Genomic DNA, 144,179 nt, shown 5'->3' on the forward strand with positions numbered 1-144,179 from the left:
GGCATGAAAATATATGGTCAGGCTTTGCCATGTATATGTTCTCGCGTGACTAATTTCAACCACAACAGGCAACAGCACATTCTATATATAGTATTGATTCAAGCAATTGCTATTATTTATATGTATTTTGTGTTGAATTATTTTAAGCTGTGATAAACGAGGTTTCAGGTTTTATATTAACTAAGTAATGGCTATAAACATCTTGTTTTTCTTCTTCTCTACCAATTTTTGTTCGTCTTTGATATTTCGCTATCTTAACTAGGCATTCCAGTTACTGGGATAAATCATTATTAACCTTAGAGATAGTAATTATGAAAAAAAGACAGTAACAAAACCTTAGAAAGCCAGTGTAGACTGCAAGAGGAATGAAAGAAATGCAAACTCTTGCTTGGGAAGAGCCTGTGATAGAAAGAACCAGGTACTCCTGATATGAAACAGTGCTGGCCATACAAGTCTCCCTTTTCTTCTCCCAACTTCTCGCAGAAAAATGGCAGCGACTTAAAAACAGTATTGAAATCATTCCCTGGAAGGTCATTCAGAAACATCTGAAATTCGGGCAGTTTACAGTTCTGCTGTTGGCAAAGCTCATAAACGACGTCCATGATTTCAGAAACGAACAAGAGAGTATTGGGTCCTGAAGAGCAGCCCAAGTCTGCTAGTTTGAAGCAAGTGGGAAGGGCGGTGCTGAACATGTCCTTGATGGTATCTTCTAGGATTGGCCTAGCTTTTGATAGCACTGCTTTCTGCGAAATGAATTATCAAACCACATCAGAATTAATCTGCAATACTAGCTTCCAGGAAAAAAATAAATGCAAGAATTACTAATATATTACTAATGCATGCAGCGATGGCTATTTGCTTTCTTCATATCATTAAACTTCGCTTATCCTACCTAACTTAAAAATTTAAGTTGCTACGCGAGGTCTGCTCTACTTGCAATAAAATTCTAACACTACCAAAAAGAAAGGGAAAAAAAAAGGGTTATTTGTCTCTCTAAATGCACTATGACATCACATTTTTATGAAATAATGTAGTAACGAACGAGGTGTTAGAGGGGGAGAGACAGAGAGAGAGACTTGAAAGAATGAATTCTTGGCGTAGCTGGTTTCACCATCTCCTGGATTCATGCAAAGAACGCGTTCCACCACCATGTTTATTGGCTGTTGCTTTGGTTCTGCTATCTGCTGATTTGTTCTTAGCTCGAACTTCTTATATAGAGTTTTCAATGCATGAAATGTGTGGTTGTAATAGAAAAAAATAATTAAATAAATTCATGTGAAAATGATGTGTATGTATTTTTGTTTTTTGTAATCCCATTATTTCCTAGCTATTAACAAAACAATTATAACAGATGCGTCAGTTTAACTGTTTTTATGAAAGTATGGTAAAAATAAAAAATTTAGAGATAAATTTAAAATTTATATCCTAATAAATACATGTTATCGGAATCTCTCCTTCAGTACTGTCATCATCTCGAGGGTACGATATATGGGAGAGATGCCACCTCTACCACCGCCTAATCTACGTACTGAGTTCAAAAGCTTAGTGGCTCCACGCTATCAAAGGCTTTGATATATAATAATTAATTAGTGTAGTATGTGTTATTGTTTTCTGGTTTTAAAACGTCCACTCATTCAAGAAACTTAGGTATTAAATGGGTAGCCGAAAGAGATGGATAAGTTTTGCATAGAATAAATAGAGGGTTATCAAAAGGTCAACTATTAAGAGGTAGATAGATAAGTTTTCAAAATTATAACTCACATAGAATAAATTGTTGAGCAAAACCCATATAAAACAAACAATGCTAAAATAAAAGAAAACTAAAATTAATTAAGAAAAACTAATTCTAAATAATCAATTGTTGCGGAATGAAATTGAAAAAAAATTAATAAAAACTCAACGTCAAAGAAAGATATTAAAAAAATCAATTAAAAAAAACAAAGGCCAAGTTTGCGAGCCTGAGTGCCTAGCATGCCAAAAACAATCAGTAAAAATTATCAAAGAACATAAAAAAAGAGCCATGTGTGGTTTAGGGTGCGTTTGTTTCCTGAAAACTGGTTTTCGGGAAATCACTTTTCAAACTTTCTTGTGTTTGTTTGACATTAGAAAAGTTAGTCAACGGAAAACACTTTCCGATCAACGGAAAATACTTTCCTGTCAAAGGAAAATTTGGCTTGATTTCCAGGAAAGTGTTTTCCTTTTATTTTGGGTGGAAAAGAATTTCTAGAAGTTGTGAAAAATTTAGAAATATCATATTATTTGCTGATTATGTCAAATTTAGTCCTCAAACTTTTAATTGCTATATATTTTGTTTGAATCTTTTTTTTTCAATTTCATCCATTAAAATTTGATTTAATATCATCTTAATGTGCATTAGCCTTTAAAAAACAGCCAAAGCGCATGAGCCTTACATTGTTTTACAAATTCAGATTGGGCAGGTAGTGTTGATGATAGAAAATCTACAGGTGGTTATCTTGTATTCTTTGGCCAAATGTCGATTTCGTGGAAATCAGGTAAGCAACGTATAGTTGCCCGTTTTTCCGCTGAGGCTGAGTACAAAGCCTTAGCCGATGGCACTGTTGAAGTTATCTGGCTTCAGTATTTATTAATAGATCTTCAGATTCCATCTATTTCTGCTCCTACTATTTGGTGTGATAATCTTGGTGCCACTTATTTGTCTGCGAATCCTGTTTTCCATGCTCGCACAAAACATGTTGAGGTTGATTATCATTTTGTCCAAGATAGAGTAGCGAAGAAGGAGACTCAGATTTGTTTTATTTCCTCTCAAGATCAACTAGCAGATATCTTCACTAAGCCGCTTCCTACTGCCTCGTTTACTGCTTTTCGTTTCAAGCTACGCGTTGATCCTCCATCCTCAGCTTGAAGGGGTATATTATAGAATATAACTATATAGAAAATATATAGTCATACTCTTGTGTGGTAACCCCCACCATTCCTATTGTATATTGCCCTACATATATAATAATTAGTTAGTGTCGTATGTGTTATTGTTTTCTGGTTTTAAAACTTCCACTCAGTCAAGAAACTTAGGTATCCTTAGGTATTAAATGGGTAGCCGAAAGAGGTGGATAAGTTTTGCATAGAATAAATAGAGGGTTATCAAAAGGTCAACTATTCAGAGGTAGCTAGATAAGTTTTTTATATTATAACTCACATAGAATAAATTGCTAAGCAAAACCCATATAAACCAAACAATGCTAAAAAAAAAAAGGCAAATTAACGTTACTTAAAAAAGATTAATTTTAAATAATCAAATGTTGCGGAATGAAATTGATTAAAAAAAATTAGTAAAAAAATCAATAAAAACTCAACGTCAAAGAATGATATTAAAAAAGTAAAAAAAAAAAACAAAGGCCAAGTTTGCGAGCCTGAGTGCCTAGCATGCCAAAACAAATCAGTAAAAAATATCAAAGAACATAAAAAAAAAGCCATGTGTGGTTTAGGGTGCATTTGTTTCTTGAAAATTGGTTTTCGGGAAACCATTGTCCAAACTTTCCTGTGTTTGTTTGACATTAGAAAAGTTGGTCAACGGAAAACACTTTCCAATCAACAGAAAATATTTTCCTGTCAAAGAAAAATTTGGCTTGATATCTAGGAAAGTGTTTTCCTTTTATTTTGGGCGGAAAAAACTTTCTAGAAGTTGTGAAAAATTTAGAAATATCATATTATTTGTTGATTATATCAAATTTGATCCTCAAACTTTTGATTGCTATATATTTTGTTTGAATCTTTTTTTTAAAATTTCCTTAAAATTTGATTTAATATCATCTTAATGTGCATTAGCCTTCAAAAAACAGCCAAATCGCATAAGCCTTACATGGTTTTATAGATTCAAATTGGGCAGGTAGTGTTCATGATAGAAAATCCATAGGTGGTTATCTTGTGTTCTTAAGCCAGATGCCGATTTTGTGGAAATCAGGTAAGCAACGTACAGTTGCCCGTTCTTCTATTGAGGCTGAATACAAAGCCTTAGCCGATGGCACTGCTGATGTTATATGGCTTCAGTATTTATTGACACATCTTCAGATTCCATGTATTTCTTCTCCTACCATTTGGTGTGATAATCTTGGTGCCACTTATTTGTCTGTGAATCCTGTTTTCCATGCTCGCACAAAACATGTTGAGGTTGATTATCATTTTGTCCGAGATAGAGTAGCGAAGAAGGAGATTTAGATTTGTTTTATTTCCTCTCATGATCAACTAGCAGATGTCTTCACTAAGCCGCTTCCTACTGCCTCGTTTATTGCTTTTCATTTCAAGCTACGCGTTGATCCTCCACCCTCAGCTTGAAGGGGTATATTATAGAATATAACTATATAGAAAATATTGTAGTCATACTCTTGTGTGGTAACCCTCACCATTCCTATTGTATATTGCCCTACATATATAATAATTAATTAGTGTCATATGTGTTATGGTTTTCTGGTTTTAAAACGTCCACTCAGTCAAGAAACTTAGGTATCCTTAGGTATTAAATGGGTAGCCGAAAATGGTGGATAAGTTTTGCATAGAATAAATAGAGGGTTATCAAAAGGTCAACTGTTCAGGTAGCTAGATAAGTTTTTTAAATCATAACTCACATAGAATCAATTGCTCAGCAAAACCCATATAAACCAAACAATGCTTAAAAAAAAAGCAAATGAAAGTTACTTAAAAAAGATTAATTTTAAATAATCAAATGTTGTGAAATGAAATTGATAAAAAAAAATTAATAAAAGAATCAATAAAAACTCAATGTCAAAGAATGATATTTAAAAAAATCAATTATAAAAGTCAAACAAAAAAAACAAAGGCCAAGTTTGCAAGCCTGGGTACCTAGCATGCCAAAAACAAAAATCAATAAAAAATATCAAAGAACATAAAAAAAAGCCATATGTGTCGCTTAATGCGCATTAACCTTTAAAACACAGCCAAAGCGCATGAGCTTTTCTGCTATAATGAGTATCTAGTTTGTATGCTCGCGTTATGCTACGGGGGATTCAAAAAAAAATTAAACATACAAAAATATATAGATCTCATAAAATATTTTGCTATTGTTGTTAAACCAAAAAATACAATCATTTTAAAATTTTCTTTAATCAATATAAATTTTTTTTATTAACATATGTTTTGTTTATCTTAGCCAATACAATGTTTTAATAGGAGTTATTATTTCTATTTAATATATATATATATATATATATATATATATATATATGTTAAAGCAAGTTAATAAACAATCTCAAAATTATATGTATATATTTTATGTGATTGAAAGCTAAACAATTCATATATGTAATAGAATCATGTTCAAAATCTATTTAAAAATATTTATAGTAAAAAACCAATTCAATCAAGTTTTCATGAACAATTTTTCTTTTTCTTTTTTCTCATCAACATCATCATCATCGTTGTCACACCCTCGCGGAGTAGCGCGGCGTCGCGACGACCCTCGATTGATTTCGGGGTTGTTTTTTGTTTTTGTTTTTGTGGATAAAGGAGTCGCCACCTAATATTTTGGTCACTAAGAACCTTAACTGGTCTTTCAGAGATTCTAAGGCAAGGGACTAGTTGCGTAAAGGGAAGGTATTAGCATCCCTAGTACGCCCTACCTAAGATAACCTGCTTGGTGTTTGGTTTGCTTTATAATTGATATGGTGTTGGTGTTTTCTAATCTCATCAATTTTTCTAGGTTTGATTCAAACTAAATTTATTTAGATAGAAATCCAAGGAGATTTCATGTGCTTTAAAAGCTCATTTTTTCTTAGTATTTCAAGAGTTTGCGACTCGTAAATTGCAAGGAGGAGGGATAAAAATTTAGAAATCTAGGGCGCTTTAAAAACCTATTTTTTCCTTTGTGTTTTAACTCTCACGACTCGTAAACCATGGAAAAAAAATTGAAATGTCCTCGATTATAATCGAGGCTTCTTTCAATGACGTGTGAGGACTTATTATTCCTAGAAAATTATTTTGGATATTTACCACTTAGGGTTTCTTTATCCATATATTAATAGTAAATAATAACAAGTTATTCCCAATAATATTTTGGATATTCATCCCTTTGAAATTTTTTTATCCAAACATTAACAATGAATAATAGATGAAATCCCCCCAAAATAAGATTTTTTATTTTTTTAGAATATTGGCCAATACCCTTTGGAGTTTTACAAACATGTTGTAAAATCCAGAAATGCAAGAAAATAATTTTTGTTGTGTTTAAGAAATCCATGCGAATTTAGAAATCTAGGGCGCTTTAAAAACCTATTTTTTCCTTTGTATTTTAACTCTCACAGCTCGTAAACCATGGAAAAAAAATTGAAATGTCCTCGATTATAATCGAGGCTTCTTTCAATGACGTGTGAGGACTTATTATTCCTAAAAAATTATTTTGGATATTTACCACTTAGGGTTTCTTTATCCATATATTAATAGTAAATAATAACAAGTTATTCCCAATAATATTTTGGATATTCATCCCTTTGAAATTTTTTTATCCAAACATTAACAATGAATAATAGATGAAATCCCCCCAAAATAAGATTTTTTATTTTTTTAGAATATTGGCCAATACCCTTTGGAGTTTTACAAACATGTTGTAAAATCCAGAAATGCAAGAAAATAATTTTTGTTGTGTTTAAGAAATCCATGCGAAAACACATTTTTGAAACTTTCAATATGTTTTTATATATAAAAAAAACATTCAAAACATTTTTTTAGAGTATTGACCGTATGCATGAAAACATTTATATATATATATATATATATATATGTATATTTGTCACTTTGCGTTGAAAACCGGGCATTCTAAATACGAGATTGGTATATATTTTTCTTACAACATAAAAAATTCAGACTTTAAAATAAATATGCCAGAAAATAAATCTCCTTTTCTTTTATTTTTTTCAAAAAAAAAAAGTAAGTCTGGTTGGGTCGCTTGCCCAAGCAAGGGACCCGACTGGACACAAAGGGACGCTGTTAAAGTTTAAGGAAAGCTGGCGAGTACTGTTCAATTGAATTAATTCACATGAACAGCACAATAACAAAGGAAAATGCCATAAAAAAGACCCCGTTACTGTTCAAGTGAATTATAATTCACTTGAACAGTGCAAACACAAAGAAAAAATACATGCAAGAGGTGAAGAGAAACAGACGTGGAGATGAAGCAGCAACATTGAAAGCGTGATGATTGCTCGGTTTGTGTTCTTCTGTTTCAACCCTCTTCCTTCTGTTCTGTATTTTCATCTTTTCTTTTCTCTTCTTTCTCTTCTACTACCTGCCTTCTTGATCTCACAGCAACGCAAGGATGAAGGAAGAAACTCCCTCTGTTCTCTATGTTTTTTCTCTCTTAACTGCCTACCTCTCTTGTGTTTTTTGTCTTTCTAAATATCTTGAGCTTCTGATATTGAAATCAAGCGATTCAAAAGCCCAAATTCATCTACACGTCCAGGACTACAACTTTGATGAAGGATTAAAAGTGAGATAAAATCGTTTTAGAGAACAGAATCTGGCAAAAATAAAAAAGGATCTCTTGATTTAATTCAAAAACTGATAATGCCGATCATTCAAATCTAACTAAGAGTCTGCCCTAAGAGCAGTGATCCCTAGGACCCATTAAAGGTGTAGGTCAATTTTTTAACATATCATAAGTGACAAAATATTGCTAGGATGGTTAGATCTCCTATGAAACTAAGTCAGAATCAGAGCTTAAGTTGGAACAAAAAATTGCGACAGCAACAGAACCAGTTTTTTTAGTGGAAATTATGAGGGATTTATCAAACCTTAAAGATCAGATAAAGAAGGAACAAATTTAACATTATGAAGGCTCTTGATCAATCTAAGAACGATTTTGACAGCAAAGGAGAAGGATAAAGAAAGCAGAAAATAGCTTAAATAGGATTTCAAAAAAAATATTTATTTCTTCACTTTTGTCAATCTTTCAGCAAACATGAGTTAAACTCCTATACTCAGTTCAAAAGAGGTATACACCGTCTCCAGTATGTGGGGTTCAAAATAAGTAACAATAATAATTATCATCATCGAAAGAACACATTATTAAAATTTATAATATTTAGTAATTATGTCAAAACTGCAAAAGTTAGTGAATGTGATAAAAACAAATTGGAGTAAACAAAAAAAATAGCAACAACCAAGCCTATCATATAACCCACTAGTAGCAGGTCAGGCCTTTACGCCTAGCCCTGCTTTATTTTGCCTAGCCCAGCTGCCAGACAGGTCATCTATAAAAATACAAAAAATATTTATAGCCTTTGAACTTGCAATCTCTAGCCTATCTCGTACGTGTGCTAACCAACTCAGCTGTAACATAAAATTGAAATAACTCCATTTAAAAGATATATTAACGTTATTCACTGTTTATACAAAAAACAAAGCACCATACAAAATAAAAAAAAATCTCAGTGTTTTTTAAGTGTTTAGATTATATATACTACCGATATGATAGGATCAGAGAGGTAGCCTACTCGAATAACTACAATACAAAGGATGGAAAAGTAGTTACGAGGTAAAAGACAAATGCACCTAAATCTTTTTTTAAAAAAAAACCTACGTTAGAGTCAAAATTAGTTCACAGAAACATGTTCGAAAAAAATACAAAATAGAGAGATAAAGAAACAAAAGATAGAAAACATAATGAGCTATCGCTATGTCTGAAAAGGGTAAAAAAAAGAGAAAACATATCGGTGTGAGTGATGGCAGAGAAAGAGAGAGGAGACTAATTGGCTGAACAGATAACCAGCACAGCACCCCATAGAACCACTAAAAGATGCATCGTTTATGAATGCTTTGAGCCATAAAGACTTGTTCATTCAACGGATTTCATTCATTCATTCACTGGCTTTCCCCTCTAAGAAGTCAGGTCGATCCAGAGCACTTGCTTGAAGCGATTTCCTTGACTGAAGTCTGCTACCGAAGCAGGATTCCTTGACACACAAGCAGGACAGCCCGATCGAGGGAAGGTCAATAAAGATGGTGGTCGATCATTCTATTCTGTTAAGAAGTAGGAATCCGCTTCTCTCCATGCCCTTCCATTTTCAAGGGGTAGGCCCTTCGCGGCAAGATTTTCTTTTGTCACTGGCGCATTCGGCAACAACCACACAGAAATCGCAGTCCTGAAGACAAACCTGGCCTACTAAATTACGAACCTTGAAGTTGTTCAAGTTCACAAGCAATCTTGCAAGCGATGGGAGATACTAGATTTGCACATGCCCGAATACATTAAGTGTATAGTATTAAGGCCGAAAAGGATAACAAAATCTATCAAATTCTAGGAACTAAAGCATGATGGAAAAAGTAGCAGATAAGAAATAATTTATCATTCCTTGACTTCAACCAAAAGGCTAGGCCATGCAGTCTAACTTCAAACAATGTATTCCAATCTGTCACCTTCTCCACCAAAATCAACTTGTTTCGAACATTCCAATCTTTCACCTTTTTACACGTGAAAGTATACTTTAGACCTTGAAGTTTTTTTTCTTTCATATTTGATCCAAGTAGTTTTATATTTTTATATTTAGTCCCCAAGATATTTTTTCATCATGTTTAAGTTCTTGGATTCCAAGAGATGAGCAAGAAAGCCACTAGAAAAAAGAGGACAGAGAAAACAAGTCAGCCACACACTTTAATTTGGCCAAAAACATAAATCAATATTGGTATTATATATTGGGCTAATTAACTTAGAAGGAAAGTTTAATGATGGTGGTTTTGTTCTTTAACCATGTCAAAATCAAGGTTTGTGAAATTTTGTTGGATTTAGTTTGATTTTTTTTATTTTTAGAGTGATTAAATGGTGTTTTTAAATTAAAAATAAAATTATTAAGGTTTTTATTATGTTTCTAGGGTTTTTTTCAGTCAAAAACAAGTTAAAAAAAATGTGCCGCTTGGTTAAATTATGATAAGATTTTTTTTAAAATAAACATACTACAAATAAAAAAAATGTGTTCTCGTGAAAACAATTAATAATAAAATGGGAGTTTTTGTATCAAGAATCCTTAATTCAAATTATTGAGGTTTTTTCAATGTCTATTTTAATTATCTTGGGTTTTTATTAAAAAAAAGTGGCATTATTACTAAAAAAAGATTTTCATAAAAAAAAAATCATAGTTAAGGAATGGCAAGTTTGACTTAATAAATACATTTTCCTTTTCAGAATTTAAAACGATTATTTACTTTAATTATCCATATCCAGATATATATAATCAAGCTTTTAAACTTTCATTAAGAATAAAAGACAAAACTAAATTTCTTTCAAATTTATTAAGGCCCAACCTTAAAACCCATGAAAGAATCCACCAACCAAATCACTTAATCCAAGCAATCATTTATACCTGCGTTCCGCTGCGGGCAGCCATCCTGGCAAAGAATCTCTCCTCAGCTTTGATTTGGCTGAATAAAAACTCTGCTTGGACAAACCTTACCAGCAGGAGTCAAAGAAAGCAAAGTAAAATTCATGCATGAAGTAAAATAAAGCCAACAGTTGCAGTACTTAATGCATAAGCCTGGCAGTATTCTGAGGAAAAAGATTCAAGCAAACGGAGACACAACAACTTCACCATTACCAGCTCTGAGCAAAAAACAAGGTAAAGTCATGAGGCAAATGAACATAACTGATTCTGAATAAGCTTAGCCATCCTTGGTCACACAGAAAAAGAAGATAAGTCATAAGGCATTGGTCAAAAAGCATTCGATGAATTGGTAAAAGAGCAACTGAGTCTGGATTTGCAAGTGCCGCTAAAAAACCCTAAAGAAACGCTTTGTCATGGCAGCACAGCTACTGGTCTCCTGCAGTGAACAAATCAAATCAGTATAGATGATCATGGAAAGGGAAAAACTAAAGGAAACCAAGCACAGCCAGTGCTGTGGTGTCTTTGGAACAATATGGCAAGCTCAAATACATGTAAAAAACAGAGGCAAAACAACACCATTTGCAAGCAGCGAGGGAGAGAGCAAAGATCTGAAAAACAATTTTAACCACGAGGAAAAATTTGAATGGGATAGAGCTTACAATGTTATTGCAAGAAAGATTTGAAAAAATCATGCTGCATCTAGATAAGATTGAAATCAAGATAAAAAAAAAATCTAATCCTTTTATTCAATTATATTATTCATTAACAAACAAATAATTCACTTGTACCACAAAGATTGCGTGATTTTTTTTAAGAGGCGCAAAAGAAAGCTAAAAAAAGAGAGCTTTCAGACAGATGACAGTTTGGAAGGATTTCAGACCTCTATACATCTCGGAGATCATGTGGGCGGAATATATTCAGCACATGATGTCTGATTGTTTAGAGATCGTTTGTTTACGAGTTTGCGTTTGCGTTTGAAGCAAAACACAGGAGCAACATGTTTGGTAATGAAAAAAAACAGCATTTACTGTTCATGTGCCCCATTGTTTACTGCGTTTGCAACGTAGGGTGAGAAGAAGCAGCTCTTCACTGCTTCTGTGGAGAGTGAATCACTCTCCACTGTTCACTTAAGTGGACAGTGGAGGGTGACTCCACTGTTCACGTGAACAGTGGAGTCACCCTCCACTGTTTCCGTCGGACCAAGTCCGGTTCAAAGCTAAATGCATTGAACCAGGTCTGACCCAGTAAAATAAAATAAAAATTTTATTTTTTATTTTTAATTGTGTTTTATTTAAAAAAAATTAGTGTTTAACATTATTCAATGACACTACATAAATTAGACAGAGATCGCTTAATGACGTAATATTTGTAGAATTTGATAGCAATCCCAATTTTATTCCTGATGATATTTTACCTGATGTTGTTGCGAGCTTAAGAAACCAAGAAAACTATAGTCCTTGTCGAATGTATTTCATACGTGATGGAATTGTAGATAGTTTAATGGAACAATAAAAAATATTTTATATAAAGTATTATTTATTTCATGATGTAATAGCAATAGTTAAATTTACAATATTTAAATTAAAAACCATTATTATTAATATATATTTTTTGAAATTATTTTACAACCTCAATTTGAAAAGCATTCTTAACCAAACACATTAAACTACTTTTTTCTTCAACCTCAATTTCAACCACAGTTTTAACCAAACATATATAAATATCAAACCAACCTCAACCAAAAATACTTTTTATAAAACAACTTTTTTTTCAAATCACAACCACAAAAGCTACCACAATACCAAACACACAGTGCGACAATCACACTCTGGTGCGGAGAACTAGAATCGGCGTGTTCACGATTCCGTTACCACACCTACCGGTAGCTTCAAAGCTGATGGTAAGATTCGTTTTTAAATGCATCCATTTTTTTTATTTGTTGTTTTTTTATAAATATATTTAATTAACAATAATTTTTGTTTGTAGGTTACGGTTCTTGGACGCGAACCAAGCCCGATGGAGCTTTTTGTGGAAATGCACGTGCAAATTGATGATCACCAAAAAAGGGTGCACCAACTTGTGGATAGTCGAGCTCAACACTTTATGGTATGTTGTTTCAAACTTTTTTTTTCTTAAGTTATTATTATTTTTAAATTTGCTGACTTTTTTCTATGATACATATAACACCCGGTTGAAGGCGAGATATCATGACAATCCTTTGATCCATTCGGATTGAGATCCGAATTTGTGGTTGGAGGCATGATTATCCGGTGGACTAGATAGAAATTGGATATATGATCTCTCTAACATTACAGCCAAGGACTTGCAAATGACTCGCAGTGTTTCAACAATTGAACACTCGCAATCAGTTCCGAGCACTTAAACTACAAAGTTCAATGCGATTTTGGACCAATAAGTTAAAGATTGGACAACCCATCTTGCTACTGATGATGAACAACTCAGTGCCAAGACGACCAAACTCCACTGATTGGTAATGGAGATGAGATTACAAATGGATGGTACATGTGCTCCTTCTTATTCACCTCATGGTCCAGACGAAGACTCGCCTCCTCCTCCTCCTTCAATGCCTTTATTCTAGATTAATTATATTTGAACTTATAAATGTTTAAATTTGTAATAAATATTTGAATTTTATATTAATTTAATTTTTAATTATTTTCTATTCCTATTTAATATATTTTTAAAAATATATATTTTTAAATTATTACTGATGAGGTTAAAAATATATATATTCCAGAGAATTGGAAAAGAATTACTATAAATATCATTGCTACTATTTACTTACCAAAAAAAATAACAGATGGTTTGTTTGATAGTTATATGTCAAATTCACCGACGAATATACCAACGGACAAAAAAAATCACTGATGGAATGGCATACAGTTTTTCTATTAGTGATATGTTATATTCAACGATGGAAATACCGATGGAATAAAGCGGATAAATTTTTTTTTGGCGCGCTTTGTCCGTCAGTAAATATCCATCTATAAATCATTATTGATGAACTCACCGATAAACCACAAATCACCAACGAGAGTTTTTTCGATGGATTATTTCCGCCCATGAGCCCGCCGGCAAGTTTCATGCCGATGGATTATAAGTATAAATACCGATAAAAAATTCCGTCAATAAATTTAGAAGTTCTAATAATGAATTTTTAATTTAACTGAACACTAAATGATGTAGTAGGACTTGACTCTATGGTTATAAAAAAATCTCACAAGAGCCACTTAGTTCAAAAATTCAAATTCTATTCAATAAGATCTCAAAATACATTTTGTAGTAACTCACTTAGTTATGCTTCTATAAAATTTGTTATCTTCAAATAGAGTTAGGTCATGACCTAACTAGAAGAAAACATGTTCATCTCGATTGACTCGTAGACTTTGAGTGCATCTTGATAGATGCAAGAAAAGTCATGCAACTTACCTTAATTTTTAAGCAAATTTGACTGCTCCAAACCCCCTATAATCATGCACAAAATAACTTGTGCTTAAAGAAATTCATCCAAGAATTTTTGTACACATGCAATTTTCTGCTCTCTTTGTTTTTAATTTATAAGCCAACAGACCACATAATGACTGCAAATCAACTGGATATATATAACCAAACTGGAAGGAAAAGAAGAAGAGAGAGAAGCAGATGAAGTAGTTGCTATTGCTACAAAGAAATAGATGTATACTTGCAAAATTTCTGTAGGGTTTTAGCAGGGAAGATCCATACAACAGAAATATGTGGATAGCCACATATTCAGGAGATAAGTGCTTGTGTAGTTTATCAAATCTCTGTCGGCAATCTATCTTGATGAACCTCGTTTTGTCTTTGCCAAGAGATGTCTTCTATTTTATTTTTTAATCCAACTACGTGCAATAAACAATTTTATTTTTATTTTTTTGCTGCATAAAATGTGGATGTCCACAACATATAACCTATAAGATCATTTAATTATTTTTTAATGATTATAAAAATCGTTCTTAAAGCACATTTCTCTCAATCTCAAGGCACTAGAGATGTGGAACATAGTTAATGCAGACACCGACCAGTGAATGTGTGTATCAAGACTTAGTTGGATAACCACTTGGAACCAGACCTAAATTATCGAAGGAAATCCACTTTAATTTATATATAGTTTAATTCTTAACATTAATCTCTATCCACTGCTGACTTCTCAACTGGATGTGACTTGGTTGGTACCCACTTCTGATTAGTGACACATTTTGTAAAAAAAAAGACAAAAAACATTATCCAGTTTTGTCATTTTGAAAAAAGATGGATTAGCTGACTAATATTGCCAATAGACTTTCAGTTTGATGAGAAAAAAAGTCTTTGAGTATGGATTCACGTGGATTTCTTATTTTATAATTTAAGTTACTAATTAATTGAATTATTTATCGTTAGTATCATTGTAGTTTGTGAAGGGACAATTTTCATGCCCAAAGATCAATTGTCATGGACATTAGAATGGCAAAAAAAAAACTAATTATATTGTCTTTATGTAATGCACCAACCAATTATTTATTGAGAGATCATTGCACCATTTAATTTGTGTCAAGCTAACACAGATGAAAACTATAAGCTAACACAGATGAAAACTATATATATATATATATATATATAAACAATAAACAAAAACAATATAGAATTGTGTTGAATAAGGTCATCACATAAAAATTTAATTTGAAATTTTATTGCTGAATATTTCTGTTTAAGTAGTTTATCTCTTTAAAAGCATTGCATCTCTTTAGATAAATAAAAAAAATCATCCAAAACAAACTAAAAAACCCGAAAATAAATGAAAAGCAATAAAAATCCTAAATAAACTAGAAAAAATAAAATTATTAAATATAATAATTTTCTAAATTAAATAGGAATAAAAAGAACATATAATTTTCCTTAGTAATCTTCCCACAACAATCTCTTTGTATATGAATTGAAAAAACTCATTCTCAAGTTTAAATTGTTCTTATCTCCATCTATATTGTGAATATCTAATCAAGACTTTGTTTCTTTATTCGCTTAAAGTGCATAACAATTTAAATATCATAACTGACAAATCATATCTCTTCCATTTGCTTCCATGAATTACAAACCTCAAACGTACTTCATCAACATGTATTGTATACATACTAGTTACATGACCCGCGTGATGCCGCAGGTCAATTTTTTTGTATAAAAAATATTAAAAAAATTAAAATCTAAAAGTGTTAGGTTTTTTAGATCCATGTCATGAAAGTCTGATAACTAAATAGAAACTAAAAGTGTTATCATTTCATTAAAGAAAAAAATCTGAATTAACTGGGTTAATCCATCAAACCTGAGATCCATGTCATGAAAGTCTGATAACTAAATAGAAAAAAATTTAATATCAACGAACAAAATAAAAAAAGTTAATTAAAAAGAAAAAAAGGCATCAACCTTTTCACTGTGGACTGTACTGTGCAGTCTACAGTGAAAAGCATAAAAAGAAAAAAAAACAGAGATAAAGGTTGCCTTTTCACCATGGACTGCATACAATATTAAAAAATGAAATCTAAAGAACAAAACTAATGAGGAAAAAGAAAAACAATCTAAATCAACTGGGTTAACCCGTCAAACCTGAGATCCGTGTCATGAAAGTCTAATAATTAAATAGAAAAAATTTAATATTAAGAAACTAAATTAAAAGAACAATTACAAAACAAAAAAAGAACAAAAAAAGAAACTAAATGCATCATCTTTTTCACTGTAGACTATACTGTACAGTCTACAGTAAAAGGCTTAAAAAGCAAAAAAAAAAAACAAAACAAAGGCATACGCCACGGATTTTTTTTCTTGCATAAAAAATATCAAAAAAGGCTAAGATCTAAAAGTGTTATGTCTTTTTATAAAAATATACTCAAGAGCCTTTGGTCTAGCTGCAACGCTTGACCCAAAAGTAATATTTAAAATATTAATAATAATATTAAACTCACATGACTCAAGTTTAAGTGAGTCTGGTTGCAACACTATACCAAGAGCTTTGGATATGGGTCTGCTTACAAGGTCGTGTCATAAAAGTGTGATGATTAAATAGATTAATTAAAAAAACAAAGAAAAAAAACCAACAGGAAGAAAAAAAAAACTAATGAAGAAAAGGGAAAAAAAATCTGAATTAACTGAGTTAACCCTTCAAATCAGGTTAACCCGTCAAACCTTATATTCGCGTCATGAAAGTTTGATAAATAAATAGAAAAAAAAATTAAAAGCAAAAAAAAAATAATTTCGGATTAACTCGTCAAACCAAGTTAATCTATCAAACTCGGGATTCGTGTCATGAAAGTCTGATAACTAAATAAAATTTTTTTTACCATTAACAAACTAAATTAAACAAAAAAAATTCATTAAAAGAAAAAAACACAGAAAGAAATTTAACATTAACTGAATAGAAAAAAAAATTTAATTAATAACATCTCAAGTTCGGGATACGTGTCATGAAAGCCTGATAATTAAATAGAAAAAAATTTAACATTAACAAACTAAACTAAACGAAAAAAATTAATTAAAAAGAAAATAAAATAAAAAAATAAAATTCCGGGTTAACTCGTCAAATCAAGTTAATCCATCAAACTTGAGATCGATATCATGAATATCGGATAAGTAAATAAAAAAAAAATTACCATTAACAAACTAAATTAAACAAAAAAAATCATTAAAAGAAAAAAACACAAAGAAAAAAGCGAAAAAAAAGCATAAAAGCATAAAATAAATAAATTAAACAAAAACAATTAAAAACAAATATATATATATATATAATAATCATTATTATTATTATTATTATTATTATTATCATTTATATTAATAATAGGGAAAGTAAAAGGCGTGGGGAATGGGGAAATGATGGGAAAGTGGGGAAAGTTAAAAGGCTTCGGAAAGCTAAGTATTTTCCCCACGCTTTTTAAAGTATTACTTAATAAGTCTTGAACAAATTTATCTTTATGATAATCTTAAGCTTGTAAGTAACATTATCTAAATCAATAATTTTTTTTATCGAGCATTTTTATATTCTCTTTTCACTCAACCTCTAACTTATCAATGAGGTCACTATTTATGATATTATCATTGTCATAGCTATTTTTATTTATGTTATCATTATCAATATAATTATTATCAAAATAAACATACTAAATTGGTAGAGAATATCAACCCACCTTTATTCTATCATAAATAGGTATATATTGTCTTTCTTGTATTTTTTATCAACATATATTGTCTTTCTTGCTACAAGAGTGACTGTAGATGGTTTTCATCGACATGTATTGGTTTAAATGATAAGGATGTTAAAAATATTGTTGGCAAATGTGATGTGTATAACAAAAAGGCTAAATATATAAAGGGTTAGCAACTTTTAATTGGACATTTACGAGATCAAGCTACTAACAATTTAAACTTGATGATAGGTTTTCTCTATCCTAAGAAGATTGATGCAGAAGGATTTTTAGGGAAAAATATATGTTTCCTTAGTTATTTTCATTTCTATTTAATTTAAGAAAATATTTTTATTTATGGTCTCTTTATTTTTTTACTATTTAGTTTAGGAATCCTTATAATAACTCTATAATTATTGATTGGGATTCTTTTTTGTTTTTAATATAGAGACTAGTATAAATAGGTGAAGAGAAAATACTAAGTGATAAAATCTTGAATTAACATTTTTATGTGGTGATCTTATTAGATAGAATTCTATGTTATTTATTCTTGTTGTCAAGAAATTATTATATTATACATAACAAATCTAGCCAATACTTGAAATAAATAAATAAATAAATAAGGATGTGATTTCGTTTTTAAAGGTAAAACCTCCTAAGAACACCTTGAAACCAAATTAATACACATAAATAATTGTTTTAATTTAATATATTAGATTTTTGTAAGAAAATTCTAAGAGAAAAAAATACATGCATAGATATCCAATTAACAAGAACTAAAAACACTAAATAGCGGTAAATGTTATATGAATAGTGAATCACCAACCTAGTGTAAACATGTTATTTTTCTTTTTTAAATTCTATTTTTTAAATTTTTTCTTTTAATTTCATCATTCACATTGATTTTGAATTAGTTGTTATAATTTATTTTATTTTATTTTCTATAAAGTTATTGTAGTATTAAACCAACATCTTGGTATATGGTTGGTGTTAAATTTTTGCAAGCATCAATTTATGTTATCATTTCATTAAATAAAAAATAGTTTTAAAAGATCAAATTTTTAAGACTAGTGAAGTCCGTGATCTGGATCACAAGTTTTGTGAGTTAACCCACAAAAGCTAAGTTGATCAAATATGTCATTGTCTCGATATTTGTAGAAAAAAGTTATCATTTAGAAATTTTTTTGAAGTCAAATAATGTTTTTACCAGTTATCTGAGTTGTCTTTGAACGCATCAAGTTAACTAGATCAGCTAGAGTCAACTCTCATATAGGTTAATGGATCCAAATGTTTCAAAGCTGACTCGTTGAGTCGTGTTTAATAATAATATCAAATAGTCTTTTTATCTCTATTTTTGTTTAACTTGCTCGCTTTCATGAAATCGGCCTTAACTGCTTCTATTGTAACAAAAAATTCTCTTTTTATATGGAATCCCAAACCATGCCATGTATCAGTAATCTGAGTTGTCTTTAGAATCATTAAATCAATTGAGTCGCATCAAATTAACTCTTATATAATTTAATTTGATATTCATGGCAAGAAATTAAATCAAAAAATTTTAAAATTGACTCATTATATAGAGTTTAATAAAAGACAAAAAAATTCTTTATGATTTAAATATTTTCAGCAAACTAGTACTCTATTTAAAAAAATAAAAAATAAAAAAACTTAACCTCAACAGAAAAAAAATAAAAATAAAAACTAGCACAGCAAAATTGAATGGGTAAATGATTGAGTTGAGAATCAATTATGTGAACTTATCTTGATTTCTGAACCATCTGACATCACTTTTCCCTTCAAGTGAAGTAATATTCACATTCATGCAAAGTCATCTTAAAAGTTGCTTTAAACCCCTTTTTCTTTTTGATTTTTTACTCCTCTAGTTTTTCTTTTTTCTTTTTCCTTTTTCCTTTTTACCTTTTATTAAGCATCATTGCGATGGCATTTTCTAGAATGGTTTCGATTTTGATAGAAAGAAAAAAGATTTTCCTTTCCTAAGAAGATACACAGACTCTCAAAACAATTTCTGGAACATTTTAAATAACACATAAATTTTGGGTATTATTAAAATTAAAAATTATTTAAAAAAATCAAATTAATTATTGATTACATTAAAGAATAATATAAATTATTTATTGAAACCTCACCTAACAGCTAATTAAATTTTTGGATTAAATTGATTTTTTAATATGGTAATATAAACATATATAAGTTTGCTTTAACTTAAAATAACATGTTAAAAAATAATATAAATTATTTCTTAAAATTTTATCCCTTTAAATTTTTAGTTTGAGATTTTACAGGTTTTCTGTATCTACAAATATGAACCACGACCGAATGTCTCGAGAAATTCGGTCAAGTCCTTGATCAAAAGCTTGGACCATCCAGAAGGCTTGAGAATGACCGTACAACTCTATAATATATCTTATTGTTGCAACTTTAAGCATAATTTTCACCATCAAAACATGTTTTCGTCAAAACATATGCCCTTTCATGTTCAAATTAAACAAATTCATTGTATTTATCAGCTACATATAATAATGGTGTCTCTGCACCACTTGGTCAAACTTAATTTATTAATATAGTCACTGAACTTGATAAAAAAAAAATTAATTAATTTATTGAGATTTATAAACTAGTCCATAATCACTTCTAATTTTTCATTTCTTTACTAATGTTGATTAATTAATATGTCCTTCCATGTTGAAATTAAGCAAATTCATTGTATTTATGAGCTAAATATCTATAATTAATTATACAACAATAATTAATAATGGTTTCTACGCCACTTGATCAAACTTAATTAGTTAGTGGTCACCAAACTTGATTAAAAAAAAAACATTAATCAAGTTAATGGGGGCTATATTCAAGCCACTTAATCAATTATTAAGTTTTCTAAACAAATCAATAATCACTTATAATTTTTCCTTTCTTTATTAATGATGGCTAATTATTTTTATTTTCTTAATGGACCTTACATTTAGATGGTTCACCTTATATTCCCACCATAGGTTCATTAAATTAATGAGATATATTTCCTTCATTGTATATATTATATCAAAGTAGACCCTCACTTGTACGTGGCTTACATTAATTTATTTTCTTCTATTTTAGTTCTAGTGTCATCCGTCTTAAACCCAAGACCCAAGAAACCTCTTAACCTTGGTACTCATGGCGTGTATAAATAACCAAGAACATGAAAATGTTGGCATCTTCTTTCCTCCTTCCTTCCTTCTTTTTCTTGATCATATTTTCTTTTCATTTCTTTTCCGATTAGGGTTTTTTCCATTGTAGGTCGAGTCGAAGGAGGAGATCATCATGGCACTTTGGGAGAGAAGATTGTTTGAAGGATTACTTTCTGGGCATAATGAAACAGCCTTAGATCCGTGGCCTAAAGATTCAAAAGAAAGATGGTACTGATAAGAGGCAATGAAGCCTCTAGGCAAGTCTAATTCTTGGCTTTGAATTACCTTCCCCTTTTTTTCTTTTCTTTTTTTTCCTTTTGTTTCTATGTTTGGTTTCTAAGAAAATGGAAGAAAGTAAAAGATAATAAAACATATGTGGAATCTTAACTCCGGATGAGGTTCCGAGGTATCATTTCTTCAAGTTGCTGTGTCTTTTGGGTGACCAAACAAACGTTCTCTTCCTCTTCTTCAGTGATTTTGTGTGCTTAAACACTGTAAGAATAACCATTAATCATTTCAGAACATTAATCTTTGTTTTTGTTTCCTATCCCATCTAGTTTTACGATATTTTATTTAATAATATTGTAGACATCTCCCAGGCTCAGCTTGGTTTTTGTCCTTCAATCGCCCTCTATTACTTTGTGTGTTTGTACCTGTTTATCTTTCGTTGCTAGCATAGAAATTGTCTCCTTAAAGAATTAATGGACTTTATATAAAGCTTAAAACATGAGTTATGTGAATAGGTTATGAAAATGCTAGCAAGCTAGGGTTCATCACAAAGGAACAAGGTTTCAATCAAAGAACACAGGAAGGAATAATTATAGCTCATGGTTGATTATTGTAGCTCGACATTATTGGCTTGGACCATATTGTGCTTCCATAATTTAAATTGCCAAACATAGCTGTCCTTCATGATTGTCATCCTGGCCACCCCAAGGAGGAATTACAGTTACATTGGAAATGTCAAAGCATTAGTGACATGCCTCACACAACTGTGGAGCTTGTTTATTGAGGGAGATAATAGTCTTAATTACTGAATGCAAAAACAGGTACAAGTAAAATAACTGCCAAAGTTTCAAGTGAAGCTATGGAATACACATGATCATGTCAAAAAATACCTTGTTCTTTAACTCCTGAGAATGTACATATTGAGGTAGATTTCACTTACCTTAGTGTTTGGTGAGCGATCACATGTATCCATAGACTATTTTTTATCCCATGCCTACTATGAGACATTGGCCTTGTTCGGTTTCATCTAGTCGCATCTTGTCTTGTAAAGTTCGATTTATTTTTATGAACTGTTAAAAAATAATATAAATCATATTTTGACACCTTATCTAATAGTTTAAGTTTTTAGATTGAAATAGTTCTTTAACATGATATCAGAATCTTGATGACCAAGCAGTTTCAAGTTTGAATCTTACCACCCTATCTATTTGATAAAAATTAAACACAAGATAGTATGAGCCTTTACAAGTTTCAAGATCAAATGACTTACTTAAAGGGAGGTGTTAGAAAATAATAAAAATTATATCTTGAACTCCACATAATAACTTAAACTTTTAAGTTGAAATAGTTTTTTAACAAACAAATCATGAAAATCACAATCTTAATAATAATCAATGTGATCTATTCCAAAAAAAAAAAAGGAGTATGAGTGAGAAGCAATGTCTTGTGCATGCAAAACTTAGATTGAAGGAGAAGCGGAATTGGTTCCAAATACATGGGAAAGAAGACAATGTATAAAAAACTACTCTAGAATATGACAACTTCCAGGAACTGTAGACGTTACAATATCAACTAAATGAAGGTATCAGAAATGCATATTCCCAAGTTTGTATAATACTAGAAAAAAACAGCCTCAGATACTGTCCAATCCATGCCCTTGTGGACTTAAACTAAGAGGAGGAAGCTAATTTCAAGATTTAATTAGCTTCCATAGTATTATCAACTTGCTTGTGTTTAGACAAAATATTGTTTTCCAACTTTTCACAACCTTAAACTCAAACAATGATTCTCTCATAGGTGGCTATGTGTCTTGATATCGAAGGTATCCATGTCCCTTCCATGAACTATATAAATTTCAACGAAAAAAGCTATGTTAGGGGCACAAAGTTTGTAGCTTTCTTCATCTTTAAAGCTAAAATAATAGAGCTTGTCATGAAGCATACAGCCTTTCAGGATAAGGATGATGATTCACTAATGTCCCACCTTTTATAATCTGCTTTTACTTTTTAATTATTAAATATTTTAGGGTTAGTCGCCATGTGTCTTGATTATTGGAAAATGACAAGCAATAACTAAAAAGAAAAGGCCAGAGTAAGTCTATATCTACTATCGAAAAAAGCAAGTCTATATCAATTAGAATTTCTCTATTGCTAATGACTCATCAAGAACTAGAGTAAAAGTTAATAAAATCATTGACAATGGTGGGTTAGTTCAATGACAATTCACTAAGATTGAAGAAGATCTCAATCATCAAATAAGAAAATTCAATGCTAGAAAACCTTCCAATATCAATCAACATCTTGTAATGTCTTCTCAATATCCTCAACTCACAAGTTTTAACTGGGTAATCCAGGTCTCATCTGTTTGTTAAAAATAGTTTTTTCAAAAAATAAATTTTTAAAAAGTAAATTATTATTTGATGTTTAGCAGTACTATAAAAAATAAATTAAAAAATAGTTTTTAATGTTTGGTTATGTTATAAAAAAATAAGCTGAAAAATAACTTATTAATTTTTTAAAAAAAAATTATTGATAGAATAAGGATCAAATCTGATATAAGAAAAAGTAAAAAGAGTATGAAATTTAAAAAAATTAATTTCACAAATTACTTCAAATAAAACAAATAAAAATAAAAAAATATTTAGTCATTTGACCATTTTTTAAGTCTCGGAAAGTGTTTTTTGGAGAATATATTTTTTCTTTTAAGATCATATTTTTCTTTCAGTGAAAAATATTCTCTTCAACTAATTTTTTTTAAAGCTACCAAATATTAAAAAGTGAAGAAAATTGTTTTTTAAAAAAAGTGTTTTCCTTAAAAACAAAACAAAAGGGGGGCTAGTGGCAAAGTTGATATCATATTCATATTTCTATGATGGACAGAATCAAAAAGTTTGGTACATGTGTTGGTGGTTCAAAAGATTCAGATTTCTTTTTTTTTTTAAAAAAAGTTTCCCTTTAAAATGCCTATTACTGTGCAAGTAATTTGTGCATTCTTTTTAATCTGCTTCATAACAAAGCCAAAAGGCAAACAAGCACATAAAGAGGGCATCATATAACAATAGCAATTGGTGGGTGGACCCATGACAAGTTGTGTATATGTTCACAACATAAAATAACTTTTATATATATATATATATATATATATAATCAAGATAAATTATTAAAAACAACACTATCAAGAAGATGGCAACGACTAGAAAAAAGTTTATATATAAAAAAAAAAAAGTTAAACATGCCTATTAAAAAACAAGAAAATACTATTAGAACATCTCACCAAATCTTAAACAACATGGTGAAAAGTAAGATTGTAATTACGAGATCGCTCATCGAATAAGAGTTTGTTTCAGGTTCTTCAGATACTTTAAAAACATACCAACACGGAACGAAAATATAACTTATATTAATCTAATTCATGCAAGAAAATGACTCTTTATATGGGCACAAACAGATTAAAGATCAATCTATGTGCAAATTAGGGATTCCGTACAATAGTCAACCAAAGTTAAAACCACTGCCATACCCATCGATTATGGATGTTGCATGACCGTAGCCATAATCATCAATTTTCTTTTCTAAGTTTAACAAGAACTTTAATGATTAAAATATGATAATAACAAAAAGGTTGCGTGAAAAACATCAGTTTCAGTCGCCATTATCATCCAATTGCGCATCAACTTGATAGGATTTGGGCAGGTGGATCGACCTTTCTCAGCTTAATTTGCTATTGAAAAGATGGATAGATAGCCATTGAAAAGATGTTTCTGTCGACGCTTAACTCCATTTAGCAATATTCACGAGACTTCGATCCAAGGTTTTTTGCAAGTTTTCTGGACATGCTGAAGCATTTGCTTGTCTCTTGAAAGACTGACCTTCGCACTTTTTGTGACCATCCATCAAATTAATATTTGAACAAATTAAAGAAAAAACGATTCATATGTTTTGATATAGTAAAGAATATGTTAATTGTTGAATTATTAATTGTCAAAAAAAACATTTCAACCCAATAGTTTAAGTTTTGAGTTTGAAACTTGCACAGATTCACATTATTTTTTGCTTAATTTTTATCATATAAATAAAAATGATTGAAATCACTCATACACCTGAAGGACTTCACCTCTCTCAATCATACTATACATTGACGATCCTTGAACGAGCTGGTATGGTGGATTGTAAATCAATAAGTACACCACTAGAAGCCAAGACTAAGACTGCAGCAACTGATATATTACTGCAAGATCCACAGGTTTTTTATGGGCTTGTTGGTGCTTTATAATATCTAACACTCACCAAACTTGATATTTCATACATTATTAATTTTGTCTCCCAATTCATGCATGCTCTAACTATTATACACTTCAAAATGGTTCATCGTATCATAAGATATATCAAAGGCATAATTGATACTAGTTTAAACTTTACTTCCCACTCTACACTTGATCTTTGTGCCTTCTCCGATGCAGATTGGGCAGGTTGCTCTACAACAAGACGCTCCACAACCGAATACTGCACATTTCTTGGCAGCAATCTCATTTCATGGTGTGCCAAGAAACAACCCCCTGTCTCTCGTTCCAGCACTGAAGCCGAATATAGAGCTATGACACACACAACAGCAGAGCTTACATGGCTCACCTTCATCCTACAAGATCTTTACATCTCACATACTTCTCCGCCTATCCTCTACTATGATAATCTCATTGTGTTGCACATGATTGTCAACCCTGTGTTTCATGCTCATAGCAAATACATTGAGTTGGATTACCATTTCGTACGTGAACATGTTGCCCTTGGACTTCTCATTACTTAACACATCTCCACTCATGACCAAATAGCTGACATCTTCACAAAACCTATGTCAAAAGCTGCACTAGCTTACTTCAAGAACAAACTATGCCTCCGACCTCGGCCTAGTTTGAGGGAGGATATTAATGGTAACAAAACAGAAACAGAAAGAGACGTTGAGACATTGGTTGATTATAGAAACAAATCAACTGCAGCAACAAGGAAGGTTATGTTGGAGGACAAGACAGAAACAGAAAGAGACATTGACTGCTGATGGAAGTAAATCAGCTAAGAATTAGGCTATTTAATGTATCCAATTTAAGCAACTTGTATTGCTATATAATAACCAGCAGCTCTTACAAAATGCATTGCTATATATTCACGTTGTTTTTTTAAGAAATAGAGAAACATTTTAATACCTATCCTCTGTAATTTTTCTCTCTGATGATATTTTAAACTTATACTCAATCCACATGCGATTTATGTAAAAATTAAAAAAAAAATCATTTAACAATGCATTGATAATTCACCACATCATTATATTCTTTATGATATCAGCCTTACATCAAAGAAAAAAACAACAGAAAAGGGAACCTTGAAGGGTAACTCAACTAATCAAGTTTTGGGTTTACTCCCCAATGATCATGAGTTCGAGTCCCCTCAGGACCATTAGAAACTTACATGGTCGTTAATTTCAAGATTCGTAGAATTAATTGAGGTGCACACAAACTAACTCGAATACCTACATTAACAATTAAAAAAAACAAAGGGAGGACACACAGTGTTGTCTAGTCAATTGGTTGTGTCGTTTAAAAATGTTTGTTTTTATGGTTGCTTATGCTTTTGAAACAAACCACATAAAATACATGTTTGATAAAATATGAAATGTTGTTTACTTTTTATGAGCCCCAGTTAGTATTGTGTTGAAAACACAAGTAAATTAAAATCAGCTCCAAACTGCTTCACGTGAATTGTGCAAGTGAATTTAGTCACTTTACACTATTTGCTTTTGTAAAGCGAACAGTGCAGAGTGAATTGCACAATTCACGTGAAGCACTGTTCGCTTTTATAAAGCAAATAATGCAGAGTGAATTACTATTCACTTGCACAGTTCACGTGAATAGTAATTCACTTTGCACTGTTCCCTTTCCAAAGCGAACAGTGCAAAGTGAATTACTATTCACGTTCACTTGCACAGTCACGTGAATAGTAATTCACTTTGCATTGTTCCCTTTACAAAAGCGAACAGTGCAAAGTGAATTAATTCACTTGTATAGTTCACGTGAATAGTGGATAACATCTTTACTGTTCATGGTTGGACCAGGTCCGGTCTGAACCTAAATGTATTGGACTGGGTCCAACCCAATAAAAATTTTTTTTATTATTTTTAATTGTGTTTTATTCAAAAAACTAGTGTTTAATATTATTTAATAACAATACGTAAATTAGAAGGAGATCGCATAATGGCGTAGCATTTGCAGAATTTGATCGTAATTCCAATTTTGTTCCCGATGATATTTTAACTGATTTTGTTGCATGCTCAAAAAACCATAAAAATTATAGTCCTTGTCAAATGAATTTCATACGTGATAGAATTGTAGATAGTTTAATGGAATAATAAAAAATATTTTATATAAAGTATTATTTATTTCAAGATGTAATAGCAATAGTTAAATCTAGAATATTTAAATTAAAAACCATCAATATTAATATATATCTTTTTTAGTTATTTTATAACCTCAATTTGAAAAGCATTCTTAACCAAACACATTAAACTATTTTTTATTCAACCTTAATTTTAACCACAGTTTTAACCAAACATTTATAAATACAAAATTAATCTCAACCAAAAATACTTTTTATATAACAATTTTTTTCAAATCAAAACTATAAAAGCTATCATAATATCAAACATGCACGTCAAGGCTGCCGTAGGAGGTTAGATGACTTCTTATGTGCTATCACAAGTGGGCAAGCCTAGTTCATATGCTAGACGCCAATCAATTTTTTCTGCTTTTCTAATCCCTGATTCAACAACAATTCTCCAATTGATGGCGGAAAGCAAATATCTGCACAGTAAAAATAATTATTTTTCATGATTACTCTCACACCATATATCTACATCTTCACTTTTCATGAGACAATTTCATATAATCAATGTAGATAAATACCTCATGTTATAAAATAACAACAAAACAGAACACGATACAATGCCACACATAGCAATATTCACAATTACACCCTTATATGTTTTTAGTTTTTTTGTTATACATTATTTTTCATTTATAATTTACTAACTTAAATATCAAAGAATCTCCTTTCTAATATGGAACTTGTTTTGTAGAAGTTTGTGAACCACATACCCCGTCTACAAAGACTCTAGTTCAATTTGCGTTCATTCTAACAGCTAGTCAAAAGACTTAAAATCCCATTCAAAGTCAGATAGACCAGGCAGATTTAATTTCAACCTGCGTTGAACTTGTTTGATTTACAGAAATTGACAAGAGAGGAAAGGTTGAAGATATGATACTCTGTTCCAATCATTGCAACAAAAGCATAAAAAAATAGCATCAACAGTTATGGAAGCAGTAAATCTTCCCTATCAACATAAATAATAACCATCTTTTTTTGTGCACAAGAAATACCTTGTTCGCAAGCGTGTAAAGACCGACATCTGCATTATATAAAGTAGAGAGTGGCTCCATATCAGGTAGAGGCCTAGTTTTCAAAACTTCCTGGGGTAAATTAGGTTGGAAGAAATGTGCATTCGGAAAGTCTTCGTAATATGAATTGAGAAATCCCTGATCTCCTGTTATTGGGAAAATATTATGACAGTGAGTGTCAGAAAGTAGATAGATTAATGAAAATATCCGTATAGAATGAAAAACAAAAGAGGACTAAGAGTTATGGTAAAAGTAATAAAATTAATGATGTGTATTCACACTCGTATATGTTAGGCCTCTTAAGAGATATTGTTCCACTAGAATCACATCGTGTATTTTATCCTTGTAAAAGTCATTTCTAGAAAAATAGAGGTGCATTTTATATTTATAAACGACCAAGATTCTCATCTTCTAACTGTTATGAGATTGATGACATCATCATAGCTTTCTAGACAATAAGCTTTGGTAGTCACACATGGCTAATATTTTCATAGGCAGTGTCAATGTTGATGTGTGCCCACACCTATATATTATAGGCCCTCTAAGAGATATTGTCCCACTAGAACCACATAATAGTTTTGTCCTTTTAAAAGACGCCTCATGGGAAAAGAGGTATCTTTTGTGCTTATAAGTGATTAAGGCTCTCGTCTTTTGATCGAAGTGAGATTGATGGGCCTATCATAGCCTCCAAGACGAGGGATTTTAATAGTTACTCATGATTAACGTATCCATAAATGATACCCATACATGATAGGCTTTCAAAGATGTATTGTCTCACTAAAATCACATGACGTGTTTTTTTTAAAAAAAAACATCTCTTAAAGAGAGATATGTTTTGTATTTATAAACGACTAAGACACTTGTCTCCTAGATATGAGATTAGTGTTATCATCAAAAATTAATTATGCTAAACAGATAACTTTCTAGGAGCAGCTAAATGGTTATGAATAATTACTTTAAAGTTAAAATTCTCGTAATTATTTACTATTTATAAATATTTTAAATTTTAAGATTAATTTTTGTTATTTGATATTATATTTGTATAATATAATTTAAAGTTAATTTATAATAATAACAATAATAATAGAGTACTACATTGGTCTAAATGGTGAAATACAAAAGAAATGCAAGGCTCTGAAATACCAGGAACACCATCGGCTAACAATGAACTCAGAGGACGACAACGACAACGACAGAACACAATCATTTTTCAATCTGACATGCATTATTGAATAGACAGACACGACAATTCCTCAAGGCTGAAGTTGGACATAAGTGTAGAGATTATGAGAACAGCCTCTTGACACTGCTACTGCCGCTTTCCATAAGCTTTTTGCCAATCTTGTACGTTGCATAAGCATCAATGGTTGCAGACTCAATCTGTTCAGGGCAAAGAGTATGATCAAACCAATTTGACCATAAAACATTGAGAGGTTTTGAGTCAGCTTTTAGTGAAGCTATTCTGTAAGCCAATTCCCTTGCACTATAAGCAGTGAATCGAGGTTGGTCATATATTTTAGCAGCCAGTTCACTCAACTCCACCGCATTCCGAACCACCAGACCGTCAACACATCTTAGCCTTTGAAGATCTTCCTTGATATGAACTCCTACAAACATAATGTCCTTAATCGAGAGAAAGCGTTTTAGAGATGGCGAGATATGATTAGGAGAGAGCCTTATTAGGACGCAGCCAAGTTTTGTGCAGAAAGTCAACACAGCAATGTGATGTTCTACTCTCCTAGGAAGGTGCTCTGACTTGTCAGACTGAGAATGATTCTCGGTGTTTCTGCTAGAAGTGCTTCCTGATCTGCTAGCAGAAGTCCCTTTGAAGCCCCACTCGATGTCAAACCCAACAACCATGTCACCAATTTTAATCATGTCCTGCAATAATATATAGAGGCAAAGATGCGAATCATCATCCGATACCACCTCTGTCACCAGTGTAGCACCATCGTTCATTGTAAGCTGAGGTCCACGAAGTGTTTCCATTGTTGCATACACCGAGTTAACGCCGAGTGAACTTCTATCGGGTGTATGACTACACCGATTCCGATTTTAATGCTGTAACACGAAATAGAAAACCGAGGTAATTAAGGGCATGATCAGAAGATGATTAATTATGCAAGAACAGCAAATCAATGAGGATATCTACTGGCTCTTAGCAATTCAGCTTTGTCTTATCTACTATACTCATAGCATTTCGGCATTATCATATCAATCTGCAGTTGATGCAACCATAGGATATTCAAAAAAAAATAATCAGAACAATCATGTTCGACAGTAGCAACTAGCAATGAAACACGAAATGAATCATATTCTGACCCAGAAAGCAGCCTTACACAAATTTCATTTACAGCAAAGAATTACAGAAACTTTACCAGATAAATGAGAAAAGAAACGAAAAAAAAAATCATAAAGATACTTATCTATCATAGTAACGATTCGCAGGCCAATCTCATGAAGAAAAAATAATGTACATTAACTGAGAAGATGCTGCAGAAACAAGTACTCCACAATTCCTGCATACTAGATTTTAAGATTTTGAAGTTTTGATATTATAGATTCTGAAAGATTAGTTGCGTAAGAAATGTTGTCCTTAAACAGAATACAAGATGTAAAGTCATAACAGGTGAAAAAATAAAATCTATCTGTCGAAACACCTTCCTGGAGGCTCAAAACTTGATGTTAGGAGTGCAGATGAACGTCATCAAGCAATTTTATCAGTGCATAAAATGTATCCTAAGATAGTCATACAAGACTCCAAACATAAAGACTAATGCCAAAGGAAAAGTGCAGAGGAGAAAATCCGAAACAATGTGCTATCAGGATCAAGAACAAATAACCTCATCAACCCACTTCAATTCATAACATAAAGGCAGGGCATCATATCAGAAGGAAAGGAAAAATAATCATATATCAAATATTAAATACAAGAACTCTTAATGCCAATCTGTTTCAGAGACAAAATTTCCTAGAAAACTTGTTTGAACGTCCATTGACGTACAGAAAAAAGTTGAAATGAAATCAAAGACACATTAAGGTGGGAGAAGGAAACAGCCAAATGTGAATTCATAAAAATTAGAGGCTGCTCTTTCATGTTCTGACGCAAAATTTCTCAGAAAATGCCACCATTGCTATGACAAAAGACATGGAGAGGAAAAAAAAAAAACTCTCATGCAAATCATACAAGAATTTCAAATCCAAAACAAATGGTTTTTAGATATAATAACAAAACCATAACCATATTTCCCTACCTATTCTTTAAAGCATTACTAATTTAGAGAGTCCGAAAGAGGGAGAGAGGAATAAGAACTTACATTGAAGCTATGCAGCATTTTCTACCAGTATCAACAATGACAAAGGAGAGGGTACCTTAAATTCATACCTCGAAAAAAACAGGCATGGAAATTCATGCCTTAAATTTAGGTACTACTGCTATTTTAGGATAGGATGGTCAACATGGATTGATCAAGATAACTGAGAATCTTAAGGTATATCCCTAACCATCCATTTTTCCGAGAAACTTGTCGTTTTTGCCAGACACCAAAGAATCTAGCAGAACCATGCATACCGACCATATCATAATGTACTGAAAGGATCAACACTAACCACAGCCCATCAGACATGCTGATTGTTACTCCTAATAGAGAGAAAACCCATCTCTTAATCGCCGGTAAAGTCCACGATTGTTTCTCCAACCTTATATGCAAGTCTAATATTTTAATATGATCAAAGCTTAAGACATTCTTTATGTCAACATGACCATATAAAGCCATGGCTGGCTAAGAATCTTAGCTTGCCAATTCACTTAGCTCCATTGGGATCTCATCACAAGTGATCCATAGTCATTTCAAGCTTTTCAATTTTAAATGAACCACGACAAAAATAGCATCTTTGAAAGTGTAGGAAAGCACAAGGAAAAGAGTTTCACATGAGATAGAGTTGTATATTAATCTGCAATCTTAAAAGAATACAGTGTATAAGGCTTTACAGATAGATTATCGTTAACCTTCTCCTCTACGTTAGCTATTTTAAAACTAAAGGATAACATCACAATGTTAACAACCAAATTAGTTATCCCGAAATATCAGCAAGAAATTTCATTTTTGAATTCAATCTCCAACACGCCCCCTCAATCGAATGGGTAGGTCTTGAACATGAAGGTTTTCCTGCAGTAGCTGAAAACAAATGGCTTATTTAATAAATCTGCAAACTAATCCCTAGAAGATAGAAAGGAGACCTGAAGTTGTTTTACTAAAACTTGATCCCTAACATAGTGAGAATCAATTTCACTATGTTTAATTAGTTCTGGCATGGAAATTGGATTAAAGAACAAGTAAGTAGCTCCAATATTATCACACCATAGTTTTGGACTGGTTACTAAGGGAAGCTGCAGATCGTGGAGAATGGATTGGAGACAACGTATTTCAGCCGCTGTATTTGAGAGGCATTTATACTTTGATTCAGTACTGCTATAAGCAACAGTTTGTTGCTGTTTGCAGCTCCAACTGGTTAGATTGGTTCCATGAAAAATACAATAGCCCCCAACACTACGTTTATCATCTCTGTCACCAGCCCAATCAGCATCACTGAACCCCCGAAAAGAGTGATCTGAGGTGCTTATAAAATGAACGACATAGCTCACTGTGGATTTTAAGTATCAAAGGATGTATTTGACAGCTTGACAATGATTGTCCTTGGGTTGATGCACGAATTTGCTAACACGGTGAACCACGAAAGCAATATCTGGACGAGTGAATCATTAGTAATGTAATGCACCAATAGTGCTGCGATCGATAGAGTTGAGGATCTGAAAGTCAGAGCTGTCAAACTTAGATAGAATACAAGTGGTACTCATGGGAGTTGAACAAGGCCTGGCTTCATGTAGGTGAACCTATTGTAACAGGTCAGCTACATATTTTCTTTGCGTCAAAAACATATCATGTCCATCAACCAAGGCTTCTACACCAAGAAAATAGGATAGAGTTCCTAAATCCTTAACTAGAAAGACAGCACCAAGTTGTTGAATAGACTTATCAATTTCAATGGAGTTAGTCGCACCAAGTTGCTGAATAAACTTATCAATTTCAATAGAGTTAGTCCCGGAGATGATTATATCATCAACATATATGAGGATGAAATTAGAGAAAATAGCAGTGTAAAGAGTGAATAAGAAGAAATCTGCCTCTGAACCAACAAAGCCCATCTGCTGTAAAATGTCTATCAGCCTAGAAAATCAGGCTCTAGGAGCCTATTTCAGGGCCATATAAGCTCTTCTTCAATCGGCAGATATGATTGGAAAAGTATCCTTAGGGCTGTTGCATGTAAACTTCCTCTTGTAAGAGACTATGTAGAAAGGTATTTTGGATGTCAATCTGCATGTAAACACTTCTTCATTGTCATGTGATGGCTAAAGATAGTAATAAATGTATAGTTCTTGTCTTAACCGACTCAAGGTTTATGTGTAGTCCACACCATGTTGCTGATGATATCCCTTAGCCACCAGTCATGCTTTAAAACGCTCAACACGACCATATGCATGTCTCTTTATGTGAAACACCCGTTTGTTGCCTACTAGATTATAACTAGGCTTAGGAGGTACAGGATCCCATGTACCATTTTTGACAAGAACATTAAATTCAATGTCCACGGTTGAACGCCATTGGTGATGTTTAGAGGCCTCGAAGAAACAATTAAATTGTGATAGAAGAGACATGCTTAGTCAGTAAACACCGAGGTAATGGATAGCGAGCGATACCAATATATGGTGTTATCGGGGCTCATCTGGAAAGACATCCTGAAGAGCAAGGGAATGTAGAGGAGCGCAGACGGTTGAGAAATTGCAGCAGCAGTAGTTGAAGATGGAATGGAATTGGTTGTGTACACTGAAGTGTCACTGAGCATTCAAGGTCGGCTGATTTTATGGCATGATCTGATCACCTGGCAGCTGGTTCGTAGAAGGTGGGAGTTGACCTACAGTGTTAGCATGAGCAGTCTAGTGACATAAAAAGGATGGTAAGGAAGAAATTTCTGGTTTATGAGGAACTTGGGGAGAGGACTCTTGTTGGCATGGAAACAAAGATTCATAAAAAATGACATGATGTGAGACATAAATTTTCCCCATGGCTGAATCAAGATATATATTTATAATCGTGGTGAGATAAATTGTCACCAAGGAAGATAAAGATTTGGATCGAAAATCAGTTTTATACTTATTATAAGAACGCAACTTTTGCCAATAAACATAGCCAAGAACATGCATGGACAACCCTCTCTTTTTTTTTTGGATTATCAAAAAAAAAATTAGGTTTCTAAGTATAAGCCATTAATTTCAAATGGTGATTTACCCTTGAGCATTTTTTAAGGAAGATGGCTAATGATACAAGGAGCAGTTAAAAATGCATCTTCCTGGTATGATTTTGGTAAATAGGAGTGAGCAAGTAAGCTTAATCTGATTTCATCAACTTCACGATGTTCGATATTCAGCATAACCCATTTGTTCATATGTGTAAGGGCAAGATAAACGAGGTTGAATTCCATAAGTTTTAGAATAATTATTTAAATTTTTTTATTGATCATCCCCCTAATTAATTTTGAAGAGCTTTAATTTTAGAAAGGAACAAAGTTGTTTTTAATTTTGAAGAAAATAATCCATATGAAATTTGGTAAAGGCATGTAAGAAACAAACATAATAACATGATTTATAACTAGAAATAACAAAGCTTATACATAAAAATAAATTAATTGAAGTGGTTTTGAAACAAAATGAATTGAAGAATATAAAGGTGAATTATGGCTTTTAGCCATCTCACACTCAAGACAAACAATTTATCTATTATTGGAACCAAAGGTAAATTATTATGGCCAAGCACATTTTAAATAGTAATATATGAGGCATGACCAAGACAACAATGCCAATAGCAATAGAAACCTTAGCGCTAAATAGAAAATGGAAAGCAGCAATAAAGAGATAGAGAGGAGCAATAAAGGCCATCAGACATAAATTCTTTATGTAATACATTCCCAAGTAATTCTTAAGTAAAAAAAAAATTATGAAATTCAAAATAAACATAATTATCTAGAGTAATTTTTTGAACCGAGAAAAGATATTTTTATAATTTTTGAGATAAAAAAAAAATTGATCAAAAATAAAAGATGAAGAGGAATTAGATAAAGAAGTAGTTACAATATCAGTGATTTTCAAACTTGTATCATCACTAATATGAATTTAATCATTGCTAGAAAAATCATCATTTTTGATGTTTAGATTACTTATGTTGTTGGTCAAATGATATGTGGTGTCAGTGTCATGATGTCACTCTTGTTGTTCAGCTAATTGCTGTTGAGGTTGATTGAAGACAAGGTTTGCTTGAAGATTTGGAAGCAGTAGTTGAGTTTGAAAAATGGCCAACAATGGGAGGTTGTATGACCAAATTTCTCACAAAGTTGACACAACAAACTGTTATGTTTCCATGACCACCGCCATAATTGTCACTGAATTGACCTTGTACCCTTTCTTTGGGAGTTGTTGAGTAGTTGCGACCTTGTCAACCTAAAAAAGGTTGAGAGATAATATTGGTAAAGGTAGTGGGCAAGGATAGAGGTTGATTATTATGTTGAATACAAGTCTCACACGTTAAGCGCATAGAATAAACCTCTTCTAAGGTGAGAGAGGTATCATGGTGAGTGACCATGAAAACAAGAGAGTCATATTATGAACCAAACCCAACAAATAAATATTTGATGATATCATCACACATTAGAGGTTGTCCAGTATTAGCCAACTCGTCTGTGAGACATGTGATTGTCATAAAGTAATCACTTGTAGATTAACTTTCTTTTCACAAAGTAGAGAGTGTTTGAGATTGAACTTGTACTGCTTTAGCACAAGACTTCAGAGAGGTGTTGTAAGGAGCAACGTATGCTAATACCTCATTTAAAATAGAGGAAATTGATGCAGCTAAAGATGATATTATCTTGGGTTTCTTTATTGGCATAGGATGGGTTGGGAAGTGTAAAACCATTAGAGGCTGTAGCGGTTTTAATAAGCTAGTGAATGGTGTCATCTACATAGCCAAATACTTTCTGACCATTGAGATGGGGTAACATGGTGGCTTTCCATGTTGGGTAGTTCAGACATGTGAGTTTAGTGAGTTTGAAAGGAGGGTGGGTTGAAGATAGGAAGATTGGATTCAAAAGCAGTTAACGTTATGGAATTTTCGGAGTCAGATATTTAGACATGAGTCTTAGACACCTTTGCTACCATATAGAAAAGCATAAGGAGAAGAATTTCAAAAGAGAAAGTATATTAATCTACAATCTTAAAAGAATACAGTGTACAAGATTTTCTATAACCTTTGTTGGGAAAAATATGGAAAACCAAACGTCAATCTAGCCAAATCACAATTCATAATTGTCAAGTCTTAATCATTTTCCCTTTTTATGTAATCATAATTACAATCACTCAATCAACAAAATAATACAATCAATCACACAAATCAACACCAAGAATTTTACAAGGAAAACCCGATGCAGGAAAAACCACGGAACCATAGTCCACTTAAAAAACTTCCACTATCAACAAATAATAAGTTCACAGTTCTTCCTTAGATATAACTAAAGGCTACAATATACATATCATCAAGAATAATCTATTCTTGGAATATAACAAAATTAAATAGAGAAGTGTTTAAGAAAAACTCACAACATTAACAGCTTTATTTTCTAACAAAACAATCAGCTTTTGCACCACCAATCTTCGATCCAACCATTCAGAATTAAAGAGTGACGTGTCTAGAAGCTGTTGTCAAAATCTCAGCCTGATCCAATGGTTAACGAGTTGGAAATCAAAAAATGAAGATAGACTATTCATCTGTCTCTTCTTCCTTTCTTTCTTTTATGTTCTCTCTCTCTTTTCTCAAATTCAAATCTGCTGCTACAATGGCAGATCTCTTTTTATTCAAAGAGACATCCTTTCCCTTTCTTAATTAATTTTGTGGCGGCCTCATTATCACATGGTGCAAGACCACACACACCAAAATTAATTAAGAGAGGGGAAGACTATCTCTTTGAATAAAAACCACTATAGCAGCAAATTTGAATTTAGAAAAAGAGAGAAGAGAGAACACGAGAGAAAGAAAGGAAGAAGAGGCAACATCTATTTTTTGCATCACCAATCTTCGATCCAACCGTTCAGAATGAAGAGTAATGTATTTGATGTGTTGTGATCTTTTGTCAAACACTTCTCTCTTTAATCTTGTTGTATTACTAGAGTATATTGTTTTTGATGATATGTATGTTTGTAGCACTTAGTTATTTGTTGATAGTGGAAGTTTTTAGGTAGACTATGGTCCCGTGGTTTTTCCCGCATCGGGTTTTTCACGTAAAAATCTTGGTGTTGATTTGTGTGATTGATTGCATTATTTTATTGATTGGATGATCCTAATTTTGATTACACAAAGAGAGGAGGTAAATGATTGGGACTTGACAATTGTGAATTGTGATTTGGCTAGATTGGTGTCCGATTGTTCATATTTTTCCCAACAAAGTGGTATCAGAGCACTAGTTGTTTAGATTGAATTTCTTATGCAGTTAAAATGGAAAAGGAAGATTTGAGCATGATAAAGCTCACTCCCTCCAATTATTTTTTATGAAAAACAATGATGGAGGATCACTTATATTGTGCAATGATTTGGCTTTGCTGCTTAAGTGTAAATGAATAAAGCTTGATGAAAATAGATGAGACAAAATGGAATGAGCTTAATAGAAAGGCGACTGCTAATGTTAGAAATAGGTATCTTGTAAGTCCATTAATCATATTTTTCAAGAATATGACTGTTATACAATTTGGAAGATGTTGGAAGTAACCTTTGCTAAGAAAAGTGCACAAAACAAGGTTTTTTTAATTAGAAGTACAAAGATGATGAAGAAGATGCTTCAGTGCATATAAATGAATTCCAAGGGTTCCTAAATGAGCTGTCATTGATGAATCTTGAGTTAGCTGATGAGATGTAAGCACTGATCTTATCAAGTTTATTGGTGGATAGTTAAGAGACTTTAGTGGTATCACTTAGCAATTCTACTCCGAATAGAAAGACCACTTTAAAGAAAGTGAAGGATAATATTCTCAATGAAGAGAGGAGGAAAGAGATAAACACTTATTATAAATCTCATGTATTTGTTACAAAAAGTCGAGGGAAAAGTCAAAGTAGGTTTTCTCACGGTAAGCAAGATAGAGAATCTAGTAATAGAGAATTCGGTAATAGAAAAGACAAATGGAAGAGGGAGATTTCAGTCAAGGAAGGGAATTAAGTGTTATTATTGTGACTAGCCTAAGCATATTTAAAAAGACTGTAGAAAGTATAAAAGAGATAAAAAGGGCAAAGATAAAGATACGAATAGAGGGAATGGTACAACTGCAGTTGTATTCGATGGTGATGTTGTAATTGTTTGTGATGATGGTTTCGTTAATCTTGTATGTGAGGTACCACTTGAGTTACAGATTCAACAACTTTTTACCATATTACATCCCAACGTGATTTTTTAATATTTTACACTGCTGATGACTTTGGTTAAGTTAGGATGAGAAATCAAGAGATGGCTAGTGTTATGGGCATTAGAGACATTTGGTTAGAAACCAATACTGGGTGCAAGTTGCTACTCAAAGATGAGTGCCTACATTTGATCTCTACAGGTACTCTTGATGAAGAAGACTATCATAATGGTAAATGAAAGCTATCCAAAATTCTTTAATTGTTGCTAAAATGAAGAAGATGAGTCTCTACATGTCACAGGCCAAGGTGATTAAAGGGGAGGTGAATGCAATTGAAGACTGCTTTACTGATTTATTTGAGTGAGAAAGGCCTTGATCAAACAAGTGGCCTAAATTTTCTTAGAGTGATCATCAATGAAGCTAACAAAGTACAATGCACCTCTAAGAGACTTATCAATCATAGAGCAAACATCAATATAAACTAAATCAAGAACATGTGATCTTCTATGTGAAGGTGATCTTTGAAATGGAACTCTATATTGTTTATCAACTAAACAATGAGTACATGTGCTCAAGTTCATATCTTTTAATGGAAGGTAATTCTTCTTGGCAAGGATGCCAAGGCCTTTCTCACTCAAATATAAATGCAATAAATCAGTAAAGCAATCTTCAATTGCATTCACCTCCCCTTTAATCACTTTAGTCTGTGACATGTAGAGACTCATCTTTTTCCTTTTAGCAACAATTAAAGAATTTTGGATAGCTTTCATTTACCATTATTCTTTTTCATCAAGAGTACTTGTAGAGATCAAGTGTAGGCACTCATTGGGCACATACCTCACATCTTTGAGTAGCAACGTGCACCCAGTATTGGTTTCTAACCAAATGTCTCTAATGCCCATAATACTAGTCATCTCTTGATTTCTCATCTTAACTTAACCAAAGTCACCAGCAGTGTAAAATATGAAAAAATCACGTTGGGGTGTAATATGGTAAAAAGTTGTTGAATCTGCAACCCAAGTGGTACCTCACATACAAGATTAACGCAACCATCATCACAAACAATTGCAACATCACCATCGAATACAACTGCAGTTGTACCATTAGAGCCATTCGTATCTTTATCTTTGCCCTTTTTATCTCTTTTATACTTTCTACAGTCTTTTTCAATATGCCTAGGTTTGTCACAATAATAACACTTAATTCCTTTCCTTGACTGAAATCTCCCTCTTCCATTTTTCTTTTCTATTACCGAATTCTCTATTACTAGATTCTCTATCTTGCTTACCGTGAGAAAACCTACTTTGACTTTTCCCTTGACTTTCTGTAACAAATACATGAGACTTATAATAAGTGTTTATCTCTTTCCTCCTCTCTTTATTGAGAATATTATCCTTCACTTTCTTTAAAGTGGTCTTTCTATTCGGAGTAGAATTGCTAAGTGACACCACTAAAGTCTCTCAACTATCCACCAATAAACTTGATAAGATCAGTGCTTACATCTCATCAGCTAACTCAAGATTCATCAATGACAGCTCATTTAGGAACCCTTGGAATTCATTTATATGCACTGAAGCATCTTCATCATCTTTGTACTTCAAATTCACAAGGATGCCAAGGCCTTTCTCACTCAAATATAAATGCAATAAATCAGTAAAGCAGTCTTCAATTGCATTCACATCCCCTTTAATCACCTTGGCCTGTGACATGTAGAGACTCATCTTCTTCCTTTTAGCAATAATTAAAGAATTTTGGATAGCTTTCATTTACCATTATGATAGTCTTCTTCATCAAAGTACCTGTAGAGATCAAGTGTAGGCACTCATCTTTGAGTGGCAACTTGCACCCAGTATTGGTTTCTAACCAAATGTCTCTAATGCCCATAACACTAGCCATCTCTTGATTTCTCATCCTAACTTAACCAAAGTCATCAGCAGTGTAAAATATTAAAAAATCACGTTGGGGTGTAATATGGTAAAAAGTTGTTGAATCTGTAACCCAAGTGGTACCTCACATACAAGATTAACGAAACCATCATCACAAACAATTACAACATCACCATCGAATACAACTGCAGTTGTACCATTCTCTCTATTCGTATCTTTATCTTTGCCCTTTTTATCTCTTTTATACTTTCTACAGTCTTTTTGAATATGCTTAGGCTAGTCACAATAATAACACTTAATTCCCTTCCTTGACTGAAATCTCCCTCTTCCATTTGTCTTTTCTATTACCGAATTCTCTATTACTAGATTCTCTAACTTGCTTACCGTGAGAAAAACTACTTTGACTTTTCCCTCGACTTTTTGTAACAAATACATGAGATTTATAATAAGTGTTTATCTCTTTCCTCCTCTCTTCATTGAGAATATTATCCTTCATTTTCTTTAAAGTGGTCTTTCTATTCGGAGTAGAATTGCTAAGTGATACCACTAAAGTCTCTTAACTATCCACCAATAAACTTGATAAGATCAGTGCTTACATCTCATCAGCTAACTCAAGATTCATCAATGACAGCTCATTTAGGAACCCTTGGAATTCATTTATATGCACTGAAGCATCTTCTTCATCATCTTTGTACTTCTAATTAAAAAAACCTTGTTTTGTGCACTTTTCTTAGCAAAGGTTTCTTCCAACATCTTTCAAATTGTATAACAGTCATATTCTTGAAAAATATGATTAATGGACTTACAAGATACCTATTTCTAACATTAGCGGTCACATTTCTATTAAGCTCATTCCATTTTGTCTCATCTATTTTCATCAAGCTTTATTCATTTACACTTAAGCAGCAAAGCCAAATCATTGCACAATATAAGTGATCCTCCATCATTGTTTTTCATAAAAAATAATTGGAGGGAGTGATCTTTATCATGCTTAAATCTTCCTTTTCCATTTTAACTGCATAAGAAATTCAATCTAAACAACCAGTGCTCTGATACCACTTTGTTGGGAAAAATATGAACAATCAGACACCAATCTAGCCAAATCACAATCACACAATTGTCAAGTCCCAATCCTTTACCTTCTTCTCTCTTTGTGTAATCAAAATTAGGATCACCTAATAAATAAAATAATGCAATCAATCCGATGCGGGAAAAACCATGGGACCATAGTCTACCTAAAAAACTTCCACTATCAACAAATAACTAAGGGCTATAAATATACATATCATCAAAAACAATATACTCTAGTAATACAACAAGATTAAAGAGAGAAGTGTTTGACAAAAGATCACAACACGTCAAGTTATGTTTTCTAACACAACAACCAACTTTTGCATCACCAATCTTCGATCCAACCGTTCAGAATTAAGAGTAATGTGTTTAAAAGCTATTATCAAAATCTCAGCCTCATCCAACGGTTGACTAGTTTAAAATCAAAGAATAAAAAATAGACTGTTCGGTTGCCTCTTCTTCCTTTCTTTCTCCCATGTTCTCTCTTCTCTCTTTTTCCAAATTCAAATTTGCTGCTATAGTGGTTTTTATTCAAAGAGACAATCTTCCCCTCTCTTAATTAATTTTGGTGTATGTGGTCTTACACCATGTGATAATGAGGCCACCACAAAATTAATTAAGAGAGGGAAAGGATGTCTCTTTGAATAAAAAGAGATCTGCCATTGTAGTAGCAGATTTGAATTTAAGAAAAGAGAGAAGAGAGAACAAAGAGAAAGAAAGGAAGAAGAGACAGATGAATAGTTTGTCTTCATTTTTTGACTTCCAACTCGTTAACCATTGGATCAGACTGAGATTTTGACAACAGCTTCTAGACACGTTACTCTTCATTCTAGGCGGTTGGATCGAAGATTGGTGGTGCAGAAGCTAGTTTTTTTTTTAATCAGAAAATGAGGTTGTCAGTGTTGGGAGTTTTTTTCAAACACTTCTAACTTTAATCTTGTTGTATTTCAAGAATAGATTATTCTTGTTGATATGTATATTATATCTAAGGAAGAACACTTGTGAATCTATTATTTGTTGATAATGGAAGTTTTTTAGGTGGACTATGATCTCGTGATTTTTCCCGCATCGGTTTTTTACCTAAAAATCTTGGTGTTGATTTGTATGATTGATTGCGTATGATTGATTGCATAAAGAGGGAAAGATAATGTCAATTATGAATTGTGATTTGGCTAGATTGGTGTCCAGTTGTTCATATTTTTCCCAACAACCTTCTCCTCTACGTTGCTATTTTAAAACTAAAAGATAATGTCACAACGTTAACGATCAAATTAGTTATCCTAAAATATTAGCAAGGAATTTCAGTTTTGAACTTAATCTCCAACAGAAAGCAAGGACAGATGGAGAAATATTTCAGTTTTGAAATATTAACCAAATCTTTTGGAAACTGATATATGTATGCTAGAGTTTTGTCATATATTTATAAATTATCTATTTTCATTCATTGTTTTGATTTGAAAAGTGAATACTTTATTTATTATTTTATATTTCTACTTGTTTTTTGTTTAATATATTTGTATGTTACTCTTTTCTTATGTTTATATTAATTATTCTACAAATATGCAAATATATATGGCTAAATGATTTCCATTTTTTTTTTTCATCCTATTGATTATAATCTCTCTCTTGGATTCTTTCTATGTTTTTTTTTACCTAATAATATTCTTTAGGAATCAGATTTAACTCATGTTCAATTCAGTGTCACAAATAAATAAATAAAGCATCAAAGGGAGAAAAAAGACAGAAATTTTGCGTGGACACATCCAACAGAAAGCAAGAACAAATAGAGAAATATGAGCCTCACATGACCAATTCTTTTGGAAATTAATATATATACATGCTTGAGTTTTGTCATATATTTGTAAATTTATCTATTTTCATGCCTTGTTTTGATTTGAAAAGTGAATACTTTATTTATTGTTTTATATTTCTACTTATTTTTTTGTTTAATATATTTGTATACTTACTCTTTTCTTATGTTTATATTAATTATTCTACAAATATGCAAATATGGCTAATCGATTTCCAATATTTTTTTTCATCCTATTGATTATAATCTTTCTCTTGGATTCTTTATTTGTTTTCTTTACCTAATAATCTTCTCTAGAAATCTGATTTAAGTTCATCCAATGTTACAAATAAATAAATAAAGCATTAAAGGGAGAAAGAAGACAGAAATTTTACGTGGTATTGTATACACAACCAACAGAAAGCAAGAACAAATAGAGAAATATGAGCCTCACAAGACTAATTCTTTTGGAAACTGATATATGCATGCTTGAGTTTTGTCACATATTTGTAAATTATCTATTTTCATGCCTTGTTTTGATTTGAAAAGTGAATACTTTATTTATTGTTTTATATTTCTACTTATTTTTTTGTTTAATATATTTGTATGTTACTCTTTTTTTATGTTTATATTAATTATTCTACAAATATGCAAATATCTGTGGCTAAACGATTTCCAACTTTTTTTTTCATCCTATTGATTATAATCTCTCTCTTGGATTCTTTCTATGTTTTTTTACCTAATAATCTTTTCTAATAATCTGATTTAACTCATGTTCATGTTCAATCCAGTGTCACAAATAAATAAATAAAGCATTAAAGGGAGAAAGAAGATAGAAATTTTACGTGGTTATTGTAAGCACATCCAACAGAAAGCAAGAACACATAGAGAAATATTAGGCTCACAAGACCAATTCTTTTGGAAACTGATATATGCATGCTAGAGTTTTGAAATATTTGTAAATTATCTATTTTCATGTCTTGTTTTGATTTGAAAAGTGAATACTTTATTTATTGTTTTATATTTCTACTTATTTTTTTGTTTAATATATTTGTATGTTACTCTTTTCTTATGTTTATATTAATTATTCTACAAATATGCAAATATATGTGGCTAAACGATTTCCAACTTTTTTTTCATCCTATTGATTATAGGATTCTTTCTTGGATATATGCAAATATATGCAAATATATCTCTTTCTTGGATTCTTTCTATGTTTTTTTACCTAATAATCTTTTCTAGAAATCTGATTTTACTTATTTTCATGTTTAATCCAGTGTCACAAATAAATAAATAAAACATTAATGGGAGAAAGAAGACAGAAATTTTACGTGGTATTGATATATATTTGTATGTTTATATTAATTATTCTACAAATATGCAAATATTTGTATGTTTAATATTAATTATTCTACAAATATGCAAATATATATGGCTAAATGATTTCCAACATTTTTTTTTCATCGTGTTGATTATAATTTTTCTCTTGGATTCTTTCTTTGTTTTTTTAATCTGATAATCTTCTCTAGAAATCTCATTTAATTATGTTCATGTTCAATTCAGTATCACAAATAAATGGAAAAAGCATTAAAGAGGAAAAAAAGGACAGAAATTTTACGTGGTATTATGTGCACATCTAACCAAACCCCCTTCGATGAAACCATTCTTTTATTTGTACATTAATTGGAGAGAAGGGTGCCGGATGATGAAATGTGGAGCCAAATGATTGCGCTATCCCTCCTGACAACAAGTTGTTGTTTTCCCTGTAACCTCAACAGAAGGCAGGAGTTTTGAGATATCTGTGGCTTCATTACTAATTTATATACTAAGATCAGACAAATTTCAGAAACTAGCTGGATTGAAAATGTATCTACCCTGGAAGTGGTCGGTCTGGTCAAACATATGCACACAGGAGGCAGCTTGGTTTTCTGTTTTGATTTCAGAATCAGCGAATGCGATTCAAGTGAGAAAATGGCTCTGGATTTGCTTTAGGAGCGGCCTTAGCAGCAATTTCAGGAACTCCAAAAACATTCCAGAATCTGAGTGTTTCATCCCCTGCTGCTGTTGCAACTGTGCAACCATCCGGACTCTGTAGGAAAATGGCACAAAGTTAATAAATTAAAGCTTGAAATAAAAATTATTAAGAGAATCAATTTCGGTTCTCAAATTATTACCTGAGCCATGTAAAGGACTCTAGAAGTATGGCCAGTGAGCTCTGCCATTTTCACCATTGATGGATATTTCCAAACAGTGAGTTGATTCTGAGTAAACCCATGAGAGCTAAGTAGTTCCCTTTCATTCTTGTTCCACAAAAGAGAACACACCTGAGATCCGGTATCAATCGAGTTCAAGCAGGCACCTGTATGTGTATTCCAAAACTTAATACTCTTATCTCCTCCACCTCCTCCAGAGGCTAGCAAATTCCCTTGGAAAGGACACCATGCCAGGGCTTTCACTGCTGAAGTATGGTCCTCAAGCCTGTGAAGCCACTGTGTTGCTGAGTTTGATAATGCTGTAGATCTATCCCATATATGAATTAGATTATCATTGCCTCCACTCGCTAATTGTTGACCTGAAGCGGACCATTTAAGCCCACAAACCTCCTGTGTATGCCCTCTGTAAGTCTCAACAATGTGTGATCTAATTCTCACGTCATTATTAATGATTTGACCATCCATCCCCCCTGTTGTCAGGATGTGATTGTTCCATGCCATTGACCCAACTCGCGATCTGTGGCCTCCTTTCAATGTTCTTAGCTGTAGGGAAATCACCAAAACAAATACTATAAGCAAACAGTAACAAGAGAAACTTTACCAAAAAAGGACAACATCAAAAGAGGTATGGGCTTATTACCTGTCTATTGGAAGCAGAATCCCATAACTGTATATGAGAATTGTTCAAGCCTATGGCAATATGGCGTCCATCAGGAGCCCAATTGACACTGGTAACGGGTCCATCTTCATCATCAACCGTGACCAATTCTGAGGTAGAACCGTCTGAAGCATCCCACAAATAAACAGTGCTTCCAAGAGCTATGGCTAAAACATTGCTGCTGCCCCAATCCAATAAGTTGAGGTAGAAATCATCCACAAGATCTGGTGCATCTAATGTCCTCTCAGAAGTCTGAGGAATATGTCGGCGAGGCTTGGCGGTTTTGGGCTGGTGGTGGTGATGAGAGTGGTCTTGAGGCATCAACTCAACAGGTGCAGGAGGCTTGTTCTTGAAAGCTAGAATTCGAGTTCGGTTCATGTTCAAGGAATCAGCAAGTTGCTTCCTGTAAGCCTCTCTTGACGGCGAGTTCACTGTTGGGTTCTCTTTTCCTTTTCTCCCTTCTGTTAGCATGAAACGGGCATAATCCATATCCATGGCTGACCTGTTTGGTATAAATCTATCCAACTGTTGCAAGAATCATATTACAATAACAACTGATAAGAACACAATTCGTTATTACTTCATTATCAGATATCATCAAGAAAACCAAATCAAAATCTTACGTTTTCTTTAGAGTTCGTTCTTGGAAGAAACTGCTGTTGAAGAGGGAAACGAGATTGTGCTTTCAAGCTTGAAGAAGTGTTCATAGATCCTGCATCCATAACGAACAACAGCCAAAAACAAATAATATACAGATAGATAGAAAAAAAACAAAAATAAAGAAACCCTACAAGATTATGCCTTCTGCAAAACAGAAATGTTAGAGATGAAATTAAGAAACGCAATTAATAAGAAAGAAGGAGAAAAAGAAGGAGGAGAAAGGCAGAGAAAGAGAAGGAGGAAGAGTGGGTCTAAGCGATGTGTTCTTGATCTTTACAGAGAGTATTTGATTTGATTTGATTTGATTGGGATTTTTCGGAGAAAGTTGATAGGTTTATATAGTTTTTAGAATGCGGCTTTTCAAAGATGAAGAACGAGTAGAGACTAGCCCTAGGGTTTTGTGGGCAACGGCTACATTTTCTTAAAGAACCGTTGTAAATTTGGTTTGACCAAACTGTCCGTTCAGGAGAGTTGTAATTGGAAATTTCATTTCATCAATTCTTGGACTAAAATGTAAAAAAGGCTTGGGTCCCAGCTGCTTAAGTAGAAGAGTGCTGAAGGTTGTGTTTGGTAAATTTCTCTGATAAAAGGGATAGAAATTTATTTGGATGGGAAATAAAGATAAAAATATAAAATAAATTTATTATATTCTTAAAGTGATTTTATTTTTTCATTTCAAAATATAAAATATAGGTAAAAATGCTTTTTATATTGCATTTGTTTTTTATGTCTCGAGACAACAACTAAACAATACTTAAAGGTTAAAAAAAACGTTACAATTTATATAGTGGGCTATACCAAAAAAAATATTTTTCTTTTTATTTCTATTCAATGGGAGGATTATGACTTTAAATGGAATGATTTCAAAAGAAAATAAATGGGAAATTATGATAATAGCTTTTTAGATATCTTGAAATTACTTAGAGCACTTAAAAGTTTGAAGATTTGATATAAATCTAATTTTATATATAAAAAAGTCCTTGATGAAGATTAAAAACATAATTAAATAAATTTATATAAAAAATAGAGAAGAAATTTAAAACGAAACTCATAACAAAATTGACAAAAATTAAATAATAAAATTACTATTATTCACATCCTAAAAAAATAATCATGCATGTCCATTATTTTATATTATTTATAGTGGTTTTTTAAATGGTCTTGTTCCTTATTTTGGATTTAAAAAAAAGGTGGGATTCGATAATATTAATTTTTTAAAATTAAATATAGAGAGAGTTTTTTGTCAAACCGTCAAGTATTTTGATGGTTTATGTAATTTAATAATATCTCAAGAGAATTAATGTCATTTATCTAAAAAAACAATTATGTGATAGCCGATGAATAAATATAATCAACCATATTATTAAGAAAATATTCTTTTTTAAAATTGCAATGAGAGCTATCATTAATAAAACCGTACTGATAAACTCTGATTTAATCTTTGACTCGTCATGAGGTCAAGATTTTTTTGTCCAGCACAAAGGTATATATGGGTGCTCTCTATTCTTTCTTTTTTCTTTTTTTTTTTGGTTAATAATTCGATAGAATGTATAACAAGTAAGATAGTTATAGTGCCAGAAAGGTTCTAGCAAACCATAGTTTTAAGATTCGGTATGCTATAGCAGGCTAATTCGGAACTTAGTTGATCTTGATTTGAAACCGGTCAGGTTTATATAAAAATAAAGATAGTTAAAAACTTGGATGACTCATCGAGTTGACTCGGTAACCCGGTTAACTCGGCAAGATTCGGTTGCAACCCGTTAATTATTTTTTATTTTTTACCAAAATAACGTAGTTTTGATTTATAAAAAAATTGAAGTTAACCCAATGATCCAGTTAAAAATCAATAACTCAATCAAAACTCGTGATCTAAATCTTAAAATTATAACTAAAAGTTACATAAATATATATGAACAAATAAAAAAGAAAACTAGCAACAAAAGATAAAATATACAACCAAAAAGAAAAGTTCATAACTTATTTGTTTAGCAAAATTTCTCATTTTTATTTTTGCGTTTCAAAAGCATTTTTAAAAAAGATTAAAATTTTTTTATTAACTTTAAATTAATATGTTTTTAGTGTTTTCAAATCATTTTGATTTGTTGATGTCAAAAATATTTTTTTAAAAAAAAAAATCATTAACATGTATTTTAGCACGAAAAATTATTTGAAAACAATCATAAGCATGCAGTGGAGCTCTAATAATATGTAAATGAAGTTTCTTTCAGCTGTCTTCAACCATAAAGCTAGACGATGAATAATTAATTCAAATATCGAATTCTAATATGGGATTTCATCTCGAAAAATCAAAATATTTCTGCCAACCAAATACTCCACAAAATACTATAGGCCAAAGTGAAGAACTGAAGATAGCTTTACGTGGAAACTTCCCTCTAATTAGAACACTCCATTGAATCATGAGAGATTCTAAAGAACTTGGCATACACCATTCCAGACCTATCAATTTCATAAAACAGCTTCATATCTTCCAGGTTTCATAACAATGAAGGAAAAGATGCTCAACAGTTACTCTATCAAAATCACAAAAAGAACAGCTCGCAAGTTCAATATGTCTATTAAATTTCTTCTAGCAAGGAAGTCTGTGGTACATATTCTGCCATGAAGTAGTAACCATATGAAAACATCAATTTTTGGAGGAGCCATACCTTTCCATAGAAGAGGAGAAAAGGAGGGCACCTCAGGATATGCAATTCTGTCATTTAAGGTGTTACACGATTTGACAGTACTGTATTTTTCTTTTCTTTCAATACTCTAGTGTTTGGAGTCTTCATGGTGTTGTTCCAAGGAAGCTCCATTTAGCTTTGTAAGAAGAAGATTAAGTTGTTCAAGTTCCTAAGATCTTAGAGACCTTTTCCAAGATAGATTCCAGGACCGACAATTCTAATTCAAGAACCCCATCTCTTTAATTCTACCTGCTGGCGTAGTAGAAAGAACAAGTTGTTGAAGGAATAGATACTTAAGAATTCAATTTTTAACCATTAATCTGTTCAGAAACAAATATCCCTCCCATTACCCATTTTATAGCGAATGTTGTCTTGAAGAGTTGCTGAAATTTGATCTGCAGTGTTCGAAATTGAGTAAATACCTTGCCTAGTATCAGATAAAAGAGTATTAAAATAAGGGAGCCCATTCTCTTGCTTCTTGGATGTTATCTCTTGCTAACCTCGTATATTTTGATCTTCAAGCCTCCAAATCCATTTAGAAAGTAGAGCTTTGTTTTTTCCTGCCAAGGATCCCACTCTTGAACCACCTCTAATCTTTTCTCTCACGACTAAATTCCAAGAAACCTTGCAAATCTTTTTAGCGTCAGATGTTCTAGCCCAAAGAAATCTTCATTTAGTAGACGTAATCACATGAGCAATGCCTCTTAGCATAAGAAAAATGGACATGTAGTGAAGAGGTAAGGAGTTCAACACAATTCTAATCATACAGACACGGCCTGTCATGCTTAACAGCCTCCCTTTCCACATGTAGATAGGATTCCCAGTCTTGAATGGATATGTGAAATCACTGGCGTTTCCATGGAAGGCCTAAAATTTGACTAGAAAGGAATCCTATCTGCAAAAGATTGAACCTACTACACTAGCCGTTAACTCATAATCCAAGTTTATTCCTACCAATGAGCTTTTGTGAAAGTTCACTCATAATCCTGAGGCTAACTCAAACCAGCTCATAATCCCCTTAGCATGACTCAATGAAATGTAGTCATTAGGTATAAAAATCAAAGTGTCATCTATATATTGAAGATGACTAAGGTATTCACCATTTCGATATGCAATACCTCTGAAATAACCAAATGTAGATCTCTTTGGAATATGGGTGGACTCTCTATTTGGAATTGTGATGTAATTGGCAAAAAAAAGTGTATTTTTTTGGGATTATTTTTGTTTATATACTTACACTTTTGAAATCCTAAATTTTTTATATTTGTGGGCAGGATTTATGAAATAATTATTACGAGTTGCTTCTCTAAAAATAATGTTTTTTTAACATTCTAATAAAAAAAAATACCAAACTAACCCTTTTTGTTTTTTTATAGTAATTATTCACCAAAAATAATATTGCTAGAATAAAAAAAACAAAAAAAATTGTAAACTATAAGTGAAAATACTATTTATTTGAACAATGTTTTAATAGTTTTGACTTTCCCACCAAAAAACATAAACCGGTTATTATAAGTATTGAAATCTTTTCACAAAGACTATTAATTATTATTAAATTGATTAGGGACAAACAAGGTTTTTTTTCCATTTCAAAAGTAGAGTGAAGCAATCAAAATACTCTTGAAAATAAAAAATTTAAAACTTGCATCAAGGGCTATTTTGTATTTTTCAAAATGATTTTTTTGTTATTATCAAATTAATTGAGATGAAATTTGGTATTTGAACAAATATAAATAATTAAAAAACAAAAAGCATAGTGAAACGATCAAAATACCTTTAAAAGCAAAAAAAAAACACTTGTGCCAACGAGCTTTTTTATCTTTTCACAATAGTTTTTTCATTATTATCAAATCAATTAAGGAGAAATTTGGTATTATACTAAATAAAAAAATTACAAACAAAAAGTTTTTTTATATGCATTTGTGTGTGGAGCTTGGACAACGCGTGCATGGTGTCCTAGTAGCCAAAATCCTCCTTAATCATGTCTTTAGAAGCATCATGGTATCCTTCTTTTATGAGTGGCGCATGTTGTTAATGGTGGCACAGTTTATCGCTAACAATAATTTTTTTTTTCTCTTTTCTCTCTTCTTTCCTTGAAATTTGCATTACTCATGCAAAATTTTAGAGTTGTTCTCTGATTTATGAGGATTTTCACTTTGGTCCTTGTTTTTTTTATTTCTATTTTTTTTCTTGATTTTTTTGTAAAAATTTAATTTGTTTTAAATTTCATCATTCAATCCTAATTTGTGATATGTGATTTTTTTTCAATTTGGTCGTCATTCTTTTAATTTTTTTTGTCTTTTTTGGTAAATTGATTTTTCTTTTCAATTTTATCCTTCAATCAAAATTTTATTTTTACTTTTTATTTCAATTTTAATCCTTATTATTTTGATTATTTTTATTTTTTTAGCCTGTTTGTTAAATTGATTTTTCTTTTTAAATTTACATTTTGTATTTTCAAATTTATTTTAAAAAAATATTTTTAAAAAGCACATTCTACCACAATAATAAACACATTTGATCTCATAAAATCAGCCAAATTTTTCATTTTTTGAGGGAAAAAAAGAAGAAGAAAGAATTTGCTTCAAAAACAACACTATGCCTCATCAACAGAATAATCAACATTAATATCAAACAAGCCCTAAAAATCCACCTAATTACTTTTAATATATGCACTCTGAATTTGATATTCCATCAACGCCTATGACTCCTTTAATTTCTTCTATTTATTCTTGGCTAGGGACCAATTTTTCCTCTAATAAAGACATTGAGTATTTAAGAATGAAGTAACTTCTATTTCTAGATGCATTTTAAAATACGTTTCATTTAATAATATATTAAATTGATATTTTTTTAATAATTTTAATATATTAATATCAAAAATATTTTAATAAATTTTGAAAAGAAAATATTTTTTAAAAGGAGATTGTACCAAACAATGGTGTCTTTAGCATAACGCCATGTGGGGCACCTAATCTTTGCACCCTCTGATTGATTCTAAAATGGACACAAATATATTGCAAAAGATCAATCAATATGCTTATGCTTCTAAGGTAATGTGAGAATGTCCCATGCCAATAATAATGGTGCCTGGTGTTCTTCCCGAAGGCAGCTGCCCTGAGCACATGGCCTCCAGCTTCTCCACCATGTTTTATGGGGTTTTGAGCTCTTATTACCTTTTAAATGCACAAACATCTGTGTCTTCTTACACATTGGCTGTTGTATTTTAAACCTGTAATAAATTCCAGGAGCCAGCTGAGCGCATGTGCAAACTTAGAAACACAGTACTGCAGTTATGTTTTGGTAAGGACAGCATCTGGTAGGCGAAGACAATGATTGTTAAGCCTGTCACTTTTGCAGCCCCATGAGACCCACCATCAGAGGTTTATATACAAAGTTCCAAGCTGTCTAGGGTTTTTCCTTTTCTTTTTCTTTTTTCTCTCAACATTGTAACATGGGGGAGATTCTCCTGTACCAGATAAATCCAGATTAGGTAAACATTTAGCATTATAATATTGTTTATTTCATGCAGCAGTAACATAAGCAAAATATTTAGTTTTATTTGTGTTTATTCAGTAATGATGCATGAATAACCAACTTCACTTGTGCTTCTAGCTCGAAAAAGTCTTGAGTTATTGAGTGATAGTTTCTTTAATTACTTTTTATTAAAATGATATTGTTTTATAACTTTTTTTATAAAAATTTTTTATTAGTGATGGATCATATCACTGAGTTTAAGCTAGATTTACTAAAATCAATCAATTCATGAGTTAACTCATTAAATTAGTTAGATTTAACTGATTCAATATCTCTTTTATTGAAATTAAAACTCATCTAGGTAAAGTTTTAGTTCACAAATATTAATTAATACTGAACTATATGGTTAATTCTTATTTCAAAACTCAGCACAAGGTGGGAAGTCTTGGAAAAATATCGAAGAGGAGTGGGAAAGGTAGCATGATTGTGCCTAGATATAAAAGGAGTGGACTCGTTGTACTTTGAGGGATAAACAGTGAAATGCTTACCATAATCACCTTCATTAGTCATAATCATGATAAGTAATCTAGCTAGTTCAAGATAATATAAATATCAATTTTAGTTACCATAAACTTGTTATTCAGCCTGATTCGGGTTTTAATTTAAACTAATTGATATTAATATAAATAAATTTTATTTACTATATCAAATCTAATCTAAATTGATTTGGTTAATATTAAAAGAAAATTAAAAATAAAACAATATTGTTTTAATAAAATAAATGATTGATTCGGATTGATTGACCCGTTGGGCGACCCATGAGTTAACTCAATAACCTTCTTCTTCTGTTTTTTTTTTTTTTTTTTGTTAAACCAATAATCAACTGTAACAATCATACTTGTAATATATCATCCTGGGATTAACAGAAGATAAAGTACAGATTCAGTTTCAGCTAAATGTCCACAGGAATGGAATAACAAAAAATAAATCATCATTACTAGATTATTACCAGTTGAGTTGTTGAGTTGACCATGAGATCAATCAATAATATAATTAAGTATCAGAGAATAATCATTTCCATGTTTTGGTGTCTGGTGGATTTCCAATAATTCCAAGCCTTTACAGTCATTAAGTACAGATAATTAGCTGGTTCAGATCCCAAGAACCCACGTAACACATTAAACTAATGCTCAATGTTCATTAATTATAGCATGCGAGCTAGTTAACTTCTTCTTCTCTCGTATAACATCCTCTTGCCACCCTCTTTGTCTGTTCCTCAGAGCCAGAAATGCCACACAACTAGAAGGAAACAAACTCGAAAGAACAAGAAGATGCAAACCCTTTTGCTGTTCTTCTTCTGTTGTTTTGGTCTTTCTCTTGTTTTTGTTGAGGGAGTTCAGAGTGTACAACAGTATGAAGAATTGTCAACTTTGTTGTTAATCAGATCTAGCCTGGTTGATCCTTCAAATCAACTTGAGGGTTGGAGAATGCCAAGAAATGCATCTGAGAATCAGTCACCCCATTGTAACTGGACTGGAATATGGTGCAACTCCAAAGGGTTTGTGGAGAGGCTTGACCTTTCCAATATGAATCTCACTGGCAATATATCGGATCATATTCAAGATTTGCATAGTCTTTCTTTTCTCAACTTCTCTTGTAATGGGTTTGATTCTTCATTGCCAAGAGAACTACGAACTCTTACATCATTGAAGACCATTGATGTAAGTCAGAACAACTTCGTTGGCAGCTTCCCCACTGGTCTTGGAATGGCCTCAGGCTTGACTTCAGTAAATGCATCCAGCAACAACTTCTCAGGTTATCTTCCTGAAGATCTTGGAAATGCAACATCTCTCGAAAGCTTAGATTTTCGAGGGAGCTTCTTTGAAGGCTCAATTCCTGGTTCTTTCAAGAATCTGCAGAAATTGAAGTTTCTTGGCCTTTCTGGTAATAATCTGACTGGAAGGATTCCAAGAGAGATAGGCCAACTTGCTTCTCTAGAGACCATCATTCTTGGGTACAATGAGTTCGAAGGTGAAATCCCAGAAGAGATTGGGAACCTCACCAATCTTCGGTATCTTGACCTCGCAGTTGGCAGCCTCAGTGGTCAGATTCCAGCTGAGTTGGGTAGGCTAAAGCAACTTACAACAGTTTATCTGTACAAGAACAATTTCACAGGAAAGATTCCACCAGAACTTGGTGATGCAACGTCGCTAGTGTTCCTGGATCTTTCTGACAATCAGATTTCAGGAGAGATCCCAGTGGAGTTAGCAGAACTGAAGAATTTGCAGCTCCTGAATTTGATGCGCAATCAACTGAAGGGTACAATTCCTACCAAGCTTGGTGAGCTAACCAAACTGGAGGTGCTTGAGCTATGGAAGAATTTTCTGACAGGTCTTTTGCCTGAGAATCTTGGACAGAACTCCCCCTTGCAATGGTTAGATGTGTCATCAAATTCATTGTCAGGTGAGATTCCACCAGGTTTGTGTCATTCTGGCAATCTCACTAAACTCATCCTCTTCAACAATTCCTTCTCTGGCCCAATCCCTATGAGCCTCTCAACCTGTGAGTCATTAGTCCGTGTTCGCGTCCAAAATAATCTTATTTCTGGGACAATTCCAGTTGGTCTTGGAAGTCTTCCAATGCTTCAAAGGCTGGAATTAGCTAACAACAATCTAACTGGCCAAATACCAGATGACATTGGTTTGTCTACATCACTTTCGTTCATTGATGTCTCTGGAAACCACCTTCAATCATCTCTCCCATATAGCATTTTATCCATTCCTAGCCTTCAGATATTCATGGCCTCCAACAACAACTTGGAAGGACAAATCCCAGACCAATTCCAAGATTGCCCATCACTTACACTTCTTGACCTTTCAAGCAACCATTTATCTGGAAAAATCCCAGAGAGCATTGCTTCATGTGAAAAGCTGGTGAATCTAAACTTGCAAAACAATCAATTTACTGGGGAGATCCCAAAAGCAATCTCAACAATGCCAACATTGGCCATTCTTGACCTGTCCAACAATTCTCTGGTCGGTCGGATCCCGGAGAACTTTGGGAACTCACCAGCCTTAGAAACGTTAAACTTATCATTCAATAAGCTTGAGGGTCCGGTTCCCTCCACCGGAATGTTGACGACCATAAATCCTAATGATCTTGTTGGCAATGCTGGTCTTTGTGGTGGCATACTTCCACCCTGCTCTCCTGCTTCTTCTGCATCAAACCAACAGCAGAATTTGCGCGTCAAGCACGTTATTATTGGATTCATCGTCGGAATCTCCATCATCTTATCTCTTGGAATCGCATTTTTTACTGGGAGATTGATATATAAAAGATGGTATTTGTACAACAGTTTCTTTTATGATTGGTTTAACAATAGCAACAAGGAATGGCCTTGGACATTAATAGCTTTCCAGCGAATCAGTTTCACTAGTAGTGATATTATAGCTTGCATTATGGAATCAAATATCATCGGCATGGGAGGGACTGGCATTGTGTACAAGGCTGAGGCTTACCGGCCACATGCGACTGTAGCAGTGAAGAAGCTTTGGAGAACAGAAAGAGACATTGAGAACGGTGATGATCTATTCAGAGAAGTGAATCTCTTAGGGAGGCTTCGGCATAGAAACATTGTTCGGCTTTTAGGGTATATTCATAATGAAACAGATGTGCTGATGGTTTATGAGTACATGCCTAATGGAAACCTTGGAACAGCTTTACACGGTAAAGAAGCTGGAAATTTGTTGGTGGACTGGGTCTCGCGGTACAACGTAGCAGTTGGAGTTGCACAGGGGCTGAACTACCTCCACCATGATTGTCACCCACCAGTCATCCACCGCGATATCAAGTCCAACAACATACTGCTTGATTCAAACCTCGAGGCAAGGATAGCAGATTTCGGCTTGGCCAGGATGATGAGTTATAAGAATGAGACAGTATCAATGGTGGCTGGTTCTTATGGATATATTGCACCTGGTAAGTTGCTTGTCTATTAATCAGATAGATTGTTCTATATCAGTGCATGAACCATAAATTATGGATAGGTTGTTCTTTCATCAAAGTAGCTTGCTATACAAATCATCTCATATCCATCCATTCACATGCTACTTTACAAAGGTTGCAAGACCAAGAGTTGGAAAAACTCTCAAATTGCATGTTGATAATCTAGACTGCTACTGATGTTCTTATTTCTCGTGACAGAATATGGATACACTCTGAAGGTTGGTGAGAAGAGTGACATATATAGTTTTGGGGTTGTGCTTTTGGAGCTACTGACAGGAAAAATGCCATTAGACCCTGCATTTGGTGAGTCCGTTGATATTGTTGAATGGGTTCGAAGAAAGATCAGAAACAACAGAGCTTTAGAAGAAGCACTAGACCACAGCATAGCTGGACATTGCAAAGATGTGCAGGAAGAGATGCTTCTTGTTCTCCGCATTGCGATTCTCTGCACCGCAAAGCTGCCTAAGGACAGACCATCTATGAGGGATGTCATAACAATGCTTGGAGAGGCAAAGCCTCGAAGGAAAAGCATTTGTCACAATGGGGTGCAAAATCCTAGCAAAGAGAGGCCAATCTTTAGCAACTCACCTGTAATAGGCCTTCTGTAGGAGGAATTTCCCCAGGCTGCTGTTCTTGTGCACCTCTTTTCTTTCTCTCTTTCTTTTTTCCTTTTATGTAAATCTTTTGACTCTCACTACAAAATTTTTTCCATTGAGTCTAGTTGCAGATATAAACTATATAAATGCTCATACTTTCATTTAGTCTTTCAAGGAATAAATTAAGCAGATGTCAAACTGCACTGCAAATTGATATGAACTAAGCTTCTACTTAAGAACTAGGTCCATTCCAGTGTACAAGTCAAGAATGAAAATCCCATCATAAGCTTATTCTGCAGTCCTTGTTATTTGCACCAGAAAGCCTTCAAACATGTTGCCCTTTTGTTGCTGAAAAATCAGAATTACAATCCAAGGAAAGAGAGGAGCCACAATGTCCTCCAACCTAAAAGATTGAGATCACTAAAGTTGAGAAGGAAAAAAAATGGGGCCTCTTCTCAAGCCTAGCTCCTTCCTGTACAGCTAATTTCATGACATTTCATTGGTCAAAAAGACTGCTAAATTAAGCTATTAATAAGAACAGAAACCTACATTTCATACATGAACAAGCAAACTAAGTTGGTTATAGAATCGGCCTTCGTCTCAGTAGCACTACCACACGTTCCCTTCATCCTAGGTAGGTACATCTAAAAGAGCAGGTCCTGCTCTATTTCCTGATCTAGAAAGGTGCTAGACAATGGCTGAAAAAGATCAAGGACAGAACAGAGCCAAAAGATCAAGGACAGAACAGAGCCAAGACTAGTCCATATACACACAAATGAAGGCAGGAAGTTGAATCACAGACAATTAGGAAAATCATTTGGTGCAACTCTAATGTTGAAAAAAAAAGAGATGAGGGAAAGAAAAAACAGTTTCTTTCGGTCAGTGATTCAAGGACAGCAAGTTCATTGTTTTTCCTTCCAACTCATGCTGCCTAATGTGAGATTTTGCCAGAGATATCTTTTGATTGATCAAGAGTAACTGCTAAAGCATAATAATACTGCTCAACAAATTTCCAGGAAAACAGATCATCCGCGAAGTAAATAAGTTTGGTCACAAATTCTTACAGAAAGCAACATTTGCAATCCTCCTGTCCCCCTCCCCTCAAGGGAGGTTACGGGGGAGACAGAAAGAAGATTGAAACCTACCTTTGTATAATTAGCTCTGGTAAGATAAAAGGGCTCTTTCTCTCGCATGTCACCATTATCTTCAAACATTCTCTCTAAACCCTGAAAGAAAATGAAGTTTTATCATAATTAACATTAATACTACAGCGATAACAACAAACAGAATCAACTTTTATATTAATAGGCTCAAGTGAAATCACCAAAACCTACACTGTTAAGCAGTAAAATACCAAAGTTTTGTTGAGATAATACAATCCATTATTTATCAGAATGGTTTGAAAAATTATCAGAGAAAAAATTAGCAAAAATGGAAGCCTGGTATAAATGCTTCAAAAGTAGCATTTACCAGTTTTTCCAAAGCTGCTCAGGAAGCGTAAAACAGATTTAAATGCCTGATAACTGGAGACTGAACAAGGTGTCTTCAAGGTAGAGCAGCTTAAATGGTTTTAGTGTAACAGCTTTTACCTTGCCAGTTAAGATCTCAAATTCGAGCAATTCTTCAGCAATCTTCTCAAGAATTCGATGGTTTGAGCCACGACGTAAATTTCTGTCCTCCAATATATAATGTGTAAATTGCAGGAATTAATGTCATAAAGTAGCTGTCTGTTGCAATTAGCATATAGACAAATAAATAACAACAAAAAAAAGTTACAATGACTATAGAAAAGAATGAATGCTTACAAATATAAGATATTCTTTAAATATTTTTATAAAAATTTTAATGATTTTATTTAATAACAAAATAAAAATTAATGAAAAAATAAATAATTTCATAAAGGAAAAATAAAAAAAAATCTCAAGTTTAATTATAGCAAATCAAATGTTAAAGGACAAATTAAAAAAAATTAATTTTAAAAAAGAACACAAAAACCTTATTCTAGTTCACACGCCAAACTCGCAGACCAATTATGAGGTCGGGATAACTCTATACAAAATAAATTAAATAAAATGATGGAAGTCAACTCTCAATCAAACTAAATGATAAAAGATGAAATAAGAAAAAAAAAAAGTTAACTCGCGACCCGAAATATAAGTCGAGATAACCTCATATAAAAAAAAACAATAAAAATCATGAAGTTAAAGGTCCAAAACCTAATGTCAAATGATTAAAAAAATAAAAAAAATCAATTTAAAAAAAAACATAAAAAAATGAAGTTAAATTAGGTTAATTTTCAAAACTTGTAATATAAGTCATGAGATTGGATTATCCAATTGAAGGTACATAAACTCAAAAAAAATCATGAAAAAAATTCAAATCATCCAAAATTAACAAACAAAAAAAAAATAGCAATCAAAAGATAATGACCAAATCTGGTATAAAAATGAAATGAAATAAAATAAAGAGGAATGCAATTTGAAAAATAAAATAAATCAAGAAAACAATTAAAAAATTAAAATTAAAAGAATGAAAACAAATATCATTGATGAAAAAATTAAAAGATGATGAAATTGAAAAAAAAATCTAATTTTATAAATTATTTCAAATAAAAACAAATAGTAATTAAAAAACAGAGATCATATTTAATTGAAAAATAAATTGAATGGCTGCTTTGAAAAACTTAAGGTTCGTACACAAAAATTAAAGATGAAAGAAAAAAGAAAGGAGAAAGAAGGCTACCGATGCCAAACAAGAGGTTTGGTGACAACATGCACCATTTAGGCATCCACCGAAAATATTCCAATATTTCCTAGTAAGCCAGGGTTTAGTCGTTGTACGACTCCACATGCATCTCTTTAAGATCATTTGCACCTCCCACACACTAACGAGTGCAATGCACGTTTTAATATTTTTTTAAAATAAAAATTATATTTATTAAATTATTAAGGCACATCTTAATAAACTTGATAATAACTAAAAAATTCATGCTGAAAAGACAAAAAACTCATATACTCCAGTTAAAGAAATTTAGCATTGAAGGGGTATAGTAGTAATTTTATTCTATTTTAGAAAGTAAAAATACAAAAATAACCTAGAACTCTAATTATTAAAATCTTGCTTTCAAGGTAATATAATAGTTTTATTGTGCTAAAATATAAAAAATATCTAAATCCTCCAATCAATTTAATTATGATCACTGGTCTTGTGAAATGATTATTTTATCTCTAATAGCTAGTGTAACAATTTTTTGATGGGAAGAGCAAAACAATGATTTCACTTTAGCAATCTATTATGATATTTGTCTTTGTATAGTAAAACATTAAGTCTTTTTAATTTTTTTTAATTCTCTTTTAGTTTATTTAACCTTGTGTAAAAAAAATAGTGTCATCCCTATAATGTTATATAAATAACTTGTCAATTGCTACCAAAAATCTAGACTTATGGTAGCTGGTAAGTTTTTTTTTTTTTCTATACCCTACTAGATCATAACATCTTAGTTGAAAACCTAATGAGTTTTTTATATGGGTCTGTAATCATGAATCTCTAACATTTTTATATGAAGCATTTTATTGTGAATCTCAACATTTATAATTTTTTTTTATTTTAGAAGGAAAATGATGCATCTGTATCATTCAATTATGGATGCCCCATGTATTTTAGATTATTACTTAATACTTGAAACTTTAATTATTAGATCTCATTGAAAAAACAAGCTAAAATGAGAGGGGAAAACACTATGCACACATAAATTACTATTCACTATAATAGCTAAACGATGGTTTTGCCTTTCCAAGAAAAAAAATGAGATGCTTTAAGTTTAGGGGTAATTTTATATTTTCACACAACTTATTAGTAATTTAATAATTGTATAGGGGTATATACATCCTTTTTATATTTTTAAATAATTAAATAACTTAATTATTCCCAAGTTAAAAAAAAATTAATTTGTTAACCAAGGATATTTATCTCTTTTAACATTTTTTAAAATAAGATGAAGAGCCATCTTTACACTTGGAATGAAGAAAGAATGAGGGACTTCTAATCTTTTCATTTGGTTTTTTTTTTTTTTTAAATTCTAGAAACATAGAGTGTAAGATGGTCTTTCCATGTTGATTTATTGATTTTTTAACTAAAAAAGGTTGATAGTGCGTGCTTTCCACGTGTTGGCTCATGGAAGGTGTCTATATTTTTTGGATGGTGCATACGGAGCTTCTTGGTAACCAAATTCACCATTCCTTTGTGTTGCTCAAAGCACCCTGCATCCTTCCCCTCCTGGTGCAACATGTGTAGATAGCAGGATGATTTGTTACTAGTAAACTATTTTTTTTTCTTTTATTTTCTCTCTCCTCCCATTAAAAAAAAATAAATTTGTTACTTTTGTTTTTGGTATTTTAATTTTAGTTTTTATTTTTTTATTTTTTCATTTTTGATTTTAACCTTTTATATAAGTTTTAGTTGTTTTCAATTTAGTCTTTTAGTTTCAATTTGTCATATATTTGTTTTTTTCAATTCAGTGCTTATTGTTTTGGTTTCTAGTTTTTTTTTTGTGGTCATTTTGTAAAAGTTTTAATTTTACCATTCAATCGAAGTTTATGATGCATTATTTTTTTTTAATTTGGTCCTCATTATTTTGATTTTTTTCTTAAGTTAAAGTTATTTAATCTTCTAATAAAAAATACTCGGTTGTCCTCAAATTTATTTTTTGTTTTGATTTTAACTTTTTAATTATCATACTTTTTTATTATATCTTTTTAAATATATTTTTTTCAATTTTATCTTTTAACGTTTGATTTGCTGGGAATTGAGTTTCATAATTTTTTTCATATATAGTACTTTTGGTTTAATGACTCAGGTCACAAATTTAAAACATTAATGCGAATCAACATCTTTTTTTTATTTTCCTGATTTCATGGTTTGAAATTATTTTTTTTATAAAAATTAGCTTTGTGGTTTTCTTCAATCATTTTTCTTTCGGACTATCATGATCTTATGACTTAGACTATGAGTTTTGTATGTTAACTCAGGTTGAATCACCCTTTATTACCCAAGTTACATGTATATCTCGCTATTTCAGGTTATTTTTTTTGTTATTTTTATTCAATTTTATACTTTTAGAGTGTTTTTTCAAGGTACAATAATTTTTTTAATAAAATTTTATCTACTTGCTATTATTTTCTATTTCTTTATCATCTAATAAAAATAAAATTAACTTAGGAAACCTAAATGAGGTTATAATTCAAGTCGTTGGTTTCTATTATTTTTTTAAAATGCATTTGCTAGCCTTAATTTTTATGAATTTAATATTAAGGGTCTGTTTGTTTGCAAGGTCCTGCACGACGTCCCTTGCAAAAGCATATATTTCATGCTTTTACATTAATGGATGATTCTGTGATTACGATGTAATTGGGGACTACTTTGTAAAATAATAAAAGAACAAGGACAACTTTTGTTCTTCTTAAACATTACGAACCATTTGTACCTTAAAACATAGATTATAATTAAGTTAAATTCAAAACAACCCCACACCAAAATTCAAAATCATAAAAACCCTACTCAAACACATTACCAATTAATTAAAAGCCCCAAATCCTCTTCTCCGTACATCAGAAGTCACATTCAATCCTCGAGGCTAATTCTCTAAAGTAAATTACTTTCCTGCAAAAATTCTGTTGTGTTTTTGTTATTCATCGATTTCGATTCAGTTTCGAATTAAAAATTCTTATTTTTTATTGAAAAAACAACGAACATTACTGGGTTTTGTAGTAATACATTAAATTTGAAATTTTGAAGGAATAATCGGCATTATAAGCACGATTCCTCTCTGGTTTTTGTTTCTTTTAAGATTTGTTGCTGTTTCTGTTCCTGGGTTTTGCTTGAGTTCCACATAAAGCTAATTCCTTTTTCCATTTTTTTTATTGGAGGGGCTATATTGATAGCCAATGTGAGTAAAAATGGAGGAAAAAAATGAGGAAGTTGAGGACATTGACAGTGCTTCAAGTGATTCATTTATTGATGATTATGAGAATGATGAGCCTTCTACATCTGGACAAGATGATGGGACCCGTATTCAGGTTTTTTTCGTTGCTTTATGTTTTCTTCTTGTTACTGTTAAGTGTTATTTATCACCGTTGTTGATAGGTAAGTATACTATTTTTTTTATGTGAATGTTATTATTTTTGGATATTGGTATTATAGCTTTGAACCCAGCAGTTTAAACTTGTGAAATAAGAACCTGGTTTGATGCGGATTTTCCAATGACCAATCTTGAGTTAATGAATATTTCATCAAGTGAAAGCTTAAAGAGACATGCTTGATAAAAGGGCAGAAAGAAGAGGAACAAACGGTTTTAGGTTAACAATAGGACCAGCGAGAGTAACAATAGTTGTTTTCCATGGTAGGATGTGGTACCATGTGAAAGTTATAGGTGAATTATGTCCACAATAAGAGATCATTTTAAACTTTGTTTAAGTTTAAAACTTGTCAATCTTGTAGAGCAAACAGTTCCATTTTTACTTTCATTGTGCAGGTGCCTTTGACTGATCAAGAAATAGAGGAATTGGTTGCCGAGTTCTTGGAAGTTGAGAGCAAGGTATCTTTTTTTGGCTTAATCTCAGCATTCTGCTTCTTTTTTTTCTTTCCTATTATTTGAAAAGATTCACTGAAACTTACTTTAGGCTGCAGAGGGTCAAGAAGCACTGGAAAAAGAGTCTCTTGCAAAAGTTGAGAGTGATGTGAGAGAGGAGTTGGCACAAAGTCTTCAGGGTGATGATGTTAGTTTCTTGTGCTGCTTTTTAACTTTTTTTGGATTTCTCATTATATCAACCTTGCCTATCATTTATGCTTTTCTTTCTTATCCATGTCTATAGCTGGAGGCGGCCGTTGAAGATGAGATGGCAACTTTCAGGGAAGAGTGGGAAAATGTGCTTGATGAGCTTGAGACTGAGAGCTACCATTTGTTGGTCTGCTTCTTTCCTCAGTTTGAGTAAATTCTTCTGTTCTTAATGCATTTTACAGTGTACACATCCTTTTTTTTCCTGAAATACAGTGCATGTATCTTGAGACATTAACCAGGCAAGGTCCAAATTTGATACATCTCCCATGTCATTTTCGCAGCAAAAAGCTTCTTTGATTCATGAGCCATTGCTGTATTTTTTTTGCTGTTGTCTTGCCCTTCAATATCCACGATGCAATTCCATTGTATATGAAGTTTACACAGGAGGGACTTAAATGCATTCTCTTGTTGTTGCTTCTATTCTATTTTGAACTTCTTGCATCAGGATATTGCTGCTACTGTTGTTTATATGATTCTAGCATATTCAATTTGGCTAGTGGCTGCATGGGCATCGTTCAACTCATGCTTTTTACCATTTTTCCATGGTTTTGAGTTCATGCATACAAGCTATCAATTTGTCAAACAGACTGACTGAAATGGAACAACTGAGCATTGTAGTTAGCAGCAAGCAGGTCTGAGTCTCTTGTTTTGTGATGTGATGCGATGTGAGACAGAATCGTTTTAAGAATAGTATATATAGGGTTGTAGGGCTTGCAAATTAATTGTGATTGCACATTTACCAAGAAGTGCTGTTTTAGGAGTGTTAGAATGAAGGAGGACCAAAGATGTATAAATAGTTTGAAGAAAGTAACTACAGATCAGAAAGCAGCTTCCAGATGTCTTCAAACGCACTTGAATTCTGAAATCAGCTGTTTTAGGGCTTTTACATAGACATGGAGACAGCTCAACCCCTGCACACCCTGTATTTAAAGCAGTTTTGAAGCATCATTAGGATTAGAATCTTGGGAAGTAGATAGTTAAATACTTGACCAAAAGACATATTAAAGGATCGTAAAAAACTCGGTGTAGGCCTTATTAGGATATAACTAGGGCCTGTTCCAAGAAATCAGATTTAAACTCTTTGATTTTGAAAGGGGTGTTCCATATTAAGCTAGCCAGAGATGCAACATCATATATTGTATTCTTATGGAGTTGGATTGACTGAATCATTTGCAGTCGATTTTGCAAAGGAAAGTGAAGTGGTAGAATCTTAAGACTCTTATCTGTCGATTCTGGAGTGTGGATTCTCAGAATTGTTTTGAATGGTTTGGAGTGTGGTTGTTGACTACATTCCTTTTTTAACGATTCCAGCTGTAGAAGAGCTACTAGATCACAATCATTAAATCTAACTGATCCATTAATCCATGAAGTATGAGCAATTCTTCAGAATTCACATATTATGGAACTGTTAGATTTTGGATTGTTAAGGAAGTATTATGATTTAGTCTCAATGTTTATGGTGACTGTAACTGTTAAGGTAACATGGTTGCTAGCATGGACTGAGCCATTTTCTTTTTATTTTTTATTTTTGTGAAGTGACCATCTTTGATCATTGCCTATAGGAAATGAAGTTGTCATGTTATATTTCCTTTCACTTACCCTAATTCACATGCTTTGCCTAACAGGAACAACTTGATGGATCTGGTATTGAGCTACCAAGCCTTTATAAGTGGATCGAAAGTCAGGCTCCTAATGGTTGCTGCACTGAAGCTTGGAAAAGGAGGGCACACTGGGTGGGATCTCAGGTGACCAAGGAAACTATTGATTCAGTTGCTGATGCTGAGAAATATCTTCAAATCCATAGGCCTGCTAGACGGTAAGGTTTTCATTTTTCAGCAAGGTGAATTGTGCAAGGTTTGAAATCCATTTAAATGATATACTTTCTGGGCTTAGACGTCATGGTAAATTATTGGAGGAGGGTGCAAGTGGATTTCTGCAGAAAAAACTTTCCATGGATGGAAGTGAGGCTATTGTAGAAAATGGAGAAGTAGATTGGGTCTCTATGAAGAAACTATTCTCAACTAGCAGTGGGGAGGATGTTGCTTCATTTGGTAGTAAGCATTGGGCTTCTGTTTACCTGGCCAATACTCCCCAGGAAGCTGCACTTATGGGACTTAAATTTCCCGGAGTCAATGAGGTGACAAATTAAATTTAAGTGTATAATTAGCCACATTATGACATATCTGCTTAATGCCTTCTGTTTTAAGCATTTTTCAACCCTTCAGCAGCTTGATGTTGTATCATTTGAAATGAAAATTGATTCAAAATATTACTGGGTGACAAGTGCAAAATGTTTTTATCTGATTCTGGTTGATCTGATCTATTGGTTCATTATGTTTTGTCTTCATGCATAGTATAAACCTTCTGTACTTTCAGGACTTGTCTTTTTTTTAAATGGGGTTTTCATTTCCAATTCTGTTTTTCTGCCCTTGTAATTCAAAGCAAAGCAATCTAAACATTGAATCGGGTTTGAAGAAGCGTATCCGCTAACCCATTCATGGGAAAATGTTTTTAGCTGAGTTTAGTAATAGACTATGGCTTTTTTAAGTTTCTAATTGACTGACAATTACTGTCAGGATTGGTTGGACATATGTTATGTGGTTTTGGTCTCTCTGTTGCAGTTCCTTTTGTCACCATTATTCTAAAGTTCCAACTCGACAATGTTCTTTTTTATTGAATCTTCCAATGGTTTTGAGATTTTCTTTTTGTCAGGTTGAGGAGATTGAAGATATTGATGAGGATTCCATTGATCCATTTGTTGCAGAGGCCGTGGCAAATGAAAAGGAACTTGTTCTTTCAGAGGAACAGAGAAAAAGTTATAGAAAGGTTGGTCAATATATTTATGTTGAATATTATGATTTTACTTTCCTGAAAATTTAAGATTAAGATTCTGGACATTGAATTACTTGCTTTTTGGAGCCTTATTCCTGTTAACAAGGCTAGTACTAAAATGATTAGCTAGTTCATTAGAATAACTAGCACAGCCATTGAAGAACTTAATCCATCAATAATCAGATGGGTCAAAATGCTGCTTTCCTTAAACTATCTTTGCTCCAATGAGGTGATCTGATTGTCTCTGGATTCTTACAATTAAAGTTCCTATTGATTCTCATTCCCATTGGTGGTCAAGCAGCAGTGTTTCTACTGGTGCTTTAGGGATTCCTTGAATTTTTTTTGTTAGTGATTGAGATTTTTTTTGATATTTGGAACTTTGTGATTGTAATTTTTATTTCTTAATCCAGAAAATCCAAACCTTCGTGGTACCTTGGGATTATTGTATGATAATTTTCCTAGCTTCATTGTGATGTCATGCTTCTGTTGTTTCATGGGAGTTTTCTTAGCTGAGGTTCAGTGGGATTGGGCTGGCCTTCTATGATATTCCTTTTGCTTTCATCTCTTGGAGGATGACTTTTGTCCAACATGCTTTTGCTTATCTTTTCAGTCAGTTAATATAATTTTCTTGTTTCTAGAAATGTATTGGTATTTCATCTTGCAATTTGTGTCCGGTAGATTATAGTGATTGTCAAGCTTCTTTGATTGTATGCTCCATTGATATTTAAATTGTATATTTCTTGTACTTGTACATTGAAAGGTTCTTGTTTTTGTACATTGAAAGGTCAAAGAGGAAGATGATGCAAAGATTGATCAGAAACTTCAACTTCATTTGAAACAGAGGAGACAGCGTAAGAGATGTAAACAGGTGAGACTTCCACTCATTGTTCTCTTCGTTTGCCATTTCCTGTTATCTAAGCCATGAATTCTTTCTTCTGGTGGTGAATGTTGGGACTCTTGACATGATCTCATAATAGCGGAAGGCTATAAAATTTTGGTTGTTCTGAGTCTGAAATTGTTCCATATTAAACTAGGTCTTGGAAACTCAATTGATTGCATATGCTGATTCTGTCATGTTTTTAAAGTCCAACTGTTTCTAATTAAACTATTATAGTTTGAATTAGGTGTAGGAAATTTAATTCATTGTGTAGTGTATGCTTCAGCTATTATGTCTTCAATAGTTCAACTGTTCTTTTTTTTTTTTTTTTGATGGGGATGCTACAGAGCATATAATCTCAAGGCAATCCTTCAATATTGAATTCCTAGTAATTAGTGTAAAACTATATGTTCTCTTGAAATGGACTGGTCATGTTCCTTTTTCTTGAACTCTTCTTGAATTAGGGTGTTAGCTCAGTCATCCAGGAAATGGGAAGGAACATGGATGAGTCACTGCCTCTGGATGACGATTACAATGAAGTCACATGCCAAGATTTGAAGAAAGACAAGCTTTCTGTAGACCTTGTAATGGAACATTCTACAGGTAAGAGCAATTCAGTTTTCCCAGAGTCTGCGCTGCCTGATGCCACTGAACCTAGAAGGTCGAAGCGTCCAAATGAGAGTGAGGATCGAAGCATCAATGATAAGAAGATTCGGACTGTTATCATAGACAGTGATGATGAAGCGGACATTCTGGAGGATAAATCAGTACACAACATTAAAGTTGAGGATCAATCAACTTTGCAAGAGAACACTGGGGACCCTACAACTGATTGCAATCCTTCACAGGGTTCAAATGAGAAGTTTCTTTGCACTGCCTGTGATAAAGTGGCTGTTGAAGCGCACTCACATCCACTTTTGAAAGTAATAGTTTGCAAAGACTGTAAATTCTTAATGGAGGAAAAGATGCATGCGAAGGTATGAACATTAATTTTTGCCTGTGCATTTAACCAAGTTGCTTCAAATAAGTTATAAAATGCTAAAGTATCACGCTTCATAGATACGCATGTAAGCAGTTACCTAAGATTATTGTCATAACTAGGTGGTTTTCTGGTCAGCCATCACAATAATTCTAATGAGTGGATCAGCTTGCTAGGATTCTTGTTTTAGTTAAACAACCTTAGAAAGATTCTCTCTTTTGTTGCAATTATGATGTGATATATTGATGAAATGTAAAATAGTTTTACATTTCATCAGAGAATAATGGAAGCGCGATAATTTTAACCTTTATGGAATTATCAGTGTTACTGTTATCCCTAGTCAGTAGCTAATAAAAACTCAAGATGTAACAAGAACATTTACCTCCATTTTTACAAGCCATAGAAGTCTGATGATTATAAGAGTGCTGGTTCTTACAATTGGCTATGACAAATCCAACCAGTTGTCTCTCTTTCTTTTAGCATGCGTAACAAAAACAACAAATTAGAACTCTGATTGCTTGGAGTCTGAAACATTTTTAAATCTTTGAATTTCTCCCTGCAGACTGTTACATCTTGCTAGGATCATGGAGTTTGCAAAAAGTGAAAGATTACTAACTTATTGTTTTAAAAAAAATGCTTTTTATCCTATTATATTTTCCACAATTCCATTCCTGAGCTTAACTTGTTGCAGGATCCTGACTGTTCTGGGTGTTACTGTGGATGGTGTGGACGGAACATTGAATTGGTAAGTTGTAAGTCATGCAGAACATTATTCTGCACTGCTTGTATAAAACGGAACATTGGTGAAGAGTACTTGCCTAAGGTTCCAGCTTCTGGTTGGCAATGTTGTTGTTGCTCTCCAAGTCTGCTACAAATGCTTACATTACAATTAGAGAAAGCCGTGGGGTCTGGCGATACAATGATTACGAGCTCTGACAGTGATTCAGAGTCCTCAGATACAGATGGTGGTGTTACAATCAGGTATACTGTTGTTCCTTATGAGACAGACTTTTGTCTGTAGTTTTATGTTATGAGATTGTATCCCAAACATAACTCTCAAATTATGCTACTTTGTATCAGATCTAAGAGAAAGAAGAAAAAGAAGATCAGAAGGATCATTGATGATGCTGAATTAGGAGAAGAGACCAAGAGAAAAATTGCTATTGAAAAGGTGCTCTTTTTTTTGTTATTTTTTAATAATTGATTTGGTTAAATCAGGTATGTCAGTACTGATTATGCATTGTGTTGTGATCTTATGCAGGAACGTCAAGAACGCTTGAAATCCCTGAAAGTACAGTTTTCTGACAAATCCAAGATGATCAATCCTGCAAGCTGCAGTGGAAACTTAACTGAAGGTGCTAGTGTTGAAGTGCTTGGTGATGCCACAACAGGTTATATTGTGAATGTCGTGAGGGAAAAAGGTGAAGAAGCTGTGAGGATTCCTCCAAGCATTTCGTCTAAATTGAAAGCCCATCAGGTTTCATTCTATCCTTATGTAGGTTTCCATACTTAGTCTAGTGGTCTCATTAGTTGGTTGCGTCATTCTGTTTCTTGTATCCAAACTGTAACTACAGTGTTTGAAAACTTAGTGCACTACCCTTTGGGGTTCTTAACCCACCACCTCGCTCAAAATTAATATTTGGTTCTCAACTTGCTTTCTTATTGTTCCAGCAATTAAGATTTCAGCACATTTTACATCAGCAGGCATTAAATATGGGCATTTAAAGTGTAGGAAGCGAGGGCCTGAATGGGGGTCCATTTGATATGCTTCCTTATCAAATGTTACAGCTCTTCACTGATACTGATTTTTCGTTCTTATTTCTATTTTATTATAAATGTTTCTTTTTATTGCTTACCCAAGTTGATTTGAGATTGCAGGTGGCAGGGATAAGATTTTTGTGGGAAAATATTATACAGTCAATTGGAAAAGCAAGGTCTGGTGATAAAGGTCTTGGTTGCATTTTAGCGCATATGATGGGCCTTGGTAAAACTTTTCAGGTACTCTGTTCGGTTCCTCTTTTGAATCCACTTCCCATGGGTAATATATGAGGGGATATAATGTGAGTGGTCTTGAGAATGTTTGCCACTAAATCTGATGAAGTGTTAACTGGTGAGTTTTTGCCAATTTATTTCAACCTTCTAGATAAGTTATTCTCTCTACCCCTGATGTCCACAATTAAATGTTAACTCCAAATATTCTAAATTATATAATTATGTACTTAATTATAGCATGGTGAACAATCAGTTTAATGTTTGTAGTTTTAGTGGCAGTGCTAGTAATAGCAGGAACCCTTGAATGCTGACCGCCATGCCATAATTTAATGGTGCAGCATAGCATTATAGTTGTTTAATTTGGTTGGATAGTTAGCTAGATTTAATGAATTGCATCTACAGGTCATAGCTTTTCTGTACACTGCCATGAGAAGTGTTGATCTGGGTTTGAGAACAGTGCTCATTGTGACTCCTGTGAATGTGCTGCATAACTGGCGCAAGGAGTTCATGAAGTGGACACCTTCAGAAGTAAAACCACTCCGTGTTTTCATGCTGGAGGATGTGTCGAGGTTTTATTACATAACTTTCCCCTTTCTTTCTTTTGACCGAATGACAAAGGAAATTGTCAAATTAATTTTATTTGTGAAGTTTCAAGTGTAGTATTATCTGAATATATGCTCTTAACTAAGCTAGATTGCAAGTTCTTTTATATGAATTGTTAATGATAACAACAATTCAGCATTTATCCCTTGAAAATATTGTGGAAATTATTGTCAATGAGTTTTGGGTATTTTACTAAAAGAATAGCAAATGTACCTGATGTCCAAATATAAAAAGAAAAGCTAAGATTGCTAAGATTGCTAATATTTTTACTGCATCCACCAACTGATCAGGCAATGTCATGTATTCTTTACCCGTGTTCTAATCTGTGAGCTCACTTTAATTTTTACACTTGTCTTATAAGGTTTAACATATCGAGATCTGTTTTATTTTCTTAGAGTTTGAGCGCAATTGGGGGGGGGGGGGGGAGTCATTTTGGTGTTTCTTTTGTTGGTAAAGATACGAAAATGGAAAGACTGACATCTAATTAGTCTAGGTCTGACTCTTGTGAACTATTGATAGTTTAGGTATCCGACAGAATATCTTGAATATTTTACATAGAAAGGTTTAGTCAAGGCAGTGTCATTATATCCAGTATAAGATTAGATAATAAGTCCACCCCACTCCCTCACCCCCCCTCTTTCTCTCTCTCTTTCTGTTTGGATCTTCCATTCTGAACCTTTTTAATTTACTGTTGGGGTTTCTGGCATTAGGGAGAGAAGAGCGGAATTGCTTGCAAAGTGGAGAGCTAAAGGTGGTGTATTCTTGATTGGCTACTCTGCCTTTCGTAACTTAACCCTTGGAAAGAATGTGAAGGAACCAAAATTGGCTAGAGAAATTTGTAATGCCTTGCAGGTAATTTGTGTCTTAACCTTCCACTCAGTCTGTGCTTTGAATCACTCAAGACCAATCATTGATCTTGATATGCACATTTAAACATTGCATTGATGAAAATTGCTTTTCTAATATCAGGATGGACCTGATATACTTGTTTGTGATGAAGCTCATATAATCAAGAATACCAGGGCTGATACAACCCAAGCACTGAAACTCGTGAAATGCCAGAGAAGGATAGCATTAACTGGATCACCTCTTCAGAACAATCTAATGGAGTATTATTGTGTAAGTTGGTCAAGATGATTAAAGATTCTGATTTTCTATTCAAGGGTATGCTTCTTATAGGATTTATTATCCGAAACAGATGGTTGATTTTGTAAGAGAAGGTTTTCTTGGCAGCAGCCACGAGTTCAGGAATCGGTAAACTTTATATCTGACATTTTTCTGGCTGCTTTCTCCTTTTCACCAGCTCCCGTACATCTTAATTAGGTGTTCTCATGCTTGCAGTTTCCAAAATCCTATAGAAAATGGACAACATACTAATTCAATGGTTGATGATGTAAAGATTATGAACCAGAGATCTCATATTCTCTATGAACAATTGAAAGGGTTTGTTCAAAGAATGGACATGAGCGTGGTGAAGAAAGACCTGCCACCTAAAACTGTATTTGTAGTGGCTGTAAAGCTTTCTCCATTACAGAGGAAATTGTACAAGAGATTCCTTGATGTGCATGGGTTCACAAATGGCAGGGTTTCGAATGAAAAGATGAGGAAGAGCTTTTTTGCTGGTTACCAGGCATTGGCTCAGGTTTGTTGTTGGTTATTATGTCCGTCATGCTTGTAGTAAGCTCTTCCTTTATGATAGATGGGCACACACTTACACATGATATCATGTCTTTTATGCTCCATTTACCCATTTTGGTAGTACAATGTGAAACATGACCATGTGTATGTATATGTAACACCCATCAATACAACTTAAAAGTAATACCCTTGTCTTAAAGTCTTGTAAAATTGATTTGGTTTATCTGGACATTCAATTGCTTAAACTTTAAAGTTATATGTCCCTTATTTCACAGTTTTCTTTCATGCAGTCAAAACCAAATTACCGAGGTTTCCTCCCTGACTATTTTTGTTGAAGAATATTGCTAAAGTTGACATAGTAAATAGTTTGGCATTATGAAAGAAAACTTAGAAAACCAAAATTGGCTATAACTTTTTCTCAATTTTAATGTGCAAACTTGTGTCAACTACTAGGAAAGAATATGATCATTTTACTGTAGGTTTTGTTACCAAATTCATGGGACATTTGGGTCGTGGTACAGGGTTTGGGAATTACATTTGCACACATGTGAATTCACGATATTTAGGGGGTATTTAGTACACTGATTTGTGGTTAGTAGCAGGCCATTGGTTATATTTTGATCATTACCTAGTTAAATTTACATGACTTTAGAAAAACTCTTCCTTAATTAGTTCTTTTTTTTCCTTAAAACAATAGGATATTCTTTTACTTTTGTTGGAATGATTTGGGCCTCTATTAAAAGTTGGAAAATGAGTAAACAAGTTACAAGCAAATAAAATATAGGAGTAATGACACCAAAAAAGGATATTATATCACTGCCCCTGGAAAGGATTAGGATTTTTTGCTGTTTTTATACACATCCTTGATCCCACTATCTCTACAATTTCCCCATCCCCTTCAGTTCTCTTTCTTCTAATGTACAAAATTCAAAACAGACTCCTTATCTTCTCAAAGGGACTCCAACCCAGTGCTAGAAAAAAAGAAAAAATAATTCTCCTATACTGCCTTCTCACCCCCATTTCCATGAATTTGAACAAATTTGAGAATAAAGGAGAGAGCAGAATAGGATGAAATTTTTCTTCTTTTCCTAAGCATTGGGTTAGAGTCTTTGAAAAGATAAAGAGTATTTTTTTAATTTTGTACATTAGAAGACAAAGAATAGAAGGGTAAGGGGTAGAGATAGTGGGATTGCAAATTGTGTAAAAATCAGCTAAAAACCTATTCATTCCTTCAGCGCATCAATATTAAATCCTTTTCTTTTTGGTATCAGTTACTTCTATATTTTATTTACTAGCAACTTGTCTTTGCATTTTTCAATTTTATTTAAGGTCAGAATCTTTTCCAAAAGAATAAAATAAAATAATTATAATAATTTATTGTTTTTAGGGAAAAAAACTAATTGAGGAAGAGTTTTCTTAAGACAAGTATATTTAATACTGTAATTGGTCAAAGTATAACAACTAATTGCCTACTACTAACCACAAATTACCATAATAACTACCCCGTACGTATCATAAAGGCACAGATCTGCAGATTACGTTCCTGAACCCTGTAACATCTAGTGAATCTGGTTGGTGGGCGTAACTGTATTTCCTTGAAGATCTTAAATCACTGCACATCATGAACCCTCTATATATCCATGCTTTTACATTTTCTACAAAAATAGACAAAGATGCAGGTTAGTTTCTCACATGTAAGATTTTCTATGAAAAATGGATCGCCAAATCATACAATGCTGATCAACAGCACGATCTAGTATGTGATTCACTATGTTCTGGATCGTTCATTCTGAAACGAAAAATGTGAGTGATTTCATGAATTGGGTAGCACTGTGTAGAAGTTGCAGTGAGCATTTAGAAAACTACAGGGTACAACAGATTATTTGTGCCACAGAGTTTGTGGAAGGTTTAAGTGAATAGGATTCGTTGTGATGGGAGTAAAATATTGTATATATGGTTGTTGTGAGTTCATTTTGATTTGTGAAAGATTTCATGCATAGTTGGTTCTTCAACTTGGAAAAAATTATCTAATGATTCCTGCAACAAAATATATTTGTAATTGGATTGCTAGTATCTGGCACCTTGTGTCTTTATATTTGTTTGTATTTTCAATTTTCTGTGGCCTCAATTTTAGATGACTTTGGTAGGTGATATGTTGTGGCTTCTAGCCATTTTTTTTACAATATCAAGTGGAAGCAAACATCTGAAATGGTTACTACAGTTTCTCTGAGAGTCTAGTTACAGAGAATAAGGGAGTTTGTTCCAATTTTATTGATGTTATCCTTAATTGTTCACTAAATTGTTGAAGGAATGGAGTGGGTTCCATATATCTTAGGCAAATCTTACTGAGCAAGATGGAATGCTGTCATTATGTTAATTCCAATTCTCAATCTTATTTGCAATTAAGATATTGTAGCCAATGTTAAAAAGGCTGGCTGAATCAGCTTTCAATGATGCATGTTTAAATTAATTTATCCTTTTGTTCTCTTGTTTTAATGAGCTTTTCATTGTTCATTGTAGATATGGAACCATCCTGGAATATTGCAATTGAGGAAAGGTAGAGATTACATTGGCCGTGAGGACAATGTTGAGAATGTTCTTGCAGATGACTGCTCTAGTGATGAAAATGTAGATTACAATACAATTGTTGGAGGTACTCTATTTCACAATTATATCATATTGCTTAGCAGTTCATGCTTGTGTTTAGAATTCATGGATATCATTCTTCTACAACCAGATCCACCTAAGTTCTCCATGTGTGGTGATGTGTCTATTTTATTGCCTTTTGTGCTTGCAGAGAAGTCAAGGAATCAAAATGATTTCGTTCAAGGGAAAAGTGATGATGGATTTTTTCAAAAGGTGTGAGCATAAACAAACACCAATCAATCACTATTCTTTACTCAAGTTTTCTGAAATTGCTGAATTCTCTCCCTCTTGTTGATTTAATAAATGTTTTCCTTTGTTTTTTTTTCCTTTCCAGGATTGGTGGAATGATCTTCTGCATGAAAATAATTATAAAGTGATTGATTATAGTGGCAAAATGGTATTGCTGCTTGACATTTTAGTCATGTCTTCTAATGGGGGTGATAAGACATTGGTTTTTAGCCAGAGCATACCCACTTTAGATCTTATAGAGCTTTATCTTTCAAGATTAACTCGACATGGGAAAAAGGAAAAATTCTGGAGAAAAGGAAAGGACTGGTATAGGTGCGCATATACAGCTGTGAATTGCTTTTACTCACGGTTTCTCTGCTTTTTCATGATATAGATTTGAAGTTCTTTATATGGACTTCATATGTCTTCATAATTGCAATAAGAGAATAATAGTTTACTTCCTCTCCTGTACCCAACAGGCTAGATGGAAGAACAGAGAGCTCTGAAAGGCAAAGGTTGGTTGAGAGGTTCAATGATCCCGAGAATAAGCGGGTCAAATGTACTTTGATTTCTACTAGGGCTGGTTCTCTCGGGATTAATCTCTATGCTGCTAACCGGGTGATTATTGTTGATGGTTCTTGGAATCCGACATATGATCTTCAGGCCATATATCGGGCTTGGAGGTGGGTTCCATCTATTGTTTTCATTCAACTGAAACATGCCCTCTTTTGTCATGATTGAACCTAAAATTACCATTTTTCAGGTATGGCCAGACTAAGCCAGTGTTTGCTTACAGATTAATGGCACATGGAACCATGGAGGAAAAAATCTATAAGCGTCAGGTGATAGAATTACTACTTGTAGCATTAAATTAGCCTGTATTCTGAGTACTTTTAATGAAGAGAATGATTTAATCAGGTCACGAAGGAAGGACTTGCTGCAAGGGTGGTGGATAGACAACAAGTATATAGGACCATGTCCAGAGAAGAAATGTTGCATCTTTTTGAATTTGGTGATGATGAGAAATCTGACACACTAAATGACATTGGCCAAGAATACAGACATGCAGATACCAGGAATGTTACCTGCCAAACCGTAAATTCTTTGAAAGAGAACATTCCTTGTTCTCATGGAAGCTGCTCATCTGATAAGTTAATGGAAAGCTTGCTTGACAAGCACCGTCAGAGGTAGTGTTTTTTACTTTTGCTAGAAAAGAAAAATAGTTTCTTAGCTTCAGTCCATTTTGGATGCTTACATTCAACCCTGTCATTTGGAACAAGGTTGGGACGTAGGAATATCTGATTGAGAGTATATTCATAACTGATTTCTGAGCCACAATCTTTTATTTTAAAACATGTCATAGACTGAATTAAACTTTCTTCCAGCAGTTGGAGTAGGTTTTTGAATCACTCAATACAGTAATAACGCCGACTGCCTATTGGTACTTTCTTTCATGTATTTATTTCACTTCATAAAAGCTTAGCTTCTGATGTTCTTCCTTGTCTTTAGGTGGATTTTTGATTACCATGAACATGAGACCCTTTTGCAAGAGAATGAAGAGGAAAAACTAACAAAGGAGGAGCAAGACATGGCTTGGGAAGTATACAAGAGATCATTAGAATGGGAAGAAGTGCAGCGAGTTTCCCTTGATGACTCTACATTTGAGCGAAAGCCACAAATGTCAAACGGGGCATCTTCTGCCCTAGACACTAGCAGCATACCTTTGCCAAGCATGGCCCCTCCTGCATCTGAGGCTTCCAAAGTAGCACCATCCAAGAGCATTTTAAGGAGTCGTGTGGTGCAGCGGAAATGCACTAATCTCTCTCATTTGCTAACCCTAAGAAGTCAGGGCACAAAAGCTGGGTGCACTACCGTCTGCGGGGAATGTGCCCAGGAGATAAGTTGGGAAGATCTGAATCGGGAGGGTAAGGCAGCACGGTAAAATCATCATCCCTTGTTTTTTTTTTTGTTTTTTTCATATACGCCATATATCTAGTGTAATTTGTTTTGATTGTAAAGGGAAGCAGCTGTAAGTTCAAATTCATTTGTTTTGGTAGATAATATTGGCAGGCACATTCTAGCTCATCTTTTTGGCCCCTTTTTGTTCTTTGAGGGTACAGAGAAACAGGGATTTGAGATGGTTGTAGATAAATTGGAGGGAATGAGCCTGTTTAAATCTCAGCTCATTCGATCCTTTTTGATGTAGGAATTGTTGTGGAGGCAGTTATAGTCAAGAAAGTAGTTCCACTAATTTCCAACACTAATCCTTTCAAAATATGTTAATAAATGTTCTTGTATGTTCTTCCATCGTTTCACTGGATGTTCCCGAGTCTATTTCCAATGCGCAATTTAGATTCCTGTGGTAGGTTCTTGGTAGAGTTGGAGCAACTACACGCTGCTTACATTTCAGCATCAAGATTAGCTTTTTTCTGTCATTGTAATTAAAAACTTGCTTGTCTGATGAAAAGCATCTATCACCGTTTTAGCAACACAATTATAGCAAGTTCTTAGCATTTTCTGCACGCTTCTCCATTAGGGTTTTCGCCGATTCTTCCCATGTGGAGGACGTTGGTACTTGATGAACAAGCATCAATCTTGATATAGGATTGTTACACGCAGGTCAATGATGGTACTCGCTAGCAGCCAGCCTCACTTGTGTAATGGTTGGCCGCCTCTCTCATAGATCTCTCTCACTCTCTCTCTCTACACATACATTCATAGAAGTATAATCACCTTGTTTTCCAGCAAATCAATATCAATTTTCTTTAATATAAAAAATATTAAATATATAGAGAATATTTTAAATGTTTTGGACCACATCCAAGTAAATTAAATTTAACAGCCATTATAGACCTTGCTAAATCCAAGTGAATTGAACTTGATATATTTCTTCAGAAGGATGTAATAATAATAATAATAACACCAACAACAATGTCAATCCAAACAAATAACAAATAAAGAAATGATAATTATGCATTTTAGTTGTCAAGAGAGAAAAAAAAAATACAATTAATCAATCACCAGTGGTAATTCAATAATTATATGCTCATATGTGCTGCTCGATGTTGAAGAGGGCATGATTATACATCTAATTATACAACAGATGATCAGATTTGGCTTTTGAAAAGCGTCTCACGTGCTTTCTTAATAATACGATCGCTGCCCACAACTTTTTTTTTATTTATTAAAATGATGTCATTTGAGATTTTTTTTCATTATAAAATTAAAACAATGTCATTTTTGTTATTTTATTAAAATAAAATTGTTTTGATAGAAAAAATGATTATGTTGTTTTAATTAAAAAAAAATAATTAAACAAGAAATCTGGTTCGAGCAAAGTTTTAGATAAACAAGTCATGGAGTTAAACCGCTAGGCATGTGGGATTTGTAACTAATGATCCCAAACAAAACAAGAATTCCATACAAGCTGCTCAACATCTCTTCATTATTTACTGTAATTTATGGTGGAGCTGTCTCCTCTTTTGGCAAATGCATGATTATTTAACGAAATTATAGTGAAGTCTTCATTAGAGAGACTTATGACCTTCCAATATGTGGGGTAACATTACGACCTTTGAAGCTGACCAGAGAAGTCTAATTTATTGTGGTGGGTGAAGAAAATGGCCTCACCTCATTTCTTGTTGCGCATTGAGGTGCCTCTCTTAGGCCTTTTTCTTGCCTTCATTTTCTTCTCAGAGCTGCTTCCATTATACAGGGACTCTTCATCGCTGACAGAGGTGTATGGAGCTCCATATAGTCCATATGGAGGAGGAGGTGAATGATGAGTATCAAGAAGAATGGTACCATTCCTCATGATCACCTGTTTTCTATGAAAGTTTCTATGGCAACCACAAGCTTCACAGATGAAAGCTTCTTTAGTCCCTTGATCTCCATTTGGAGTGAACTCTCCACAGCCATCAACAGCATGGCCACCAGTCAAGATGGCATGGTTCCGCCAACACTCTCTATACTCGGCGATTATTCTTGATTCTTCATTCAGAGGCTTGGATTTTGAATCACTATTAGCCATGGGAGAGGGGCTGGAAGGGTATCTGTGCTAATATGTCTGACTTTTCTCTACATTTCTTGCAAGTGTCATAACTTATTATAGTTGTAGAATACACTTGCTTTTACTGTCGACAGTATATGTGGTTGGTGCTATTTGCTGCATGGTTTAGAAAAGGAAGGTTTGGTGAGGGCCAAAGGAATCAAGATGCATCTGTCGAGATCACTGAGAGATAGCTTTTGCCGATTTCTTTGGTTTAACTTTGCTAGTTGTTAGAAAGTTTTGTCAGCTTATGGCACTACCTAGAATTGGTGCATTTATTTCCCTCCCATTGACTCTTTCTTTGAAATTGCAGGATTCTGTCATTGTAAATGAATTTATACTCAAGCATGCAAGGACTCTTAGGGGAAGAAAAACTAGCCAAAAAAGGAGTACTTGAAATGATGTCGAAAAACAGGCTTGAAAAATCATCTATCCTGTCCACAGCAATAATGATGTCAGAGTGTTTTGGTTTCAGGGTTTGACAGCAGACCGTTGTCATTTAGCAGGTGGACTATTTCATCAAGTGATGAGGCCTGTATGCCCTGAAGAGAAGGCAGATTTACAGTCATATTGTACAAACCTTACCTGGCTGCCCCTGCCATTATCATTGACAAGTGAAATTGTAACTCAACAGAAGGGAAATTGAGGGCTTGTGCTTCTAACATTTCCTTGTATTCCCAGAAGAAATAGCACATTGACAAGAGAAATGACAGAAAAATGAGCCCGAGTTGCAAAAAAGAAAAACAGATATCTATTATCCTTTGATATTATAGTGCAAATCCTCCTTCACCAGCTTTGGCCATTAGGATTATGCACAAAAATCCCCAACAAACAATAAGTACATCATTCATCATGTACAAAGAAACAACCTTTTCTCTCACAGTATACAGAAGCAAAATGTCTACTAGCAACCAGGGACCATTAAAGAAAAAGACGTACAAGCACCATGACTTATTTCAAGTCATTTCCAACTTTCGTTTTGTGCTAAAAAGAGACGGGACAAAAAATCTTGTTGTCATCTTATAAATATGATTGACTGTCCACAGAGCTAAGATGACAGACTTTGTGATTTCCACACCTTTTCTTGTTATTGCGCCCACCGCAAGTAATGGAAATTTCACACCCAAAGGCATTGCCAAAACATGAAAACAACCGCCCACCTTCTGACCTGCGCCTGTGCTTCTTGTTTCTGCTTCTCGATTGCATCTTCCGAAGATCATTATCATAAACTGGAGGAAGTTCTGTTCTCCATCTCTCAAGCTTTGTTCTTAGGCCTTCGGCACTATCATTTTCTGTCCAATCCTCAAGAATAGAGCTCCCTGCACCATCTGTATCTTGCTGACCAGCATTTGCTGGTGTTTTAATCAATCCTTTAGCAATTGCTGCTGCCACAACAGACGCAGAAGGCCCCACATCAGAGCAAAGAGAACCATTGACCATGCTGCCATTGCCATTGTCTTTAACACTAGGTTTAGCCACCGAAGAGTTAATCAACGAGCCACCAAGTGACCTGACACCACCCTCTTTCAGTCCAGATTCATCAGTGGTGGTGTGGTCAGTTCGGTCACTCTGTGTGCGTCGCAATTTTGCACCCTTTTCTTCTAGGTCTTTCCCGTTGGTTTTGGCATTAATGAGGTCATTGAAGCCAACTGCAGACGCACTAAGTTCTGTATATAAAGGCATGCTGCGCATTGTGCTGTCCAGCACCTGCACCCCCATGTTAAGGATCCCTTGAGGTCTTCCTGATGGGCGGCGAACCTGAAGTGCAACAAAGCGCATTTTGTTGTTGTTGTTGTTAGAAGGAAATAAGTTGCTTATCAGAACTCTTACAGACCCAATCTGAACATCGCGTAGCCATGCCGCAGCATAGATTTCAATCATGATAGAAGAGTTCTCAGCATTTATGAACGTGTCATCAACGCGGAACACAAACTTCTCGTTCCATTGAGGATTGATGTGGCCATTTTGGTCAACCTTGGTAGACAGTTTCCTTCCTGGATGCACCCAAGCTACTGCATAAGTACGCATAGATTTGGACACAGGAGCCAGGTCTTGGCCTGATATAACATTGATTTCTAAGAGCTGAAAAGGGTGCGCATTAAAAGTCATTCTGATTGTTCCTATGGTCGTGGGGCTAGCGCTGGCTTGAGGGCGAGAATTGTAGCCTCTTCGCTAGTCTTGCCCCGCGCCAGCATAGAAGGGACACAATGATCATAGATGAAAATGAAGAAACACTTGAAGGAGTTTTGTTGGGTTATAGTTCATGGGGTGCAGCGAAATGAAAGGGGAAAAATAGTCATATAAAGTCTATTTTTAGAGCTTGATTGTGTTACACTTTGACAGAGAATTTTCAGCGAGTTTGTCTCCTTCTCCATTAAATTCAGATGATAAGCACCTGAGACTTGGAAGATTCGACCTACAATTTATCGGTCAATGATGAATATAGCTAAAAACAGTAAGGTAGAACAACCTGAAGAACAAAATCCAGAAGCATCCAAACCCTCCACATTTAACGAAATGTTCAAACAATAAGGTCCCATATTTGACACAAAAGAAGACTATTTAGCAGAGCCTAATCCTTGGTGCCAACATCGCTCTCCTCTGATGGAAATGACAGAGGAGCAAGACACGGCTCGGGAAGGATATAGAGATCAGTAGGAATGGAAGAAGTGCGGTGAGTCGGATCCTCAATGATTCTAGATCTGAGTAAAAACCAACCATTTTGCTCTAGATACCGGCAGCCTAGCTACTACCTGTGTCAAGCATCCCTCTCCTACACCTGAAACTTCTTCCTCCATTGCTCCTTCCAAAGCCATTGCAAGGGGTCGAAGGGTGCAGCCAAAACGAGCTAATCCTTCTCGCCTGCTAACCTTTAGATGCTAGGACACAAAACCTTAATAGCGATTAGGGAGGGTAGGGCGAAGACTAAAGAACATTGCCCCACACTTTTGCTCAACAAATTCTTTTCCTTTTGGTAGCTCACTAGACAGGCGGGCCAGGTAGAAAATATGATAAAGGCGCGCTGGTTTTGTGGAGAAGCAAGAAACATACAAGATCTGGGTTTAATAATCTGTTTAATTTAAAAATATGATTAAAAAAAAACATTGTAAATAATGTTTACAAAAAAAAAAACAATAATTAACCCAAAATAAACTGTTAGTATCATGCATGGGAGGAAAAAAATTACAAAAACCCATTAGAGATATTGGTCTGTAACAGTAATGATTTAAAAAATAAATTAAATAAAATATTATGTAATAAGTATTTTTTGTTTACATTTGATCGATTAATTTAATATAATTAAAAAATAAAATATTTAAAATTAAGAAAAAATAATAAATAAAAAAACATAAGATAATAAATTAGTGAAAAATCTTATAGAAAAACAAATAAAATTAAAAGAAAAAACCTTTAAAAGAATGAAATTATCAAAAAAAACTTTTAAAATCATCTCAAATAAAGTAAATATCAATTAAAAAAATAAAAATCAATTATAAAAGATAAAAAAATAAGGGGGATGCAGTTAAAAAAATTTAATTTTATAAATCATTCCAAATAAAATAAATAATAATAAAAAATTAAAAATAAAATATAAATAAATAACAAATTAAAAGGCTATTTTTAAAAATATTTTTTATATTAGCAAATCTAAATAATTTAAAAATAAAAAAAATTAATATGTTTTTAGAAACACCTTTTATAACGTTTTAGGGACCTGACCTGATTGTGTCAGCATTTCCTTTGCCAGGTAAATCCAGCCGTCTACGTCCCCAGGCATGATCCCAACCGTTCATCCCCACTAATTATCGTCCCCAAGCTTCTGCATTCCTTGTCAGAGAGAGAGAGAGAGAGAGAATCTCTGTCGTTTTGGGCAGTAAAAATACCAAATCCCTTTCTTCAATCTTCCAGATTTGTTGCAAAGTGTACATGTCGTTTTGGTCAATAAAAAACCAGACAACAAGGAGAAGGAAGAACACAGCGGAAGGTCGATGTCGGCGGCGGCGAGACGTCGAGGTTCAGAAGCCTTTTTTATTCAGCGATGCCAAATGAAAATAATGGGTATGATTCTTCTATCTCCAATCACTTCATCACTCTCGTCTACCAACCACTACAACACCATTTCTTCTTTTACCAGTAGCAGTAGCAGTAGCAGTAGCAGTAGAAGTAGATATAAACACAAAAATGATGATGCTTCTTCTTCTTTTAGAAACATTGATGATGCCCTTGCTTCTTTCAATCACATGCTTCATAGGAAACCCCTGCCTTGTATCATCCAATTCAACAAATTATTGTCTGCAATTGTCAGAATGAGACAGTACTACGATGCTGTGATTTCCCTTTCCAAACAAATGGAATTAGCTGGGCTCTCTCCTAATACTTGTACGCTTAATATCCTGATCAATTGCTTCTGCCTGATGCAACATGTTGATCTGGGGTTCTCTGTCTTGGCCAAAGTCATTAAACTTGGTCTTCAACCCACTATTATCACCTTTACCACCTTAATCAATGGGCTCTGTAAAGCGGGTGAATTTGCCCAAGCCCTGGAATTATTTGATGACATGGTAGCAAGAGGGTGTCAACCTGATGTCTACACTTATACTACGATTATAAATGGTTTATGTAAGATTGGGGAAAATGCGGCGGCTGCTGGATTGATTAAGAAAATGGGAGAGGTAGGCTGCCAGCCGGATGTGGTGACATATAGTACACTCATTGACAGTCTTTGCAAGGATAGGCTGGTGAATGAGGCTTTGGATATCTTCTCTTACATGAAGGCTAAAGGCATTTCCCCAACAGTTGTCAGTTACACCTCTTTAATCCAGGGCTTATGCAGTTTCAGCAGATGGAAGGAGGCTTCGGCAATGCTAAATGAAATGACGAGTTTGAATATCATGCCAGATATTGTCACCTTCAGCCTATTGATTGATATATTCTGTAAAGAAGGCAATGTTTTAGAGGCTCAAGGTGTGTTAAAAACAATGACTGAAATGGGCGTGGAGCCTAATGTTATTACTTACAATTCATTGATGCATGGATATTCCTTGCAGATGGAAGTTGTTGAAGCTAGAAAGCTGTTTGATGTCATGATAACCAGGGGTTGTAAACCAGATGTTTTCAGTTATAGCATCTTAATTAATGGATATTGTATGGTCAAAAGGATAGATGAGGCCAAGCAGCTTTTTAATGAAATGATTCATCAAGGCTTAACTCCAAACACTGTTAGTTACACTACTCTTATTCATGCCTTTTGCCAATCAGGTAAGCTTAGGGAAGCACGAGAGCTTTTCAAGAATATGCACACTAATGGATACCTCCCAGATTTATGTACTTACTCAGTATTGCTCGAAGGCTTTTGCAAACAAGGGTATCTTGGTAAGGCATTCAGACTGTTTCGAGCAATGCAAGGTACATACTTGAAGCCTAATCTGGTGATGTATACCATCTTGATTGATTCCATGTGCAAATCTGGGAATCTTAACCATGCAAGGAAACTATTTTCAGAACTCTTTGTCCAAGGGTTGCAGCCTGATGTTCAGATATACACAACAATAATAAATGGACTTTGTAAAGAAGGATTGTTAGATGAAGCATTGGAAGCTTTCCGAAAGATGGAGGAGGATGGCTGCCCCCCAAATGAATTTTCTTATAATGTTATTATCAGAGGATTTCTCCAGCACAAGGATGAATCAAGGGCAGTGCAACTTATTGGTGAAATGAGAGACAAAGGTTTTGTTGCAGATGAGGGAACTGCAGCTTGGTAGAAGATCTGTTATCGAATGAAGACAATCTTGTTCTGAAGAAGTGTCTAGGCTTACATGAAGTTTGTCAAGGTGAAAAGGTGATGTAAATTTTTATTTCTCCATGCTGTGAATTCATGTGGCAAATATCAAGTATTTTTCATCAATGTGGAAGTTTTTTTTAGTTCAATCTTGTCAATATCTTAACAATGACACCGGTTATTTGCCACTAAATCATTGGAATTGCTAAACTAATAGTTCATCTTGATGAATGGTTCTGGCCTTACATTGAATCAGATTTCTATATTATGTTTTCAGTAGCCAGCAAAAAGTTGTTGTTATGCAATTCGCCTACAAGATGTTTACCAAGCAAGTCTTGTTATGTGCTGGAGGCTCCCTCTGACATCTGGGATCTTGGATGCATAGTTTTTGCGATGCTTATAGGGAAGCCAGTTTGGGATTTCAATCCTGAAACCACCACAGAAGAACTTCTAAGAAAGATTGCTCATGAATTGATGAAAATTCCTCCTGATGTTTCCAAGGACGCGAGAGATGTCTAGTGAGGAAGCTTATGTTCAGATTGTCTGCTGAGATGTTATTAGATCATCCTCTTGTGTCAGGATTTGATAGCAGAGAATTGGCAGACTTTTCAGATGCGGAAGGGGCGGCAGACTCCACTGACAGTGAATTCAGTGTGTCATCTTGTTCTGAAGAATGGAGTTTCACATAAGAAGGGGTCTTTTATTCCTCTTCTTGATCAGATGATGCCGAAGAGTTGATGCAAATTCTTGTCATCAAGATGGCAGTATTCAAAACAAAGACAAGCAGAATGGGGTGATAGAATTTGACAAAGATCAAGCTAGTTCCAGTAAAGGGAAGCACTCTATGCAGGCCAAACTTCCAACCTTACACTTTGGCAATAAGGAAAAATTGGCATCCAATAAATGAAGACAATCTTGTATCTTCCAAGTGGCAGTAGAAGTTAACTATAACTGCCATTGCTCTTATGATTCAAGCCTATATGAGTCTACTACCAAGGCTTACCTCCCTTCTAAGAGAATTTTGCCTTTGCAGGAAAATGGAATTGGAATTACGGGCTAGGTTCTTTCCTCAATGGCCTATTGTCAGATAATTATCTTATGTGGCTCACACACTGCCATCAAGGCAGACAGACAAGTAGTAGCTTAAACTGTCAATAAGATTCTATTTGACTTTTTTATATCCCAATAGGTTGCTGCATTTTCTGTGACGCGGTCATAACACATGATAGGTAATCATTATGTAACAACTTTGGCTGTGATGTCTATCAGTAATAGCCTCAATTGATATTATACTTTGGGATAGGGTTTTCAAAGTATCTGGATATTCTTGAGTGTTCTATACCTTATAAGAGCTGCTTTTAACAAAGGTTTGAGGGTGTTGGGAATTTATAAGGAGGAAGTCTTGTGGTACTGTGCTTTGTCATTGATTTGGAATCTTTGGCAGGAGGGAAACTTAGAATTTTTTAGGTTGGAAGCTCTTATTTTTTTGTCCTGCTTTAGGATAAGCTCGTAGAACCAGCTTAAAATTGGTGCTGTCACTCTCTAGAGATTTTCTTCAGCAGGTTTGCAGTGAAATTGGAGAGTTTTGATGTCTTTCTTCTGTTGTTTTTGGTTGGTTCTTTTCTGCTTTTGTTTCTTGGTGAAGTCTCGTTTCTCCTTTATTTTACTCCTTCCCCTGTTCTCTGATACTATAGGGTACTTTTCTATCAATATACATATTTGCTTCTATAAAGTCTAAGATGGTCAGAAGCACAACAATGTTTTTGTGCTGGCGTATTTCATTTTATTGAGGCCCCTGAAGTTACTGCCTTTGAGATGCAATGCCTGATGAGAGATGTTGAGCTGTTTCTGATTGGCAATGTTCTGCATTTCATGAGGGCCCGTAACCTCATAGCCTAATGGCTGGGGCGACATTTTTGTATCTTCCTTTTCTTCCGCATATAAACACCCCTGCTCTCCAATCCCATAATAAGCCCAAATTGGAAGTATATGATGGCCATTTCCTTCTCAAGCTTCATTGTTGTCAGCTGGTTATATACTTGTTATTGTGCCAGGTACTGGAAGAAATAAGGCCATACCTTGTTGGGGCAGCAGGAGGATCTCTTGAACTAGTGGCAATTGAGGAACCAATAGTTAAAGTCCGATTAACAGGGCCAGCAGCTGGGGTCATGACTGTACGAGTGGCTGTCACCCAGAAATTACGCGAGAAAATTCCAGCCATTGCTGCAGTTCAGCTCCTATGATACACTTTCAGATTTCTATTCCAGAGCATGAGATTATCAAATAAAAGGAGTCATTGAACTCTTAATACCTGGATAAATACCACATTAGATTGTGTACAGTGTAGAAGGATGCAGTCGTTGGACACTGGTATTTTGAAAATCCAATTTGAGGAAATTGAAATTGCAAATCATTTTGTATTCACACAACCATCTTCACCATGTTCTTCGAAATATAAAAAATGGATGAAAAATAGAAGGATCCATGTTGTAGTGGTAGTTTTCTAGTCTCTGTCTTCTAATACAAACTTTCTACATTGTCTTAACCTTGAAACAACAGCCTCCATCTCCCATAGCTTCTCCTTCTTATACTCTGTAATATTTTGAAGTAAAAGCAAAGAAAACCTGGACCAAACCAATCCCGTCATCAAATATTCCCTCTCACCCCTCCAAATCACCACCAATGTCTAGTCATTCTTCAACAATATGGAAACCCCTACTCTTTCTCCAAAACCAGCAAAAGACTACAGCTCCTCGGTTGACACTTCTCGCCCATTTCGATCAGTCAAAGAAGCTGTTGCCATCTTCGGCAAGCGGTTTCTCATATAGGAGAAATATACTCTTCGAAGCCTTATTATAATCCTCCTGGAGAAGAAAACATTTCATGGAGGTTCTTATCACCAAATCCTAGCTACAGAAGCCCTAAAGAAGATCATCATCATGAACAAAATGAGGTTTTTGGTGCTCTAATGCAACTTGGGGGGCTGAACTGACTAAACCAAGACTGAACTGAAGTTACTAAAGGAGAGATCTTTCCCCATCCCAACAGTCTCCAGGATGAAGACGAGTGCCTCGTTGCCGATACAAATAAAACAATGTTCTGGAAGGAAACAGGCATTACCAGTAATGTTTTCATGGACAAGGACATTAGCGACCAGTTTCTTCACACTCAAATGTTTATATATATATATATATATATATATATATATATATATATATATATATATATATATATATATATATATATAAAATAAACCCTTAAAAAATTAAAAATCAACTAAATATCAAGGTTTGATTAAAATTACGATAAACTTAATCCGAAACAAATTATATTTTTCAATTAAAAATCAACAAAATATTAAAAGCCAACAAGAAAAATCAATAAAGATCCAATTCATGGCCGTGCTCCAAATGAATTTTCTTATAATGTTGTTATCAGAGGATTTCTCCAGCACAAGGATGAATATTCAAGGGCAGTGCAGCTTATTGGTGAAATGAGAGAAAAGGGTCTCGTTGCAGATGCGGAAACCACAGCTTGTTCGAAGACCTGTTATCTAATGAAGACAATGTTGCTCTGAAGAAGTAAGCATGGAAATCATTGTGTAGAAAATTTGGTGTGTTTTCTCTACAGAATTGATTATTAATTAGATCATTGATCACAGTGAGCACAAAAAACACAAAATTGATCTTTGTTCTCTCACAGTACTGTATTTATGCCTCCCCCCTTAACTTTACTGTGTTTGTGTATTAATCAATATTCACAGTTTCTCACGTCTCAAAGTCTCAGCTTACCAAAGCATTATGGCTCCAATAGGACTCCATTATACAAGCTGCCCTTCACTCTGTCCACCTTAACAAACAGCTGATAAGTGAGAATCTAAATCCTCCGTTGGCGTTTACGTTTGCTGTATGATCCAATCGTCGTCAACATAAAACACAGGCACCGAAAGCATTATTTTCATGCCTTTTCTGCTATTTTTTTTACTTTTAATGGAGGGTCTCATTACTAATGCCAAACACAGAATTAATAATCAATGTCAAACACCCCTTAATCTGATTTGTTCTAAATAAAATGTGTTTTACCTGTGGGGCATAGATTAAGTCATAAATAAATATTCTTAGCTGATTTGGATGTCATACAGGGGATGTAGCTCAAATGGTAGAGCGCTCGCTTTGCATGCGAGAGGTACAGGGTTCGATCCCCTGCATCTCCAATTGTTTTTATTTTATATTTTTATTATTATTTTCCAACAATTTCTGCATATTCTCTCCTTACAGATGCCAGAATTCTGTGGACCTCATTTCCCCCTCCTTGTATTTTTTTTTTATTATGTTAGATTTTTTTTTTGATGATCATGATGATTTGATTATGACCTGAAGGGTGAATTTTCTTATTATGCTGTTACAATATTTTTCCTTTTGATTTCTCATCTTCCTGTAAGATCAATTGATAATTATGATGATTGTTTTCCTCCAAAATGCGATGATGTTTATGATATAATTGATGGTTAAATTTTATCAAGAAGATTTTTTTTTAATTAATGTGGGTGTCATGTTAGCTTGCGAGCACTTCAACTAATCTTATAGGCCCTGAAGTTAACAATCATGTTGTCAAAGAACCATCAAGCAAAACAAAAGTCTTTTCGCAATTTTTTTTATCATACAGAATTTCCAACAAAAATTTTCTTCTTTTTAAGAAATTAAGAAAAGATAAGAACTTGATGTTGATAAATTCACAATCTAGAAATTCATTTCGGACAATTAAACCTTCTCAAACTATTTCTTTTTAAGAACCAAAAAGATTTGTGCCAAAATAACGGATGCCAAGAAGAATAAAAGGCCTTGGACACGTAATGAGTCTTGAAGTACTATTTCTGCGTCTCCCTGACCAAATCTGCCCATATTAAGATTACTTGTTAATGGTTGATCAAGTTTGATGGATTCACCTTCTGAAACAAGAAGTTCTGGTCCTGGGGGGATACTATCAATCACTTGACGCCCCTCTGGCGCATCTGTTATAGTTATTTCGTACCCCCCTTTTTCTTTTCGTATGATTTTGATTACTATACCCGCTGTTGTAGCATTATAAACCGTATTGTTACTCTTGCTCCTGTCGGGATAAATCTGACCCCTTCCCCTTTTCCTGCCTACGTATATGGGATATTTTAAGAAGTGAGCATCCTTCTTAGTAGCAGGGTCTGGAGAAAGAATAGGAAAGGTGATTTCACTATATTTTTTACTAGGAACGAGACCATCACAAGAATATTTTTTTTAGCAGGGCGATAACTCTGAAAAGAGAGATTACCTATCTTTTCTTTTATCTTTGGAGAAATATGATCAAGAGGGGCTAATTCAAACCCCTCAGGTAAAATAAGAACAACCCCCACATTTAAAGCTCCCTTTTTACCATTAGCAAGAACTTGTTTTAGTTGCATATCATAAGGAATTCGAACAACTGCTTCAAATACAGTATTAGGAAGTACCGCTTGTGGAACCTCAATATCCACAGGCTTATTAGCTAAATGACAATTCGCGCATACAATACGACCAGTTGCTTCATGCGGATTTTCATAACCCTGCTGTGCAAAAATGGAATATGCATTTGAAATGTATGCCCCAGTTATTATATATATCATGAGCGATACGGAAATGGAGCGAGTAATCTCTTCCTTTATCCAAGAGAGGGTCTTTCTAGTTTGCATGGTCCAGTCGTTGATCCATAAAATTTCTACAATAAAATTAGGTAGGTCGCTAGGATAGTTCCCTATCCACGATGTTGCTAGTTACTGAAATTTTTTTACTAAAATACTAAAATATAGGAGGAATCCGAACTAATCCCACATGCCCTGAAGTTAATAATCATGTTGTCAAAGAACCATCTCAACCCAATAGCTTAAGCTATTAGGTGAGGTCTCATGATATGATTTATATTATTCTCTAACACACCTCCTCTAGTGAAAGTCTTTTGGGCTTGAAACTTGCACATGCTCATATTACCTTGTGCTTAATTTTTATCAAATAAATGGGGATGGTGAGATTCGAACTCGTGACTGCTTGGTCATCAAAGCTCTGATACCATATCAAAGAATCATCTCAACCCAATAGTTTAAACTGTTAGGTGAGGTCCCATGATATGATTTATATTATTCTCTAACACATGTAAGCCTTCAGTGGCTCTAAGATTTATAAGACTCAAATTGATGATCTCTAAAAAACAAATCTAGAACCTGATTAATTAAACTACACCCCTTAACATTTATTTTATCAGCATGTTTGATTGTTTTTGATTTAATCGGGCACAACATTGGATAACATGTAATGTTTCCCGAGTTAAAAGGGGTTTGATCTCGTTGTTTCATTCCATTACAAGATTGTTTAATATTTAATTATTTGTAGATTTTTTAATTTAATTATAACAATATTTTAAATCATAATATGTAGAACTTCTGTATTACACTAATACAATTAATTTTTTATATGATAAACTAAGTTAATTAATGTAATTAACTTTATCAATATTGTTATTAGTGTATGGGTGTATGTGAAAAAAATGGAATTAGGTCAAACACCAATGCAAGAATTTACTCAAATCTTAATATAATTAACACTCAACTCTAACAAACCTATTTATAATTTAAATTGTTTTGTTAATTTTTCTTTTCACTCAAAATATCAATGCATTTAACACCCAATTTGTGTAAGTCTATTTATAATTTGAATTACTTTGTTATTTTTATTAAATCCATTTTAAATTGTATCAAAGAAATCAATTGTATTTTCATTTATATTATAACATAACTTAATCTTTATATTATAACAAGTTTTTAAACAATTCAAAAGGCCTTAAAATGGATTGATATATTTTTTAAACTTTATGTTAAATAAAAACTTATAATAAAAAAATTCAACAATAAATATATTATGCAAATAATTTATTCAATTTTTTTTGCAAGACTTGTTATTAATTTCTCTTTCTTATCACTTTTTACATTAAATTAATTAACTATAAGAGTCTATATTTTATGATGTGGAAACCTTGAATTAAATACCAACGAAAAATAAAGATAAAGTGGCACTAAAAAAGAAAAACATGTAAATTTATACTGATACATAAGAGCTTTCTAATTTTCCAATAATTATTTTTGTGTTTCATAAATTTTTTAATTTCAAATATATATTATTTTTGTATTTATGTTTCCTATGAAATTTTATTAATTCCCAATGAAATTATTATTTTTAATTAATCTTTTTAAATAAATTAAAAAGGACAAAATTCTGACTGAAATTCCCCTAGAAAATTATGTTGGAAAACATTTACCAAAAACGAACATCAAAACTATAAAAAAAAATACTAAAAAATATTAATTTAATAATTTTTAAAATTAAATATATTTTTAAATGACAAATAAACACAACATGCAAAAACAAAAGGTAAATGTTGAACAAGGGCTGCCATGGTCAAAGCTCCAAAACCACACACACACTCAATCATGATGTCGTCGTTGTCTTTGACTGACTTTGTGACAAAGCAGAACGGTTGGTAAATATGAAGAAATCATCGTCTCTGTCTTGTAATAATTGACTACGTTGTTTGTCAACTTGATATATGCCGGGTTACTAATTCGTAATATAAATAATAAAATAAAATTATTTAGGAATTTGTAAAATCTTATTACACAGAATTAAAATTATTAGGGAATTTATTATTTAAAAATTAAATCTTTTTTGAGATTGAATAATTCTTTAAAAGTTGGGTTATTGTAAATTACAAACCGTTTAATTATCCGATCGTCAACGATAATCAACACCAACAACCACTGAGAAATCTTCTAAATCTTTATTTAAAAGATATGGATTGCTATGCGTAAAGTGCTACATCTTTATTATGTGACTTAACTTTTCAATAACCAGTTTCTCAATATGATTAATATCATTTCATCAAATATGTATCACTTTCTATGCATCGTCTAGGTATTCTTTATACCTCAATTTATAAGAATAACAGTTTCCTTTTATATATATATATAAAAAAACATAATATGTATCAGTCTCTATGACTCTAATAAATATCAAATATTTAAGAGAATATCGATCAAAACATTCTGGGAACAATGCTTTGATGCAATTAGAATTCTATAATTATAACAACTTTATAATTTTCTTTGCAAAATATTTTTATCCAATGGACTTAATTTATCTTTACTCTAGATACATAAATTAAATATTAGATTCACTAATATAATATTTTATGAATATTAAAGATAAATTAATTCTTTATTAATAATAAATATGTATTTACATGAATATAATAATATCACATGTAATTAACTAATTGGTTACATTGGATATTAAACTAACAATATTTTCTTTCAAAAATGTGCAAGTTTAAACAACACAAATTCACAAGAAAAATGAGATGTTAGTATCATCTGTCAGCAATTTTTTTTTCTCTTGTTGCAAAATATTGTTTGATGCTATCTATCCGAGTTATGTTTATTGAACTAATTTAAGAATAAAAATAAAAATCTATCATATAAAGTTTCATTCAGCCTCAAACATTGATATTAAATTTAATAATTGGACAGATTAATTTGAAACCTGATCAATTTATTTATTAATCTGAGCAAATTTTTTTTAAAAATCAACTCAAAATTAATCTGGTTGATTTATGACTAATTTAAAATTTTTTAATTTTTTTTTAAAAATATTGTTTTAATTAATTTTTTTTTATAAAAAATTTAATTAATTTTAGTTAATCTTTTAGACTCATGATAAGACCAAGTCGATGCTTTCATCAAGTTCAATGAATATAGTTTGGCGTAAATAGAAGGTACTTTTGAGTTAAAGGCTATAAAGTAAAATAAAATAGAGAAAAGCACAATCATTTGAGATTTGTATTGAGTTTTTTAGAACTTATTTTTGATGAATCAATAAATTTACTTGTAGATTTAAAAAATTAGTCTGCATAAATATGATCTTCAAATAAAAGAATTTCTCATGTAATGTCCAAATCAAACTTGGATTTTAATTCATTGAGACAGAGGCGGATAAAAAAAATAATTAAAAATTATTTTAAAATAGTTAAAATTTTAGTTATTTTACAACTAAAATTATAAATATTAACAAGAAAAGAGCTGGAAAAAACATTTCTTTGTAGGGTCCGAGCCTCTGCCAGCCTCTAAATTGAGATGATAACAAAGTAATTTTCTCAATTAATTAACAACAATCCAAATTTTATAATAAATTTCAAGTGACAAAAATCGTCTAAATTCAAAACCAACAAACTAAGCAAGGAATGTTTGTGAGTTTGTAACCTAAATTATAATTAGAAAAGAATTTTGTGAGTACCTATAAGACTTTGCTAGCCACAATTCTCTTCCGATTAATTATCTTTTTGCCATAGAAGGTAAACAATGTATTTTCTTTTCCGTTTCAAGATGGAAATGCTATAATTTAATTTGGATCAAATTCTAGTTAAATTAATTAAGACATTAACTTAGTTAAATTTAGTTGATTTTGCTAAGTTTTTAATAATTTAATTAAGCTAGCCAAGTCACTTCTTTGTAAGAAAATAAATAAAAATATATTATTTTAATATAAATAATCAATCCAATGATTCCATGAATTAATGTATATTTATTAAGACATATAGTGTTTTTTACAAAAATGAATGATGTTTGTTTTTTATATATTTAATATTAGTATATTAAAATTATTAAAAAATATTAATTTAATAATTTTTTAGATTAACAATAGTTTGAAATCAGGTTAAACCTTACAAACAAACACATCCTATATAGCATAGCAATCCTAACTTTTTTGTTTTTGAAGTTAAGATTGTTTGTTTTTGTTTTTATCTTTTAAATTTGAGTGTGTTTGATTTGAAAAAATTAAATTAATACTTTTTTATAATATTTTTAATGATTTTAATATGCTAATATCAAAATAAAAAAATCTAAAAAATATATTTAAATATATTATCAAACAAAAAATATTTTTCACCCTAATAATAAACACACAAACTTACATAAAATTATACATATCACCTTTGAAATTAAAAACAATAATAGTAATAAAAGCTTAAATTAACACAGTAGTATTATGACAATAGTTATTTATTTAAAATATATTAAAATAATATTTTTTTAATTTTTAATATTAACGTAACAAAACAATATAAAAATATTAATTTAAAATTAAAAATAAATAAAATAATTATTTTAAAATATTTTAAAAATACAAATACAGACAGCTACCGGCGTACAGAGAAGTACAGGAAGAAACAAACAATTGAGCTAGGCCCCACCATGTTTTTTTTAGCAGCCGTCAAATTCCCACAAACCACCACACAGTTCTCCTCTCTGCTTCCTCCAAACATGACCCTCCAAACTGACCCGAAAATCCATCAAACCATCTCAAATCAAAATCAACGGTTGAAAAGTAATGAGACAAAACCTGAAGACATACATTTGTACTACCTAACACACACTAGAAAACTAAATTAGACTCTCATGATTGAAAGACAACAAGAGAGAGTTTTGTTTTGTGAGTTTCCTGAAATTTAGAAGACAAAAAAGTTTACGTCTTTTTTCAATATTCTTCTTCTTCCAGAATATTGAGTTCTTATCCAATAGTAGAGAAAGCTTCAATCTTTGCTTTCATTCAGTTTTTGGTGAGTTTTTATGAGCCCATTTAGAGCTTTTTTTGGGTTTGAAGTTCTATGCTTTATGTGAATCATCATGAAATCTTGATGATATTGTTTGTTTTAGCTAATAAAGATTGATGCCCAGATTTTGCTTTTGTTTCTTTTAGTCAATTTCATTGTGTTTTTTTATGAGGTTTTGGCTGATTGTGAGTTGGATTGCTAGCTCATTTATTACCCTTTTGTGTTGTGGGTTTACTTCGAATTTTTTTGGTCATGGTGTTTTAATCTGATTTGATTCATCTTTAGACGAATTCAGTGATGGGAGTTGTTTTGGGATGGTTGGTATTGGTTTTTGTGTGTGTGTGGGGGGGGGGGGGGAAATTGTGGTTCTGATGTGTTGAACTTGATGATCATCTCTACCCGCGATGGAGTTTTTGATGGTTTATGCTAGTGACTGCTGCAGATTTTAGTTTCTAGGGTGTCTGTATGGATTTTATTTGGTTTTGAGCTAATTGTAACTGATTGAATTGGATTGTGTAGTGTGATTGATTTATAAGATCGTGTCTTTGTTTTTGTTGCTTTTTTTCCCCAGTTTTTGTTGCTAATTCTTTCTCAAGTGTTTATGTAACGATTATCATCTGAACAATTTTGCTTTCTTAATTCCTTATGATATTTCATGTTTCCAACACATGTTGAATTAAATTGATGAGATGTTGAGACTGACTGTTTCCATTCCAATCTTATCTCACTGAACTAACTTGCTTTTCGATGTCCTTTAGTAATGTATTTAGCTGATACACTTTACAGCTCCTGGAAAGTAGGCTGTATAATTTTTGAAATGCCGGAGGCTAAAGCTTTGGTGACCAGAATGATTGTCACCATTTTGGATTTGGTCTTTTTCTTCTCACAGGTGCCAGAATCAAATTTCATTCCTGGCGTGTCTTCTATTGGTTCCATAATGGGAAACATTTAAATTCGTGTCTGGTGTTTGTGTTGCCGGCGCTGGTTTCATTCTCTGCGTTTGTCACTTGGTGATAAGGTGTGAACCAACTTTCATTCGCTGCCTTAGTTACTCGAGTTTAGGTGTAAATCAGCTGGGAAACTTCAGTGTTTCTGAGTTGATGTCGTCATTTTTTCTAGTTCTTCCTAGTACTGTTGAAGAGAAGTATGCCAAATTGATTGATTCTTTTCAGGTTTCTTCAGTAAGGGAAATGATTAGAAATCCAGCATCTCAGCAGGCGTCACCATTGATTTCTGGTAATGGGAGTGTTGGGCACTTGGTTTCATCATCTTCTAGATTTACAAATGATATGAGTGTTTCAGCAGTTTCACCACAAGGAAAGCAGTCTCATAATTCTCCATTCATTTCCCAGTCACTAAGGGATGGAGGAAATTTTCCACCAACCCATTATTCTCATTCAGAAGGGCAATCCACAGCATTCATTAACCACTATGATGACAACAAGGATCTCTCCTGCCCTATAGATCCACTTCAGGAATTCATTAATTTCGTTGAAAATGTCCCTGTCCAAAATGGTCAGGTGGAAAGCACTGCTGGTGTCATTGCATCGGAGGATCATGCTAAGAGAACAGACTGGCAAGAGTGGGCAGATCAGTTGATCTCTGTTGATGATGAACTGGAACCAAATTGGAGTGAAATTCTGAATGATGTCAACATGAAAGATTCCAAACAGAAGGTTTATTCCTCTTATTGTTATGGTTTTTGTTACTATACAGTAATTAGCAGCATACACAGCATAAAGATGCCTCCTTGGTGTCCAACATTTTTAATGTAAAATTTCTCCATCTGATGTTTATTCTTGTTTTTTTCACATTCTCTTGTTACTTTCATTTACTTAAAACTGTATATAATATACCAGATGTTGTCTCCTAATAACTCAGTCCAACAACCCCTAATTCATCAGCATCAAACTGCTCATAGTGGAGAAGTATGTGCTGTTACTAATCCACTGTTGGCTGCACCACCAACAAAATCTCGAATGCGCTGGACACCAGAACTTCATGAGGCTTTTGTGGAAGCTGTCAATCAGCTTGGGGGTAGTGAAAGTGCGTAGTCTTCCTTGTTATATTGTACCTTATGTTAGAAAAAACTAGAGTGCATCTTGTAATGCTCACTTTGATTTTTGAATTACAGGGGCTACTCCCAAGGGTGTCTTAAAGCAGATGAATGTTGAAGGCTTGACTATCTATCACGTCAAAAGCCACCTCCAGGTATGTAAATCCCCTGCCTTGTACTGTTTCCTCAAAAAATCTAGTTTTATATTTTACTTATTTAGCTTGTATCATCTTTGAATTTCAGAAGTACAGAACAGCCAGATATAAACCAGAGTCATCTGAAGGTAACCCCTAACTGCCTTTTCTTTTCTCACATTATGCACAAGTTTTGCTAACCTCTCGCACATACTTTATCCAAAAGCCTTTTGTAGCTGTATGTATCTTTGTCACCCTATATTTCTTATTGTTGGATTAAAGTATAGCATGGAAAAAAAATGGAGTACTCTTTCCCCTCTTTCCTATGTGGTTCACAAACATGATTGTGCTATTGTCAGGAACTTCAGAAAAAAAGTTGAGTCCAGTTGAAGAAATGAAATCTCTAGACTTGAAGACGTAAGTTATCCTCTATCATGGTTTCAATGTGACATCAACCTTTCTTGGTATTAAATCCTTCGTAGTTATCAAAGTTATCCAATATATATATTGCTTAGTTTGGTTATAGAAGTTCATCTATTTCAAGTTCTGACTTTAGTTTCTAATATTTCTGCTTCAATGGTGGCTGGCGGAATCTCCATGTTGTTTTACGAATATACAATGTACAACAACTAGATTTCCTCTGAGATGAAAGCTGAATAAATAGTGGGGTTGTGACTAATGTACAGACAATGATTAGATTTTTTTGTTTTTTGTTTTTTTTTTGTGTTTAAGTTCCCTGTATTAAAAAATTATTACATAACAAAGCAAAACAGACCAAACAGATGGTCCAAATGCCCTTTTTGTCATCATTTATTTTTCTCGTAGGAGGGGACAGTATAGATAGGCAGAGGTGAGGAAGGAGTTGGGTGGAAAGGGAATGAGCATTTTTTTGTCTGGCTGACATTAGAGAAAATGACTTTCTCAGTTCTGGTTTTAAGGAGATTTCCTAAAAACTATGGTTTGTGTAGCTACAAAGGTTTAGATTAAAAAGTAATAAAAACCATCTTTGGACTCCTTTTTCTCTAGCCTGTCAACTTTTGAGTCGATTGGTTTTTGTGAATCCTTGAAGGAAAGTAATATTCTTCTCCTTTAGGTGCATTAGTATCTCACCAGATAAAATATGAATACATCATTTTTCCTTCACTCATAAACCAGAGTGCTTTTTGTAACAATGGACTATCAAGCTGAATTTAGGCTGGCCTATTGTTCTAAAACAGGAGTATGGAGATCTCAGAAGCTTTGCGATTGCAAATGGAAGTCCAGAAGCAACTCCACGAACAACTTGAGGTATGCTATTGGTATTTGAGCTTCTATGTCCGTGTTTAACAATTTAAATGCCAATTTCTTTTACCTTTTATGGAACAGTCTAGGTGTAATGCTAACCATTAGTTAAGTTGGTAACCATTAATATTAGTTTCATGGAGTGGAAATTGCACAAATGCGTGCATGGTTTTTGTAACTACTGTTGCGTGGTATTTTCTGATAATGATGTTTTATCCCCAATAGATCCAGAGAAATTTACAATTAAGGATTGAGGAACAGGGGAGGTATCTTCAAGAGATGTTTGAGAAACAAAAAAAGATGGAGGGTGACAGGTCAAAGGCTCCTCCCCCCTCCCAAAACGACCCTTCCCTTCTACAATCAAAGTTAGAGCAGTCACCTGCAAATGACAAATTAGAAGCCTCAGATCTGGACTGTGTCAAAACAAGGTTTGACACGTGTAATGCAAGTGCTTTACTAGAAGAAAGCTCCCAGAGTATAAGCAGAAAGCAGAAGGCACCAGAGGACAGAAACTGTCAGGTTGTAGACAAAAATGAAGAGAAGACCGGTTTAGCACCAGTGAAACGACCAAGAACAGATGAAACAACAGCATTGTCAGCCGATCCTGCATCCAATTGAACATATTTACTGCAATAGGCAGTTTGCTGCTCCTGGAGATGATGCAGTATGCCTTAATAGAAGTTACATGTCCCATGAGATGATGCAGAGTCACTGAAGACCAGGAAAGTTTGGAACTCAAGTTATGTTTTCTTTGGGGTAAACATTTATGGTCATGGCATATGTTAACACTGTCCGTCTAGCAAAGAATCAAACTCTCCACAGCGAATTTCCTAACTAGTGACATTTTTCAGTTTAGGGGATAACAGTATATGCTAGTGTTGTGGACCTTTTACTTCTGTTCTCATGCAATCTTAGTTATTGAAAGAATTTGTAGCGTACAATGAAACAGTAATTCAAATGAACTGGTGTTGTATCAATTCAGTTCAGGGGATTACGGTAAATGCAATTGTTTCAACATGCCAATCACCACTCCACACATAGGTAATTTTAAACATCATCACAGAGGTCTACAGGTATGTAACTCTTGTGGCCATTTCCCCTTACGAATTGCTTCTAACAGTTGGGACCTCTTAACTTATTGTTACGTCTTCAATCTCTTACTGAAGATCTTCACCAGCTTCTTCAACTAGTTCAGCAATTACAGGCTGTTCTACGTTTGCATCATGCTCCTGTTCATAATCACTTGGATAAAAATTCCCACAATTCACCAGATTTTCAACTCCCTCGTTAAGCCTAGTGCTAAATCGATCCTCGTGCATTCAATCATCTCTAACTGATAGATCAAACTTTGTATGATGTTCATTTAGAGAGGATTTAGACGACGTTTGATTACTATTTCGAGATATTTGTTACACAGCATGCTGTTAGCAAACAGTTCTAGCATGCTGTTAGCAAATAGTTCTAATTCTCTTTCCTTCTCACATACTACTACACGCCGGAGAGTCATCCTCAACATATGAATGGACATGGTTGGGCGAATGGAAATGGTGTTCATGCTCAACATTAGGTGGTGGTGGAATTCATTGTGGATGAAAATAACAAAAGTTTCACTCCAAGCAGACGTAGGAGTCTTCGCAAACACCTTTGCAGATCTTGCATAGAGAGATTCGATGGAGAGGACCGATACTTGTCACAAATCAATAGAGATCAATCCGGTGACACTTGATGTTTTACCAGTAGAAAATTTCTTATGGCAGTTCTGTACAGGATTTGTGAAGGAAGAATCTGCAGTCCATGCAAGCAGGACCTGAGAGCTACAGCTTGCATTCACTACAATTCTTTGCTGTTGATGTTTGGCTACTTTCATCAGTTGAAAGAGCATTTTGGCATCCAGGTTGAATCGACTTTCTCTGCAATGGTAGACAGAAAAGCCCGAGGAAATAACTCTACACCGATCACAAATGACATGGTAGCTCGAAAAGGAACTAGATGGTGGATTTGTAAGTTGGGTAAGAGGGTGATCGGGCAAGGGAAGAGGATGATGCCTTATTGCATGAGGCAATTCATTGATTCTGTATGAAGACCTTGATGTCTCTGAGACAAGATAATGGGTCAGATTTTCTTCTGGTTCCTCCAGTTGGAGGGATTTTTTTTTTTGGTGTCAGAATATATACAAGTAAAAGTAGTTGTAATTCATATCTTTTCTTGATTTTACATCTAAAAATAACTTAAAAATCCTCCATGAATCAGAAAAATTTTATCCATCTAGTTTCCTTAAAAACTGACAAACCAACAAACAAGATTTTTTTTAGTCAAATTCTCGAGACTATATCTAGCATATTCATTATGAAAATAAGATCATAAATAATGAATTACACATGCACATCTCCACTAAAATGAGTGTTAAAAGTCAATAAAAAATTCTTTAAAAATTCTTTATTTAGACTATCCTTAATAAATTATAATTTATCTTTATGATTTATAGATACCATTATTATAAAAAGACATTGTCCTTTATAAGTTTGTATAGCACATCTGTGACAAGCTTTTAATCATTTTACATGAAATTTCTTCACAAAAATGCCTTTACCTATATCAGGAATATGTGAAATAAAAAACTGAAAGACTCTTGATAATTTTACATTTGCTTCAATTATTCAACAAATATCTTCAGAAAATCCATGGTGAATTAACAATCTCAATATCTCACACCTAACACAGTAAATTTTTATTGTCGCATTTTAAGGCAAAACATGAAAATTCTTTTTCAATTTCTTAAGTGGTGTCCATTTCTCATATGAGAGGTGGAGAAGTGATGTAAAGAAAAGAGAAGAAACAAATAATTTAACAATTGATTAATAAATGTATAAACAAATATTTGTTATCATTAAAAACTGAAAGAATTGACTTATGAGTTATAGAGTATTGTTATTCGTCATTTGACCAGGGTTAGAAAGAGATTAGGAAAACTAAAGTCACTAAAAAAGAAATACAAAAAAAAATGAGAAAAAATAATCAATTTTTATAAATAGAATCATTCAAACCAATGAATTTATTTTCTTTATGAAAATTATTAAAGTATGCTTTCAAATAATGTTCATTCACTTTAAAAAAATTATCATTCTTTGGATTCTCGATATCAAATGTCTCATAAAGATACACATGTTTCACAATAAATGAACTGCTCTATCTTAATTTTAACTTTCTAGAAAATAGATGGAGTCGAGAATTATAAAGCAAAACCTTTTGATCAGCATCAAATGTTTTTCTTAATATTATCTTTTCATAAATCACCTTGATTCTTGCTTTATGAATTTTTTTTTAAATCTCTTGTACATTTTTTTTTCCTTAAGTTCATTTATTTATAACTTACATAATTTGTTAGCATTATCAAGGTTTGAGTTGAAAGCTTTAATAGTCCAATAAGCTTTATGTTAAAGTTTTATAGGTAAGTAACAAGGTTTTCTACAAACTAGCTTATAAGATGACATACCTAATGATGTTTTAAAAATAGTTTGATAAGCCTAAAGTGTATTATTAAGTCTTAAAAACCAATCTTTCTTATTAGAGTTCACTGTTTTTTCTAAGATTTGTTTGATTTCTGTATTAGTAAGTTTACTTGTCCACTTGTTTCAGGGTGATAAAAGATGATAAATTTGTGTGTGATTTCATATTTCTTCCTTAAAGATTCAAATGGCTTGTTGCAAAAAAGTGTTTCAACATCACATATCATGGCTCGAGGGATTTCAAATTGACTCAAAATGTTATCTTTCAAAAATTTAACCACAGTTTTGTGATCATTATTTCAATTTTGAATTGCCTCTATTCATTTTGAAACATAATATAATGTGACTAATATGAAAAAAAAATGACAGGGGAAATGATCCTATGAAATCTATACCCCAACAATCAAAGATTACAATGACACGAATGAGATTTAAATGCATAATGTGATATTTTGAAATAGATTCTAACTTTTGATAATTTTTACAGGTTTTGTAGAATGCATGTGTGTACTTAAACATTATGGGCCAATATAATTCAAATTGTAAGATTTTTGCATATATTTTTTGAATGAGAAATGACCCCTGTGCCTCAGAATAATCCAAATTGTTTCAAAACCATACTGATGGTAAGTATTAAGCAAATCTTTATATAGTGAGAAGAAAAAAACTTCTTTAAAAACTGTCATTATACTTCATCCCAAGCATAAATAGATCTAAAAGATTAGGGTTGATCCACATGGATGTTAAGGATATAAAACCATAAATAATAAAAGAAACAAAATTAAAGAGATCTAAAAGAAATGTTATTAATGTAAAGATTTAACATAGATAAAATGATTGCCAAGGTTAAAGGATCTACTAATGGTATTTCAAATAAATATAGTCCAAACTCTTTCTACCACTCAACTAGAAATCATATACAAACAAGGTTTCAATCGGATAATTTATAATTAATGACTCATTTTAAGTTATTGACATGATCATATTAATTATCTTTAATTACATTATTTGAGTAACACCAACACATGTAAATGTTGTCAAGTATTCATGGTGCTAACTTATATTAACATCAAATCAAGATCCTTTTATAGCACAAATGCTGATTTTCCATGCGATAGGCTATGAAAAAAATCAAATATTTGTTGTGCCAATGATTTTTCATCACAAATCAAGACACCACTTAATAAGGAGGGTATTAAGATTGATTAGGATAATAATTATAACACATGTTATTAGGAAACTTTCTTGAATTTAAACAATAAATTTAATGTTGAGTTTGTAATATATTTATTCTTACATCATTGATGAACCTTTTCACATTAGAAAAAATAAACTTAATTAAATATAATTAAGAAGAAAAACGTAAACAAACAAGATAATAACATAGTTATGATATAAATTAACTAAGTATAATAAATAAAATTATAAGTATAAACAAAAGATTAATGAAAATATAATATGAAATAAAACTTGAATATTATAAAAATTAAAAAAAAAAGAAAGCAAAAGCAAGGATCTTGATATGAAAACCAAGATGTCTAAATATATAAAAAATACTTTCTTTTATAGGCTAAAATTTAGAGTTATTGATATGGTGGCTAGAGAAAACATCATTAATAACATCATAATTTGAATATATGGTTTTCATAAAAGTTGTACATATTTGTCTCATCTTTTCAACCCAAAAAGAATAGGCATTAGGCTTCTATAACTCTATATATAAGCTGAACACCAAACAATATTTGAGGTGTAGGATAGATTCAGACTTCTCTTTTGTTTATAAGATTTGAACATAAAAGTGGTAGTATCTAGTCTTAGGCTCTTCGTGAATGTTTGAGGCATGTATCTTAGATTTCCATCAAGCTAAATCATACTTAAATCCAAGGTCGATAGCTCTAGTTATAACTTGAAAACCAAATGGTGGTCCAGTTAAATAAAGTTAGCTCAAATAGGATTTCTTCTCTAAGCTGAGCCTTTTATTTGTCTCTTGAGATAAATCTTAATTTCAATAATTAAACACATCAATCAGTCTTTTGAATTGTGATATATATATTTTACAAACCTGCATTTAAAACCGAACATTTACCATAAATTAAATATATTTTATATTATCAAACTTGTTATTATAAAATGTGCTTTAAGTTAGAGAATTTAATGATACTTTAAGTGCAATATAATTGTCGCATGTGTGCGGCGTCGCGGCGAAAACATCCACCCTCAAAATATATATAATGTGGCAAATGTGGAGAGACAAGGAATTCTTGTCTTTTATTAATGGAAAAATAGAATGGGAGTCGCCACCTAGTATTTTGGTCACTAGAAACACTAATTAGTCTCAGAGATCGAGTACGGGGACTGGTTGCGTAAAAAAAAGATATTAACACCCTAGATACGCCCTACCTAAAGTAAATTGCATTGTTTTATTGTCTGATAAAACCTAAGGATATCTTTATCTTATCAGGTAAAACCTAACTATTCTAATGTCAACAAAAGAATTTAATATCCGGGATACGTCTTACGTAAAGGTCATAACCTCCAGATATTAAAAGAAAATAAAATATTTTTTTTGAAATTTTTGAAATATTGGTCTAGTTCTTGTGACTTTAATAAACTGATTATTAAAGTCAAAATGCATGCTAATACTATTTTGAAATTTTATTTGTTGTACGAAAATATAATGTGTTTTTTTTTTCTTTTATTTTTAAGAGACTTGGCCGTATACATGAAAACAAAATATTTTTTTATGTTTTGATAAAATCCAGGTATTTTAATACTATATTTGTATCTTTATAGTATAAAAACACAAACAAATATTGATCAAAATGCAACAAAAAAAATTCTTGATCAAAATGCAGTAAAAAAATTCAGAAAATCACATATTTTTTAAAATTCTTTTTTTCAAGTTGGGCTGAACCTAACCAGCCTAGCATGGTCACTGGCCCAAGCCAGTGACCCAATTAGGCCATGCAGCATAAAATTTTATGCCTGCATGAACAGTGCGAAGGTAATTTAATTACCTTCGCACTGTTCATCCTCCAACATACCAATAAACCAAAATGCAGGCGATGTTTTTTTTTTATTACAGGGATTGTGGAGGAATTGAACATACCTGGTGCTGGAGAGATGAAGACGATGGTGGTCCTGACCTCCTCTGCTATTCTGCATTCTCTGCTTCGGGTTGCTGTGTATTCCTCTATTTTTTCGTTCACTCTCCTCTCTCTTTTTTTCTCTTTTTCTTTCTTTTTCCATTTGCTCTCCTCTATTCTCCTTTCTCTGCTTCCTTCTCTTGCTGCTTCTTTAGTTTCTTATGCTCTTCCTCCCTCTGTTTTTGTCTTTCCTCTCACGTTCTCTCCTCCTCTATTCTCTTCCTTTTCTCTCTCTCCTTTGCTTGATCCTTCCTCTGGCTTTTATAGCCAGAGGATGCAGAAGTTTTTGGCAATAACAAAGTAACGGCCGACGTGCAGCATGGTGGCGTGAAACATGCCCCCTAGATTGAAACGACTCCATTGACAAATCCTTCGTTTACTATCAAAACCCTTGCGGATGAAGAATATGATGGACAGTTGTCAAGGAAACGACATTTTCAGATTCAAGGGATATTTTTGATTCGGTCTTTGTATGTTTTTACAAATTTTGTAATCAAGCCACTCCGATGAATTGTAATTCAATCTCTTGATTTTAGCGTCTTTTTTTAGTTTAGTTTTTGGTTTTGGATTGTTTTAATTAAGTTTTTAATTGGTTATCAAACTTCAGTAATTATGCAATTAAGCCTCTAATTTGACCAAATCAACTTTTTAAAATTATAATGGACCTCAAAACTTTAATTTTTTCCAATAAAAGTCTAAATTGACTTAAAATCAATTTTTTTTACAATCAAACTCTTCATAAATTCAATTAAACCTTAGATAAAATTTAATTATGTATAAACATCTGATTTTGAATATATTTTTTTCAAAATTAAATTTTCTTTGTCAACAGGGTTCTTATCAGTCAATGATATACTGTCAAATTTCAACCTTTTGCATTTTTGAACCTCATCAACTAATTTTGGCCTTTTTTTAGCATTCCAACATCCTTTTCTTGCTCCTATTATTTTTTAAATTTCTTATGAATATTTTTTTTATATATATATTTTGTATTTTCTCATTTTTTGTGTGAGAATCTAAAATTAGATAACAACAATAAAAATATAAAATCTTAATAAAAATATATTTTTAAGTACTTATCATCTTTATTTTAACAAGCATACGACCTGATTTTTTTATATAGTAGATAATAGTCACTTACTAGAACAAATGACACATTGTTTTCTGGTTGATCTTTTGACCATCTTTAATAGTAGGAAAGTTATAACCCTAGTTTTTAGACCTCTCAAATGTAATTTTTAACCTAATTTTTGTTGAAAATACACACAAAAAATCTCATGAACCTTAACAAATTTCAATAAAAAAACCTTTATTCACACTAAAAATTAAAATCCATCCAAATAAAAAACAAATTTATGTTTCCTAATCTATATTTTATGACATGTTCCAAGAGAAACACAACCTTAGTTAAACCTTCCTTTTCAAAACAAATCTAGAATGTGGTTGACCAAACACTTTCTATACCATTTCTCATTGCTCGATGACTTTCTCTCTTCCCTTTCAAATTCTAAAAACTAGAAAATAAAACAAATAAAGTTTAAAACTAAAATGTGAAGTCCTCAAAACTTTAGTAGACGAAAATAAAAAACCAAAAATCTTAGAGACTGAAAGATAGTTTTTTATGCGCCTTGAATAGTAAAAACGGTTGTGATATGTATGAGTGTTAACTTTGATCCTTGTTATTTTAAATTTTTATTTGATTAAATTAAATTGTATTTTATAATATTAAACTTTAATTTAATGTTGAGATATTTTTTTTTATTTTTGTGAGTGTGTAATATCACACAAATTAAAATAAATTAAGTTAAGGATGAAATTAAAAAAATTAATTGGACTGTAACTGTAAGGAAAAAGAAAAGGGGACTAACTTTACTAAATTGTGGTAAACCATAGGGCAGCTGGGTCTTGATCAATTAATGACGTGGCTCCATACAAATATGAAGCAGAGAAAAGATTAACAATAGAAAGTCTTGCATTCAAACTTGATGGTTGCTTGTTTTCAAACTTGACGGTTGATTAATTTTGTATTTTTAAATCTTTCTTTTTATTATTTTATAACTTGTTTATTTCTTGTTTCAAGAGTTGAAGAGGAAAGATGGTTGGGAATAGATTATATATTTTTCTTTAATAAAATGCTATCAAATCAAGAATATTATTTAACATTGACAATTAAGAAATTATTTAATTTTTTTCGATAAATTACATGAACTATAATATTAATCCTATTGCATTTACCTATTACAAAATTAATAAGCATATTGATGAATATTATCAAATCTAATTTGTGATTTTTTTCCATCCCAATGAAATTATAACAGTAAAATAATTAAACTCGTAAAATATTATCAAAGCATATTTTTTTTTAATTAACACGTAAAATAATTTAAAAATATTCTTTATCATGAAATTAAACTCTGGTCGTGTTTTTTTTTTTTGGTTTAATAAATAAAATATGTAGCCTTAATTAATGGTCCTGAGACTGCATATATATATATATATATATATATATATATATATATATATATATATAATTGTGAACGTGATGAAAGAGGAAGTAGCAAGGAAGAAGACACGCAGCTGCTGGTTCTGAGAAATTTCCACAAGAGCTAGGAAAATAATAAAAAAGATGACGACTTTTTGGGAAAATAAGACGACCAAGAAATCAAGGCCAAGCAATTGAAAATTTTCCTAGCTAGTTCCTCTTTCATGGAAAAAAGTTGAGAAATTTTGTCTTAATTTGGGTTCAGTACAGTAATGAAGAGTATTTTTTAAAATTAATTTTTATTTAAAAATATATTAAAATAATTTTTTAATTTTTAGAAATTATTACATTAAAAAGCATATAAAAAGTTAATTAACGATACACATCATGTCATTCACGTTTTCTTCAAAATTAAATGAATTTGAATATCTTAAAACAAATTATCTATCATGATTATTAATTATAAGATCTATGATAATTGTTTTTAATCTTTCAAGTTAAATTTGATTTGATTCTAATTTGTACATATCTTCACTGTGATTTTGTAACTTGCGATAAAACTAGAAGGTTTTTCCTTCATCTAGAAATGATAATATGAAATTAAATTAAAAAAATGAAGTTAAACCGAAAATAATTAAGTCAAATCAGAAATAATCAAGTCAAACCAAAATTAACCAAGTTAAATTAAAAAAATCAATTTTTTTTTAAAATAATTAAACTGAAACCAGTTGGTTTGAACCAATTTTTTTTTTATTTAAAAAATTAAATTTAGTTATTTTTTTTTTATAAAAATCAAATCAAACTAAAAAAAACCTCTTCTAGTAATTTGTACATCTCCACTGTAATTTTGAAACTTGAGATAAAACTAGAAGGTTTTTCCTTAATCTAGAAATGATAATACCATGCTTCTTGTGATAAAAATAATTTTATTATCTTTTGTAGTATATATATATATATAAGAAAAACGAATGTTTACATTATACTATTGAAATTAATATCCTTGAAAAAAGAACCATAAATAATTAATTAATAAATTATTGAAGTAAAATTATTGTTTATTTTGAGGGGTTACAAAACTGGTTCTTTTGGTGCTTTTTATTATAATTTTCACCTTATACTATTGACTAAACATGTAGTTAGCCACTAATAATTGAAATATTAATAATTTTAAGATGTATAGTTTAATTGATTAGATTTTATATTAACTTTTTAAAAATTAGTTTCGGTTTGAATTTTATAAATACCATGGTGAGTACAAACTTATATAAAAATATAACTGAACTATTAACGAAATATGATATAATAAAAATAATAATGTAATGTTGGTTATATTAATTTTAAAAAGTTAATTTAATGGTTAAAAATGTATATTCAATCTTATTAAATTTATTTGAATGCTCGAGAGAATTCTATGATTAAATAAATATTCAACTGCTGCTGAGAAATTCCCACCTGCCCTAGGAACTTCCTAGGAATAATAATAATATAAAGCTATCAAAGGAAAAAGATACACTTCTAAGTCATTTTATATTTGCTTCAAAATTAAATGAATTTGGATTTTAAAAAATAAATTAAATTCTATGATTATTGTGATAATTTCACTTTATATATATGTTTTAAAAAATAACTTGATAGTTAATTAAATTTTTTAAATTAAAAAGATTTCACTGAATTAATGTATTTTCCATTTAAACTTAAAACATGAGTTTTGAATCACAAATTTCATGAGAGACGTGGCTTTTTAAAGTAATGTTTTTTTTAAAAAAATTATTTTTAATATTAACATATTAAAATTTAAAAATATTAAAAAAATATTAATTTAAAATATAAAAACTAACAGCCTTATTATCTATCAAATATCTATGGTTGAGCGGTAATGTACACCACCGTCCAAACTGTGTCGGAAAAGACAAAACTGGCGTCAGCTTCCTTGGAGGAACTATCAAGGAAAATACCAAGTTGACTATTTATGTCTGCCAGGAAAGCCACTATACATGCCGTCTTGCAAGACAAGCATGCATGCGTCACTTATGACACTGCTGCCTTAGCCAATAAGATTAGCTATCTCCGCTTGCCGGGCTATAAAATTCTTGCACAAAACACACAAGTGGAGAGGAAAGAGGAGGAGGAGGAGAATCGAATAGACAAAAAAAATGAACCCAGCAGATATGTTTACTCAAGTAGGTTCTGTGATTGCAAGTGTTATGTTTGCTTGTGCCATGTTCAAGCAATATTGTCCGTATAGTGTACAAGAATATTTTGATAAATACTCCAAAAGGGCCTTCACTTTCGTTTACCCATACATTCAAATTAGCTTCAATGAATTCACCGGCGATCGCTTCATGCGTAGTGAAGCTTACTCTGCCATTGAGAATTATCTTGGTTCTCGTTCATCTACGCAGGCAAAGCGGCTCAAGGCTGATGTTGTCAAGAGCAACCAGTCGGTTGTTCTTAGCATGGATGATTATGAAGAGGTTGGTGATGAATTCCAGGGAGTCAAACTTAAGTGGGCTTCAGGGAAACATATTTCCAAGACGCCATCTTTTTCTTTCTATCCTGTAGCGGATGAGAAGAAGTACTACAAGCTCACTTTCCATAAAAGACACCGGCAACTCATCCTCGGGGATTACTTGAATCATGTCTTGAAAGAGGGTAATGAAATCAAGGTGAGGAATCGTCAGCGGAAGCTTTACACTAACAGTGGATCATACTGGAGGCATGTGGTGTTTCAGCATCCGGCTAGTTTCGAGACGCTTGCAATGGAGGCAGAGAGGAAGCAGGAAATCGTTGATGATCTTGTCATATTCAGCAAGGCTGAAGACTTCTATGCAAGAATTGGAAGGGCTTGGAAGCGAGGGTATCTGCTTTTCGGTCCACCCGGGACTGGTAAATCAACTATGATTGCAGCCATGGCCAATCTCTTAAACTACGATATATATGATCTTGAATTGACTGCTGTGAAGGATAACACTGAGTTGAGAAAGCTACTGATGGAGACAACAACCAGGTCCATTATTGTGATTGAGGATATTGATTGTTCTCTTGACCTAACTGGTCAAAGGAAGAAGAAGAAGGAGGAAGAGGGGGAGAAAGATGAGAAGGATCCAAAGCCGAAGCTGCCCAAGGAAGAAGATAGCAAACAGAGTCAGGTCACTCTTTCTGGGATTTTGAATTTTGTTGATGGACTTTGGTCAGCTTGCAGAGGAGAAAGACTGATTGTTTTCACGACTAATTTTGTGGAGAAACTTGATCCAGCACTCATTAGGAAAGGAAGGATGGACAAGCACATAGAATTGTCCTATTGTAGCTTTGAAGCATTCCAGGTTTTGGCGAAGAACTACCTTCGGCTTGATTCACACCACTTGTTTGCCAGAATCCAGGAGTTGTTGGGGGAAACCAAAATGACCCCTGCTGAAGTAGCAGAGCATTTGATGCCGAAGACTATTTCTGGAGACGCCAAGGTTTGCTTGGAGAGCCTAATAGGAGCACTCGAGAAGGCGAAAGAGGACGCTATATTGAAAGCAGAAGAAGAAGCAAAAGAAAAGGAGAAGGAGAGTGCTAGATTGAAAGCAGAAGAAGAAGCAAAAGAGAAAGAGAAAGAGAAAGCAAAAGCTGAAGAAGAAGCAAAAGAGAAAGCAAAAGCTGAAGAAGAAGCAAAAGAAAAGGATTCATCAGCTGCAGAGAATGCAAAGAAGCAAGTAAAAGAAAATGGTTTCTGTGATCATGGAAATGGAGAACTGAATAACAAAGAAAGTAAGCAGGAGGGCTTCAGCCACTAATGGTCAGCTCTGCAGTATTTGGGATTGAAGAAGCTTGGTCTCTTGAGATCGAATAATCACATTTCTATGATTTTAATGACTGTAAAGATTATCCCAACAATGGTGATATCCAAATCAACAGTCGTCTAGCATGATTAAACAACTTCAAGCTTGATTAAAGATGTAGTAGTTTACCTTAATGCTATCTTTTTATGGTTATTTCTTCATTAGTCACTTTCCCCTTGTTAAAATCTTCAACTTCTGCTAGTCCAGAAAATCAGAATCACTTACAAGGGCATCTCCAAAATACTCCTTGCCAGTTACATCTCCGAGGCTTATCTAAAGAAAGCTCGGGACCAAAAGAGATAGATAAATGAGGGAAAAAAAAATACTAATATGGTATGTGATGGAGGGAATGAACCCTTTAAATAAATATAAAGGTACTGTTAAAGTTGAAATAAAAAAACTTATATGGTCGTTAATTTCAGAGCTCGTGGGATTAGTTAACGTGTGTGCAAATTAATCCGAACACTCACTTAAACTAAAAAAAAAAGATTATGACTATTAGTTTTAAAAAAATTTCATGACATCACTGAAACTTGCAATAAGTTTTGATGGATAAAAAGATTAGAAAAAATTAAAATAAATGTTTTTTTGAAAATGAAAAATAATTTTGAGGAATTACAATGGACATGAAGTATTAAAGTTAAAAAAGAATTGCATGTAAAAATATTGATGTAAACTTGAATAAAAATTGGTAAAGTTATCATGAACCGGTAACAAGTCTATAAATAAGATAATTAGTAAAAAGGAAAAGTAAATAAACTTGTGATAAAAAAATAGTCTCAAGGATTTAGTAGAATAATTAGTACAATTTATGCAAGGATAGAATAAAAAAAAATCAGATTTTTGCTGAAAAATAATAAATAATTTAATTTTATGTTATCGAATATAACTCTCAATTTAATTATTGAATCAATTTAACATTTCACGAGGAGTCTCATGACATATTTCTCTATCCTGGGTTAGAATTTTATAACAATTAGAACTTGAAAAGAATGTAGACAAAAAATACCATGTAGACTTACTAATGGCAATTTCATAAATAGGTGGAAAAAATGGAAAAAATCAGTTTTTCCTCTCTTTACAAGCGACGGGCCTGCTGGAAAAATTAGAGGGGGAGAGTTCTTCATCTTTACTCGAGTTTTAATTAGAAAACCTAGGAGAAACCATTGTTTAGGGCATGAGAGATGAAAGGATGGGAGTTAAACACAATCAAACATTCCTTTGTAACATTGCCTTGAAATTTTAAATTTCGCATTAAAAGTTTTAAAAACCCCTCCACAATTTTAATACTCCATCAATAATTCCCTCGTTACGTTAAAGTAGTACATAGTATTAAAGATGTATTAATTACCCGTTCTTTGCTTTATGCAAATGCACCAACGAACTAGTAATTAATATTATTATTAATTAGTCTGTCGATGATTCCTTTGGTACATGAACAATTCCCTTCACTTCTTAAATACACTGACAGACTCAAAACCATAAGTGTTTTCATCGGTGATGCATGAACAGTTCTCTTTACCTCTAGAATACATTGATGGACTCAAACTTGTCAATGTTTTCATTAGTTATGCGTGAACAATTCTCTAGAATACACCGACAAGATCAAATTCATTAATAATGTGCATAGTGAATGACAGATTGTATCTGTATTCCTTGTCCATCCTCCCTGCAAAAAAGTTCAATTGAAAGCTTCATGCACTGATAAGGAATGCAGTACATTGTTATTGAAAATAGTAATGAAAAAGAGTTTTTTATACTTAGGTGGTTTAATTAATTAACTTGAACCAAGTTCAATTTGATTCAAAGGCTTTTCAAGATCGAAACAGAACATGTAGAATGAAACTGGAATATTCCAGTCGAAATTTAGCCGAAAAATCTAGAATTGACCAAGATTTAAAATGAGATGAAAATTGATCTGTTTTGTTCCTTTTTTTTTAATTGATATAAAATGTTTTGAATATTCCAGCGAAATAAAACGGAATTAACAACCTTATCTAGAAGTCCAGCTCATATGCTTATTTTTTTCTTTTGTTTTTGAAAGAGTAAATTACATGTTATCTGCTCTAATTTTTTTTTTAATCAGACAGCATTTCAATCAGTGTAGGTAAATAGTATGTTATCTTCTAGTCCCCTTTTTTGACCATCTCCAATTACTAGAATTACTAGAATGTTAGGATCCGAGTTTTAAGACTTTCATAGCTCGATTTTCAAACTTTTTCTATAAAAAAATAATATCCCATGAACATAAAAAAAGTTAGGAAAAATTGAGAGAAATCCGAGATAGATGGTTCTGAGAAATTTCCACCAGAGTTAGGAAAATGGAAAAAGTTGACAACTTTTTGGGAAAAAAAAGTAGAGAAATCAAGGTTAAGACGACCAAGAAATCAAGGCTAAGCAATTGAACATTTTCCTCTTTCATGGAAAAAGTTGAGAAATTTTGTTTTAATTTGGTTTGGTACTGTCATAATGAAGAGTGCTTTTCAAAATTATTTTTTATTTAAAAATATATTTAAATGATTTTTTTAATTTTTTTAAAAAATCAATGCATTAAAACATATAAAAAAATTAATTTAATATTATTTTCAAATAAAATATATTTTAAAAAACACTAAAAAACAAAAATGATAGCCACGACAAAGAAATCAAGGCTAAGCAATTCAATATAACTAATTATAATATATAATAAATTCATTGAAACAATATATATAGCTATAAAAGAAAAACGATACACATCATGTCATTTACGTTTTCTTCAAAATTAAATGAATTTGAATATCTTAAAACAAATTATCTATCATGATTATTAATTATAAGATCCATGATAAATTGTTTTTTAATCTTTCAAGTCAAATTTGATTTGATTGTAATTTGTACATATTTCCACTGTAATTTTGGAACTTGTGATAAAACTAGAAGGTTTTTCCTTAATCTAGAAATGATAATACCATGCTTCTTGTAATAAAAATAATTTTACCATCTTTTGTTTAATATATATATATATATATATATATATATATATAAGAAAAACGAATGTTTACATTATACTATTGAAATTAACAAAACTGGTCCTTTTGATGCTTTTTATTATAATTTTCACCTTATAGTGTTGACTAACCATCTAGTTAGCCTCTAATAACTAAATTTTTAACAATCCTGGAAGGTGTAACTCAACTGATCAGGCTCTAGGTTTGTTCTCTAGAGGTTAGTACCGGTTTGAGTTCCATAAACCTCAGGCTTACATGGTCATTAACTTCAGTGCCTATGAGATTAGTCAAGGTACACGCAAGCTAACCCGGACATCCATATTAATAAATAAACAAAAAATAACTGAACTAATATAATAAAAATAATAATGTAATGTTGGTTATAATAATTTTGAAAATTTAATTTAATGGTTAAAAATGTATATTCAATCTTATTAAATTTATTTGAATGCACGAGAAAATTTAATTTTAATTAATGTATAAGTTGAACAAAAAATATTCTTTATAATAAAATAAAAAATTCCCTAGTTGTGTTTTTTTAATAAATAAAATAACTAATCCAATGGTCCAAAGGCTGCTTCGTAGCGCAGGTGAAGATTTCTTCTCTAAGTTCAACTATCTCTTTGTTTCTTCATATAAACCTCAATTTCATTAACTAAACATATCAATTAGTATTTTGAATTGTAAGATATATTTATTTTACAAACAGGTATTTAAAATTAAATATTCATTATAAATTAAAGATATCTTATATTATCAAACTTGTTATTATAAAACGTGTTTAAGTTGGAGAATTTAGTGATACGTGTAATGTAATATAAAATCTTAATAAAAATATACTTTTAAGTACTTATCACTTTTATTTTAATTAGCATAAGACTTGATTTTTTATACAGGAGATAATAGTCGCTTGCTTGGATAATTGACACATTGTTTTCTGGTTGACTTTTTGACTATCTCTAATGATAGAAAAGTTATAATCCTATTTTTTAGATCTCCCAGACCTAATTTTCAACAGGTTTTCAGTTGAAAATAAACCAAAAAACCTTATGAACCTCAGCCTATTTCAAACCCCAAAAAACCTATATTCACTCTAAAAATTAAAATCCATCAGAATAAAAAACAAATTTATGGTTCCCAATTTATATTTTATGACATGTTCAAAGAGAAATACAATCTCAATTGAACCCTTCTCTCTAAAACAAACTTCCTAATGTGTTTGAGATTATGGTAGTGGTTGCGGTTCAAAGTGCTTTTCGCTTAAAAATGCATTAAAATAATATTTTTTCTTTTTTAAAAAATTATTTTTGATATCAATACATCAAAATGATCTAAAAACATAAAAAATAATTTTTAACCGAAAAAAATTAAAATTTAAAAAAACGTGATTTGTACCGTGTTTCCAAACATACTCTAACACTAAGATCAACATTTTTATGTTTGAAATGTATTGGACCAAACACTTTCTATATCATTTTCTATTTTTTGATGACTTTTTCTTTCTCAAATTCTAGAAACTGGAACATAAAACAAATAAATTTTAAGATTAAAATACAAAATCTTTAAAAGATTAGGAGAAGAAAATAAAAGACCAATAATAGTAAAAATAAATAGTAAGAGATTAGGGAGTGAACTATAGCTTTTTATGCCCCCAAATGAATAGTAAATATGGTTGTGATTTGTATGAGTGTTAACTTTAATCCTTGTTATTTTAAATTTTTATTTGATTAAATTAAATTCTACTTTATAATATCAAACTTTAATTTAATGTTGAGATATTTTTTTTATTTTTATGAATATGTAATATCACATAAATTGAAATAAATTAAGTAAATTAAAAAAATTAATTCGAATGTAACTTTAAGGGAAAAAAAGGGGATTGACTCTTACTATATTGTGGTAAACCATAGGGCAACCGGGTCTTGATCCGTATGAGAATCTTGATATCTTCAAGATAACATTATGGGTCAAGTAATGACGTGGCTCCATACAAATGACGCAGAGAAAAGATTAACAATAGAAAGTCTTGCATTCAAACTTGATGGTTGCTTGTTTTCAAACTTGACGATTAATTAATTTTGTATTTTTAAATCTTTCTTTTTATTATTTTATAACTTGTTTATTTCTTGTTTCAAGAGTTGAAGAGGAAAGATGGTTGGGAATAGATTATATATTTTTCTTTAATAAAATGCTATCAAATCAAGAATATTTAACATTGATAATTAAGAAATTATTTAATTGTTTTAAATATTAATTAATTTTTTTTGATAAATTACATGAACTATAATATTAATCCTATTGCATTTACCTATTAAAAAATTAACAAGCATATTAAAAATATTTATAAAATTTCATCAAATAATAATTTTGAATTAAAGTGTTTTATTTGCAAGGAAAATTATTTAATATTTAAAATTAATTTCTTTACAAGTACTATGTTCATGACCAACACCAACATTGGCCTTGCTGAGCCATTAATTTTTTTATTTTTTAAAGTTCAAATCTTATTGTCAATATACCATATTATTAAAAAAAAATACACTTTCAAAATCATTTAAGAAGATCTTAATTTTAATTAACACGTAAACTAATTCCAAAATATTCTTTATCATGAAATTAAACTCTGGTCGTGCTAGGCTGCTAGCTTTTTGTTTTTTGGTTTAATAAATAAAATATGTAACCCTAATGGTCCAGAGACTGCATATATATAAAATTGTGAACGTGATGAAAGAGGAAGTAGCAAAGAAGAAGACACCATATCCATCGTTCATAGAATCTAGCGGCTGCATGCTTCTTGTAATAAAAATAATTTTACTATCTTTTGTTTAATATATATATATATATATATATATATATATATATAAAGAAAAATGAATGTTTACATTATACTATTGAAATTAACATCCTTGAAAAAAAGAACCATAAATAATTAATTAAGAAATCATTGCGTATTTTGAGGGGGTGACAAAACTGGTCCTTCTTATTGCTTTTTATTACAATTTTAGATTTTTTAAATACTAAATAATAATAATAACTCTAAACTTAATATACAACAATCAGAAAGTAAATTGAAATTCAAAATTTATAAAATTAATGACACTTTTTTTGAATAATTGATCTCTTGTTTTCATTTTTTTTAATGTTGATATATTTTACATGTCTACCATAACTTATATATTCAACTAAAACATTTTTTTTAATCTATGTTTCTCCCAATATATACTGTATTTAATATAATATACTGGAAAAATTACGACTATCATTATGTATCAGTTTTGATATGAAAATATTTACGTTCATATTATATATAGAGAATAATTTATGAACAAGAGAGATATATTTATGATAAATTATTCATTATATTTTTCTAATACACTTAGTTATAGTTTGAAATCTCTAATTATCACTACAATTAATATCACAAATGATATATTAATTTCTAGATGATGCCTTGTTGAATGAGGCAATTCATTGATTATGTTTGAAAATAGAAGAAGTAAATAATATGAAAAAATTTCAGAGAAAAGAGTGCATTTTTCAAAAATAAAATACTATAATATCAAATCAAAGTATGATTAACATTGATAAAAAAACTGTTTAATCAATTAATATAGCACATTAATGAATATCACCAATCTAATTTCTTCACTTAACAAATCTTATGTTCACGACTAACACCAAACATTAAAAAAAAGAGAAAAGGTTTGGTGCTTTTACTATGCACCAAACATTGTAGATCCTCTTATATTTTACTTTGAATTAGTGCGATGGATTTTTCTCTTTTTTTTGTTTAATTTGGTCATTATACTTTTTTTTTTAATAATTGTATCCTTATTTGTTCAAACTGAAGGCCTCTTATTTGTTAACCAAGAACAACATTGAAAAAATGGGATCAAAATGAAAACAACAAAAGAACTATATGGTCATTTCAAAATTGACTACAAAAAATATACACTAGTCCTCTTACTTTGAAACTCATCCATTTTCAATTCCTTGAGTTTTTTTCAAAATTCACTTTTGATCCAAAAATTTATTTCTCTTATTTTTCAGTCTTTATTTGAGGTGAAAGAGAGAAAGCCACTTGATTCCAGTAGTAGATAGAAAAAACACCAATTGACAAGATTTTGACCACTAAAATAATTATTTTGGGTATCTAAGAGTTCTATTCAATGGAAAGAGCTTCATTTTCTCCTTCAAATTGTTTGAGAAGATAGATATGACCTCAAGAAGTTTTGGGTTTTGAATTAATATTTATTTTTGAATCATATTTTGAGTTGTGTAAAGCAAGGTTGTCAAAAATAATTTTTTGACACGACACGAAAAATACAATATAAACTTGGATCGAAAAATCATAAAATTATAAGTAATTTTTTTAAACTAATTATATATTGATAATTCTAGTTAAGAAATTAAATTACATTAAAATATGATAAAAAGAGTCAACAATATTATAATCAATGAGTAATCTAAATAAAATAAGAGAGATAGATAGTATATATGAATAAATTAATGACATGAAAAAATAAAGTCTCAGAACAAAATTTCTCAATACAGAGGAATCACTGAAAGATAGGAAGTACATATAAACCTAGTGACAACCTGGTTGTTCCCATCATAATAAGTCTTGATAAACCCTTTTTGGGTTGCAAGCTAATGAGTTTAAATTAGTAATTAACTAACATAAATTCAATAATGAAATAAACCCCTAAACAATATTCAATGTGCTAGCTAGAAAAAATTCAATTAAAAATAATTATTTAAAAATAAATAAATAAATAAATAAAATAATAGAAAAATTCTTCATGTTAAAATTCCTCTATGTAGTCTGAATCTATAATTTTTGTATATTCTTGGCAGTTTTGAGTCATGATTTCAAATGTCATTCTCTCCTGATTTCAAGCATGTCATTCTCTCTCGTTTGGATGAATTATTAGGCCTACGATATATAGTTGGAAAGTTTCAGATGTCTAGTTCCTATCCCAACTTTAATCAAAGCAAAATTCCACTGATAGCTCTAGATATGTCCCAAATAGTACACGAAGGTATTATTTGACATATTTGACAATATTAGTTTATTAAATTTGACCCTTTGAAATATTATGTTTCCTAACTCCATTTGACCTGAAAATTTACTATAATATATTTTCATGTATCTAATATTTCCTTATAAAATTTTAGCTTTATCCAATATACGGTTTGAAAGATATGCTCAATCTCGTAAAACTAGTCAGCAGACATTTTAAGGTCAAATTTAGATCTGACTTGGTTCATATCACAAATTTAGTAAACTCGTAAAATCGAACCGAGTTTACCAATTTTACCGATTTTGCACGAGTTAAGTTCTATTTTACTGGTTTCGAGTTTTTAGTCCCGATTTTACGAGTTAACTCGCGATTTTAACAACCTTGATGTGAAGGCATGAACAAGTTTATTTTTGGCCTCTAGGTATTTTTTTAGGTAAAAAATTGGTTGAAAAATCAATTTTTTAGGTGTGAAATATCCATGACCAGCTTTACGGCAATCTCTGTTATTGGAATTTGGGTGTTGTAGGCGACGCGTCACCTCCTCTACTTTTTTCAAAGAAAACAAGGTAAAAGACATGTCATTCGTCCCATAAAAATAGAAACAAAATTAATCAAAGCCGAGGTGCGTGGTTCTTGGCTACTAGACTCATGTGCCGAGTTTTTTTTTAGGCATTTTAATTTTTTTCTTAATTTTATCTTTTAATATTTTATTAATTTTACATTAATTATCATTATTTATTTTATCTTGCTTTTTATAGAGTTACCATGAGCTTAAATAAACATTATGTAATTTTATTAATATTTGATTTTGCAAATACCTTTTTTTATTGTTATTTTTTTTACTTTTAAAATTATCTTTGAACTCATCAAATTAACAAGTTGACATCATATTATCCCTTACATAATTTAATTATTTTTGTATTGAAGAACACATAAGCAACACCTATTTCTTTACGTCAAAAAAATTAATTTGGCCTACAGTGTTGGCCAACCATCTAATTAGCCACTAATAGCTGAACTATTAACAAATTATGATATAAGAAAAATAATAATGCAATGTTGGTTATATTAATTTTAAAAAGTTAATTTAATGGTTAAAAATGTATATTTAACCTTATTAAATTTATTTGAATGCACGAGAAAATTTAATTTTAATTAATGTATAAGTTGAACCAAAAATATTCTTTATAATAAAATAAAAAATTCCCTAGTTGTATTTTTTTAATAAATTAAATAACTAATCCAATTAATGGTCCAGATGCTGCTTAGTAGTGCAGGAGAAGATAACGTTTCTATTGTTCAAAATTCCCAACTGTAATCATCTAGGTGGTGGGCCAGTGGTAAAAATTTGGGATTAAAAGGTTTGCTTCCTCTGTGGTCTCAGGTTCGAGCCCTGTAGTTGCTCATATGATGGCCACTGGAGGCTTACATGGTCGTTAACTTCAGGGCCCGTGGGATTAGTCAAGGTGCGTATAAGCTGCCCGAACACCCACGTTAAACTAAAAAAAAATTCCTAACTGTCCCATATTAAATAGATATTCAACTGCTGCTGAGAAATTTCCAACTGCCCTAGGAACTTGCTAGGAAAAAAATAATATAAAGCTATCAAAGGAAAAAGATACACTTCTAAGTCATTTTATATTTGCTTCAAAATTAAATGAATTTGGATTTCTTAAAATAAATTATGTTCTATGATTATTGTGATGATTATTAAAAATATTAAAATAATTCAATTAATACAAAAATAAATATGAACATAAAATAGAAAAAGACCAGAATTCTTGTCAATTGATTTGTATTCTTCTTCATACTTTAACCTAAATACAAAGAGCTTATATATAGATTAAACTGGAAATATTATTATATCTTTAATAAATAAATAAGATAAATATATTATTTAACAAAAACAAAATAATAATTTTATTTTTTATATAAATTTTGAATTTGATTGTAGTTAGTACATATTTCCACTGTAATTTGGAACTTGGCTTAAAACTAAATTGTTTTCTCTTAATCTAGAAATTATAATATCGTGCTTCTTTTAACAAAAATAATTTTATTATCTTTTGTTTAAAATATTTTTTAATATCAAATAATAAGAATAACTCTAAACTTAATAAATACAACAACCAGAAAGTAAATTAAAATTTATTAAAAGTCATGGAGGAAATTTATTTCCATCTTGACCAGAGTAGGATTCAACAAATGTTAAGGTTATAATTGTAATAACTGAGAGACAAATATGAAAAAGAGGATCCAAGGTAACCTAAATTAATTACTTTTATTAAAATAATATATATTTTTTAATAATTAAATTTTTTAAAATAAAAAAATTTCACTGAATTAATGTATTTTTCATTGAAACTTAAAACATGAATTTCATGAGAGACATGATTTTTAAAGTAATGTTTTTTTTTAACATCAATCTATTAAAATTTAAAAACACATTAAAAATAAAAAAATAAACAGCCTGCAATATCTGTCAGATATCTATAGTTGAGCGGTAATGTACACCAGCGTCCAAACTGTATCGGAAACGACAAAACCATGGTCCCAGAAGTCCTCTGGCGTCAGCTTGCTTTTAGGAACTATCTGGAAAAATACGAAGTTGACTATAGATGTCTGCCAGGAAAGCCACTATACATGCCGTCTTGCAAGACAAGCATGCATGCGTCACTTATGACACTGCTGACTTAGCCAATAAGATTAGCTATCTCCGCTTGCCGGGCTATAAAATTCTTGCACAGAACACGCAAGTGGAGAGGAAAGAAGAGGAGGAGGAGAATCGAATAGACAAAAAAAATGAACCCAGCAGATATGTTTACTCAAGTAGGTTCTGTGATTGCAAGTGTTATGTTTGCTTGGGCCATGTTCAAGCAATATTGTCCGTATAGTGTACAAGAATATTTTGATAAATACTCCAAAAGGGCCTTCACTTTCGTTTACCCATACATTCAAATTAGCTTTAATGAATTCACCGGCGATCGCTTCATGCGTAGTGAAGCTTACTCTGCCATTGAGAATTATCTTGGTTCTCGTTCATCTACGCAAGCAAAGCGGCTCAAGGCTGATGTTGTCAAGAACAGCCAGTCGGTTGTTCTTAGCATGGATGATTATGAAGAGGTTGGTGATGAATTCCAGGGAGTCAAACTTAGGTGGGCTTCAGGGAAACATATTTCCAAGACGCAATCTGTTTCTTTCTATCCCGTAACGGATGAGAAGAAGTACTACAAGCTCACTTTCCATAAAAGACACCGGCAACTCATCCTGGGGGATTACTTGAATTATGTCTTGAAAGAGGGTAATGAAATCAAGGTGAGGAATCGTCAGAGGAAGCTTTACACTAACAGTGGATCGTACTGGAGGCATGTGGTGTTTCAGCATCCGGCTAGTTTCGAGACGCTTGCAATGGAGGCAGAGAGGAAGCAGGAAATCGTTGATGATCTTGTCATATTCAGCACGGCTGAAGACTTCTATGCAAGAATTGGAAGGGCTTGGAAGCGAGGGTATCTGCTTTTCGGTCCACCCGGGACTGGTAAATCAACTATGATTGCAGCCATGGCCAATCTGTTGAACTACGATATATATGATCTTGAACTGACTGCTGTGAAGGATAACACTGAGTTGAGAAAGCTACTGATCGAGACAACAAGCAGGTCCATTATTGTGATTGAGGATATTGATTGTTCTCTTGATCTAACTGGTCAAAGGAAGAAGAAGAAGGAGGAAGAGGGGGTGAGAGATGAGAAGGATCCAAATCCGAAGCTGCCCAAGGAAGAAGATAGCAAACAGAGTCAGGTCACTCTTTCTGGGATTTTGAATTTTGTTGATGGACTTTGGTCAGCTTGCAGAGGAGAAAGACTGATTGTTTTCACGACTAATTTTGTGGAGAAACTTGATCCAGCTCTCATTAGGAAAGGAAGGATGGACAAGCACATAGAATTGTCCTATTGTAGCTTTGAAGCATTCCAGGTTTTGGCAAAGAACTACCTTCGGCTTGAATCACACCACTTGTTTGCCAGAATCCAGGAGTTGTTGGGGGAAACCAAAATGACCCCTGCTGAAGTAGCAGAGCATTTGATGCCGAAGACTATTACTGGAGACGCCAAGGTTTGCTTGGAGAGCCTAATAGGAGCACTCGAGAAGGCGAAAGAGGACGCTATATTGAAAGCAGAAGAAGAAGCAAAAGAAAAGGAGGAGAGTGCTAGATTGAAAGCAGAAGAAGAAGCAAAAGAGAAAGAGAAAGCAAAAGCTGAAGAAGAAGCAAAAGAGAAAGCGAAAGCTGAAGAAGAAGCAAAAGAAAAGGATTCATCAGCTGCAGAGAATGCAAAGAAGCAAGTAAAAGAAAATGGTTTCTGTGATAATGGAAATGGAGATCTGAAAAACAAAGAAAATAAGTAGGAGGGCTTCAGCCACTAATGGTCAGCTCTGCAGTATTTGGGATTGAAGAAGCTTGGTCTGTTGAGATCGAATAATCACATTTCTACGATTTTAATGACTGTAAAGATTATCCCAACAATGGTGATATCCAAATCAACAGTCGTCTAGCATGATTAAACAACTTCAAGCTTGATTAAAGATGTAGTAGTTTACCTTAATGCTATCTTTTTACGGTTATTTCTTCATTAGTCACTTTCCCCTTGTTAAAATCTTCAACTTCTGCTAGTCCAGAAAATCAGAATCACTTACAAGGGCATCTCCAAAATACTCCTTGCCAGTTACATCTCCGAGGCTTATCTAAAGAAAACTCGGGACCAAAAGAGATGGATAAATGAGGAAAATAAATACTAATATGGTATGTGATGGAGGGAATGACCCCTTTAAAAAAATTTAAAGGAAACGAAGATTATGACTATTAGTTTATAAAAAATTTCATGACATCAATGAAACTGACAACAAGTTTTGATTGATAAAAAGATTAGAAAAAATTTAAATAAATGTTTTTTTTTTGAGAATGAGAAATAATTTTGAGGAATTACAATGGACATGAAGAACTAAAGTTAAGAAAGAATTGCATGTAAAAATATTGATGTAAACCTGAATAAAAATCGGTAAAGTTATCGCAAACCAGTAATAATTCTGTAAATAAGATAATTAATATAAGGAAAAATAAATATACTTGTGATAAGAAAATGGATTTAGTAAAATAATTGGTACAATTCATATAAGAATAGAATAAAAAAAATCAGATTTTTGATGAAAAATCATAAATAGTTTAATTTTATATTATTAAACATAACTCTCAATCTAATTATTAAATCGAATTAACATTTAACGAATATTCTCATGACATGTTTCTTTGCCTTGGATTAGAATTTCATAACAATCAAACTTGAAAAGAATATAGACAAAAAATACCATGTAGGCTTACTAATGGCAATTTCATAAATACGTGGAAAAAATGGAAAAAATCAGTTTTTCCTCTCTTCATAACCGACGGGCCTGCTGGAAAAATTAGAGGGGAGAGTTCTTCATCTTTACTTGAGTTTTAATTATCTTTACTTGAGTTTTAATTAGAAAACCTAGGAGAAACCATTGTTTAGGGCATGAGAGATGAAAGGATGGGAGTTAAACACAATCAAACATTCCTTTGTAACATTGCCCTGAAATTTCAAATTTCACACTAAAATTTCAAATTTCACACTAAAATTTTCAAAAAACCCTTTAAAATTTTAATACTCCGTCAATAATTCCCTCGTTATGTTAAAATAGTACACACTATCAGAGATATATTAATTACCGTGCTTTGCTTTATGCAAATGCACCAACATACTAGTAATTAATATTATTATTAATTAATCTGTCGGTGATTCTCTCGGTACGTGAACAATTCTCTTTGCTTCTAGAATAAACTGACAGACTCAAAACTGTAAGTGTTTTCATTGGTGATGTGTGAACAATTCTCTTTACCTCTAGAATACAGCAATAGACTCAAACCTGTTAGTGTTTCCATTAGTCATTAGTGATGTGTGAACAATTCCTTTCGTCTCTAGAATACACCGACGAGATCAAATCCATCAATAATGTGCACAGTAAATGACAGATTATATCTATATTCCTTGTCCATCCTCCCTGCAAAAAAGTTCAATTGAAAGCTGCATGCACTGATAAGGAATGCAGTACACCATGTCACTCTCCATAACTGTAAGAGATAATTTAAGTTGTTGTTTCCTACCATAACCATACCTGCACATTGTCTATATATATAACTCTCTCACCACAGAACAAGTGTGGCTTTACAATTACTTTCATGGTATCAGAGTAGTATAGGATTCATATCCATCAATTCAATGGCTTCAACTGCTCTAAATTCTTCTCTTTCTCTTTAAATAATGTTTCATATGATCATCATCAAGCTTTCTTCTACCAACTATCTTATGTGGTAAAATCAGATTTTTCCACTCCTAAATTCTCAAAACCTGCTTGGTTATATTGATGGATCTCTGCATGAGCCTCTGGAATCCATCCTCTCCGATTCAACTAGTATTTCCAAAATCACAAATTCTAATTTGTGATTTCTTTTTTTGTCCATCCCGATGAAATTATAGCCCGGGTAATTAAAGTAGATGGATAATTAACATGTAGTAAGTTAAAGACTAATTAATATAAAAAATATTTATAAAATCTCATCAAATTATAAATTAAGATTTTGAATTAAAGTCTTTTATTTGCAAGGAAAATTATTTAAGATTTAAAATTAATTTCTTCACAAATACTATTATGTTGATAACCAATACCAACATTGGCCTTACTGAACCATTAAGAGTTTATGATATAAGAAAAATAATAATGTAATTTTAGTTATGCTAATTTTATGAAAGGTTAGTCTATGTTAAGAATATATACTCAATTTTTTGATTTTTTTAAGTTTAAATCTTATTGTCAATATACCATATTATTAAAAAAAATACACTTTTAAAATCATTTAAGAAATAAATACTTAATTAACACGTAAACTGATTCAAAAATATTCTTTATCATGAAATTAAAATCTGGTCGTGCTAGCTTTTTGTTTTTTGGTTTAATAAATAAAATATGTAACCTTAATGGTCCAGAGACTGCATATATATAAAATTGTGAACATGATGAAAGAGGAAGTAGCAAAGAAGAAGACGACATATCCATCGTTCATAGAATCAAGGTTAAGACGACCAAGAAATCAAGGCTAAGGAATTGAAAATTTTCCTCTTTCATGGAAAAAGTTGAGAAATTTTGTTTTAATTTGGTTCAGTATCATAATGAAGAGTGTTTTTCAAAATTATTTTTTATTTAAAAATATATTTAAACGATTTTTTTTTAAAATTTTTAGAAATCAATGCATTAAAAGCATATAAAAAAATTAATTTAATATTTTTTTAAAATAAAATACATTTTAAAAAAACATTAAAAAACAAAAATAATAGCAACGACAAAGAAATCAAGGCTAGGCAATTCAATAACTAATTATAATATATAATAAATTCATTGTAAAAATATATAAAGCTATAAAAGAAAAACGATACACATCATGTCATTTACGTTTTCTTCAAAATTAAATGAATTTGAATATCTTAAAACAAATTATCTACCATGATTATTAATTATAAGATCCATGATAATTATTTTTTAAAATTTTTCAAGTCAAATTTGATTAGATTGTAATTTGTACATATCTCCTTAATCTAGAAATGATAATACCATGATTCTTGTAATAAAAATAATCTTACTATCTTTTGTTTAATATATATATATATATGAAAAATGAATGTTTACATTATACTATCATAAATAATTAATTAAGAAATTATTGAATTAAAATGATTGCTTATTTTGAGGGGTTTACAAAACTCGTCCTTTTGATGCTTTTTATTATAATTTTAAATTTTTATAATATTTTTTATTTTTTAAAATTAATGGTTAAAAATGTATATTCAATCATATTAAATTTATTTGAATGCACGAGAAAATTTAATTTTAATTAATATATAAATTGAACCAAAAATATTCTTTATAATAAAATAAAAAATGCCCTAGTTGTGTTTTTTTAATAAATAAAATAACTAATCCAATGGTCCAGAGGCTGCTTAGTAGCGCAGGAGAAGACAACGTATCTATTGTTCAAAATTCCCAACTGCCCCATATTAAATAAATATTCAACTGCTGCTGAGAAATTCCCACCTGCCCTAGGAACTTGCTAGGAAAAATAATAATATAAAGCTATCAAAGGAAAAAGATACACTTCTAAGTCATTTTATATTTGCTTCAAAATTAAATGAATTTGGATTTTTAAAATAAATTATCTTCTATGATTACTGTGATGATTATTAAAAGAACAATGATAATTTCATTTTTTTATATATATTTTGAAGTAAAATAATTATATTTCCACTCTAATTTGGACCTTGGGTTAAAACTATATTGTTTAAAATATTTTTTAATATCAACTAATAAGAATAGCTCTAAACTTAATACATAAAACAACCAGAAAGTAAATTAAAATTTATTAAAAGTCATGGAGGAAATTTATTTCCATCTTGACCGGTAGGATTAAACAAATGTTAAGGTCATAATTATAATAACTGAGAGACAAATATGAAAAAAAAAGTATCAAAGTTAACCTAAATTAATTATTTTTATTAAAATAATATATATATATTAAAATAATTGGATAGTTAATTAAAATTTTTAAATTAAAAAGATTTCACTGAATTAATGTATTTTTCATTAAAACTTAAAACATGAATTTCACAAGAGACATAGCCTTTTTAAGCAATATTTCTTTTTAACATCAACACATTAAAATTTAAAAATATTAAAAAAATGTTAATTTTCAATAAAAAAATAAAACATTTTATTATTTGTTAAAAACACATTTAAAATAAAAAAATAAACAGTCTGTAATATCTGTCAAATAAACACCACCGTCCAAACTGTATCGGAAAAAGACAAAACCATGGTCCCAGAAGTCCTCTGGCGTCAGCTTGCTTTTAGGAACTATCTAGGAAAAGACGAAGGAGGCTATAGATGTCTGCCAGGAAAGCCACTATACATGCCGTATTGCAAGACAAGCATGCATGCGTCAGTTGTGACACTGCTGACTTAGCCAATAAGATTAGCTATCTCCGCTTGCCGCGCTATAAAATTCTTGCACAAAACACACAAGTGGAGAGGAAAGAGGAGGAGGAGGAGAATCGAATAGACAAAAGAAATGAACCCAGCAGATATGTTTACTCAAGTAGGTTCTGTGATTGCAAGTGTTATGTTTGCTTGGGCCATGTTCAAGCAATATTGTCCGTATAGTGTACAAGAATATTTTGATAAATACTCCAAAAGGGCCTTCACTTTCGTTTACCCTTACATTCAAATTAGCTTCAATGAATTCACCGGCGATCGCTTCATGCGTAGTGAAGCTTACTCTGCCATTGAGAATTATCTTGGTTCTCGTTCATCTACGCAAGCAAAGCGGCTCAAGGCTGATGTTGTCAAGAACAGCCAGTCGGTTGTTCTTAGCATGGATGATTATGAAGAAGTTGGTGATGAATTCCGGGGAGTCAAACTTAGGTGGGCTTCAGGGAAACATATTTCCAAGTCGCAATCTGTTTCTTTCTATCCCGTAACGGATGAGAAGAAGTACTACAAGCTCACTTTCCATAAAAGACACCGGCAACTCATCCTCGGGGATTACTTGAATCATGTCTTGAAAGAGGGTAATGAAATCAAGGTGAGGAATCGTCAGAGGAAGCTTTACACTAACAGTGGATCATACTGGAGGCATGTGGTGTTTCAGCATCCGGCTAGTTTCGAGACGCTTGCAATGGAGGCAGAGAGGAAGCAGGAGATCGTTGATGATCTTGTCATATTCAGCAAGGCTGAAGACTTCTATGCGAGAATTGGAAGGGCTTGGAAGCGAGGGTATCTGCTTTTCGGTCCACCAGGGACTGGTAAATCAACTATGATTGCAGCCATGGCCAATCTCTTAAACTACGATATATATGATCTTGAATTGACTGCTGTGAAGGATAACACTGAGTTGAGAAAGCTACTGATCGAGACAACAACCAGGTCCATTATTGTGATTGAGGATATTGATTGTTCTCTTGATCTAACTGGTCAAAGGAAGAAGAAGAAGGAGGAAGAGGGGGAGAGAGATGAGAAGGATCCAAAGCCGAAGCTGCCCAAAGAAGAAGATAGCAAACAGAGTCAGGTCACTCTTTCTGGGATTTTGAATTTTGTTGATGGACTTTGGTCAGCTTGCAGAGGAGAAAGACTGATTGTTTTCACGACTAATTTTGTGGAGAAACTTGATCCAGCTCTCATTAGGAAAGGAAGGATGGACAAGCACATAGAATTGTCCTATTGTAGCTTTGAAGCATTCCAGGTTTTGGCGAAGAACTACCTTCGGCTTGATTCACACCACTTGTTTGCCAGAATCCAGGAGTTGTTGGGGGAAACCAAAATGACCCCTGCTGAAGTAGCAGAGCATTTGATGCCGAAGACTATTTCTGGAGACGCCAAGGTTTGCTTGGAGAGCCTAATAGGAGCACTCGAGAAGGCGAAAGAGGACGCTATATTGAAAGCAGAAGAAGCAAAAGAAAAGGAGGAGAGCGCTAGATTGAAAGCTGAAGAAGAAGCAAAAGAGAAAGCAAAAGCTGAAGAAGAAGCAAAAGAAAAGGATTCATCAGCTGCAGAGAATGCAAAGAAGCAAGTAAAAGAAAATGGTTTCTGTGATCATGGAAATGGAGAACTGAATAACAAAGAAAGTAAGCAGGAGGGCTTCAGCCACTAATGGTCAGCTCTGCAGTATTTGGGATTGAAGAAGCATGGTCTGTTGAGACCGAATAATCACATTTCTATAATTTTAATGACTGTAAAGATTATCCCATCATGATTAAACCACTTCAAGCTTGATTAAAGATGTGGTATGTGATGGAGGGAATGACCCCTCTAAAATAAATTTAAAGTTTATTTAAAGGTGTTGTTGAAGTTGAAATGAGGATTATAATTATTAGTTTTTAAAAAAATTCATGACATCAATGAAAGTAGCAACGAGAGTTTTGATGGATAGAAGAATTAGAAAAAATTAAAATAAATGTTTTTTTGAGAATGAGAAATAATCATGAGGAATTACAATGGACATGAAGAATTAAAGTTAAGAAAGAATTGCATGTAAAAATATTGATGTAAGCCTGAATAAAAATCGCTAAAGTTATCGCAAAGTAAATAAAATAATTACTAAAAAGGAAAAATAAATATACTTGTGATAAGAAAATGGTCCCAAGAATTTAGTAAAATAATTGGTATAATTTATAGGATAGAATAAAAAAATTAGATTTTTGATGAAAAATGATTAATAATCTAATTTTATATTATCGAGCATAATTCTCAATATAACCATTGAATCAACTTAACATTTCACGAGTAGTCCCATTACATGTTTTTTTACCGGGTTAAAATTTCATAACAATCTGAATTTAAAAAGACTGTATAATATTGTTTGTTGGCAGACAAAAAATACCCTGCAGACTTCCTATTGGCAATTTCATAAATAGGTTGAATAAATGGAAAAAAATCAGTTTTTCCTCTCTTTATAACTGACGGGCTGCTAGAAAAATTAGAGGGGGAGAGTTCTTCATCTTTACTTGAGTTTTAATTAGAAAACCTAGGAGAAACCATTGTTTAGGGCATGAGAGATGAAAGGATGGGAGTTAAACACACTCAAACATTCCTTTGTAACATTGCCTTGAAATTCAAAAATTTCGCACTAAATTTTTTAAAAAACCCTCTAGAATTTTAATACTCCGTCGATCATTCCTTCATTATGTTTAAATAGTACACACTATTATAGATGTATTAATTACTCGCGCTTTGCTTTATGCAAATGCACCAATGGACTAGTAATTATTATTATTATTAATTAATCTGTCGGTGATTTTCTCGGTACATGAACAATTCCCTTCGCTTTTAGAATACACTGACAGACTCAAAACCGTAAGTGTTTCCATTGGTGATGTGTGAACAATTCTCTTTGCCTCTAGAATACATCGATGGACTCGAACCCGTTAGTGTTTCCATCAGTGATGTGTGAATAATTCCCTTCGCCTCTATAATACACCAACAAGCTCAAATCCATTGGTAATGTGCATAATGAATAACAGATTGTATCTATATTCCTTGTCCATCCTCCTTGTGAAAAAGTTCAACTGAAAGCTGCATGCACAACGCAATAACAACAGTTCACATAACAATTATAAAATAAATATTTCTTTGTACATAATTTCATCCATAAATATTACATTATAAAAAAAATCCTTTACACTTTCATGTTCTGATAGTTAGTCAGAATTATCTTCTTCTTCTTCAATTGAATCGTTATCAGCTCTATCGCAATCCTCAACATTGATAACGTTGATATCATCATCTTCATCTACTTGTGCTTGTTTGTTGGAGCTCAAAACAACATTCAACTCCTCAACATCAACATCAACACGACTATCATCTAAAACGCGAATATTTGAGTTTTCTTCTAAGTCAATTGATGGAGCAATTCGATATGGTTCAACCAACTCACTAACTTGAAAGACATCATCTCCCACACTTGTGTCTTCGTTGACATCCTAAACAACCTCGACACGACTCCTGGGTTTTGTTTTTAAAATGGATAACCAATCAACTCTTGAACGATCCTTTCTAAAGGAAAAGAGTGTATGTGTAATAAATTTGATGGCATTGCTTGATGAAAACAAAGACATCATTTACGTTGCGGAGTCTAGCTTTTGAGTTAATTTCAACCAGACCATAATGGCGATCTACTCTGATTCCTTTGTCAGTGGTGTTATACCAATAACATTTAAATAAAAACACTCTATTATGCTCACTATTATTTTGCAGTTTAATGACCTCTTCTACTTTACCATAATAGTCAACTTCAAACTCACTACAACTCAATCCCTTAACACAAACACCATTGTTAGATGTCTTTTCTCCATGCTCATATTCTTCAGTATAAAACACATATCCATTGATAAAATACTCATTGTAGCACTTCACTTTTCTTTTAGGACCCATGCTTAGTAAAAACAATGAAGCACTAACATTCATTCCCATTTGATAAACATTGTATATCAAGTACAATAATGAATAGTAAATGAGAATTCTGTAACGAAATTAAGTACCATGATAGATAATGAGCTTGTGATAGTACTTACATGTGTTTTGAACCAAGTGAAAAATTGTTCATCTTATAATCGAAAGATTTAGGATTCGGTCAGCCGTGAGTTATTAGATAGTAAATATTGCCGATGTTACCTATGAGATTTTTAAAAATATATGAGTTTGTGATATTACAATAGATAAATAGTCTATTTATAATAAAGTTGAAGTAGTATATATATTTACTGAATAAAAGATCTCATATCATCGTAGTTAAATTAATATATCCCAACCAAACCTAATATGGGAAAGAAAAAATATTATCACAACCTACGCTCGGACCACCCTAACCACTCACCATTTTATGCAGCGCACCTGTTTCTCTACTATACACTTTGTTAGTATGGGCTCACAATTGTTAGTAAAGGCACCTACTTTCCTCACTAATGGCTAATACAGGCTTGTAAGTTCCTCACTAATGATTTGTATGCCGCCTACCTCTTGCAGTGTAACACCTACATTGACATGTTCAAGACTTCACTCTCCACAAGTCAATTTCATGTGACGTGAGATGTATCAATACCTCAAGTCATCAGGTAACACCACACAACAACAATATAATATCACACACAACAATCACAACATATATTATATGTTGCCTTTGTTGTATATTATTTTCCACTTGTAGTTTATTAACTTAGGCATCAAAAGGTCCGCTATCGTAATAGGAGACTTACCTTGCTGGAGTTTATGAGCTAAAAACCTATCTCTAAAAACACATTTCTTCACGGCTTAGTATACCAACCGTGCCACAACTTGACTCAACTTGAAGTTTTTTCTTGATTTTATCAATGGCACCATATATGGGAACCTTAACAAAAGGTAGCTCATCCTCATCTTGCACCTCACCCAAAATTTATTTCCATGACTAATGACTCACAAATACTAGGGCATTGGAAATTAATTGAACTATCCACTATAGCTACATCAACTACTCTAGATCTACAATAAATCACCCATCAAATAAAAGTGCTTACCAAAGTTGAGAGAATAGGGAGTTGGAGTGAGAAGTCACAGAAAAGTGAGCAAGAAGGAGAAAGGGTGGAAAACAATTCGACTAGTTATCATTCAAGCTCATTTTGGCGACTGTTAAAGACTTCTAACCTTATTTATACAAGTTTAAGTGAGATTTCATTGGTTTTACATCAAATCCTTGAATTTTTAAGTTAGGATTTTTAGACTAGATTTTGGGGGGGGGGGGGGGTGTTAGTTGTAAAATGTTTCAAAGGACATGGAATACATGTTAGATGTAGTATAATTGGAAGAAAAAAAACCGACAAAAATCCATGAGTAGCCATAGACGTTAGGGCCGACCATGGTAGGAAAATTAAGGGAATTGGAAAAGTTGATGTTATTGTGTTAAATTGGTATACGAATGATGGCAGAAATACTTGAGTTTTGTTTGTATTGCAATTGAATGTTGATTTGAGTGTTGGGAAGGTTAGTATAATTAAAGTATTGTGAAAGGGATGGTTATTTGAAATGCTGATAAAAAGTATTGATAAAACGTATTTTAATGTTTGGAAAAAAAAGGTTGCTTGTGTGTGTAAGATGATTTCAAATGGATTAAGTAAATATATTTATCAAAATGATAATGGAGATTTTAGGTTGATGAGAATAAGAATTTTTGAAGAAATGAATTTGTTGAGTTAAATAGTGAGCTAATGAATTAGATTTGGGTTATATGGAATAAGAACTAAATGGTTGATATGAAATCCTTGCAAGAAATTAGAAAGAGATACCAAATAGTGATGAATATATTATATAATATTATTTTGCATGAACTGTTTGACTGATTGACTTAATCAATTTAAACCGATTGACTATTTTATTTGAAAGTGAGACTATAACAGTTATGAATGACTAGTTTCTTAGAAATAATGCTAACATGTGTGAAAATAGTGGAAGAACTTCATGATGAATATAAATCGTTGTTTGTAATGTGTTGGGCATTAATGGGAAATTTTATATGGAGCAAAAGTCTTGAATTAGAATTTATTTTGATGATGTAAAGATCAATTTGTTGTGTAGAATGGAAAATGTGGAAATTTATGAAGAAAGATTTTTAAATGTGCTGTATGGAGATTCTATGGATGAATTTATAAATTATAGTTTGAGTGATAATAATTATTGGTGGGGAGTTTGTAGAAGAAGTGTCTAGTGGGAGATCGGCTTCTCGGGAGCATGGATAGCAGAAGTAAAGGTAAGGGATTGACCCTTCCTTGCTTTTGTAATTATTCATATATGCTTTTATAATTGTTAGGCTTATAAAAGTTATTGTTGCCCGCAACGGTGGGATTTCATGAATGAATTATTAGAAATCGCTATGGCGATAATTGCAAGAGAGCTGTGTATGACCACAATGATGATAAGCAATGTCTAGAAATATGAATGATAAGAACAATTAAATAACTGACGTGTGAGGTAACCGGCCAATAACTGGATATTGTTGTGGAGGAGGTGCTCTGCTACTTGACAAATGTTTATTAGAATGTTTGAAATCATTTACCTACAATTTTTTTATATGTTCATCGCATCTCTAATAAATGTATTATGTATAGCGGAAAAAAAAGAGTTATGAATTCACTAGTATCTGTGGGATACTAGAGGCATCGATGCAAGACACTGATGACCTTTCCAAGAGAGTACGATACATCGGTGTAAAAGATTGAGCAGAATCTGCTATTGGGTTAGCCTCTTGATTCAGAGAGGGAAATGCACCAAATACTATGAAACGAGAAAACTATTATGGCTTTTTATTCGATTTTGCACATCCCCTTTCTTTCTCCTGCCGAACAGGGAGGGCGCCGTCGCGCCTAGGCCAGTCCCGACCTTCGAAAGCTATATGCAACAAATTGCATACCCACCTGGGGCAGGTCATCGAAGCTATCAAGGGCGGCTGTGGCGGGTATAGCTGAGAGCCAGCCTGGTTCAGCTAGAATAACGTTAGTAGGTAAGATTTGAGATATATATAAAAGTTCCTCGGCATTTCACAAACATCAATTCTACAGAGTCATCTTCACTTATTGGATCCGTGAGTGTAAGAGGATCAGCATGACACACCCCTTATGCTTCACCTTTCGTGATATTGGAAAGCATTCGAGATGAATATAAAAATCACACTCCAAGCAGCCGTTGAAGGAATAATTCACATTGCTCTTGCATTCAAAGCACTGCAAGGAGACTTTGCGACCCAGTTCTTGCATTTTGAAACAAAAAAAGACTGGTCACGGGACCTAAGTTTGAGAATAGATGTCAAGTAATTAGAGTATGTGATGTGGAGGAAAAAATCGCATTCCTCATGTTGTTACCCATTTTCGGTGCATGGCATAAAAAAAATACCAAAATTGAAAGAAATGTTGGAAGAAAATAAAAATATATATATTAGTGAGAAGAACATACCAAAACTGTAATTTTTAAAAGTTAATTTGGTCAAATCAGCGGTTTAATTGTATAAATTTCAAAATTTGATGGACAATTAAGGACCTAATTAAGCAAATCAAAAACCAAGAACCAATTTGTACGCAAGATTTTCAAGGTTTGAAATTGGTGAAATCAAAGGCCAAATTGAAGAAAATTAAAAGTTTGTTACAAAACCACCTAAATCAGTCCCTTACCCTTACCACAATCAATCTTTTACCCTTAGAATTCCTAGACCTCCTAGCGACCCTAAACCAAACAATAAGGTGACGACTCCCTCACCCTATCACCGCAAGCCCACTTGCAACACCTCACAGTCATAGCCAATACTTTCAATGTCCACCATGTCACAAGCGAAGGAGTGAATGTTGAGGGTGATGCGGGTGTTCTTTTTCTTGAGGATGTTTTTGAATGCATCGTTCATGAACCTAGAAGCTGCAGTCATTACAACAATATATTGAACCCAAGATGGGCAAATTGCATACCCTGCACAGGTCTGCACCAAGTTGTGTTAAACTCATGGAGGTGGCTGAAATGTTCGATCGTAACTTTGTTGGGGATTCCGGCTCCCCCATACGCAGACCGGTGGTGTATTGATAGTTGCTCAAAAGAGATTAAGTACACTGACACAATATTTAACATGGTTCGGCAAAACCATCTATATCCACGGGAGAGAGTCCATATTATTAGAGATAGTGAAAGGAAACTGATAAGGGAATTTTTAGCATGTATATTTTCTGCTATTCATGCTTGATTTTTAAATATTTTGGATATGTTGCACAAGACAATTAGAATTTTGAATCTCTTTTTGAACTATTGACCTCGTGGGAAATTAATGTGTTTTCAGATCTTAGGTTACTGAACAGGCAGAGCCGGGCAGTGAAACTGAACAGTGATTCATTATGTGCTGTAAAGAAGCTATACAATTTAGTTCCGGATGTTCGTAACCATTTTCAAATAGCTGAGATGAAGGTCTACAAAACATATGAAGGACATATAACTCAGTTTTGTTGTTTCGAAGCCCAAAAAGCGAGTTGAAAAACAAGGATTGAACCAGCCCGAAATTCCTGCACTGCAAAGACTGTTTCGGTTTATAGCCCATATCTCAACGCTCAGAGGTCCAAAAATTGCACGATCAGTGTCGTTGGGAAGAAAATTTGATTCTCTACAATTTCTCCAGAAATAGAGATCTTTGAATTCACACGTTTCCTACCTCAAATCTGGCCCGCAATGTCTGGGTAGGAGAAATCAATGCAGAAAAGGAAATTTTCCTCATGACTGCAGGGGTAGAAAAGCCACAGTATAAAAGAAGAGTTTGGGGGTCTGAAAAACGTGTGGAGACACTTAGAAACCCTGAACATAGCAAAGAAAAATAGAGGAGGCGGCACCAACAGGAACAACAAGAACAGAGGCAAAAATATTGAAGACCGGGAGGACACCTATCTCTTCCACTGAAATTCTCTGCTTTTGAGTGATGTTCATCGTATCAAGTTTGTTTCTCTTTAATTTAACTATGGAGTAGACTTTTATTCTGGGATTTTTGATGTAACCTTACTATGAATATGTGAACAAATTCTTCGATTGAATTATTATATTAAGATGTTGAGTATTTCATTCTATGTGTAATGCTTGCGTGTGTTTGGCCAACATCTGCACGATTTAGAATTCAATTTGAAACTGAGAAGTGATAATTGTTTTAGCTATTGTTTGAAATACCTTAAGAAATCTATAGGATAGAGATATCCTAGGAACTTTTGTAATCGATACAGGTTTTACAGTACTTAATAAATTTCGACAAGTTCAGGACTTTCATAGAGTATATGAAATTTGTTTGTCGAAATAATTTATTGATGCTCGAGAGAGATTAATATTTACATTAGGAAAACCTGATTATCAACATTAGGAGTAATTAATTTAATCGAGAAAGTTCACATAAGCATAGTTACGGTAAGTCAGAAATCCTAGAACCAGTACAATTGAATTTATTAATATTTAATTATTTGATTGTTTGTTTTTTTTTTAATCATTAATTTTTGTTTCATAAACTATCTCATTCGATTCCTCAAATAGATCATAATTTAAAAGACTTTGGTAATTAGTAGTAATTTTTACAAATCCTCGTGGGACGATACTCTACTCATCACTTTATTACTTGTTACGATTCGTGCACTTGTGAAATTAACCAACAAGTTTTTGGCGCCGTTGCCGGGGATTTTAGATAAAATTACTAATAATATCAATATAAATTAAATTTGATCTAATTTGATTGCCTTTTGTCTTCAGCTCTTTAGGTGTGTTGTCTAGTGCATGAGAAGCAACAAAAACCAGCCGTTGCTACCTTATAATCCTGAGATTGAGAGAACTGCAAGGGGATTAAGAAAGAAAACGCGAGAGACTCAAAACAGTTCAGGCATCATGGCAGACAATGAAAATCCTGAGCAAGACACACGGGCATTGAGAGATTTTGCTCTCCCACAGGTGACAGGAATCCGTTCTGTTATCAGGAAACCAAGGATTGAGGCCAATAATTTTGAGATCAAACCAGCAATACTGCAGATGATTCAGACCTCAATTCAGTTTTATGGGCTGCCAAATGATGATCCTAATGCCCATATTGCAAGTTTCTTGGAAATTTGCGACACATTTAAGCATAATGGCGTTACTGATGATGCCATTCGTCTCAGACTGTTTCCATTTTCTCTGCGAGATAGAGCGAAGAACTGGTTAAACTCCATGCCTGTAGATTCAGTTATCAGCTGGGAAGATTTAGCTTAGAAATTCCTTGCTAAATTTTTTCCACCAGCCAAGACAGCAAAAATGCGCATTGAGATAGCTAACTTCGCCCAACTTGAGAGTGAACCATTGTATGAGGCATGGGAGAGATACAAGGATTTGCTCAGGCGATGCCCCCACCATGGACTACCGAAGTGGATGCAGGTGCAGAATTTTTACAATGGATTGAATGCCTCCACAAGAACACTAATTGATGCAGCTTCAGGAGGAGCTTTCATGAGTAAGTCACAGGATGATGCTTATAACTTATTGGAAGAAATGGCTATGAACAATTACCAATGGCCAAATGAAAGAAGCATACAGAAGAAGACTGTTGGGGTGCACGAAATTGATGCAATCACGGCATTAACAGCTCAAGTCCATTCACTAACTCAGCAACTGAAAACCACTCAACTGTCAGCAAATGCCATCCATACAACGTGTGATTTTTGCCATGAAAATCACATAAGTGAAGAGTGTCAGGTTGGGAACCCATTCTCTCAAGCAGAGCATGCTCATTTTGTGTCAAACTACAGCCGGCAGAACAACCCCTACAGTGCAACATATAATCCCGGTTGGAGAAATCATCCTAATTTTTCTTGGAACAATCAAACTGTCATGAAGAATCCAGCCATGCCATCTTCAAATGAGCACATGAAAGAGAAATCAAAACTTGAAGAAGCTATGACACAATTAGCAAACAACACCAGCAGATTCATGACTGAAACAAATACTAATCTGCAGAACCAAGCAGCTTCTATTCGAAATTTGGAGGTTCAAGTTGGTCAGTTAGCCAACATGCTCACGGGTAGACAACAAGGAAATCTACCAAGCACAACTGAAATTAATCCTAAGGAGCAATGCAAGGCCATAACTTTAAGAAGTGGAAAAGAGGTGGAGCAGACTGCTGGAAACAAGAGTGCAAGAAGAGAAGAGGAGGAGCAAGTGGCCAAACCACTTCAGAATATAAAAAAATCTGATCCTCTGCCAGAACCAACACAAGAAATAATGCAGAGAATTCCATTTCCACAACGTCTCAAGAAGAATAAACTTGATAAGCAATTTTCTAAATTTCTTGATGTGTTTAAAAAATTGCAGATTAACATTCCTTTTGCAGATGCTCTTGAACAAATGCCAAGCTATGTGAAATTTTTGAAGGACATCCTCTCAAACAAAAGATAGCTAGAGGAATATGAGACTGTTGCTCTTACTGAGGAATGCAGTGCCATTTTGCAGAAGAAACTGCCTCCTAAACTTAAGGATCCAGGGAGTTTTACTATACCATGTTCCATTGGAAATTCTATATTTGAAAAAGCTTTATGTGATTTAGGTGCAAGTATTAATCTCATGCCTTTATCTATTTTTAAGAAGCTTGGTTTAGGTGAAGCAAGGCCAACCACAGTAACACTACAGCTAGCTGACAGGTCATTGAAGCATCCAAGGGGAATAATTGAAGACGTACTGGTGAAAGTGGGCAAGTTCATCTTTCCAGCAGACTTCATCATACTGGATATGGAGGAGGATAATGAGATTCCTATCTTGCTTGGCCGGCCATTCTTGGCCACTGGAGGTGCGTTAATTGATGTGAAGAAAGGGGAGCTGCGGTTAAGGGTGAATGAAGAGGAGGTGATTTTCAATGTGTTCAAAGCCATCAAACAGCCAGATATGGGGGAGAGTTGCTTTAGCATTCAAGTGGTGGACTCTTTAATTAATGAAAAAGTCAAGCTTCCAACTGACCCGTTGGAAGCATGTTTGGTAAATAATGTACTGGAAGAGGATGCTGAAATAGCAGAATATACATGTTGGATGGACTCTTTTGAACCTAACCGCAGAAGATACTTTGAAGATTTGGGACAACCAGCACCAAAAATAAAATCAACCAGTGAACAAGCACCAGTTCTGGAATTGCAACCTCTGCCAGAACACCTTCAGTATGCATATCTTGGAGAAGCTTCCACCTATCCGGTGATAGTCTCTGCAAAGCTGACCAAAACAGAGGAAGAAAAGTTATTGAGGGTGTTGAGAAAACATAAGGCAGCTCTCGGGTGGGTATTGGCAGATATCAAAGGCATCAGTCCCTCTATTTGCATGCATAAAATTCTGTTGGAGGATGAAGTCAAGCCAACAGTAGAACATCAAAGAAGGCTTAACCCGACCATGAAAGAGGTAGTCTGAAAAGAAGTTTTGAAATGGTTAGATGCTGGTGTTATTTATCCAATCTCTGACAGCTCATGGGTGAGCCCAGTTCAAGTTGTGCCAAAGAAAGGAGGAATGACAGTGGTAAAGGATGCAAACAACAACTTGATACCTACTAGACCGGTAACTGGATGGAGGATTTGCATGGATTATCGAAAGCTCAACAAGGCAACTCGCAAAGATCACTTCCCCCTACCATTCATTGATCAGATGCTGGATAGGTTAGCTGGGCATGAATACTACTGTTTCCTAGATGGCTATTCAGGATACAACCAAATAGCCATCGCACCTGAGGACCAGGAGAAGACCACTTTCACCTGCCCTTATGGTACTTTTGCTTTCAGAAGAATGCCTTTTGGGTTGTGTAATGCACCAGCTACCTTTCAGAGGTGCATGATGGCTATTTTTTCAGATATGGTGGAGCAAATCATTGAGATCTTCATGGATGACTTTTCTGTATTTGGAACTTCTTTTGATGACTGCCTTGCAAAGTTGGCGTTGGTTTTGGAGCGTTGTGAAAAGACAAACTTGATATTGAACTGGGAAAAATGTCACTTCATGGTAAAGGAAGGTATAGTATTGGGGCACCGGATTTCAGAAAAAGGAATAGAGGTAGACAGAGCTAAAATTGAAGCAATAGACAAGCTTTTGCCGCCAACTACAGTAAAGGGGTTAGGAGTTTCCTTGGTCATGCGGGATTTTATAGGAGGTTCATCAAAGACTTCTCTAAAATATCCAAACCGTTATGCAGTCTGCTGCTAAAAGACACAAAGTTTCAGTTTGATGAGGAATGCAAGACAGCCTTTATGTTGTTGAAAAAGAAGTTAGTGACAGCTCCAATTGTAATTGCACCAGATTGGGAGAAACCATTTGAGCTTATGTGTGATGCAAGTGATTATGCAGTTGGAGTAGTACTGGGGCAACGAAAAAATAATGTGTTTCACACCATATACTATGCTAGCAGAACACTCAACGATGCCCAGCTCAATTATGCCACAACTGAGAAAGAGTTGCTTGCTGTGGTCTATGCATTTGATAAGTTCCGGCCTTACCTAATGGGAAACAAAGTGCTGGTGTATACTGATCATGCTGCAATTAGACACCTAGTGTC

General features: G+C 32.7%; 13 protein-coding genes, 2 non-coding genes and 1 pseudogene across 24 annotated transcripts in view; 9 read left to right on the forward strand and 7 right to left on the reverse strand.

Moving 5' to 3' along the window:
- The window catches only part of LOC133668073 (probable methyltransferase TCM_000331), a 1,858-nt gene extending 707 nt beyond the window's left edge, over positions 1–1,151 (reverse strand). Inside the window, exons 1-2 of the mRNA XM_062087819.1 lie at positions 1,077–1,151; positions 336–743 (exon numbers count right to left, since the gene is read on the reverse strand). Of these exons, the coding sequence (XP_061943803.1) occupies positions 336–743; positions 1,077–1,151 (483 nt within the window). The remainder of the gene's footprint in view (positions 1–335; positions 744–1,076) is intronic.
- A 28,296-nt stretch (positions 1,152–29,447) lies between these two features.
- LOC133668763 (protein RISC-INTERACTING CLEARING 3'-5' EXORIBONUCLEASE 2) lies at positions 29,448–45,341 on the reverse strand. Of its 3 annotated transcripts, none has more exons than XM_062088753.1 (2): positions 45,256–45,341; positions 29,448–30,460 (listed from the first exon to the last, which is right to left on the reverse strand). In XM_062088753.1, the coding sequence occupies exon 2, from the start codon at positions 30,386–30,388 to the stop codon at positions 29,684–29,686; it is 705 nt and encodes a 234-aa protein (XP_061944737.1). In that variant the 5' UTR covers positions 30,389–30,460; positions 45,256–45,341; the 3' UTR covers positions 29,448–29,683. The 3 variants fall into 3 exon arrangements, with proteins under 3 accessions (XP_061944737.1, XP_061944738.1, XP_061944736.1); XM_062088754.1 differs by lacking the exon at positions 45,256–45,341 and adding an exon at positions 31,785–34,371; XM_062088752.1 differs by lacking the exon at positions 45,256–45,341 and adding an exon at positions 31,717–34,371.
- LOC133668762 (cell division cycle 20.2, cofactor of APC complex-like) lies at positions 45,241–47,540 on the reverse strand. 2 transcript variants are annotated; one of them, XR_009833793.1, is made up of 5 exons: positions 47,132–47,540; positions 46,491–47,033; positions 45,812–46,393; positions 45,512–45,726; positions 45,241–45,400 (listed from the first exon to the last, which is right to left on the reverse strand). XR_009833793.1 is itself a non-coding variant. In XM_062088751.1 (4 exons), exons 1-4 carry the CDS (start codon positions 47,228–47,230, stop codon positions 45,583–45,585), a joined length of 1,368 nt encoding a protein of 455 aa, XP_061944735.1. In that variant the 5' UTR covers positions 47,231–47,540; the 3' UTR covers positions 45,478–45,582. The 2 variants fall into 2 exon arrangements, 1 of the variants encoding a protein (XP_061944735.1); XM_062088751.1 differs by lacking the exon at positions 45,241–45,400 and having other exon boundaries at positions 45,478–45,726.
- Positions 47,541–54,495: 6,955 nt separating this feature from the next.
- On the forward strand, positions 54,496–58,049 carry LOC133667943 (leucine-rich repeat receptor-like protein kinase PXL1). Its single transcript, XM_062087658.1, has 2 exons — positions 54,496–57,307; positions 57,533–58,049. Exons 1-2 carry the CDS (start codon positions 54,661–54,663, stop codon positions 57,940–57,942), a joined length of 3,057 nt encoding a protein of 1,018 aa, XP_061943642.1. The 5' UTR covers positions 54,496–54,660; the 3' UTR covers positions 57,943–58,049.
- Positions 58,050–63,454: 5,405 nt separating this feature from the next.
- On the forward strand, positions 63,455–78,875 carry LOC133668456 (protein CHROMATIN REMODELING 20-like). Of its 2 annotated transcripts, XM_062088318.1 has the most exons (26): positions 63,455–63,575; positions 63,855–64,004; positions 64,460–64,522; positions 64,608–64,703; positions 64,800–64,892; positions 66,391–66,581; positions 66,659–66,902; positions 67,478–67,591; positions 68,382–68,465; positions 68,939–69,451; positions 70,145–70,434; positions 70,534–70,624; positions 70,715–70,930; positions 71,332–71,451; positions 71,848–72,014; positions 72,759–72,900; positions 73,018–73,167; positions 73,247–73,302; positions 73,390–73,690; positions 76,207–76,339; positions 76,484–76,545; positions 76,667–76,893; positions 77,040–77,243; positions 77,324–77,402; positions 77,479–77,747; positions 78,070–78,875. In XM_062088318.1, the coding sequence occupies exons 2-26, from the start codon at positions 63,885–63,887 to the stop codon at positions 78,500–78,502; spliced, it is 4,458 nt and encodes a 1,485-aa protein (XP_061944302.1). In that variant the 5' UTR covers positions 63,455–63,575; positions 63,855–63,884; the 3' UTR covers positions 78,503–78,875. The 2 variants fall into 2 exon arrangements, with proteins under 2 accessions (XP_061944302.1, XP_061944303.1); XM_062088319.1 differs by lacking the exon at positions 78,070–78,875 and having other exon boundaries at positions 77,334–77,402; positions 77,479–77,616.
- A 1,012-nt stretch (positions 78,876–79,887) lies between these two features.
- Positions 79,888–80,843, reverse strand: LOC133668600 (zinc-finger homeodomain protein 2-like). The gene has a single exon (XM_062088553.1). The coding sequence runs from the start codon at positions 80,588–80,590 to the stop codon at positions 80,192–80,194; it is 399 nt and encodes a 132-aa protein (XP_061944537.1). The 5' UTR covers positions 80,591–80,843; the 3' UTR covers positions 79,888–80,191.
- Positions 80,844–81,324: 481 nt separating this feature from the next.
- On the reverse strand, positions 81,325–83,756 carry LOC133668598 (uncharacterized). The gene has a single exon (XM_062088552.1). The coding sequence runs from the start codon at positions 82,715–82,717 to the stop codon at positions 81,629–81,631; it is 1,089 nt and encodes a 362-aa protein (XP_061944536.1). The 5' UTR covers positions 82,718–83,756; the 3' UTR covers positions 81,325–81,628.
- A 625-nt stretch (positions 83,757–84,381) lies between these two features.
- On the forward strand, positions 84,382–88,819 carry LOC133668597 (putative pentatricopeptide repeat-containing protein At1g12700, mitochondrial). 4 transcript variants are annotated; one of them, XM_062088551.1, is made up of 3 exons: positions 84,382–85,573; positions 85,868–86,447; positions 86,665–88,819. In XM_062088551.1, the coding sequence occupies exons 1-2, from the start codon at positions 84,598–84,600 to the stop codon at positions 86,368–86,370; spliced, it is 1,479 nt and encodes a 492-aa protein (XP_061944535.1). In that variant the 5' UTR covers positions 84,382–84,597; the 3' UTR covers positions 86,371–86,447; positions 86,665–88,819. The 4 variants fall into 4 exon arrangements, with proteins under 4 accessions (XP_061944535.1, XP_061944534.1, XP_061944532.1 ...); XM_062088550.1 differs by having other exon boundaries at positions 84,384–84,667; positions 84,816–86,447; XM_062088549.1 differs by having other exon boundaries at positions 84,386–86,014; positions 86,111–86,447.
- Positions 86,781–88,630, forward strand: LOC133668115 (nifU-like protein 2, chloroplastic). Its single transcript, XM_062087856.1, has 3 exons — positions 86,781–86,879; positions 86,967–87,038; positions 88,442–88,630. The coding sequence occupies exons 1-3, from the start codon at positions 86,781–86,783 to the stop codon at positions 88,628–88,630; spliced, it is 360 nt and encodes a 119-aa protein (XP_061943840.1).
- Positions 88,820–90,527: 1,708 nt separating the features above from the next.
- On the forward strand, positions 90,528–90,600 carry TRNAA-UGC (transfer RNA alanine (anticodon UGC)). The gene has a single exon. It is a non-coding gene; the product is annotated as a tRNA-Ala (tRNA).
- Positions 90,601–91,126: 526 nt separating this feature from the next.
- Positions 91,127–92,143, reverse strand: LOC133706339 (cytochrome f-like; annotated as a pseudogene).
- A 4,619-nt stretch (positions 92,144–96,762) lies between these two features.
- Positions 96,763–101,546, forward strand: LOC133668572 (protein PHR1-LIKE 1-like). 3 transcript variants are annotated; one of them, XM_062088502.1, is made up of 9 exons: positions 96,763–97,058; positions 97,942–98,070; positions 98,225–98,728; positions 98,912–99,098; positions 99,187–99,263; positions 99,352–99,391; positions 99,611–99,659; positions 100,460–100,529; positions 100,749–101,546. In XM_062088502.1, exons 3-9 carry the CDS (start codon positions 98,243–98,245, stop codon positions 101,139–101,141), a joined length of 1,302 nt encoding a protein of 433 aa, XP_061944486.1. In that variant the 5' UTR covers positions 96,763–97,058; positions 97,942–98,070; positions 98,225–98,242; the 3' UTR covers positions 101,142–101,546. The 3 variants fall into 3 exon arrangements, with proteins under 3 accessions (XP_061944486.1, XP_061944487.1, XP_061944485.1); XM_062088503.1 differs by having other exon boundaries at positions 98,957–99,098; positions 99,602–99,659; XM_062088501.1 differs by having other exon boundaries at positions 96,765–97,058; positions 99,602–99,659.
- Positions 101,547–111,688: 10,142 nt separating this feature from the next.
- LOC133667978 (AAA-ATPase ASD, mitochondrial-like) lies at positions 111,689–113,649 on the forward strand. The gene has a single exon (XM_062087704.1). The coding sequence runs from the start codon at positions 111,811–111,813 to the stop codon at positions 113,434–113,436; it is 1,626 nt and encodes a 541-aa protein (XP_061943688.1). The 5' UTR covers positions 111,689–111,810; the 3' UTR covers positions 113,437–113,649.
- A 10,575-nt stretch (positions 113,650–124,224) lies between these two features.
- On the forward strand, positions 124,225–126,120 carry LOC133668214 (AAA-ATPase ASD, mitochondrial-like). Its single transcript, XM_062087983.1, has one exon. It carries the CDS (start codon positions 124,295–124,297, stop codon positions 125,891–125,893), a length of 1,599 nt encoding a protein of 532 aa, XP_061943967.1. The 5' UTR covers positions 124,225–124,294; the 3' UTR covers positions 125,894–126,120.
- A 4,456-nt stretch (positions 126,121–130,576) lies between these two features.
- Positions 130,577–132,461, forward strand: LOC133668066 (AAA-ATPase ASD, mitochondrial-like). Its single transcript, XM_062087809.1, has one exon. The coding sequence runs from the start codon at positions 130,680–130,682 to the stop codon at positions 132,255–132,257; it is 1,578 nt and encodes a 525-aa protein (XP_061943793.1). The 5' UTR covers positions 130,577–130,679; the 3' UTR covers positions 132,258–132,461.
- An 8,456-nt stretch (positions 132,462–140,917) lies between these two features.
- Positions 140,918–141,021, reverse strand: LOC133668849 (small nucleolar RNA R71). The gene has a single exon (XR_009833806.1). It is a non-coding gene; the product is annotated as a small nucleolar RNA R71 (small nucleolar RNA).
- Positions 141,022–144,179: the final 3,158 nt, after the last annotated feature.

Source organism: Populus nigra, chromosome 11 (assembly GCF_951802175.1).
Source record: "Populus nigra chromosome 11, ddPopNigr1.1, whole genome shotgun sequence".
In the NCBI taxonomy this organism is placed as follows: Eukaryota; Viridiplantae; Streptophyta; class Magnoliopsida; order Malpighiales; family Salicaceae; genus Populus; species Populus nigra.

Excerpts from the sequence above, each read along its gene's own strand:
- LOC133668763 (XM_062088753.1), bottom strand. The coding sequence starts at position 30,388 with ATGGAAACACTTCGTGGACCTCAGCTTACAATGAACGATGGTGCTACA.
- LOC133667943 (XM_062087658.1), top strand. The coding sequence starts at position 54,661 with ATGCAAACCCTTTTGCTGTTCTTCTTCTGTTGTTTTGGTCTTTCTCTT. Across the intron at positions 57,308-57,532 it reads TTATGGATATATTGCACCTG|AATATGGATACACTCTGAAG; the intron begins GTAAGTTGCTTG and ends TTCTCGTGACAG.
- LOC133668597 (XM_062088548.1), top strand. The coding sequence starts at position 84,598 with ATGTCGGCGGCGGCGAGACGTCGAGGTTCAGAAGCCTTTTTTATTCAG.
- LOC133668115 (XM_062087856.1), top strand. The coding sequence starts at position 86,781 with ATGCTTATAGGGAAGCCAGTTTGGGATTTCAATCCTGAAACCACCACA. Across the intron at positions 86,880-86,966 it reads TGATGAAAATTCCTCCTGAT|GATTTGATAGCAGAGAATTG; the intron begins GTTTCCAAGGAC and ends CTCTTGTGTCAG. Across the intron at positions 87,039-88,441 it reads CTCCACTGACAGTGAATTCA|GTACTGGAAGAAATAAGGCC; the intron begins GTGTGTCATCTT and ends TTATTGTGCCAG.
- LOC133667978 (XM_062087704.1), top strand. The coding sequence starts at position 111,811 with ATGAACCCAGCAGATATGTTTACTCAAGTAGGTTCTGTGATTGCAAGT.
- LOC133668456 (XM_062088318.1), top strand. The coding sequence starts at position 63,885 with ATGGAGGAAAAAAATGAGGAAGTTGAGGACATTGACAGTGCTTCAAGT. Across the intron at positions 66,582-66,658 it reads ATCCATAGGCCTGCTAGACG|ACGTCATGGTAAATTATTGG; the intron begins GTAAGGTTTTCA and ends TTCTGGGCTTAG. Across the intron at positions 67,592-68,381 it reads AGAGAAAAAGTTATAGAAAG|GTCAAAGAGGAAGATGATGC; the intron begins GTTGGTCAATAT and ends GTACATTGAAAG.
- LOC133668600 (XM_062088553.1), bottom strand. The coding sequence starts at position 80,590 with ATGGCTAATAGTGATTCAAAATCCAAGCCTCTGAATGAAGAATCAAGA.
- LOC133668762 (XM_062088751.1), bottom strand. The coding sequence starts at position 47,230 with ATGGATGCAGGATCTATGAACACTTCTTCAAGCTTGAAAGCACAATCT. Across the intron at positions 47,034-47,131 it reads GAACGAACTCTAAAGAAAAC|TTGGATAGATTTATACCAAA; the intron begins GTAAGATTTTGA and ends TTCTTGCAACAG. Across the intron at positions 46,394-46,490 it reads ATTCTGCTTCCAATAGACAG|CTAAGAACATTGAAAGGAGG; the intron begins GTAATAAGCCCA and ends ATTTCCCTACAG.
- LOC133668214 (XM_062087983.1), top strand. The coding sequence starts at position 124,295 with ATGAACCCAGCAGATATGTTTACTCAAGTAGGTTCTGTGATTGCAAGT.
- LOC133668572 (XM_062088501.1), top strand. The coding sequence starts at position 98,243 with ATGATTAGAAATCCAGCATCTCAGCAGGCGTCACCATTGATTTCTGGT. Across the intron at positions 99,264-99,351 it reads ACGTCAAAAGCCACCTCCAG|AAGTACAGAACAGCCAGATA; the intron begins GTATGTAAATCC and ends TTTGAATTTCAG. Across the intron at positions 99,392-99,601 it reads TAAACCAGAGTCATCTGAAG|GAACTTCAGAAAAAAAGTTG; the intron begins GTAACCCCTAAC and ends TGCTATTGTCAG.
- LOC133668066 (XM_062087809.1), top strand. The coding sequence starts at position 130,680 with ATGAACCCAGCAGATATGTTTACTCAAGTAGGTTCTGTGATTGCAAGT.
- LOC133668598 (XM_062088552.1), bottom strand. The coding sequence starts at position 82,717 with ATGACTTTTAATGCGCACCCTTTTCAGCTCTTAGAAATCAATGTTATA.